Source organism: Plectropomus leopardus, chromosome 13 (assembly GCF_008729295.1).
Source record: "Plectropomus leopardus isolate mb chromosome 13, YSFRI_Pleo_2.0, whole genome shotgun sequence".
Classification (NCBI taxonomy): domain Eukaryota; kingdom Metazoa; phylum Chordata; class Actinopteri; order Perciformes; family Serranidae; genus Plectropomus; species Plectropomus leopardus.
Window position 1 is genome coordinate 15516735 of NC_056475.1, and position 126199 is coordinate 15642933.

The 126199-nt window shown below is 38.3% G+C and overlaps 2 protein-coding genes across 3 annotated transcripts; both read right to left on the reverse strand.

Annotated features, from left to right (window-relative positions):
* Nucleotides 1-474: 474 nt before the first annotated feature.
* LOC121952564 (glucocorticoid receptor-like) lies at nucleotides 475-80263 on the reverse strand. Of its 2 annotated transcripts, XM_042499328.1 has the most exons (10): nucleotides 79769-80263; nucleotides 76689-77932; nucleotides 28971-29140; nucleotides 27271-27297; nucleotides 18916-19032; nucleotides 14834-15100; nucleotides 11513-11657; nucleotides 10043-10173; nucleotides 5318-5475; nucleotides 475-5128 (listed from the first exon to the last, which is right to left on the reverse strand). In XM_042499328.1, the coding sequence occupies exons 2-10, from the start codon at nucleotides 77921-77923 to the stop codon at nucleotides 4976-4978; spliced, it is 2403 nt and encodes an 800-aa protein (XP_042355262.1). In that variant the 5' UTR covers nucleotides 77924-77932; nucleotides 79769-80263; the 3' UTR covers nucleotides 475-4975. The 2 variants fall into 2 exon arrangements, with proteins under 2 accessions (XP_042355262.1, XP_042355263.1); XM_042499329.1 differs by lacking the exon at nucleotides 27271-27297.
* A 35795-nt stretch (nucleotides 80264-116058) lies between these two features.
* On the reverse strand, nucleotides 116059-121042 carry yipf5 (Yip1 domain family, member 5). The gene is made up of 6 exons (XM_042499045.1): nucleotides 120955-121042; nucleotides 119735-119852; nucleotides 119230-119405; nucleotides 118481-118626; nucleotides 118111-118292; nucleotides 116059-117260 (listed from the first exon to the last, which is right to left on the reverse strand). The coding sequence occupies exons 2-6, from the start codon at nucleotides 119842-119844 to the stop codon at nucleotides 117098-117100; spliced, it is 777 nt and encodes a 258-aa protein (XP_042354979.1). The 5' UTR covers nucleotides 119845-119852; nucleotides 120955-121042; the 3' UTR covers nucleotides 116059-117097.
* Nucleotides 121043-126199: the final 5157 nt, after the last annotated feature.

Here is a 126199-nt window from a genome sequence, read left to right on the forward strand (position 1 = left end):
AATTGTTTGTTTTGACTTGGAAATTATTGTTCATTTTATTATGAGCGCATTTATGTAAGTAAAATGCTGGTATTTGGTATTTTATGTTTAACTTTGTGTTCTCTATCACAGGCAAACAAGGGACCGCCCCTGTAAATTGCCACTCTTTTTGATTTTGAGAGAACATATCACCCCAAACCTGGTACATCTGTATCCTCGCCATTCCTTCCCATTTGTTTTGACAATCTTGTGTTTTATTGGTATGTTGCAACAAAGATGGGTTTTTTTGTGAAAAATGTAGTACACTAAATAATTGGGTGTTTTATTGTACAGTATATATATTGCTTCAATGCTCAGCAAAAACTGTTTTCTCTAAATACCCAAGTGTTCCTTTGAATGCTCAGTTTTTTTTTCTTTCTTGCCTACATTTCCAGGTCATTTATAATATCTGGGATCCCAGAGGAAAAAAAAAAAAAACCCCACTGAAGCTGAGCGTTGAAAAACAGGAAATTTTATTGTGTATAATGTTTGAACTAAAATGAAGTCAGTTCTCCTGAATCTCCACTTTCAACCATTGATGAGAAAAACTAACCAAAACAATGCCAAACCCAATGTCAAGGAACAACACGGATAACTTAATTCAACATTTAATCAAATAGGTGAAAATATCGACACTGACTACAGAAGAGGTGTAATACAGAAGTAAAACAAACTATTGTTTTTTTTTAAACAAACATTTTATATTTTTTTGTTTGCTTTTACATTGGATTACATTTACATAACTGAAATACGAACAAAACAGACTTCAATGAAAGCCATAGCCATATGTACCAGTGAAACATGATCTGCCCTTAATCTTTAAAGATAATATTTGCATGTATTTTATACAAAATAGACTTTATCAACCAGTATGAGGGTAGTGCAATTCCGTCAAGCTCTGGTAGATTTACTTTCACACGGAGATCCAACTTTTTTTGTTTGATTTTCTATTTTAAAGTGACCAGTAAATCCTCACAGCAATATACATGGGATCCAAAGCCTGGACCCTTACAAAATATACCTTTCAAATAAAATAAGAAGTACTAGAAGTTGGATAATAAGTGCTACTTAAAATGTAACTGCTTGAATACTTCTTTTTGTTTGTTAAATCTTTTTTTTGTTTTCTCCTCTCTGCTTTGGTCACTCTCATATCATGCAAAAACGTCCTGCAGTCTGTCTCACCTTTCCTCCCTCCTATCCTTATAACTCTAAAACACAGTGAGCAATCATATAGACTTTCCCAATGACTCGTAAAATTTACATTTACTTCACAAGACAAACATGTTTAACACTTCCTAATGTATTCAACACGTCTACCTTTATCAAACATAAACCAACAAACAGAAAAATATTTACTTTCTTGACTCGTTCAATGTACAAAAAGGATTGGGTAAAATTATCCATATCAAAGAAGATCAAGCTGATGTATTCAAAATCACAGAAAATATTGTCTTTTTTTATTTTTATTTTTTTACAATAGATCAATCTTCAAAAGCACTGACACTGGTTAAGTGTTTATCTATTTCCTGATTTGAAATCGTATTTCTATGGCTCTCTGTCTCCCTTTTGCAAGGCCTTTACATGTAGTTGAAAGGATAAAGAGAAAAATGTATAGGAGTATAGAGATAATGTCCATGTAAAAATACTTTGTAATAATAGACATTGTTTACATTGCACTGGATATGTTGGCGCTGTTATATACACTTATGGCCATTTAAAAATGAGCAGGGATACTGTTACATCTACACATTAAAGCTGGTTTTCTGAAGCACCACCACCTGAAAACAACTGTACTACTGTATGCAAAAGTCACCCAAACAAATAGACAGTTGAGTCATATCTTCCCCAGAATAATCAACACTGACGTGAGCGCAATTAAGCCTATGTTCATTGAAGCGCAAGGCCATGAGACTGAGTTAGCGAGGCTGAAAGCCTGAACAGCACATGAAACAACCCTGCTGTGAGTGACCATCCTTTGGCAGAACAGCTGATTAAAAACATGATGGCTCTTACTGAATAGTGGCTTGTATACGTCCAGAGTCTGCTGTGCTGTTAGCAATAAGTAACACACAATTGACTGGTCTCTATGGCAACCTGCTACCTGGTCTGTTAACTGCCATTCAGAATTATGCGCTGCGGAGGGATGAGTGCCATTCAGAGAAGGGGAAAATCTGTACGGTCGACATTTTAGGCAGAAAGGCCTGGCAGTTACAAGAAACACTGAGGAAAATAGAGCTATGAGGGGGAGCATTGTGTTTGCACTTCCAGCAGAAGCCAATGTACAACTGCACTGTAAATGTCTGTTTGCTTTGGCCATCACATAAGCTGGTACGGACATTTTTTCACATTACAATTGTACCAAATGCTGACCACCACCTGTTTGAAAGCGGTATATATTACCGCTTTGCAACTTCAAAAATACAATATTTTGTGCATCTCTGAAAAAAAGTATCATACACTTAACTTGGATGACTACAATCAGTACTTTTAAGCTGGTGTAGGTGTGACACTGAACTAAGATCTCATAAATGAGCAAATTACAAAAACCACATGTTGAATCCCAACTGAATAATCACTTTGACATCTCCAGGAAAAGACATATAAAACTTGATATTACATTTGGCACTAGTGGAGCACATCCAAGTGATATAGTCACTCATAGCCTGAGTTTTGATTCACAAATTATTTGGACCAAACTGTATCTTCCAAAAATATTTTAACTTTAGAGGTGAAATCTTGTGCTGAGAAAAGAGGTTCTATCGTTTATGGGTGTCTCGTTTTATATGTCATGTATAAAACATATATATTTATATATTTAATCATCCTTTCAGCCATGTTGAGCTCAACAACTTGATAATAACCCCACTTCCTGTCTGTGCAAACAATTTGAGATGAAACTGATTAAAGATTATATTTTAACTAAAATTATATTTTAAGTGAAATACTATTGTCCCAAATAAAATGCTTTTTGTTAACCTATTAGAAGAACTACATGGTGAGTTTGCTCATGTCTGAAAATTTCAGGTCAAATAATGCTCTTCTAACTATTTACTTGTCAGTGAATTTTCAAGCACTTAGTGTTTATGATACCTCATTTGAAAATCTAGAACCTAAACCTAAACTAGAACATCAGCATGAATGCAGCTTGCAATGAAAGGACGGTTTTACTTCAAGAAAGGTTTGCTTGAATCATGTTGGCTATTTACTAATACACAGACACCTTGGAGTTTTTTTTCAGAGGCAAGTTAGATCTAAAAATCCTACCTGTGCAACTACATCTGAATAAGGTACATAAATCCAGTCTAATTCCAATTAACAGCCCACTGATTATTTCAGGACTTTTACCCATAAACATACATTAAAATAAGTAAATCTGCCCCAAAATATGACAAAATATCATATGTGCCTTATTAAATTCATGTGGCCTGCATTTAGCACCAATGTGGCAGCAGCTACTCACAAGCTTGTTAAAGTATTCAGTTATGTATTTAGTATTATATTTGTTGGAACACGTGATACTGATTGGGAGATGCAGTATTTGTATCAAATATGCTTTACAGGGGATAGCAAGATTTCTTTTTAACTATGCCTGTCGTTTTTTTCTGTGATTCTCAAACTTTTTAAGACCTAAAAGTTTAGATCTTTATATTTCATACTGTTCTGCTCATTTGTAATCTGTACCATAGGCTGTCTTCCTTGTGTGAATAAAACAAGAGAGAGCTGCCCACATTAAAAACACCAAAAACAACAGCTTGGAAGGAAAACAGAAATTGCTAGTGTGGAAAAATGAAACCAGGAGAGAAAAATGTGGACGTATGTACAAGTAAAATTCTTATGAAAAAAAAAAAAAAAACAAGGATTAAGAGAGGATGGCTATGAAGAGCTTTAGAAGCTAAAAGGCACTGTTTTTCCCTTCTCAGATACATCCTGTGTAAACATTTTGCTGACTGAATGTGTCTGCCAATACTTTGTATGTGTAAGCGTGACTTCTGCATGTGTGGTCAGAAATGCGTGTCTGAATAAAATGAATGAATATTCACCAAGCTTTTTCTTCTTCCATTGGTCAGGTATATAAATCTGATACATAACATTGCAGAAATGATAACTGACTCAGAGCTTAGAACAGTTTGTCCTCAATGTCCTAGTTGTCCAAAAGAAAAAAAGAAAGAAAAGAAAGAAAAGATTCTGTCATGTCAGAGAATGCAATTTTTCTGTGTATTTGTTTATCATCTTCTTTGCCAAAAGTCCTCTGGAAACCGCAACAAGTGAACACTCACTACATTCTCTGCGCAGCAGAGCAGGGACGGGCAAAACTGAGACAAGCATGGCAGATGAGCAGAGAAACAGTAGGCTTGAATTTGAAGGGAGCTTTTATAGGCCGCTAATCCGGCGAGTTGGACATTGTATCAGGTGACGTGTTGAGAGTTGAAAAGGTGTTTCTAGGTGTTGGCTTGTCAGTAAAAACAGCAATAAAACACCATAGGCAGGAGAGAGTAAGAGGCAGGTGGCCACCAAAAGAAACAGCTTAAGAAACCTGAGGACAGGGCTGTGGACGGAGGGGGGAGTGAGGGGGCTGGAAAAATAAAAATAAAAAAATAGAACGCCCAAAGTACATACTGCCCACTAGACATTCAGAGCCAACGTGTGGCCTGGAGGACAATTTCTTCTTACCAGAAAGGGCTACCGCTCGGTGGTAGGGTGTCCTAGTTTGGCCCCTGGGACCAGATTGGGACGCATGAGGCCACAGGTATTGTGCTCCAAGATTAGTCTGAATGGCTTAGGCTGGGAGGGGCGTGGCAGAATTCCTAGAGGGGGCCTGGGAAAACAGAGAAATCCAATTCGAGTGATAGGGGAGGCAGGACAAGCAAAGGCTTACGGCTCTGGGTGAAAGCTTGGGGCCCTGGAGAGGTACACGGGTAGGACAGGATTTAAGGCATTGCTTCACAGTTTAAGGCAGTCATTTCTGATGAAACAGCAGAGGCTTGACGCTCCCGTCTTTGAATTTTGGTATCTGGTTGGAGATGATCTCTGCCAGCATCTCTGGGAATTCCACACTGAGAGTTTTATTCACAAAGGTGTAGAAACAGATTTGGAGAAGACCCTCGACCATCTGAAGGAGACATCCACGGGGGCAGACACACAGACAGATTAGTGAGAGTCTTTCTCAAATTAATTCAGTTCAATCCAATACAATTCAAAGAACTTTATTGGCACTAATTTTTTTAAGAAAATCAAAATAAAATTACAGTGATAGATTTGTAAGAGTATGTATCTGTAAGAGTGTGTGTGTTTCTCAAACCTCCTGCATGGAGTCCAGTAGCTTAGTCAGCTGATAGAAACGCTGCCAGTTCTGACTAGCGTTCTCCTCTCTCTTGACGATGGCTTTTCCCAGCTCCTTGATGTACGTCATCCTGATCTCATCAAACACCGCCTGGCTTTTCAGGCCATCTTTTGGTACTACACATACACAAACATAAAGAGATACGTCAGTGCCAGCAATCGTAGGATTGTGACTCAAGAAAAAGAAAGAAAAAAACATTGTTGAGTTACTTAGTGTTCATTTGAAAATTGTATTTATAGTTGGAGCCCCTAACAACATCGGTGGATCCCTGACCTACTTTAAAGTCCTAACAGGACATTGCTGTTATATCGAGCTGGTTGCTAACACAGAAGCACCCAACTGTTTCCATGTCAAAAGGTCCAAATAGATCCACATTAGACCAAGAACACAACTGTGATAACCTGTCTAAGAGGATAAAATTAACTTAACATGACAGTGGATGGAGTGAAAACAGTCTTTGAGATTTATTCTTGGTGGAACAAAAAAAATGAGACTGTAAGTGCTGAATTCCCTGCAATGTACCCATGTAATTTGCATGCAGACGCATCTGTAGTGTCCCTATATCTGCTCTGCCATCTGGACAGCTGGTGACGTGAGCAGCTGGTGATGCACATTTAAACTTCTGACTCCGACTGAAAATCCATCAGTGGTGTTGCTATTTGTCTTAGTCTGTTCTTTATCCTGTTTTCTACTGCAACAAACAGCACAGGGCATTAATAATTCATTAACATTTACTGTGTTGGGCCCCCAAAGAGGACAATTAGGGGATGCTGAATAAATATACACAAAGGCGCATGCACACACTTCCTAACCGGAATGCTGTAGGCAGTGGAAAATATGCAAAACTAAAGGTAACATCAATAGCTACTGTGCGCAGCTTGTTCACTAACCAGTGCCGTCTGGATCTAAGAGAACCAGTGAATGTTTGGACACACACTTCATAGAAATCACAAACTGCATGTTAAATGTACTAGAAAGAACACACACAGAAGCTAAAAAAGCTAAAAAAACAAGAAATAACTGAGAAAACATCAATATGTCGTTGTCATAACTACTAAGTCAACACATCGCAGACTCCTTGTCAGTCTGGTGTCTGGCATAAGGCCCAGGCAAAGTAACTGGCCTAGAGATTATGCAAAACCACAGAGGGCATCATCGGGGTGAAATACTGTCTGATTTACATAATCAGATAAATGGGAAATACCAAAGTGCAAGTGCTATCTGGCCTCTTCATTACACATGTTGAGATTTGGTTGAGAGAGTAGCTGAAAAAAAACTGCCTTTCCTTTAGTATAAAATAACTGAATGTTTTACCTTTTTTATAGGGTTTAGGGTGCTAGCAGAAAAGAACTACTATGATCCATTTTTGTCTGTTTTTAAAGGAAAAGTGTGTAAGGTTCAGGGAGATGCAGTGGCATCTGGTGGTAAAGATTGCATATTTTACCAAGCTGAAACTTTTCCCGATTAGAATTCTAGGGCTGCCCCTTGAAAGTTGGAGGCTCGGATCATCAATTGGAGACCCTCAGACAACTGAAACTGCTTCAACTGGACTTGTATTTTCTGTTCAAGTATACTTCCAGGGATGTTTTGGTCCCCAGATTTTGCTGTGAGTGCTATTGATTTTCATAGTACTCTTTGCAGCTGCAGACAACAGCACAGAGGGAGACAAAGACCGCACTATAAGGTGAAGAAATTGTGAATTTACAGCTCGCAGCAAGTTATTACGAAATGTTCTCTGGCTTCTGCTAATAACTGGTGTCAGCAAAAAATACTGTTGCGCAGTTTTGACCCGCAGTTTTGATCCATTAGCGCCTTTAGCGTGTTTACTATAGGCTATGACATGAATGCCGCTTTCACACTAAATGTCCCTCAAAGGTTGGTAAAATGTTCTTAATAAAGAAATTTCACATGAAAAATCAGTCTCCCTCGCTCTGTTTTGCATTTCAGAGCCAAGCTTTTGTCCTAGCACCTGCTACTGCGTGCTCACATTTTCTCCCTAATAACTTCAGTATAAGCACTGAATAAATCAGTTTTGGCTGTATCTAGAGCCAGTGTTTGGTTTGTCCATTTTGGGTTACTGTAGAAACATGGCAGTGCAACATGGCGATCTCAATTGACGAGTTCCTAGATAATATTCCATTCATGACAATATATCCTAAATCCTACAGACTGGACGTTTTTTTTTTAAATTCTGTGCTGTGGACGTTAACTATGCTTAAAATTAAATCTTCAGTAAATCAAACTGTCCCATGGGAGACTTTAATTTTCACTCACGTACATATAAAATGATTAAAACATCTGATAGTATTTCCATCCCTGAGGGGAACAGATGGAAATAGCTCCAGGTATGAAAATCCAAGCATGGCTCAGTATGGAAATGTCATTTCCTCTGCATAAAGAGCAAATCACCTCTAAAGTGCGTCCTTTCCCCATTCACAGAGTGAAGCGGAAGGAAGAATGCTCTCCTCTTCTGCAAAGAGTAATTCACATAATTGGAAAAAAGTTTGATTTAGTAATACTTTTTATCATTCTGTCTAGTCTTTTTCTGGAGATTATAAGGCAGCTTATTGCGTGGCTGGAGTGGAGGCCCACTCATTTTATAACTATGATTTTACCCCTTTAAAAGAAAAGTGAGGGCTGCTAAGTGTTTCACCTTTTTGTTCTAACCATTGAGAGTCCTTCCTCTAATGACTGTTGCCAGATTGTACATTTTAAAGTAACTCAAGCAACTGCCAGCAAATGAAAATGCATTCAGAATGAATTTAAAATACAAGAATAATTCTCAATTTTCATTCGGCAAAACTAAAATGATCAAAATTGGGAAAAGGGTTTTGCTGTAATGAGGTTTTTCATTATGTGCTCTTAGACGATTGTGATGATTACATAGCAAGCCAAACAGCAAGCTGTATTTTGTCCTCTCAAATAAGAAACGGAAAGTTGGACTAATTTAACTCTTAGTTGACCTCACGGTGCATTACATATTCTTCAAACAAACTTTGGGACCAGCAGCAACTGTTCCCTATAATAGGAAGGGAAAAGAAAGCAGTCAACAGAGATGAAGTACCTGTTGGACACTTGAAGATCTTTTCAACTGAGACAGTAACCACAGAAGATGAACAGGTTGTACTTTTCTGTCCACAAAAAAACGTTTTTCAAGAAAGCTTTGAAAACTGGATAGAGTGATAAGGTTGTTATGGAAGGAAAGTTAAGGGAAAAAAATCACCTGACAGATACAGATCAGTAACAGATCATCAGTCCTTAGAGTAATGACGTGTTGGTATCCGCCTTTTCACAAAATGCCTTTAGATGTCCATGAGAAAACAGTTTTGTTACATAATTCGACAGGTCAGGCAAGAGAAGTGTGCTGCAATCTGGTTTATGGACTCTTATTTTGAACAGATAATACTCTACACTTTGACAACACAACAAGGGGATAAAAAGGAATATTTTAAAAAAACATCACAACTTAAAGAAAATGAAAATGTTTGAAACTTTTAAGGGTGCATTCCATAATTTCAATGATAAGTGTAAACAAAAGGAAGGCCTTGCTGAAGTTAATGCTGCCTGACACCGATCCTTAAAAATGCTGATAAAGGTTGTCAGTCATCCAGGTCGTGGTATCCATAGGTGCTGTTCTGTTGGCTTGGAGATCCACTTAATACATTGGATCAGCTCGAAATATTTGTCCTCGGAGGCTTTATCATCATCAGATGATCATCAGATGGTTTCCAAGATTGGAACTCAAATCACAATAATTATGTTTTTAAGACTTTAAATGTTAATGTTAATATTTAAGCCAAATTAAGGCTTAAGACGTTTCATCTTTGTCACTGCCATTTATTCAAATTATTATTAATTTCTTATACTGCACTGTAAATTTTATTTTTGTAATTTATTCCTGTCTTTGTAATTTCTGGCTTGTTTTTATCTTCATTTCTCTAGCTATTCAATTATTTTTTTCATCGGCATTTAAATGTATTTTTATAATGCGTTCCTTTTGCACTTTGTTTCAAAGTTTTTGATGTTTTTGAATCACTTTGTTCCTGAAATGTGAAACTTAGCTTGCCCAAAAGTGTGTTTTTATTTCCCAACAAATGACTTGGAACTTCAAATTTGTGTTGTTTTTCTACATTACTGAAAACACTAATAGTCACATAGCACAACATAAGAAAAACTGACATGAGTTCAAAATGTGGCCTTGTGTGCGCTGTAGATTAAAATCCTCAAAATTATTTTAAAGGAAACTGGCTGCTGCTCTCTTTTTTGTTTACTTGACCAAAATACAGAAATATATGTCATGATAGACTGAGTGCTTATGCTCAGTGACTCATGGATCAACAGATTAATGCGTTCAAAGCTCCTATAGTAGCCACAATGTGATATAGAAATGACCGCAATGGCACATGAAGCCAGACATATTCACTCATCCATCCTCACCAATTCTACTGAACTTATGTATGAGTAGAAATTTGTATTTACGATGCAGTTTGTCACCATTCCACTCAAAATGCCGCCCTACTGTTACAGACTGAGCTGACCTCACACTGCAAGGAAATACGCTGCAGCAGCGTTACATACTTAACACAATGGAAAATTGATTTGTTTTAATCCCAGAATAATTGCAAGTTCCTGAAGTTTGGAAAACACTGCTGAGACTTTTTAAAGAGAAGAGTGTTCCATTACCTGTACTGAGCAGTAACAGGACCTTCATGCACAGGTACTCCTCATAGGACACCTGCAGCCTGACAAACTCATTACAGATCTTCAGCATCTGCTCGCACTGGTCGGACATGAAGGGCAGCTTCATGCGATCTCTAAAAGGAGTGAGGAAAGAGCAAGGAAGCAGAGATGAGAAGTGTAGAACCGGTGGGGACAGCGGGGAATAAACAAGGGGAAAACAGAGATGTATAGATTAGACTTGAAGCTCTTTCACTCATCCTGTTATTCTATTCTAAACAAACAACCCCAGCAGGGGAGCACTACAATCTTGCAGAAGAAAACTGGATTGTGAAATCAGTCCTGATGGATTTTCACACCTCACTTCCACTAACACACAGTCTGCATTACATTCTACCTCTGAAATCAATACAGCATATTCTCCTGATACACAGCCCTGGCTTTAGAGCTGTCCATTCATTCGGACCGACTGCAGTGCTACCGGCAATGACTTCTTCACTTTTCATTGCTATTTTTACCTGTCTATGAGTTTACGGATCCTTTGAGAGCTGCTCTTCACAGCTCAGGCCTACTCGTTCAACGAATTTCCATTGAAGAAGATGAACTGTTTGCACGTTGTCAGGGGCAAGAGCTTAGTGTTTGGTGCACTCTTGCCACTCACTACAAAGTGAAAAACATTTGCACTTTGGGCAAAAGAACACCACACTTCAAACAAGTGCAAAATGGTCACATGGGAGTCAGAGGTTACTTTAAAACAAGAGCCATGACCAGAACCAGAACCAAGTATATAGCAAAGCGAAGAAATCAAGATGTCAATTGGACAAAGTATTGAAAATTATAATTAAAATGTTGTTCTTTGATCAAATATGTCTTGATTTAAATCAAAATTTAACTGATTTCATACTGCAATTTATTTAGGCTTTTGAAACAAAACATTTTTTTATGTTTTTTGTGTTTGTTTTCATGATAAGTTTGGCTTAACTGAGTTATCAAAAAAAAGAGGGCTTTTCCGCCATGATTGACAGCCGTGACAGCCAATACCTGCACTCGCATTCAATGCAGCTGCTTGTTATTGGTTGGACAGGTGTTTGGGCGGGAACTCCCCCATCGTGAAAAACGCTACTGCGCAGATGTAGGGCTCCCAATGACATCACGCTTACTAGATGGCAACGCTATCCGTATCCGGGATATTTTTACATCACTACAGCATAGTGGGGGTAAGTGGGGGCGCGTCGTCCATCTTTATTTATAGTCTATCACTAAAACACAGACACCGCAAAATTTCCAATACACTGACTGTAGGCGTCACACCTAGGTATATGATAGGTGATAGGTGGGTGAGTGTGCTAGCCACATGATGATTATGAAGTGAGACTGACACCCTGAAATGAGCAAATGCAAAACAACATGGGCTGACAAAATGACAGGCTGAAAAAGGGACTGCAAAAGCATACAACAGTTGGCCGTGGTACGCACTTGTTAATGACAAGATCGGGGGCGAAGCAGAGCATGCTACCGTTGCACTGCTCATACGACCTCCAACCAAGACTGAAGGACATGAGGAAGAGCCAGGAGCACTGCAGCAATGTCATCTGGTCATCCAGGTGCAGGTTGCGGAAGCCTAGGAAAGTCAGAATGTCAGTGGCTTGGAAGGACACACTGATGGAGAGATGCAAACACACAGTCATAATCACACAAATTAAATAATCATCTGATGATATGACACTTAGAGATTATCAAATTTGAGCATTTTTGGTCAAAAGAGTCATAATGACTGAATGCCATATTTTTCAAAACAGTGTATGATGATTGTGCTTTTACAGCTTGGAAAATAATGATTTGTTATGTTGTATGTTTCTGCCTGTATTGTTAAAAAGCACAGTTTAATATATTTATTTTAAAGAGATACAGAAGCATTGAAAAAAAGAAAAAGCAGCCGCTCAATACATAATTTAAACACAATGAAGAAGCAAGCTCACACAACGCAAAATAGGACAATCTAGTTAAGTCGATGTTCAAATTAGAATTAAATTGCGGCTTATTCATTTCCACTCTGTCAAAACTATAAAAGTGGAACCTCACATGAAAAGTCCTTTCACATTACATTTGTTTTAAACCATGGCTTTGTTACGTAAAAGCTGCTTCTCCCCACGGAGAGAGCTTTGCCTCACTATCACCTTGGCAGATTGCCAGCCAAAGATTGGAGATCACCAAAAGATTGGAGCAGATTTGTCCACCATCGTACTGTCACATACAAAGAGGGAAAAAAAAAAAGCTAACGTTACATGTTCAGTGACGGGCTTTCTCTGAAGCCTCATTCCCACTGCACAAAAAAACCCGCTAACATCTGGCTTTTTAAGGTGCTGCGTACAATCGGCACTCACACCCGAGTCAAATGACTTGGTTTTTATCGCCTCTGGCTCGGATCGGCATTGATGGGATCGGATCGACACGCGGGTGAATGTGGTAATTTCAGCTCTTTAACCAGCTAGATGCCAAAAAGTGATCGTCTGCCAGAAACTAATTGCCATCCGTGGGAGCGCGCGCAGCTTTTTAAAGCTGAATCGCCCAGTATTCAGCTGCTCTCACATGGATCAAACAGTCGTAGCATGTAAATACACATAACTTTATGTCCGTGGTAAGAACATAGGTATGTCTTTGGAGAATTTTAAAGTCTTTTGAAACCCAATTTCCACGTGTTTGCAATTTATATAATATCAGGCATGACATTTACGTGATTATAGACAATATTGCTGTTCCCGTTGTTTGTATGTTTAGTATGTCTTAAATCTTGTTTAACATTTGGAAAGTAGTCTATCATTCTTTATGAATGGGTATTGTAAAAACAAAGGTATTATCTGCTTTTATTCTTATGAGCCTGCATTATGTTACCTGCTCTGTGCCTGAGATTATAACCACTCCAATCTTGAAAACTGCATTATATTTGTTGCATTGGTCTTTCAAAGGTATTTAACACAGATAAAAAGGGACTGGGTGAGCTATAACCTGTCAAATATAATCACTATGAATGAAATCAAGTCATTATGAGGCAGAAACAGCCTTTCAGTGACAAGAGTTCTCTTAAAAGGAATTTCAACAGGTAAAAGGAGGTAAAAAGGACTGAAGTGGTTCTAATCTTGGCCACAGAGCAGGCAAGATAATGCAGGTTCTTAAGGATTATAGCAGATAATACCTTTATTTTTACATTACCCATTCATAAAGTATGATGGACTTCTTTTTTATTCACATACAAACAATGGGAACAACAATTTTGCCTATAATTGCATAAATGTCATGCTTGATCAAACTAAAAAACACAAACGTGAAAATTGGGTTTCAAGAAACATTAAAGTTCACAAAGACATACCTATGCTTTTACCACGGACATAAAGTTATGTGTATTTACGTGCTACGACTGTTGAAGACGTGGATACTGAGTGATACAGCTTTAACAGGCTGTGCGCACTCCTGATCTTAAATCTTTGCTGTGACCAATAGCAACATTTACAGTGAGAGGAGAAAATCTCCAAACAAATACTTGGAGTGATTATCAAGTCATGTGCCTTCTTTCTCAAGATTAGAAACTAGCATGGGTGGTTGGAAATTCCACTCTCTTCCTGTTTCCATTTTTGCCTCTGTGAAAATGACACCACATAGCCTTCAAACCCAGAGATTAATTTTTTTTTCTTGAATTTTATAAGATGAATTTAAGTTATTCAAGAAAAAAGTAGTAAATATAAAATCGAAATATAAAAGTCAAATCTTTAATGCACACTGAAACTAAAACAACAATCCTTTTTTAACTGCTACACTAAAAGAAGTCAAGATAACACTGACAATAAATGCAGTCATTTGAATTGCTTTGAGATGAAAAGAGCAAATTTCCGTCTGCTGTCGGAACATTTTCTTTACAGAGATAATGAATTTAGTTGGCTGTAGGAACATCCTCTTTATGCACGTTCAAAAAGATATTAACCTTGGTCGTGACCTGATCAAAATCAAAGTACTTTGAAGAGGCTGCATTTCAAAAGTAAATTGTTCTTTTACAAGCTGCCATTAGTCTCCTCGTCTGTCTATAATTACAGATTCAGCCATTACAGAGAAGTCACACTTTTTATTACATCATTACTGAACATCTGTTGTTCTTTGGCTTCACTGCCAACAGGAATCATGTGGGAGAAAAAACTCTGTCTTTTTGCACAGTCTTAAGTTAGACTTCTACAATGCCAACCACTGTACCAGTTAAGATACCTCAATGGCTACCAGCCTAACCATGATTTAATCAGCTCCACAATGGCTCCCTCTCTGCTTCTCTAAGTCTGAAGAGCCTAATCAACATCATTAATCTGATTTGAGTCATGTCTTAACACTTGTTGTAACCACTGGAAGGAACACAGTGACATTTTGAATGATGGTAAATTCGGTTTCTTTCCAGGAAACAATATCTATTTTGCATAATTTCACAAGTTAACTTGCGGCCGCTTGTGGTCTTCAGTTTTACTGAGGAATGCTAACAATGCTGACAAGCAGATGCTTTGGTATCTGGAGGGCAAAAGTGAAAGCTATGCTATAAATGTCTAGTCAAACTGCATATTTTCCATTTGATCTAAAGGTGATGCAATTTACCAGCTGTGTGTATAAATGACTTCATTTTCCATCAGTGCCTTGGCCCGCTTCACAATACATCAGTCTCAATTACAAGCTGCAATACTCCTAGTGACACACTTTGCTCGAGCAATGATATGCACCTAAACCCAACCAAAGGCAACTCATGGAAAATAACTTTAATTTGGTTACCAGGTAGTGACTTGGCCCACTTGACTGCCGAGATGACCTGCTGTCCCCCCAGCCTGTTGAGCGTAGTCATGAGCCGTGAGGAGGTGTCAGGCAGTGTGCTGTCATAGCCCGAATAGATGACCTCTGGTTCGATGGCCTTGAGCACAGACAGCATGGTGGGGACAAGTTGGGGCATGCATCTGGGGATGACTGGAATAGGCATGTTGCTGACAGGCTCTGCAGAAGGTCGTTGCACTTTCATCTTGATCAGCTTCTTGTTTTTCCTCGCTGTGGGATGGGGAGGGACAGATGAGGAGAAAGGAAGGACAGGAAACGTGAAACAAGAAACTGGTGAGCAGTGACAGTCCTTATTTTCCTTTTCAGCTGTTAAGGAGATGTCGTCTTTTCAACATCTCAATTGTGTGATTCTGGATTTTAAAACCAATAGCATTTAAAGAACTAGTGTGTAGGATTAAGGGGCATCTAGTGATGATGTTGCAGTCAGATGCAACCAATTGAATCTCCCCCTGTGTTCTAAGCGTGTAGGAAAACTACAGTGGCCAATGTAAAATGCAAAAGTGCAAATGGCTCTGTCTAGAACAGTGTTTGATTTGCTGTATACTGTAAAATAACATGGCAGACTCTATGGAAGAAGATCTGCTCTGTATGTAGACGTGCACGGATCATTCTAAGGAAACAAAAACACAACAACTCTTAGTTTCAGGAAATTATAAACTAATTAAAATATTAAAAAATGAATATTATATTCCATTTCTGCCAAAATATCCCCCTAATTTCTACACAATGGACCTTTAATGTATAGTAATAATTTTTTGTGGTACTTTTATCTATTTTTTTTCACTTGGTTTTTAAACATGTCAGTTCTATTATTAAACCTGCTTGTCCTGCTATTATTCTGATTTTATTCTTCAATATTTTTCGTCTTCTTCTTCTGACTTCTTCTTATTATTAATATTATTATTAATATTTTGATTGTAAAGCACTTCAAATAACATTTGTGTATGATAAGGTGCTCTGCAAATAAACTTGCCTCACCTTTAAACAACAGAAACCAGACAACAGAATAAGATACAGACAAAAGCAGAAAACTTTTTGTTGAAATTGATAGATGATAAAGTTAGACTAAAGTCCTCACCAGAATGATTTCTATGAGGGGTTAGGAGTTAGGGTTACCGTTGGAGATTCATGTGTTCTCTTCAGAGAGGCAATCAAAAAATATTGTTTTGATTATTAGAACGCTGGTCACGTCCTTGTCCAAAAAATGTCCATCATTATTGCCTGGAGCCCAAGATGACTCATTCAAATTTCCTATTTTGTCTGTTATAAAACAGAGAAAAGAAGCAAAACCCTATGTTAGAGAAACCATCAGAATTGTTGCTGTGGATAATTATTATCTGTTGATCACTTAATCAACCAATCCTTTCAGCTCTTAACTTTTTTTTTTTTCAATTTCTCTTCAGTGCAAAAACAGCAATGGCAAATTACTGTGTTTTTGCGCACAACATGTGGCCTATCTAGGCATCATTTTGACATTTTCTCCCACTAAATGTGCAAAAACTGTCAGGGGTTTAGAGGTTACCCTGAAAAAAACATACTACTCTCTACCTTTTTTAATTTCCTCTTGGTGTTTCTATGGCAACTAAGAGCCTTTCTGGTGGGAGTCTGTCTGCTGATGCTGCATTGTCCATCAAATCTCTCTCTCCATCCCTTTCTGTATGTGAGACTACTTTCACACTCATCTAACACACACTGCACTGTTAACACGTAATCTTGCACAACACTGACAGCAATTTCATGCTCTAAGAAAGCATTAGCTGGAATAACACAGCAACCAAGTTCTTGAGCAGTTGTTGTGCTCCACCTGTTGCTTCCCATGTTCATCTTCTTAAACCTCCACGCAACTTAATTGTTGCTCTGTTCTAAACATGTATCCCTTGAAGCAGAGTCAGAGAGTCACATTATTGAGTTGAGTATTGGCTCTCTACTAGACATGACTTTCTTTAACTTTCTCAAACTCTGAACAATCTAAACTCAGAGAGTCCATGGATGATCTGTTTTCATCCGTCATTTCCACTGTCTTTTAAGATTACACAAAATGACAACAAAGCAAATAAAGGGGGATATAAGAGACAGAATGCTTCAGTGATACACATCCCTGTTAATCTGAGGCTGTATGTGCAGAGCAATGATTATGGGTTATTAAATATCTGTATGTAACTTTGTAAGTATAAATCTATTATTGAAACAATAGAGCTAAATTAGTTTTTTTTTTTTACTCTCCAAATAAAAATAAGTCAGAAATACAGATGAACACGAATCCAACATATTAGTAAAGATAAACTGGCCCATTCATAAAAAAACACATTTAATTTACAGTAGGCTACATAACATTAATGATAAGCCAACTGTTACCCATGAATCCTTGTCCAATCATGTGAGCTAGTTAATGCTTAATAAGAGAGAGGAACTTACCCAAAACAGCGAGGTGAACTAGTTAGCCAGCATTTACATAGTGCTTATACATATTGGCCAGTTATCTGCATTATTATTCCAATACAGGCATTCTGCAGTGAATCTTCTTTGTAACCTTTTAGGAATGAGACGCCGACACACCGCCCACCTCAGAAACCACTGAGTTTGAGGTTAACACACCCAGCCATGCTACAGCTGCTGCTCACTTAACATCTACAGTCAAGTGCAAACCAAAGAAGACCCGGAAATATTCAGAGTTACCTTAATTGCAACTCAATTTTATACAATATATGTAGTAAGGGGTCCCTGCTCCATGTCTCTTTTGGCTAAGGGGTCCTTGGCCTGAAAAATATTGAAGACCCCTAACACATAAGACGTGGCATATAAGGTCAGTGCTGTAACATAGTTCAACATAGACTGTTATTTTCATATAAGTCAGAAATCTTCAATACAAAATTAAAGAAAATTGACCTGTAGTAGTCAAGTTGTTATGGAAGTATTAGCATATGTAACTTAGTACTACTCAGTTTATTGTGCAAGTGTGAAGCTACAAGCATGACTTTAAACACCGCAAAGTTTCATCCCAGTTGTTGCATTTCTCATGAGAATTTTTTCAGACACATTTAAGCAGGACATGTGGTGACATGGCTTGGGTGATTGTGGTTTAAGTGTTAAGTAGACATAGTGGAGGCCATGGTGGAAAGAGTGGGTGGCAGTGTAGCAATATACTTGACTGTAGCTTGGGGATGTATCATATTAAATGCGGCTGCCTTCCTGGTGGCATGAGTCAATCTTGCCCATTTATAACAGCTTGACCTTTAGCTTGTGGGTCATAGCTTGCAAAGCATTACTAAGTCAAAGGTGTGAATTTAGATGTAATTTCTCATTTTTCCCTCATGCTCTGCCACCTGATGTAACAAATAGGGTGAGAAAGGTGTGGGTGGAGGCTAACAGTTGTCTTCAGCTCCATATTGCCCTGTATGGGCCCTTCTGTTTCAGTCGGAAAAACCTTTCACTGTGAAACCCAAAACCTGCTGTTTCACTTTGATGTCAAAGAAAAGAATGTATAAATAACGGACGTAGCTACTGCGGAGTCACCCATTTTTTTTTTGGTCGTTTTTTTTTTTTAATCCTTGAATTTGGCATTTCAGCTGTCGCCATCTCGTTTTTTGGAGCCACAAGATTTTTGGGATGAGTGAGGAGGAGCGAGGAAGGGATCTGACTCACAGACTGTAGCGAGTCTTCGCAGAGAGCCTGTCATTCACCCTTAAAGATTCATAACTTTGGGCCTTAATAGAATACAAACTGGTGGGTAAAAAAAAATCAATCCCCATTAAGCTGTCATGGATGTTGGAATTAACTATCGAGACCAAAGCTGTTTTTTTACAAGGATATAAACGTGTATATTTCTGCTGTAAAGTTGAGTATTTTAACATGAGGGTTTATTTGAATTTTCTCTGTTTTGGAGCCAGTCTCAAGTGAACATTTGACAAACTGCAGTTTTTGGCACTTCTGTGTTTGCTTCATTTTTCAGCCTTGAAGGCTGCTGATTAATTTAAAGACAATTTAAGGCAAGTGGGTCTGATTTCGAGATGTGTCAGACTGTTTACCTTCCAAGTTCATCCCGGCTTGAAGACATTTCCTGAAGCGGCATGCTGGACAGTTCTTCCTGCGGATCTTATCAATGATGCAGTCATTTCTCCCTGCACACAGGTAGTTGTGCTGGCCTGTAAAAAGGAAAGGAAGAAGAAGAAGAGGGGGGGAAAAGGGAGATATATTAGCCAGCTAAGAAGGTTTGAGAAGGATTCATCTGGGCAGCATTTATCAAGACCACCTGCTGATTCTACAATAAGCGTGACAAACCTGTGACATTCCTCTGGTGTGAAAGCTGTTTCCCAACAATCGGACACGAACATAATCATATTGTGGCCCATGCATTAGAGCCTAAATGTTCCACATCTCATCACATGCACCAAATCTTGGCACCACATCACCCCAGTCTTAAAAAACCTTCATTGGCTATCAGTCTCCCATCAGGTTACCAACCCTCACAGCCCCTCAGATCCGCTTCTGCCAGTCTCCTCTCCACCTCAAAATCTTTCCTCCGCACTTTTGGGGACAGAGCCTTCTCCAGGGCAGCTACCAGGCTCTGGAACTCCCTCCCCCAAGAGATCCGTGACTCTGATTCCCTCACCATCGTTCAGTCCCACCTCAAAACCCATCTCTTCTCCTTTGCCTATTTTTTTAGTTTGTTTGTAAAGCGACCTTGAGTTCTTGAAAGGCACTATATAAATCCAGTGTATTATTATTATTGTTATAATTATAATCTGTTTGCACATCAAGAACCCTTTCACCTTTTCACAAAAACTCTGTATGCTGCATGTGATTAAGATATGGGAATATAAACCAGAGATGAAACTTTGATCAATTTAATATGAAAGAGGCAGCAATAGATATCTGGCCAGTGGATAGAAAACATGTTGACTCCATCAAACATTTTGAAAGGAAATGTTTGTCGGTGATGTGCAAGCAGCACTTTTTAGGGGAAACAAGCATGACTATAACTTTAATAGTTTGGGATTTTAAAGATAAAGCTGGCAATACTCTTCATTTTGTTTTTGGAAATAAATGTGATGAAAAAAAGGACAAAACCACTGATGCATTTCTCAATACTTTCTAACTTCCCATCTGCACTTCTCAGCCCCAAGCCCATTTGCTGCAACAAAATATGTAGATCTTTATAAAAGGGGTCACAAATACAAAACATTATTTTGGAAAAAAAAAGTCTCACTAACATCCTAAAACAGCTGAGTATTGTAGTTTTTTAGCAAATATTACTGAAACAGGAGTAAAGATCGATCTGAGATTTTCATGGTATAATACTCATCCTTAAAAAATATCTTGGTTTAATGGTATATTAAAGAATTATTATTATTGTCAGTCAGAATGACCCTTAAATGAATAGAAACAGAAGGGTAAGTGTTGGTTAACCAAATGTTTTATCACTATAATTAAGACTTCAAACCATTTTTAATGGAAGTATGTGTAAAAAGTTCCCCTTTGAAAATAACTAAAATAAGAGGTGAGATTCTCCGATCAGTCGTTTTTTTCCCCAATACCTTAGATGAGATAAATGTATGCTGTATGATAATTGTCAACTATCATATCATGGTATACCTTAAAACCGGTATGCCACTGCAATGCCTGATTTGTTGGGGACCATTTTTTGTTTTGGAACTGGTGTGCTATTTACACAGTATAATACAGCAATGCTGTCCACTTAACTACAAAAAAACATGTTTTTTAAATAAATACAGGCCTGTGGCAGTATAAGCAGCATTAGCCCAGCCCACGGTGCAACAGTGTCTTGATTTTATCACATATACCACATCTGCGGCAGAGCCTGAGGAGTGTCACGAGTCTTATCTCTCCAGCATCAACACATTCTTTTGAGTTCAGGCTGAGACAAAATTAATAAGAGAATGTCCCTTAACATCTTGCAAAGCATGCACCATGTTTTTAGGTTTCACTATGACAGTCATTCTATGAAATCCAACTGCCATAATTAAGTAGAATCACCTCTGAGTCACTAACCCAGCAAAGATATTCACATCTGCTGCTGAGATCATGTAACACTGTGGAAAACAGATCGTAGGCAGGGATTTAGAAAGACTGTACTTGCACTGCAAACTCAATCAAAGCTGCCTCTTATGTCAAACCATTTACAGGTCTGAAAGCTAGCTTTATACTCTTGTCAAGGCCTGAATTAAATGATTACTTTCTAGTATTGGATTCCTAAAAAGCTGTCTTAAATCCTGATCCAAAAGAGAAAACAGGGCACACTGAAGACACTTTGTAAGTTGCAATGGCAAAGAGATGAGTTGCCACCACATTAAGAAAAACAAAGTTGGCAGGAATGCAGGCCAACTAGTAACTCATAAGTTACCAGATTTGCAGCTGATTTGTGCTTCATCTAACCTGAAGTTGCAATATTTCTTAACTCTTTAGGTTAAAGGTACTATTAAGGAATTGTCAAAAACTCATTGTAAACAGTATCACCAGCGACAGGGATAGCCATACCCAAATTTGCCATATTTGCATTATTTTCTGCACTGGGTTTGTGATCATAGCCTTTTCTTGGATGCATGCTTCTTACCTCCCCTAACTGCAGGAAACTAAGGAGAAAATAAGAAAATACAGGCAGAGGGCTGGGTCTCTGCATATAAACTGCTGCACACTTCTAGTGGGTTTTAAGTGATGATTAAGAGGGATTAATTTTGTATGAGTCAATACATACATTTTTCCCCCTTTTTTAAGGAAAATCCTTCACTTTTAACTTCTGCGATGGAAAAACGTGCCGTACTGCAGTGCTCCCCTAGAAGTTGCATTCTTTCATGGAAAATGTCGAGTTCACAAGCATCTCTTATTAAAGAGCAAACGCCCCTTCTGGATGACTGGATGGCTAAATTATAACTTACTCCCCCATCACCAATTACTGTAGATAAGAAGAGGTAAGGTGAAAGGTCTGCTCATTAGTCACTTCTGGCATAATAGCAAAACTCATTATAGAGCAGATCTGCACAGCTGTCAAACTGCGAAGAGCAGCAGAAGCGGAGGATACAATAAATAATCGCACAGAGATCCTGTAAGGTACAATCTTTTCATGTTCAAGAAAGTAGAAAAGTGGTGGACATATCGTCAAACTGGATGATAAAATAAAATTGTAATAAATTGTTCTTCCTGTGCCACTCTCCACCAATCCTTCAATTATTGCACACACACATACACGCACACACGCACACGCACACACACACACAGTGAGAAGTTTCTGCATGACTGTAAAAACACATCTCTACCTGTAAAAAGACCTCAATAGACAAAATGCCCTTTATGACCATAAACAGTGTTACTGATCTTTCAAATACCATGTTTTTGATGCATCTTTTTGAACTAAAGGGCATTCAATAAAACTGCTGGCACCATATAATAGAATGTCAAAATAATACTGTACAGTGTGCAAATTGTTTTCCTTTATTAATACATCCATTTAGGATCACCTTTAAATTTAATTTATTCTTGAACTATGTTTAAGAAAAATGACAATAAAGTTACCTTGTACCGTGTACCTTAGAGGCACAAGGACATGATAGCAAATTATTGTGCCATATTTTAAAAGTGATTTTCCAAATAAAAAAAAACAGAAGAACAGTTTTGTACTAAGAAAAGCCTTAAACCTCAGTTTAACAATGTCAAACCACTTTCGAACACTGTTCAGCCATGTGTTTAAAAATAAGTTCTCTTAAAAACCCGTATGACCATTAGCTATTGTATGTCAAAGCAATACGATAATTGAATCAACAAATTTCAAATTGGCAAGCATCCCAGATTCACCATCAGTCTTTACATCTGGCAGTCATTAGAGTTAATGTTGTCAATGAAAACTAATAAAAGCATTGTCAAACCAAAATCTTTTTCCATGCTTAAACTGAGACAAGATCCTCACAAAAGAAACCTTTAAACAGTATCTAACAACAAATGAAAGCTACTAAGAAAGATGGATAAATAGACAAATTAACACAGTTTTGAGGCGTCTTTCTTATTCTGACTTATCCCACTAGACATCTCTTCAAAAGCTGGTACTTGGCCTGGCTTGACCTGATGTTCCTGCCAGTAATGTCAGCTGACATGTTCATGACCTTAATTCATCTACAGTTCCTCTGAAAACTAATTAGGCTGTCAACCACAAAAATTATTCTCCTAGATGTTCACAAAAGGATTATTTTTGCATTAATGTTAACCAATGTTGAAGATGTTCCTCTATGTCATCATACAGCCTTTAAGTGAACAAGTGAGCGAATCACTGCAGTAGAGTACAGGTGGCTAAAATAATGCCAGTGAGGCCAGGGTTTGAATATTATCATAACCTAAGACAAAAGACTAGTTAACATTGAAAAGGATGTTGAAAAAGTGCTTTTAAAATTATATGAAAAGGGTGAAAAAATGTCCATTTGGCTCCCTACACCACATTACTATATGTATCTTTGTGCACAGGTCGTAGCTGCTAGTTGTTTCTAAAAGAAAGACAAAAATTGCCAAAAATTCCAGGTTGTGTCTCTCATAATAACTTTGATTAGAGGTATACTTTGGCAATTTTCAGCTAGCTTTTTATGTATAAATGGACCATGGCAACTTCCCTCCAGTTTACTGGCACACAAATCTACCTGCTCATCTCAACTCATGTTTTTTTCCATAGGGCTGTTGCTTGGACCACAAAATTGTGCTTCTGCCATTTCATACACCCACCAACACTGCCAACAAAGGTGTAAAGAAGCAAATATAGAGAGATGCAGGTCAAAGTCACAGCAAATGGTAAAACTACACAGTGATAATCAAACATAAACCAAGATTCCATTACTAACCTATTTTGAGCCTAAAATGTCTTCAGAAACATATTTTAGTGCAGTGTTTGGCTGTGATAAAAGAATTTGTGAACAGGAAGTTTGCGCCTTTCTGTTTCCTTTATTGTAAAAGCTGAGGCTAACAATACTGAGATCAAACTGTAAAACTTAGCAGTGCTTATCAAATATGAACCAATAATGTGTTACTGCATTGCCTTTTTCTCATCTAAAATGTTTTCAAAAATGTTGGTTTACCTGTGGAAAACGGCCAAGCACGCTTTATGCACCAGCAGGAGCATTTATTGATCCTGTGTGGCACAGTGCATTTTTGAAGATGTAAGTTTTCTACCTCTTGAGCAAAAGTGAATGCCATAACTGTTTTCCTCTGTTTTGTCTGACCATTAAGCCTAATGTTTTTAAGTATTTGCATCTTTCTACTGCAAAGACAGCCAAGTTTTGTGAAAAATATCTTTCCAGCAGTAAAATACTTCTTTAAGGCTGAGTAAAACAATCAGTTCTGTTTAATGTTACTACCTGTGCAGTACTGTTAAAAGAATACCTTTTAAAGTATGCATTTATGTTTGAGCAACCACTATTCATATTTTGTATAATGCTGGCCGTCAGATCTCTGTAACACTGACCTATGTAGTTGTAATAGCGAATCAGTTCATATACACTTTCTGTTTCAATGCAGTGTTTTACATTATTTTGCTCTCCTCCTGTTTTCTCAAAAACAACTCAATACTGAGGCTAATACAGCAGCCTACATGCATGGACTATTAGCACCAGCAAACACAGAATCTGGGACATCAAGCAAATGATTAGCTCAGCTTAATGATACTTCAGAACAACAGTGCCCTACGTTGGTGGCCGGAGTTAAATACGTTCTCTAATCAAGATGTAGCAAATTTGTACTGCACTTAACACAGTATAAAAAACTTAAAACATGCAAAAGTTCAAAGTATGGACTAATGCAGCTTAGAAAAAGCAGTGTTCTCTACACATTTCTCAAAATCATACTGAGAGTCACCTTTTCAACTTACGAATAAATACATTTCACACAGACTGGAGATTAATCTGCAGTGTTGGTGTTGTGGTGTGACAACAAGATAGCAGCCTCAGAGCTACCAGTTGCAGCCATCACTGATAGCACAGGAAGTCATTGCAAACAATGGCGTAAACAGCCATCTGTGGTGTCAAAAGTGCCAGCTGAATCACACTGATATGCTCTCTCCCTTATCTAGCCCTGATCTGCTAACAAGGGCCTGGCAGCACCCGTTAGCACTAGTTGGTGAAGCCTCTTGGTGGATTTGCAGGCTATACCAACATGTAGGGCTGCAGCTAATGAGTGTTTGCCCAGCGGGCCAGTGGTTAGCACCGTCAACTCACAGCAAGGAGGTGCAGAGTTTAAACCTGACCATTTCCTTTCAATTCACTTTGTCTGATTATCTGCAAATAAAAAATAAGCAATAACTAGCAAATTTACTTCATAATTAACCAAAACAATTAAATTGCAATCAGATAACTTAAAAAAAAAAAACCTTTCTGCGATGGCGAAATGATGAAAAAAAAAAAACCAGAACTGCCTTGCAACTTCATACAAACATCATACAAACATAACATTAGATGACATTAAGGATGAGACAGTTACCAGTTTCACAATAAACAATGGAAAACATTCCCAGTGGTCAGTGTTACTGCTTGTGATTTTAATTATTAAAACTGTGTCTGATTACCACTCTTATTTTTTAAACAGTCTATATATTCTTTGTAATCTGTAGTTGATGAGGAGAAACATTTAGGAGGATTGTGAAACACTGAGCTGTGAAAACTGCAATGAACAGGTATACGTTTACTGTAAAAATAGTTCATTGGTCCAGATATTCAAAATCACAGATGGTTTTGGTAAAAAAAAAAAAAAAAATCCTTTGGAGAAACCTTAGAAACAAGCCAATCAAATATTGCTGTTATACAGTTACTTGAGTGTGCAGTCATAAAAATTAATTGTGCAGAGACAGGGGGAGTGATTATATTTACAATATCTACCTCTTGGCAAAACCTATTATTTATAGTCTTAGACTCACCTGTGTTCCTTTATTTATTAAGGATACCCCTTTTATTTAAGGGTGTTAACGTTGTGTTGATTAGACCTTATTCTGAAAACCATGGCCTGCTATTTATGTTTTTCCTTATGTTTAATGCGGGTCTCATTCATAGCAGAAACTGCTCATTGTTGCTATCCAGTGAAAACCACTAATACCACATATAAATCTGGCGAATTTAAAATTTCCAGAAAAGCTGAAGGATTAAGTGATTATTTATTTAAAAGTCTAGTGTGTCCAATTTAATGAGATCGAGGGCAGTCAGACTGCAACCAACTGAAACTTCTTCCCAGTCCTAAGCATGTAGAAGAACTACAGTGGGCCAGGATTCTTATTTTCAGATGATTATCAACCATTATACAACAGTTAGTTCTGACCAAGCAACCTGATTGATTAATAAACAGTACATCAGCACTGGGCCTTTTAACTATGCATGTATTACGACGCTTTACAGGTGTCCTGAGTTGAGCCTTAATTATGTTATGTAAGAAGAAGTATTGTATGAAGAACTGTTGTATCAAAGCAATATTACAATCAAGCCTGTGCTGTTGTACTGTATATCACCGCGGCTGTGATTTTCTTCAGCACTTAGCCTGTGGCCTTGTGCCAACTACCGAATCAAAGCTGTGATACAGTAAAACAGCACTCTCTCGTATGATATTGCTTAAATAAAAACACAGTTGCGAATATTGTATACCATTTCTTACACTAGATGCCCTTACAACTTACAAACTGGGCCTGTAATCCTCTTGCTTTTTAAATCTCATAAACCATTTAAACCAAATGGATTTTCTGAAACTAAAACCAGGGGGGTTAGAACAATGCTTCTGTTCTTAAATCATAATAAGCTGACGTTTTGGAGATATTTAGTTTTTACAGGACAATGGCGTTGTGTGACTAAAATTGGCATTTCAAGTCAAAATCTTTTGATATCAGTTTAGCAGGATGAAACCTGAATGTGGCCTAGATACAGTTATCAGCAGAAACAGTGGAACACACGAAGAGTAAATAAAACACATGGCACAAGAGGAAAAAAAATAACCCAAAAAGTTGAGGTGATTTCCAAAAAAAAAAAAAAAAAAAGCAGATTTCAAAAGTGGGTCGAGTGCAAAAGAATAGGTCTAATGAGAGACCCGGCGTGATTGCAATTATTGGATCTACAAACTGTGAGGATGATGAGGTGGAACATTCCAAGCAGAGATTGAACAGAAAAAAAAAAAAAACACTCACAGGCAATTAACGCTGACTTGAATTACCAAATCAGAACATTTGCATGCATTAACAGATAGTTGGCAGAAGAGGCTATGCATGTGTCTAGGCAGATTGGTCATATTTCAGTGCTGAAGGAATACAGGGACATGGGCAAATCAAAGGTGATAGTATTACCATCATCAACATCATCATCATTATCATCATAATTATAATTGTTATTCATTGGTATATTATTGAAAGTGCATTTATTTACCATCTGTGTTTTGTCGTGCTCTCCATCCTTCACCATTGAGACAACGACCGGAGAATGGAGAGGGGGGGAAGAAAAACAAAACAGATATAACTTTCTCAGTGCGACTGTTGGCAGCTCTTTTCAAAAATAAAACTTCTGTTTGAGCGCTTGACATTTACAGCAGCGCTGCATCATAAAAAGCGGTCACGCTAGATAACCGTCAACAACCATACAACTCAACAAATTAACTGTGGCAGATTGTCCATATCTATAATTTTAAAATACATGTGTATTACTCTTTTTACACTTATTTAAGGAAAAGTAGCCCCAAATAAATGATTGATTGTATGCAGGAGGTTAAAAAAAATCTTCCCATCTTAAACCACAACCCATATTTTAGTCCTGAACTGTAGCAGAAGTCAAACAATCTATGTTTACTGCGCCACCTTACATTCAGAGCAATGAGTTCACCAACTATTATTCCCATAGCAGCGTTAGTTACAGATACAGAGGAAACTGAGAGATAAAGACAATGAATGTAGGCACAAAATGAAAGAAAAGGACAAGGCTGTCGACCTGCTAACTGGGAATTGAAAACAGGAGATTAGTGGCTTGTTTCTATTCATTTAGTAACCAGTGTTGTGTCAGTAATAAACAGAGAGTGGTTTATTTATTTTTCACCAAGGCATTACCTGTCTATTGTTGGTCAATGCAATGGAGAATTAACAGTAACACACTCCTGAGAAAAGCCTTTTCAAACCAATTACACCTCTGTAGAGGCAGCTTTAGAAAGACAGGAAATGGAGAAACAGAGGTGGAGAAAGCAGGGGGAGATGGAATACTTTGCAGAAATCCTTTAATATAAATTACTCTCTGTTTGTCAGATGCATTCCTTCCCCTCCCATCTCGAGATTTTGTCCAAGACAAGCACCCTGATGTACAAACTGCCTGAGATGAGAAACAAATACTGTGTTAGAGGATATTAGTGTTTGTGAAGCAAAGCAGAAAAATGACTGTCTTACAAGGTCATTATAATGCTAGTCCTCTTAAGGCAATAATGGGAAGGGTAGCATTTTTATTTCCTTTTCTTATTTTCAATTAGAATTACTTGTAAGGCATCCCAGCTTCGATACAGGACAAACAGGAAAGGCAAGAGAAGAGGAGGCTTGACATGCAAGGTCAGGACTAAGACTCGAAACCACAAAAATGCATGAACACGACATAGGTCTACTAAAGGTCACCAACTACCACCATACTATTGCACTCTGACCATAAATTTGGGGAAATAATTTGTATGTTCTGCTGCCAAAGAAAAGAAAAACAGCAGAGGTGTTTCATTGTTGTGCAACAGCTTCAAGAGCTGATTACATATAGCTGAAATGACAGTCTTTGGGACAAAATGTACTGAGGTAATGGATGCTAACCGTCGCTATTAGGTTCACATGTACGAGGTTGTGGCTGCATAATACAGAACATAGGGACATTAATATGCAAATCTGATTATAGCCTGGTGGAAATGTGGCCACAACCCATCTGTTCAAAATGAAAAAAGGTTTAGATGGACACCTTTTTTTTTTTTTTTAATTTGTGTGTTATGTATGTGCGTTCTTAAACTTGTAAAAACCATAATTCAAAACCTAAATTAAGGTGTCAGCATTCACAAATGTCATGTCTGAGTGACTGAGTGGGTGAATCCAGACAGGAAGGTGTGTGAGACCAACCTTCGACGGCCCTCTTGAAGAACACCTTGCAGCTGCCACAGGTTACAACCCCATAGTGGCATCCTGAGGCCTCGTCTGAACACACCAAACAGATCTTATGTGTCTGCCCACTGGGCTTGGACTGGCCCGGCACTGCAGAACTGCTGGTCTCTCCTGTTCTGGGTGACGAGCTGAAATGGATGGAGAAAGAGAGGAAAAATATGTCAGGACGAGTGAGTAATAAAGATATTTATGGTGAATTCAAGGCAGGCTGCTGAGGGCTGGTTTATGAGTATAGACAGCCTCAATGCTATGCTGAACTGTTGCTAGGAGACATGAAAACCCTGTGGACAAATCTGGTTGACTGTTGAGGGGAAAAATGTGAAGTAAAAACTAGTGATGCATGATTATTTCAACCGATACAGATAACCGTTAATTTCCAGCTTCTCGTGGCTGATAAAATACAGATAACTGATAGTTTCTTTTTCTTTGTTTTTCATTACCTGAGGGTATGAAAGGCTGAGATGTAGTGAGTTCAGATGAATTTAACATTATAGCTCTGACTTAACCAAATATAACTGACATCACTACAACAAAACAACAACAGTTCTGACTGTTTAAATGGACATTTTGTTTTCAAATGAAATGCTCTGAAAATCAGTGAAATCAGAGGAACTGTAAAATTGTATCACTCAATAAAAATATAAAAGCTTTTATACAACCAAAAGCCTACGGCCACTTAGTCTGTAGATAAAACACTGACGAATACAGATATAGTAGACTGTTGTGACCTCCAGAATACTTTGTGTTTTGAATATAAAAATGACGAATACATCAAGATTAAGAACCAATCTTTCGGCTTTTTTTCCCTAAGATGATGCTCTCTGACTTAAATGTGATAAAGTTGATGGTTTGTTAATTTTGATGAGCTCGCTGATTGTTTTCTCGTTAACGCTTAATGTGTAAGCAAATGGATCCAACCCTTTAAAGCTCATCATTGGCGACAGTTCTTGTGTCCTGTGCAGTAACTAAGCTCTAAATCTCTCTCCAAGCCTCCAATTGTGTTACGATGCACATTACAGCCTCCTCTAAACCTCTTGAGAAACTTGCCTGCGCACACACACTCAGAGGTGTCATAATCCCCAACTGTCTATAATTAGGAGCTGACACACCTTCACTGCAGTGTGAAGCCTAACTAGGCACCAATGCTGATTTGTCAGGTGTATTGCAGGCAAAATGCCAGCATGTGCACGGAGAGTATGTCAAGTTAAGGGGTGGCCAAACAGGCTCCAAAGCAGTGCTAGACTGACACTGCTGTGTAATCCACGACAGGAATTTAACAGCATTAGAAAGGCTTAAATCTTTTCGCCCTTGTTTGTTTTGGCAGCAAATTCACTGGGATGTATATCAGCATCAGGTAACCGAGTTGGCTTACAAAGCTTGATAATAACTTTGCGTTCAGGCCAGGCCTATAGATGTCTACTCATTTTCTCTCCGTGGTTCTCAAGCTGCAGAGCCGTGTTTGCAAGATGGGAGTGGAGAGCAAAGAGAGTATATAAATGGATCGTTTAGTGTCCGTCTCAAAGACCAGGAGCCATCCCCGTCGCCTTCCTCCCTAAACAAGCCTGACCTAAATTCACAGGCCAGAGCCTCATGGTCATTGGAAAGACGACACTCGCTTATGTAAACTGGACTACGACCAAGGGGGAGTAGAGGTGATGTATCTTGGAAGACATCCAGCTAAGAAGTTTAGCTTAACACTGAACAAGCCAAGATCATTTCCAACACATGCAGACGGGTTCAAATAGTGGCGGCATTGAGAGAGCAATTCCAGCTTAACTTTTGGCAGTCATCTGAAAAATATACAATAACACTGTTTCACAGATGGCTGAAAACAGAGGGGGAAGACAGATCAGGGAGCTTGTTCACAGTCTGGAGGAATCAAAGAGTGAAGACACCTGCTGTGTCTGAAATTCCAACAAGCTATTTAGGATGCTTAAACAGTGTGAGAATTTTTAGTATATCCAAAACCATACTATAAAAACCAAAAGTATGTGAGTTGCATACTAATTCCAGTGAAGGCACTTTTAAAGTTTGGACAACCCTGCCACAGACCTTCATGCTAAAATGCCCAACTTTACATCAGAAACATGTTTACAGTTATATAACTCACTATATGCCTCAAGGGGTGGTCCTCCTTGAGAGACAAACTATCTGCTGATAATATCCACAGCTTCGCAGTCAGAGCCACCTCTTGGTCCTCCACAGCTCCACCCTCTCACCCAAATATGGTCACCTCTGGCTCCAAAAAGCCAAGATGGAGTGCTTAAGGCTTCAAAATGCCATCCACAAAACAGTAGGTGACATCACGGTAACTAAGTTAACAATTTTTGCAGTCTATGATAAAGACCAAACAGTTATTCAAACATAACATACATCTCTCAACCACAGATCTAGCAGTCCTGATAACTTACACCAAAGTGACTGTGTATGGCTCATTCTGAAACGGAGTTTAAGTCTTTGATAGAAGTACAGTATTCGACTTCAGTAAAACTCTGACCTACATTTGCCACCTACACCCTATGTAAAAACCACAATATGTTCCCAACTGTCTTTTTCACCATGTTTTGCAATTGCTCCTGTACATACTGTTCACCATATAATACACCACAGATAGTAGGGTTTCAAATTGTAAGCACTTTACTTAATCTATTATTGGTAAAATAATCAATATCAATTACTGATTAATCGTTTTTTGACGATTCAATCATAGCTCAACATATTTCATATACTTTGACAGCTCGGCATAGCCAGATACATTGTGTTGTCAATGATCTTTTTCCATAATAATAACAGGTTTCTTCACAGTAGCTTGACACCTAAATAATTCAGCTCACTCTTATCCTTCCCTGTACACAAGTTAGATTTTGTCTGCAACACTGGCACTCCACTCTGAGCCCTTTGGCAGATGCTTTCTAATATGTACTGGTCTTAACTTTGGATCATCACTCTGGCAGTAGTAGGGTATTTATAGGAACGGGCCTCTTTGAACCTCCGTTATGAGGAGTATAGTGTCCTGCTGTCTGCTCATCTTTCTGGCTCTCTCATTACTTGTCAACTTAAAGCCACTGCGGCTGGATTGGGAGTGACGATGCTGTGAACAGTAATTATCGGGCAGCGCTTAACCTGTGATGGCTCTCTTGGGATTGCCCAGCCGCCAAAAAAGAAAAAAAAAAAAAGACTGCCAGTACAGCGGGAGATCACATGACACCTACCCTCCAAGGGAAGCACATGGAGGCATTTACACGGTATATGGGTTTTTCTTTTTAATCATTAGAGTTTTTAAAGTAACTACTGCACTGCAAGACTTGATTTATAGTATATTCAGTTTTTTGTATTAATGATCAGCACCTTGCCATTTTTAATATTTTACGGAGAGCTAAAAAATGCTGCATGTTACACAACTCGATTCTATTCAGTTCAGTCATGACTTAAAATGCTGGTAATGTAAAATGACCACAGGGTGGTGTTTGAGTGAAACATTTATAACCTCCCCAGTCCTGCTCTAACTCGCCCACTCCTCCCATCGCTTGAGCCAACAAGTGTGGCTCTGAGCCATGAAGCGGAGATTTAAGCCTCATTAGGAACGCCTCCATACCGGACCAGAGAGCAATAAACATGTGCACCTTCTAAGTTACTCACACTCACAGACACACACACACACACACACAAACACAGCACAAAGGACTTGTGTATGCTCAAAAACAAGAGTACATCACAAACAAATACTCGATCCCCACACTAATCAACACACAACAAAAGACAGTCTGGTGTACATGTGCAAAAAACCAAAGCGCAATAATCAGAGCACACACACAAATCACAAACACTTTCAGGAGGAATTTGAGCAAAAAGTGTGGATTTTAACAATAAAGCAAGGTGCGGTTCAACGCCCTTTGCCTCTCCGCTCCTCTCAGAGCGTATATGTTTGTGTGCCACTGCACAGGATTGGTTAATTCAGTCTTAAAAACAACAAATGTGAATTCTGTAAAGGCATGCTGCCAATCACTTCCCTCACTATTTCCTTTCTACCTACAAACCCGTCTTCCTGCGTGTGAACACGTGCTGACAATATGTGTCAATATTGTTAGCAGGCTGCACAGAAATATTGGAGGGCCGACAACACTTGAGAGAACAAAAACAAGAAATTGAATCCTGCTGCAAGAAGAATGCACAATCCTCCCCATCTTGACAGGAATAGTATATTTAGAGTTTACAAGTGGAAGTCTGTTTTGACATCTCACCCCAACGACTCAGTTTGGCCTCCGTTGTTGTACATTTCATTTCACTGTTCAAAAAGTATCTGCAATTCCCATACCCAGGATGTTGATTTTTAATTTCTAACATGAATATTCCAACTGTTCATTTAATCTGAATAGGAATAAAATCAGAACAGAGCATCTATGGCATCTATGCATTTTCTTGATGACATAACATTACATGATGAGGCGGTGGAAAAGCACTAATGTCACAACAAACAAAGCACGTGTAGAAACTATGCAGGGAGACTGTGAACTGGGCTGACCTGCTGTGTCACTGGGGAATCATATACAAGTGACTACAGTGGGAACCAATAAGAGAATCGTTTTTCCATTCAGATCAAAGTTTTTTTTAGGTCAATGTGGGTGGAAAGAAAGTTTGAAATGGGTGGTGGGAGGCTGATAAATGTGTGAGAACATCCACAGTGGTGTCTTGACACAGACATGGAAACTGACTGTCTTGGCCAAACACTTTTTAAAGTAGACATTTGGGGAAACTAACGTAAGCATTTGTCTGTTTTCTAACTCGCTTTTAATATATATAATATATCACTGTTGAGTGAAACGTCTTGTAGTCACTCCCTTTGACAAAATAAACATCTGGATGTCTTTGGGGACTCTGTCTAAAACCATTAGTTAATGTTAGAAAATACATTGTCTTCCTTAATCCAGTTATGCAACACTTTTGATGACTAATGCAGGTGCTGTTTGGATGGATAGATTTTATTGTATGTTCCCAGCACATTTACTTCAGCTGAATAGTTCTGATTTTATGTTTCTGAAAAATATTTTGTTCTACCTTTATCATGGCGAGCTTGGCACATAATGGACATACTCCCTGCTCTGCCTACTCTCTGATAATGAGTTTCCCTGAAAGGCCATCCATTATTGGAGACCCATAGGAAAGGGTTTGTAATCCACATTCAAAAGGGATAACATATTACTTCTGTTCACCCAATTTAGTAGTAGATGCACTCATTAGGATTATTCTATTGGACTGTGGGCTTATGTGATTCAGTTTGGATAATCGATTACTTTTTCTTTTCTATAAAATGTTAGGAAAATACAATCTTGTTTTAATAATCAATCATTTGTGCAGCTGAAACATGCATATATTCAGCATCTTTGCTTGAAAAATGTCTCAAACATCAAGCTGCAATCGAAATATTTGCAGATTCATTTTTTTTTATCAGTTAACTGACACCCCGTTACAGTTCAGGTATAAGTGAAAAAATCCATTATTGCCATAGACTATATAAAAGACCCATTGTTAGTTTAAAGGGGCAGTGCAAATTAATAAATACATAAAGTATAAAAATGCCAGGAGGCTAATTTTCATCCATAGTCCCTTGGATGAGGTGTTATACGAAGCTTTCAAAAGACCAACAAAGCAAAAGAGCAAAGAAAAAAAAGGGGCATACAGTTTAAAACACTTCTTTAAACACAACAGCGACAGAAGAGAAAAAAACAAAATAAAATAAACAAACAAACCCCAGAAAGAAAAATTCATAGACTGGAAAAGCATAAATAAATTTTAAAAGCACTATTAGTGGTAGTGACACATAGAGTGACACTGCAGAGCAAGCATGGCATATAGATAAAAGCATCAAAGAGACTGCAGAGTAAGGTCACATTCTTTCATCAATTTTAAAACATCATTTATCCAAGAAAGACTATTCTTTTTGGCCCTATGTTTAATGTGGTGAGTGAATGCTGTGATGATAGACTGTACTTTATTAGAGGATGTTATACAATCCTGCTCCAGATTAGCTCCTGACAGCAAGTCATTCCAGATTAGCTCTTGGAGTGAAGTTTTAAAATTGTCCTGCTTTTTGGGATTCAATTAGACTAACTGGCAGCAGAGGGTTTAAAACGCTTACTATTCAGCTTCCTGGATACAATTATGATCAGACAGTCCAGTTAGCAAAATAAAATATTTTAAAATTCTCTCAGGTCTGTAGCTAAAAACTAGATAAATTTGTGTGCAAGCAGAATTAGTAACTTTTGTGGGCCCTTTGATCAACTGTGAAAGGTCCAGCCTGTCAGTAATCTGTTTCAGATTTTTCCTAATTTATATTTAGGTCACCCATAATGATTACCACTTTCTTAAAATTACATTATTTCAGCGTGTTATCGAGTGTTTTTTAAAAGTCAATATTTGATGAGCGGGGTCTGTAAATTGTTATGAGGACAAATAACATTTGCGGTGACAAAGTTACATTTAAAGCAATACATTGGAGTCCATTATTATTCGACCACTGGATTTCACAGCACTCAAAAATGCTTTTGGCATAAATCAGACCCCACCTCCCTTTGAGCCCATCCTATCCCTTCTGTAAATGTCACAGCCAGCTGCCAACAGGGCTGCAGAAGGTGAATATTCATGAAGCCAGATTTCAGATAAGCAGAGGAAGTCAAGATTAGAATCAGTTAGGAGATGGTGAAATTGGTCACTTTTTGACTTAATACTCCGTATGTTTAAGTGTCCACAGTTAACAGTCAGAAATACTCTACATTTCTGGTTTACATGGATAGATGAAGGCCACAAGAACAGCGTGCCTCTCGTATCCGAAGTATTTGTTTGTATTGCTATTTTGTTGATTTTTTTTTTGTTAGATCAGAATGCACAATACACGGCCCAGCTGGGTGTATGAAAGTAAGCAGTAACACATACACGAAGAGAGCTGCAAGCACACCACTGCCACTGACTACCATGTTGAGCTAGATAGATAGATAGATAGATAAATAGATAAATAGATAGATAGATAGATAGATAGATAGATAGATAGATAGATAGATTTTGGCTGTTGCCATCTTGGTCTTTTATTTAACAAGACTTGAAGTCTTGAAATCAGCAAGTGAGATATATATATTCAGTATATATATATATATATATATATATACACACACATATATATATATATATATATATATATATATATATATATATATATACTATATATAATAACATACTGGAGTAATAAATCATGAAAGTAATCCGGTCATCTTCTCATAGACTGCAATCAAACTTCTTTAGTCGCCCCCCTTTTGGCCATTACAAAAATTGCAGATTTACGGCACTTTCACATTGGCTTCACTTTTCAGACTAGGTGCTTGCTGCTTGTTCGACACACGTTTATTAGTTCAACTTTAGCTTCAAATGAGCCTTGTCGTCCCAGGAAAATAAGCAGACATCAACCATTGTGGACAACATCTCATTTTCATTATTATTAATCATTTTATGAATAACTCTTACAGCTAATACCTTAAACCTAAAAGCCAAATTCAGTCAGGAATGCATATGCAACAACACATTTGGATTATGAAAAACACAGGTCTCTCTTGAGAATGAGACCCTGTGTCTCAATGAGATTACCTGCATACATAAAGGTTTAAATAATTAATTACAATAATAATTGTAATCTATCTATTTGGTGATAATATGTAGCCCTTTTGCTGCATCAACCCATTATGTCTATAAAAATCTGGTCTCAGAATTTTTATCTGTATTTTGTAATTCATCTGTTTTACTGTACTTTCCCCTTCCTGCCTTTCCCTACTCTCACTTCCTCTCTCTCCATCACATCCGTCTCTCTCACCAACTCTCTCACCCGTCCTTTCTCACTGCTCATTCCTCCTCTTCCTCCTTCCTCTTCCCCTCACCCCGCCTCATCTGCCAAGGTTATATAATTTTTATATTACTGCTGCTGGGGCAGCCTACTCCCCTCCCACCCCCTGCTCAGCCTCTCAGCCAATCGAGTGTTCAGACTGGCAGGAAGTATGGAGGAGGTCAGGCGAGTCATGGGATTATCCAACTCACCTACCCGGAGACAAGCGTACACAGCGTATGTGTGTTTTCTGTGTGTGTGTCACTAATAGGAAGCTTGTATGTGTGCATGTGCGCGTGTGTTAATTTGGTCTTTGAATTACTGAGTGGAGCCTTTGGTTGCTACAGAAGAGCACAGTTATAAAAGCTACCCTTGTTCCACAAATCATCATGTGATTGTGTGATGGCTCCCTCTTTTCTTCTCTCTTTTTCTCCTGCTCAACTCCACTCAGCCAGCAACCCCTCCTCACATCTGAGAGTCTACATCTCCTACACAGTGCTGTCACTTCAATCATCATTCACAGCATCAGCCCCCTCCCATCCCCAACGTAGGCTAACGTAAACAGTGTCAGTTGTTTTCATCTATACACATACCACACACATACCATTTTCTCCAGTGAAGTAGACACTGAGGTGAGCGCAGTTTGTTTAAATTCTGCATTTACCTGACTAGAACCGTATGGCCATGTGATTTATAATTGTTGCCAGTCAGAAAAAAAAGGTTAAATAGGTTTTACTTTTTTATAGATCTGCAAAATCTGTTAAGTAAGGGGCCAGGTAAGGTCTTTTAAGCTAACTTCTTTTGTTGGACAATATATTGTTCCAAGAATAATTACGATAAACTCTAATACTGTCATTTTGAGACTATGTAATTCAAGGATATAAAGATGGTAATGTATGTACACCCTTTCATTGAGCAATGAACTTTTAAACTTTTTGAAGAATATTTAGACATTGAAATTGGAAAATGAAAAAAAATATTTAACATGCTTTTTAAAAAAGTAATTAACATAAGTTAATATATACAAACAGCGCACACACACACACACACACACACAAACACACACACACTCATATACATTCTCTTGGACACAAACACATCTTGCCCTTCATGCATTTGAGCAAGCTGAAATTATGTTTGAATGGAGTTGTCAGTGCACCAGACTGTGTTCTGTACTTTGGATAACAAAATGAACGAAACAACAATAATAGAACCAGTTCTTAACCGCAAGTACAATTTACTTAAGAATATTCTGTGTAAAATTTACAAAAGAATTACGTGTGGAAATTGTTACCTAGCGTTTTCCGAGTAAATATCACTCCAAATCTTTTTCAGTGTACACAACAGGCAATATCGAGGTCAGCAAAATGTCATGTCCCTATATCATATAAGTCAATAACGTACTCTCACAGGCCCAGGTCAGGGTGGGTAGATGGGACGACAAACTGTGTGACTTCGAGAATCCATATCCCACCTAAGAGTCAAGTCAGTTTCGTGTAACCTGTCTTTTACCTTACAAAAGTACTTTTTGTCTCTAAGCATATTCAAAATGTAACCATAGCTCAGATATAGATCAGAAAACAACTGACAAACAATGCCTTCGTGCCAATAGGGGCACCAGATAAGAAGACACTCACAGGGGTCTATTTCTACCTACAGTATTTTGTTATCTAGTTTGGTGGACTTGTTGAGGCTGTTTAATTCCTATGCTTCCACTTCCATTCACCTTATTTCCACAGATCGCCCAGAATGACTCTGATGATGTACTGATGTAAATTGAGTCTTATTATCCAACTATTCTGTCATGAAAAGGGACCTTTTCATCCTGAGCAGCAATTGTCCCCCTGCTCCTTTTCAAACTGCTGTGTGATAAGCAAAGGCCAGAGCGAGGGAGTGAGGTGAGTCAGAGCGCAGGAGAAGTGAAAGCTCAAATAAGGAAAAACAAGTTCACAATTCAACCAAGCACTCTGACTTTCTTCCTCTTACACACAGCGATGACAGTTGATGTTTTGGCCCTGACCCTACCATTGCTATTCTCACATTTTCTATTGTGCGGCTCTCTCTTTCTGTGTCTTATTTGTGTTCTAAAATACACCATCACAGATGCTCATAAAGGATCATTAGCAAAGCAGCCGCAGCATGACTGGCTGTGAACCATGGAACTTTTAATTCAGGTTCTAAAATAAATCAGTTACCCTTGTCTGCTCTGCCCCCTTCTTTCCATCAAGCAATTTTCCTCTTTTAAATACAATTAATGTGCAGATGCATTGTTGTTCACAGTGGAGTACTCACATTAGATTACTAAAACTACACGACAACAGATAGATAAGATGGGAAATACAGTTTAAAAAAAAAATCAAGTTGAAAATGTGTGGCTGAGCAGTGATGCTTTTCAGCGTGATTGTCGGCTAAATTTGCATTTACATTTGCTGTATGCACAGTAAAAGGGCCACTCAACATGTAAATAAATAACATAAGAGACATTAAAACTGCTACAGCGATTCAATAAGTGCCTCTTTCTTGAAACAGACAAGAATGAGAGAAAAAAAGAAGCTTTAAAAGCTTGAGCGACTTGGCCTCAAGACTGCACCAAAATTCAATATCTCTGTTTATTTTTATTTCAGTGGAATCATGTTGTGATGATCAGGGGAAATTGTGGATCCTGAGGTTATTGTGATACTTGATTATGTTGTCAAAACATACGATAACAAGTGCATTCTGTTTAAAAACTGATAAAAAAAAGGGTAAACTACAACTGGATGAGGAAAATTTGAGGACTGTTTAACTTTCATAAATATATACAGTATATATATATGTATATATATTCAAATATATAGACCATAGATTCAGAATATTGTTTTTAAAAAGCTAGAAACAATGGCTAAGAAAACTATATTTATAATGGTCATAATTACATATTTAAAATGATATTACAGGATTCTGATACTTTTTTGTGTTTTAACTAATTTAATTTAATTTTGGTCTTATTTATTGTTGCTATTTTTTGGGGTCATTTCTTGTTAAGCTGCCTTCTTTTAAACGTTTTTTTTTTTAAAAATCAAGCCAATTTGCTCAGGTTTCAAAAGGTTAATACGAGGGGTGATGATTATTTAACAAGTTGCTTATGATATATAAATGCAATATTAATTTTAGAGATACAGCATCACCCAGCAAAGTCCAGCAGGAGGCTTGTCTCTTTACATCTTCAGTTATATATAGAGAAGCCAAGACGAGAGTGTGTAGGCAGAGCACAGCAGCCCAGAAAAGATCAGAGTTAGGAGACAACTAAAAAGTGTGTGTAACAGTGTAACAGCACAGACACTGAGGCTTTTTTCTTTAACTTTGATGTTACAAGATAATTTCCAGAACAGAAGAGAGCAGCTGAGAACTAAACGAGAGACACAACCTCTACTGTTCCCCTCTGACAAGGGTTCAGTTTAGGCTAGATGAGGTCACATGTTAAATCCCTGGAGCGTAGCTATGCTGTATTGGAATGTGGAGCTGTACAGGAAATTGGGCCACATGGTGCAGACCACAGGGAGCAGAATGAGGGGCAAGGGCACAATCATTCACGTTTATCCCTGTTAGATCAACATGAGTTCTGTTCTACAACACCATAAGAGAGTGTTTATCATGAAATTTAGCAAGTTATAGATGATCCACTCAGTCAACAAGGAGAAAACAAGGACGTTCAGTGTTTTCTTAAGCTGAAGTGTATACAATGCATGTCCTGTACTTATTTCAAGCCAGTGTATGTCATGTTTACATATGTTGTGTTTTTTTTGTGCTTTAAGTGCTGCTTTAGTTGCAGTATTTCTCTCACAAAAATACCATTTTGTGTATCTATGTACTGGATATATTTTTTTTTCTTTTCTGATTGCAGTGAAATATTCTGAGAGTTTAGGACAATTCTAAAAAAATGAATGATTTGCCAAAAAAACTTGGACTGCAACAACAACTGAATTTACCAGCAGCTATAATGATGACTTGATAATTGATCAAACTACTGAAGGTATTTATAGTGTAAAAATGCCCCAAATTTCCCAGTTTCCAGTTCCTCAAATGTAAATAATTGCTTGTTTATTTTAGTCTTCGATGAGTGAATATTTTTGTATTTTAGACTGACTGGATATAGATCACGTATTTGCCATTTAATCAAAAAGGACCCATAAAATAACAAAATACCCAGCACCATAATGCATCACAACGCCCCCTTGAAGCTAGTGGGCCTCTTTCCTGCAGCACATAGCAGGCACATTTTAACACCTTTTATGGTGACTTATAATCTCAAATTGAATTTAACAAACCACTTTAGAAAACTACTTACAAATTAAAGTATTGCATAACAGTTGGAGCTTTTAAACATTACAAACTATAAAGTGTCACAATGGCTGTCAAGCTGTCACCTAACGCTGAAGCTGTGGTATTCATGGTCGTCACTGTCATGTGAGGCTAACACTACTCTGGTGTCTGCCTTGTCTGTAATGTATTCTTCAGTCAGTCATTGTCTGTATAATCATGAAGACAGAGAACAGAGGAAGACCCCCTGTTCCATGTTTGCACTTTAATGTGGTTCTAGCACCTTCTTCAATGTTTTTATGGATGTATGCATTTTAACTTTTTGCATGAATAATCAGGCAGGTCTGTTTCATCCTTGTTGACCTTCTAAATCTTCCTGACTGGCTCTGGCATAGGCTATATGACAAACTTTCAACAAGTAAGGATTTATAAAAAAAAATAATAATAATTTAAAAAATTGAGATGTCTGGCATTTTTCTATTGAAGTGAGTTTTTGACCGATACTAAATTTTCCCTTTCAACACCTCATGACCCTTATATCAGCAGAGCGGACAGATATATCAGCCGATATAAGTAGGTTAGATTTGATCTCACGGCCTTCAGGTCATGAAGCAAGCGCTTTACCTCTCAGAGCTAATCCTTCTAGCACTTCAACTGTTTTCAAAGTCTCCTTTGGCGCTGTACTTAGGACAATAGCATTCAAAATACACCTGTGCAGAGTAAGAATTGATCTTGTGACCTCCCAGTCGCTAAGCAGGCACCTTAACTCCCAGAGCCAATCCAGGCCAATAACCGACCAAGTTCTTGGCAGGCGAAATTCAGTATCAGCAGAGACGTCAAAAAGCACGACTGATATTTGGGTCAGGTCAATGAATTAGCCAAAATTTTCTTGGAACAGAAAAATCAATAACTGTAGAGATGTCTGGCATTTTTCTATTAAAGTTTGTTGCTTTTTATTGACAAAGCTATGTATAGATTTTATGATGATTTTGTTCAGACTTTATTTACTGAATTTCCCTGCCAAGAACTTCGTCAATTATTGGCCTGACTCAATATATCGGTCGAGTTTTCGACCGATACTAAATCTTCTGTTTCAACACCATATAACCCTCATAAGATGAGGAGGGAATTATGTCAGTGACCTAAGCAGCAGCAAAGCCTGTGGGTGGGACCCTTTTCCACCACTTGGGAGGATGATCCTAACACTGCTGTAATAAAGTGTGTGTGTGCATGTGTGTGTGGAAACTTCAATTGCTGCCTGCAGATTCGATTTGCTGCTGACACATTGTGTGTCTTAAATCAGATAGATGGCCAGGGCCTGAGGGCACAGAGCACCCATTTCCCCTGGTGCTCTTATGCAATTAGCGTTCACTTAGCACCTTAATGCTTTGCCCCCCCACAAATAACCAACAAGAAAGTCTTCCATCCCCCTCTTGTCCACTCTTTTCTTGTCTCTTCCTCTTTCTCACTCACAACAGAAAGGTGACAGAAAGACCACCTTCTTCTCTGACAATTTATCACCACAAATGTCTTTTTGATTAAGCGCATAATGCTGGAATAATGGTGATCAAAAGGGCAACTGTTGTTCTGTAATGTCATTTGTTGTTATGAACAAGCGGAAGTGACATGCAGCATGTAAGTCAACAGTGTTACATAACAGAAAGCTTACCCCAGCTACATAAATATTTGTCGAGGCCATAAACATGTAAATAATGATGATATCAATATACTACCACTGGAGGGGACAGATTTAATGTCAAACAGTTTGGACTAAAACCCATATTCTCACATGAAACAAGCAAATACATCAAAGAAAAAGACAGCATTTTAAGAAAGTACTTGGTTATCTGCCATGGAGGCTAAAAAAAGAAAAAGGGAGTGGTATGCTGTGCTGTGGGGGAAAAAAGAAACCCATTCCACAGTTTGTCCTACATTTTCTGGACTCAAACATATAAAAGGTTTAAACATACAACACCGCAGAGAGCAAAGGCTGGGGCTGAGCGAGTGTTAAATGACCGCCCGTTACACAGAGTATACAGTAGAGGCTGAAATTCGATATGTGCACCCAGTATCGCCCCCTGAGGTCTGGTCTGGCACAGCTTATGAAAATGAATGTTTGTGTCTTGGGACAACAGACGACAACTAGCTATCATTACAGCCTGCTAGCATCAGGTGAACGGTTGCCATTGACTCCTTTCATTCAATTGACATTATATCGCTGCCTGCTAGCAACCAATGACTAGAACCGGCACAAATGTCAACCAAAGCAAAGCAGCTTTAAAATTGATCTTCTCCCCCCTGTACTATATCAGTGATGAGATTATAGATTTAATGCTGTTACATTTCTAATGTTGCCTGTTGGTGATCAACTTAAATAGGCATTTTTGGGATATAAAAAGAGTCCTCACATAAAACCAGGCCGTCTCTGCAGTAGAATGATGCAAATGCTTTTCTGAAATTTGTGCTTCATGACCAGAGAAAACAGAGCAAACGCACACTTGTGCTCGAGAGGTAAAAAACCTACAACTACCTGAATGCATCGCACCTTACCAGATGCTCCCGCTGGTGGGTGACGTAATGTGGATTAAAAAAGGGAAAAAATGTACTAACATAGTCTTGATTTATATTCGATCATCACTACTTAGTTTTGATCCCAGATTGAGAGAAAGAGAAGGAGTTTTGCTGTTGGGGAAGAAGGTATATCTAGGCACTAGTTAGATGTCAGTTTATTGCAGTTCATCTACATATACTACCCACTTTGTTTTATATAAAGCTGGTTAAATATTGGCTAAAATATCCCTTTAAATATTCTAATTGAAAACTCTGACTGCGCAACTTTACATTGAAGCCAAAGTGGGCCATCAGAGATGAGTATGCTGAGGCCAACCTGCTGCCAACAAGCTGAGTGACGATGGAAAATAGGTCACACATACGTACAAGTAGGCATGCGGGCAGAGCTAGCAGGCAGGAATGCAGAGAAAATGTCCAATGCAGCAGCAGCAACATTAGCAGAGGAGAGCAGTGACATCTTATGCTGACGAATGGAGGGTTAAATTAACATACGCCCACCATGTCTGCAAAAAGGAATAATGAGGTTAAAGATGCAAACTTAATGCTGCTGACAAACTAGAGACAGGAAAGTGTAGCTGTGCAGGGTACAGTGCAGTGTTGGGTATCCAGAAGTTCAAAATTTCTGAAAACCAGAGATTTATTTCTTCTTTCAACATGCTTTTCAATTTTGTTTATTCTGTTGCCGGTAATGCATGCATCAGTGCCCGTGTAACACAGCAGGCCAGTGGTATCACTTACAAGAAGATCTAAGCTGTGAGCGGTGCTACTGTGCAATGTAATCACTCTGACAAACTAGTTTGCTGTCACACACAGGTCTGTCTAAGATGACAAATCATTCACTGCAGCGTGGAATGAGAATGCAGCGTCATACGCAGTCAAACAGCCCAGAGGCAGTTAATGCCAGCACATCGAGCTCGAGACATTGTGCACAGAATGAAAAAGAATATTTGCATTTTTCATTAGCCCACAAAATGTTTTTTCACTGACGAACACTGATGTATGTTTATCCTAGCCTGAATTTTTCTTTTCTTTAACCCTCTGAAACCTGAGCTAGGCATTGAGCTGCTTAACAAGACAGGCCTCAAAAATAGCAAAAAAATGACAAAATGACCTTAAAGGTGCTTAACATTTTTTTTCCAAAAGTGTTTATTTTTATAAATATGCATATTTCTTTTTTTAAATATAAAATTATTATTATAAATAGAGTTTTCTGGACACGTTTCCATGTTTTAGTTAATTTCCTTGTCACTCTTTACTAATTTCTTGTGGGACTTGTGGGACACTTCTTGCCAAGTTGGTCATTGCATTTTTGTCCTATAATTGAGAAAGAAATAAACCAATTTGTTCAGGTTTCAAAGCGTCCAAAAGGCTTGTGAAAGGTGTCTCAACGCAGCATAAATCGACATGAAAACTGATAAGGTTAAAGTTAAAAAGTGTTAACATGTTTTGGTTTCTTAGTAATAAAATGGAATCAGAATCAAGAGTTAACTTCAATCAATAAGCAAAATAAAAACTGGAAATCTCCAAAATCAACCCTCAACCCTGTGAATCACCAGTGAACGACACAACACATAGTCAGGAGTTTCAGGTACAGTATTCAAACTTTCAGCATTTTTCTTTGCAAAGTCTGTAAGGAAACCTTACTTGAAAGTATAGACCGACAGACAGATTTCCTAAAATGATGCATTTATGTGTGACTCTAAATTGGAATATGTACTTCCTTACTGATTTAATACCAGAAATAAGCATGGAAATGCTATCTTGTTTTTGCAGCCAGCTCTCCAGTGCTGTCTTATACTGTATTCATACACAGTGTATTCACATACATTATACAGTACATAGTTGGCTTGTTAGCTCATGCAAGCAGCTGCACAGTTACCAAATATAGCTCATAGCTGATCACGAACGAAAGCAGTGCATGAAGGCACTGCTTTCTAACACTTTGCTGCATAATAAAAGTGTGTTCTCTTATGAGCATCAAATATTTAAAACTGTGTGCAAGTTGTGTGTGTCCCAGTGCACAAAAATAATAGAAACAATTACTCAGGGAATTCTTTATCTAATGGTATTACATAAAACTCTATTGTGGCTTGAGTTGCCGCAAAGGCATCATGACACAATGAGTAAAAATAATGAGAAAATGTAAGCATGAGATTTTCCTGAAATGCAAAACAATAACTTTCATTGTTGCAAGCAAACATGTCTGACTTGAGACTGACACGAGATTCTCAATAAACTCTAAGATCCAAATTTGGCAGCATTTTGCCTTTCCAAAGAAAAATAGCCTCAGCACTGCTGCAGTGTGTTAACTTTTCAAATCTGTACTGAAGTACTGCAGGAACCCAATTCATCTATAGACCTGCCTGCTGACGCAGTGTTTCCACTGAGGTGCACAAGGTGTCGGTTAATTTGTGGTCCAAAACCTGTCTGATGTAATTGTTTTGCGGACACTTTGGGGACAGCTCTTTGAATCCACATCATGTCTTTATTTAGATGCAATTATACCCTGACAGCATAGTTGGGAATGCTGGATTAATACTGACAATAAGGCATAAGTAAAATTCCATTCACAGCATGAAGTCGAAAAAAGCAAAATAATTTTAATATGTAGATATGTTTCTTTTTGTATGTTTAATCAAAGTAAGATATTCAACCTTTGGATCTGCTTATATATAGTTGTCGAAAACATTTTTTTAGTTAGGAGTCTTCAGTGTTTGTTAAATTGTTATTCTAAACTATTTTATAGACACAAAACTTCGGTCACCTTTTGTCCTGTCGTCAATTTTTTCAACTTGTAAAAAAAAAGAAGAAAAAAAAAACAGCTCCTCACTGTACATCTATCTGTAATACATTTTTGATAAGTCCAGGATCACAGCCAGAAAATCAGGAGAGATCTCTATTACATAATATTATTTAAAAATTAATAACTGTTATCAGTCTTCTCAAATACAGTCATTTTGATTTGATAATCCACAGTAGAAGGACAGTTCATTTTAATTTCATTTTCATTATCGAGCTCCTGATACAATCACTGTGAAGGAGTTTCCCTCAGGCAGCTCTGTTTATTATTATTATTTTTTTTACTGTTGTCTCATCTGTAACAGACTTGTTTATAGTTGACAGTATGGGCTAGAGTGGCTGAGCAGTTGAACCATAATGGAGACAAAAACTAAACTGCGGTGCACAGCTCATCCAGCCTGCAGGCAAAGCTGCATGGTCTACATAAAACCACTAATGAAACAGAGAAATGTGTGCAGAAAACAGATAAGGACAGGGCTCAGAAATGGAAAAAACTCTCACATACACACCTGTGGTTGCTCATCTCTTAAACTTATATAACATGTTTTGGACAACAAGGTATGCAAATGAATGCATGCATGTGTATTTGATTTGACTCCATCGCGACCCAAGGTGCACTGAAAACAGTACAGTCTGGGGCAATACAACCAAGCTTAGTTAAATATTTATCACTTATTAGAAAAACTGAAGCAATGTTTGTTTTTAACTGCTGCCTAAGTGCCTGTTGAGGTGAAGCGACAAACTATTCAGACTGTAGACAAAGAAGAAGTTTAGGATACAAACATGTAAATTAAATATCAAAAAAAAAATCTCACTTAATAATTTGGCAAACTAATTGCATTTCTATGTGTTTTTAAATGTTATCCCAGCGGCCTGCTGCCCCTGCTGCCCCATTTCTGTGGGTGACATCAAAGAGGCAAAGCAGACTTTCACCCAGAGTCCATAAGGGCACAACACAGCTTTTATTTGGCTACCCTGGTTTTAATGCACATAAGGTCGCCCTCTCATATCACACACACACAGCAGACACACCCACACATGCACACAGAGACACGCGTGATGAAAGGGGCCAATCATTTACCCAGAGAAGTGCGCTCAACATCTCTTTATGAAGGCTCTGATCAGTTCCTCTGTCAGAAATCATACGAGGGCAAAGAGGTGTGGTGTGATCCAAGCATTAGGATGAAAAGTGAGGGGAACAAACTGATAGATGCGAGGTGAAAAGCAGATGAGAGGAAGGAGTAGACAGAGTGAAAACAAAGCAAACTTGTTAAGATAAGATTAGATAAATACATTATGGGGGTGAAAGGACTTGATTGCAGACATTTTTTCCCAGATTTCACAACTAAAGATTTCATAAACATCCTCCCTGTTACTACCTTACTCAAAGTGAGTGAGGATAAAGGGAAACAGAGAAGAGAAGGAAGATAATATGATGAAAAAAAGAATGAGGACAACATTTTCAGTTTCCAGTGAAACATGAGCTTCAGCACTGATCTTTGTGCCCTGCCAGGGATCCTCCAGATGTTAGCTTTCACTCAGGTGAACCCGTTGACTGATAGAAAAAAGAGAGCAGGGTGGGATAAAAAGCTCGATAAGAGCTCTGGAGAGGTGATTCAGTTGGCTCTGCTCCTATTATTGTAATCCAACCAACCACAGATAGCACCAACAACAAGATCACACCATGTAAGGGGGGAAATTACCTCGGCCTTTGTCAACAGTGCTGACAATAGTGCATGTTTGCTTGAGCAGAATAAAAAAAGAAATACTGATTTGTTATTAGTCTCCCCTCACTCACAAAGCTAATGACAAGAGCTTTTTGAGAGGAAAGTATCTAAGATGAAACATACATTACGTGCAACTTCAAATATAACGTACAAAAGAAATATTACACATGAACCTCTACCATCTTCCTCCTGCCAGCACAGCAGCGGTAAAAACGTCACCCGCAACATTGATTTAATGGAGGTAAACAAAACAATTAGTGGTAAAAGTAGCATTTTTCACCATAGGTCAACATTAATGGAGCAACCACAATAAAGTGCAGACTCCACAAAGCAGTGCATAAGAGGTGAGCTTCCGAGAGCATGTGTGTGCACTGCTTCACCCCACACAAAGACCTGCACACACACTTATTCCTCAGAGCTTTCGATGTTGATCTCCGCTGCTCTTTTCATTTCAGTGCACAGTCGACACGTCAACAGCCGAGCAAAGATCTTTCGAGGACAGACCTCCTGCTCCACTGCCATTTAAGAAATGTTTGTAGAACAATGGTTTTATAACGTATTTTCCATTGAATGTACTTTAATGGACAACAGGTGGGATGGAAGTTAAAACCTTATTTCTTCTCTCAAACAGCACTTTATTTTCTGATGTCAGATCAGCTTGTTGAGTGTCGGTGGGTGTTGTGTCAGATTGCCTTTGCATTGCTTGCTGGGATAATAACGAACATTAAAAGGTACAGAGCAAAGCAGCCACACAGCAGTTAAAAAAGACAAACTGCTAATGAAAACCATATGCTGAAGCCTCACAAGAGACTAGACAAAATCCTTACCGTCTTACAGCGCGCTGAGACAGTGCTTATTTACCTCCTTCATAGAGTGTGTCCAGATGATCTGGCCTGAACCATTACAGACCTAATATTTAGGGATATCTTTTAAGAACAGTGTGTAAGATTCAGGGGGATTCTGTCACATGTTGGGGAGGATTTCAGATTGCAACAAACTAAAAACTTCCCCTTGTTAAAATTCTGTCAGTGTTCACTGTTAAGGAACTTAACTGTCACTGTTTTTACCAAAAGCCAAGTTGTCCGCAGAGATCCCTTCCTCTCCAAAAAAAAAAAAAAAAATGGACCAGATGATTAAATTTGGCAAGAAAACAGCTAAATAAAGCAGCTTCACAATATAAACAAGTGTTTCTACTACACTGTTTCATATGTTGGAGACAGGCCACTAGCCAACTAGCAACTAGCTGCTAATGTGTGCTGACTTATTTCTCTAACTTTAAATCCAGACGTTTAAGAAGTTACCAGGAGCCAAATTATCTGCAAAGACCTGTTCTTGTCCAAAACAAACAGGTCTAACTATGGTGGCCAACACAAAAATACGAAAACGGGAATGGCCCTATCTAGAGCCTGTGTTTGGTTTATCCATTGTGGGCAACTAAAGAAACATGGCAGTGCAACGTGGGGATCACTGTAGACGAGGACCCTCTCCCTAGGTAGATACAAACAGCTCATTCTAAGGTAATAGATATACAACAATTCTTATTTTTTTTTAGGTGATTATACACTAAAGAAAACACAATTGTTCTACTAAATTCCACTTCAGCCAAAATATCCCCCCTAAATCCTACAAACTGGACCTTTAACTTGTTCCACTCATTTACAAATAAAAGCCTTTATGCAGCTTATCTACTGATATCATTGACAACTCAAAGGTATACCTAACTGATTCTGCGTTATCTTTTAAGATATGGAGGTGTTAAGATCAGGAAGAATATGCGTTTTGAGATCTTGTTGGCACTTTCAGTATATTGTTTTAATATTTTCAATATCTACTGTAAACCCATCTACTCTATGTAATTATCAGTCGGTGTGGATTTGGACCAATGGTCCAGTATGTTCCTGTGAGTATGATGCCACGTCTTTCAATTATCAGCCATATTTACATGGTCAACTGTTAAGGGCGAGTCAACACTCTCTGTCAATCATTTATTTACATGTGTAAAACAGCTCATGCTAGAGTGCAGCTCAATGTGCTTTACAACATAAATTACATAACCATAAAGGAAAATTATCATATTTGATGTTTAAACAGAATTGTATTGCAAGGAATTATTATTATGTCATAGATTTTTTTTTCTGGTAATGAGATTTGAAGCTGAAAACAAAGATTCATCATACTGCCATTTGAAAGTATCACCCCCACTTGTGCAGGGTATCTCTTATTATCAGTGTCAAATTAATGTCAATTAATTTAATGTCATGGTATTCAGACAGCGCTGCCACCTTCTTCTCACATCTGGCTGGCTCCAGATAAGAGAGCTCTCTTCTTATATTACTTGGCAGACTCATCTGCCAAATAATGTTCTCAGTCAAACAGGAAATCAAAGGTATTAGCTCTGGTAAGCTGGGTGATTAGTTGAACACGGACAAAAAGCCCGATCCAACTCTAATCAAGAACACCAAAACTTGGTTGTTTTTTCAAATTCCAATTTACTAAAACTGTTAGAAGAAACACAAACAATATACTGCAATTCCATTTTATTGATATGAAAAAGACCTTCCTCTAAAACAACAATCGTGCGGCACCTGCAGTGCTTGGAAAGATAAAACACTGTGTGTATGTTTCTTTAATGAAAGAAATGTAATGACCGAAATTTACTATGACGACTCCCATGCATTTCTGTCAAATGTGCTACTTAGGATGAATGGAAGCATTAGATTGTGCATTTTCAAAATCTGACACTTTGCATTCTGGGTTCATTTTGGATTACAGTTGGGCAATATGACCCTATGTGGGATATACTAGGACTGTATTTAGAATTATGTCAGTCAAATCATATGTGGCCATTAAATAGTAAAATTTGATGATTTGCTTTGTCTTTTCATATAAAGTTTTGAAGTTTGATAGGGGCTCAGTGAGACGTTCATTGTGACAGCGGCATTCATGTTATATATTAAACAAGCTAACAACACTAACAGATTGCAAATGCACAACAACATTTTTTGTTAACAGAAGATATCGAGAAAAGTCAGAGACTATGTCATAATGACTTGCTTTGAGCGGTGAATTCACCACTTCTAAGAAAAAGAAAGAAGATACAGTGTGGAGTGTCTCTTCCTCTGTGCCGCTACATTGCATCTGATGCAACCTCTATCGAAGAGCAGAGCGACAGTCAAGAGGGCTCACTCCGCAGCAAAGTCTGTCCCCAGAGGCACACTACACAGCACATTGACAAGCAAACCCGCCCCCCCCAAAAAAATATTGCTCAACTTGAAGCTATGTCAGTCAACTGAGGGGTCTCCGACCAATGATTTGAATCTCTGACTTTCAGGGGGCAGCCCTTGTATATACCATATGGCAGTAGAAATGCATCTGCCATCTAGAGATCTTGTTATCACAGGAGCTAATCAGGGCAGGCAATTTACATGAGCTAAATTCTTTTGTGATCTCATAGATCTTGCCTCATTTTGTACATCCCCACAAGGCAGCATGATTTGGGAAGACGTGAATGTGGAGCCTTACCTTACAGCCCACCCTTAATTTGGACGAATTTGGCAACTATGGCGCCATGTTTTGTTGCAACAGCCAAGCAGATTTGAGCCAGGGGCAATCGAGCCCAATGTCTATTTGGGCTGTCACTTTTTATTCAAAAGCTGAACTATTACTCAAACACAAGGAAGAAATTCATATGCAATATCTGTAACAATCTGCTATATTCAAGTTTCACAGTATGTTGGACAAAATTCATTTCAACTCAAAGGTCAACATACTTAGGTAGCTAGTTAATTTAGACACATTTGAATTTTTTTTTTTTTTTTGTGGCAGCAGTATTGGGTATTACGCTATTTACAGCCATTCACAATGCACACTGACAGAAAAGCATGATTTCTCAGACAAAAAGTTAAACTGATTAAAAAGGACAGCCATATTTAAGCCAATGATATATTGATAAACATTGGTGCTATTAGTAAAAGAATAAATTGCAATAGGAAATACATTTCTGGAAACAGTAGCTCCTTCTACTTTGTAACACTACAGTGACCTTTAAAAATTAATCAAACGCCTGTTAGTTTACAGCAGTCTGGATATGATCAAGCCACCCAAGCACTGAAGAATATTTAAGGCCAGCGGGCCTTTCCAGGTCCACATTCATAACACAGACAATTACCAGATTTTGTTTGCTGGCCGGCACAAGAAGCTCCAGATTCCTCCTCAGCATTGAGAAATATTCTCTAATCAATTTTTTATTTTGGACAGGTCACTGCTCATTTCAGTTCCAAATGCATCAGATTTCAGAGTAATAGTGAAAAACTTGACCTTGAAGGTCAGCTCCATAGCAACCACACTGAAAGAACAGCATGACTAAGTGCAGTGAAGCTGTCTCACCCACAGCGTTATGTTTTACACCGGCATCAGCCGGCAGACGTCCAGCAGTCTGGAGGCAAAGCGTTACATGACTATTGACAACAACTACTGAGGGTTTAGGCTTAGATTATGTACACTAAAAGGTGCATTAAATATAATAATACTAAAGACTTAAAAAATCCAACTGTATTTTCATCAAATACAGATGAAAATGAAAAATGATTTTCACCTGTAAAATCCACAATAAAAGTATGAACCTTCAAAGCGAACAGCTTTCACTGACAAGTTGTTTTTGATTTTCAGAAAATGACAGGAACACATTTTACTCAGTAATGACATGAAATTGGCTAAAAATCACTCAGAACAGAGCCGACTGAAGGCTAATGTATTCTGACAAACATCATTTACCATTTCAGTGCAAGAGGGAGGTGAAGAGACAGAGAAAGCAGAAAGTGACGAAACAGTGGTGAAAGAGCACAGATAAAGAGAGAAAAGGAGGAGAGAGTACAGCTAAGAAGAGATTGAGTAAAAAAGGGAGAGAGTGTCAGCTGTAATTAATGGATAAAAGGCTGATCTACCAGTGAAGGAAACATGATGAAGAGGGAACAGCAGACATCAGAGGCCTTTTGACGGTCACAGAAGGAGTTAAACTCATTTAATGCGCAGAGGAGGTGCAGCATAAATCATGCAAAGACACAAAACTGCAAAGTCCAAACTTGTAAAAGTGAAACACTGCTAAGGAGGTCTGATTAGTGCATATGCTTTGTTAGAGTATGCAGTGGGGATGTAACGATTCACTCAACTCACGATTTGATATGATTCACCATACTGGTTCACGATTTTTTTTCAAATACAAAATAAGATTACACTAAAATTATGACTGAAAAATATTCTATTAATTATTTCAAAAAGAGTATCACGGTTCATTTTTCATCTCACCAATTTGAATCTTTTATTTTTTATAAAAATAAAATAATTTATAATTTTTTATTAATTTCTAACTGCCTAGCGATGCATCGTTACATACCTAGAATGCAGTAAAGCACTTTGAACTGCATCGTATGTATGAAAGGTGATGCAAAAGACAGCCACGCAGCTGAGGAGGAGTGATCAAGTCACCCCAGGATGTAGAGAGTTAACATAGTGTACTGTATATGCATGTTGTGGCATTTAGGCTGCACTGTGGTAGACTTTCAGTGACGAAGAGAAAAAACAAATTGAAATCACTGTGTAAGCTGTGTGAGGTTACAGGGTTGGGTACCGTTCAAATTTGAACTTATACCAGTACGTGGAATATGGTGTCTCCCAACAGTACCTTTTTTCAGTATTCATTTGCAATTACAAAAATTTAATATTTGAAAAGGTTGCAGAGATGACATGGAAGACTAAACTACAATTCAGCTTCTCTGCTCTTTTCTAAACACTCATAAAGCTAATCTTATGTCTCTGTCTGTTTATGTGTGTGCATGTTTGTGTGCGTGTGTATGTGTCTGCTCGTCAAGCACTCATACTAGGCTAATTCTAAAATAATAAGGGGGAAAAAATAGACCAGACGCTGAAACTATCACGGCTGGGAAGCTGATGGAGTGGCCAATGCAGTTGCTGGCCTCAGAGCTCCCTGGCCCGCTTCCAGCCACCAAGAGATTTTACGTGAATCGGTTTTGGTTGTATTGACTTAATTCAGTCTGTATCCTTCAAAGTACCGATTTCAGTGCCAAACTGTATAAAACAACGAACTGACAACAATGCAGATAATCACATAGTCACTTAAGGTAATACTGCCATACATTCACTGGCAACAACTGCATTAATGTGAGGATTTGTTACCTTTTTGTTTAATATAATTGAAAATTATATATCTGTTTGTTATGGGCATTTCATTGGACCAAGAAAGCAATTTAATAATGACAATCTTGGGCTAAAGGAATATTTTTCACTATTTTCTGTCATTTTACATAATAAGATGAGAACGAAGAAGACTTAGGAGATGAAGAAGACAAAGACAAACAAGAAGAAGAAGAAGACAAAGAGGAAGAAAAAGAACATGAAGAGGAAGAGGAGGGAGAAGAAGAAGCCCTAGAGAAGACAGTAACTACAAAGACACAAAACCATTTTTGCGTAGCTCTGCAGTAGCTGCCTTCCAAAACACAAACAGCTTCCTGCATGTATGTTCAATAAAAATGACGCGGATCAAAACTTTTTGTACAGTACTTATGCTCCCCCTGGACCTCTTTCTTGGCTTTTCTTTTCTTTTTTTTTCTTTTAACTGTTTGGAAATAAATCACCTGAGCAAATGCACCATCCTTCCTGTGTGTTTGCAAAATCTGAGGATAGATTGTGACCTAACTGCAGCAAATAGGAAGCTTGCTAAGAATTTCAGTGAGGGCATACCAGGTCTACAGCTTTAGAACAATACAGACGTTAGAGCGGGCTCTAGAACGACATGAAAGCGCAGTACACAAACAAAGCTGAGCCTTGCACAGGCAGGTCACGGTTTGGCCGACTTTCAGCTACTGAGGAACAGAGAAAACAAAGTCTAATCATAAGGGTATGGCTGTTTCAGAGAAAAAGATGCTAGTTGAAAACTAACTGAGATAAGAGGAGGCAAAGAAAAACAAGAAGTTAGAGAGGACTGGAGAGTGGGAAGCAAAACAGAAAGAACGAGAGGGAAGAAAGAGTGAGAGAAAGCATCAGGGAGAAAGCTGCAGACAGAGACAGATATAGAGAGAAGCTTTGGCCCAGCTGGGTTATGGCCCATTTAAAGTAGAGCTTGTTGGGCTCCTCCTCCTCCTCCTTTTCCTCCTCTCCCAGACCGACAACGGTCACAGAAGGAACAAGGAAGAATTTGTCTTTGAGACAGAAAAGTCGGCTAACTGTGGCCACTGGCCGGGTCACTGTTTATGTGTATGTGTGTACATATATAACATGTATAATCATATCTATGTATAGATATGATTGTACAAGTTAAACATACAAAAGGCAAATGATTATACATATGATATTCATGGTGGACCATTTCTAGTGCTTCTCTTCTTAGATCTAAGTCTGAGAGATGACTCCTTTAAACAAGCAATGTCTGTTAAATCTCTTAATATCATTTGTCATGTTTATACAGTTTTCATCATAGTCTCCAACCGAAGTAACTTGCTTCCTGACGCCACTTCCTTCTGCTCCCCTTTAAAGACGTTTGATTTACATAAAGTCATAAACGTGGTTTTCTACAAATATGTCTTCGTTTGACAGCATAGAGATCAGCATCACTGTGGAAATGCTTGTGATCATCGATCTTAAGAGCTACAAGTCCCATGATCCACCTCTCAGACAAAGCTGAATTCACATTATCCATACAATGGGAAAATGTACTTCCTTGCATGATATTGATTAGTTTTCATTAACCATGATAAAGTGACTGATAAGAGCACGCAGAGCTTAACAGTATGTTTCTAACATGATAATAAGTACTATGGTAATATATAATCTGAAGTGTTGCTTCAGCATGCATGTGATGAATAGCAAATTAAGTAGTCTAATATTTACCATGAGAGGGCTCCAGATGACTTAAGGATACTTAAACATTGTTTTTCATGCCAAATTAGAGAGGAAATTATAACTGCATGTGTTAAATGAGATTATAAATACATTACTAGCTCTGTTTACTTTCAATGAACAGTGTTGGAACTTATGAAAGTGTAAAAGTAATCAAAAATTACAAAAAAATTGTACCATTTAATAATTTACTTTAATTTAAAATTTACTTGAGTTTTGCGTATGTTTCAGTCTTCTCGATTGTCAGCAACAGACTCTACAGCCAGTCCCACTGGTGACAGTGCAATCTCAGTCAGATAAACAGCTGCAGGCTCTGCTCTGGACTCTCCCTTAATTAAAAGGATTCTCACATCAACTTATTAGCGTGAAAACAGTAGTAGTGTGATTAAAGCCCACTGTAAGAGATGTTCAGGGTTTGGTCCCACAATAAAATAACCCAAATTAGCTTTATTCATCTATATTTCATTTTATTTTGTTCGAGTGCACTTGTCACAATTGGTTAATTAAACCTCCATTGTATTCATCAACTTAAGTCAATAACTTAGACTTAGCTACACCCCCCTGATGTCCCGGGTTTACATTAATATAGAGGTGAGTATTCAGCTATTTAGCCAGCATCCTGTGCTTGGACAACTATCTGCAAATAAAGCCCTGTTACCACTGGACCAAAAAACAAAAAACAAAAAAACCTTCAACACTAAAACACACCAAAATCTGACTTTTGTCTTTCTTTGTAACAAACAGATACAAATGACTGCAGCTGTCACAGGTTTTTATTGGCTCTAGCTCCAATCAGTGGTGATGGAAACATGACGTCTGGGAGAAAACTCCAATTTTCAACACTTTTTCAACGGGTGGTCAACAACTTCTGCGACTTTTCGTGATCTCAACCACAATTTCCACCCTTCCCCACCCAAGCAGCGCTCAACATCATTCCAAATCAGTTGGTGAAACAGAAAAAATAACAGCAGGTCTCCCACATACGGATTTATTTGTAGTGGCCCACCACAATCAAAACATTTGCCGCCACATATTGATTTTATAGTTTTTGAGCTGAACCATTCATTAGGAGCTATAATTCAAATTTATTTACCGTTTGATTATTCACTTCATTATTCACTCTTGGAGCACAGAGCATACTCTGGGATCAGATCCATCTATCTGATCTGATCAACTCTAAACAGATTGACAGATAATTATCAGAAATGATCCACCCAAAAGCACAAACTCCTCAAATTGCTGCTTATGGAAAAAAACAACAAAAACATGAGTTTTGCCTATGTTGCCTTCACAGACCCACAAAAACATCTGGATTTCGAGAGGCAACAAAGATTGATAAAAACACACAAGATTAAAAAAAAGCCCAACTAAAAACAATAACAGTTATTACATATATGCACTAATTCTGGTGGAAAATTGGTAACTTGTCTATGAAAAACTCCAAGTTCTCATTACATGCTTACAGCAGCTACTATGATTACAACCTATAACTCACTACAAGCCTCACAGTCAATCTAATAACCCAACTCCTAATGTTCATTTATGATCTGTGTAAGCTTTTGTGCTACAGGGCGCCACCCATGACTCTGAGCAGCTTAATAACGGCTGTATGTGGTGCATTTAAGGTATTCTTGACAAGCTGACGCCAAAACCACCAACAAATTTGCGGCCCCAGTCTGCTTGAATACAGCTGTGAAAGTTGTTACATAACACTGCTGGCTAGCTTCCAAGCCTGAGCAAAGGGACATGAAAAAACAGATATGAGGGAGCTGTAAATTGCCCGTGACCAAATTCTTAGCAAACAGATCTAGCCAATCACTGATTGAGGCAGGATACCATTTCTCAGTATCCTGAATCAAAGAGCTCACAGTGACAGGGGCTTTCTGTGATTGTGTTACAGTCACGACAGATGTATAAATACAGATTCTGCATACTGTCCAAACATTTTCCTCCAGTTGTTGCTTTCTGTTACGATCCGACCGATGACAGATCAGACCTAAGCCTATGAGCTCAGGAAGCTGCTGAAACAGTTAGCTGAAGTCCCACTGTAAACAGACACGCTACTTGTTTAGAATTACAATTACACTGTTGCAATGCACTTTTGCAGCAAATATTGGTATGTATCGCGCAATTGCAAAATGCCTTCTGATCAATCAAGTCCAAATAAGGCCATAACCTCCTGTCTAAACAATGGGTAACAATCTTTGCAAAAAATATAACCTGGTTCTTACACATCAAGCTAGTTGTCAGTTGCAGAGCGAAGACAAAAAAGTGAGACATTTTGTCAAGATCCTGAATGGAATTATTGTGAATCAACAGATACCTGTCAGATAACACTACATCCAACAAAATGTGTTATATTTCACTCTAAATGAATAAAGGAAGAGCCATCGTTTAGGACAATTCCCTTGGAGGTAATGAGATCCTTTGGGGTCACAAGCTATGGGCTATTCAGATAAGCAGTGCCAGTATAACTGCTGTTGGATGCCTGAGATGTGCCAAGGCTTCACAACACTGGGCTGCAGTCCAAATCAGGATACCTTTCTCAAAAGAGAGAAAACAAGATAGCAATAAAGAGACAGATGACAGAAAGACAAAGAGTTGTTGCACTGAAGCCATGTTGTAATTGAATAATTTGAATCACTGTGACTTAGAAACCAAGGTCGCTATTCAAGGCCAAGTCTGAGTTTAGACCTGGTGACATATCTAGCGAGAGGAGTGATGGCCACAATGATGCGTGCTTCTTCCTGTTGCAGTTGTCCAGCGCTACATGATTACGTGTTAGATGTTACTTCAAACCACATATAAAACACACTTTGCATCACCACTGCAGTTTGTTTGTCTGAGCACAGCTATACCAATAAATGGCAACATAAACCATATCATATTTAAAACAGATGAAAACAAATTTAAACAATACTGACAAGGAAATCAGGCCATTTCACTGCACTGAAAAGTCTGACAGGTTAATTTTACTTAAAAAAAATCTGAGAAACCCCTTGCCTCAAAAAATGTAAGTAAATATAACGTAACTTAACTGATGAAGTTTACTTAAAATGTAGTTATACTTACTTAACATTGTGGAAATGTTGCAACTTAAAAAATGACAATCTTAATTCAAGTGTTAGCAACTTCGGTAAACCAAGTTTACTGCCCTATATATCTGTATTCTGCTGGTTGCCACCTAGTCAGTCATATTTGCATATTCTTAAATATGTTAAGTATAACTCACAGATCTCCTAACTTCATCACTGGCAAAATCCTCTCTGTCATGATCAAGTTAAGCCAGAATAACTTGGTTTAATAAAGTAACTAAAACTTAGAAAGAACAAGGCAATTTCATTTGTCATTTTTAAGATGCAACAACTTCACAAAATTAAGTAAATGTAGCTAACTTTAACATAACCGCACACTAACATAGTTATGCTTATTTTTCTTGTTCAAAGCAATCGCTCTCCACAATTAATTTAATTAAGATCAACTTGTCAGATTTTACAGCGTGTCAGTATCTGACCCAAAAATCCCATTTTTAGTTTTGTCCTACTTAAAAGTCCTCTATAATACAACTTTCTCTCACACAAGCCTGTCCTCTGCTTATTATCATGTGAGATTAATGGGAAGAAAGCAAAGAGGGTGGGGGAAGTAAATTGTCCATATTTTACTTTTGCAGTAAATGTCAAGCAGCTGATTTATTGCAGGCAGTCAGTGAACCTGTTCAGCATGTTTGACAGAAATAAAGGTTGTCCGGTGAATGACATCCCTGCTGCTGTCATGGCCTCCTGCAGAGCATCAAATTCTTCCAAGGTTGTTTTAACCACTTTTTGCCCACCTTTCAATTTACCACATTACTGAGACAAGTAGACTGATATGGACAGGGACATGAATACTGTTCTCTACTGTTGACCGCAGGCAACGGAAGATTTATGGTGCGACATCTGGGCCGAGCAGAGAGAACGAAAGCAATGAAGCAGAGAGATACTTGAAGAGGCGAAAGAGATATTTAGAAAGGAGATATCAGGGGAAGAGTGAGTCTGGAGGAAAAGGAAGAAGGTGTGTGGGCTGGTGTTGGTCACACAGCCCAACACTTGTGTTAATCACCCCAAAGTTTTTAACAAGCATAGAGCAAAAATACTCTACAGGCGAGGGTGGAAATGAAGGATGTGGCAGGTATGTAGGCTAACTCTTGCACAAGGGGCCCTAATCTTAAAATAATTTGCCTACATTTTGGAGCAGAATGTTGGTGACATTTAGAGCTTCAGTCAGTATGAACCAGTATGAGCTGACGCAAATATCACCCTTATTTAATTTAATTTAATAGTTCTTTTTCAATTCATAGATTAAATACTGGGCTTGTAAAATGTCAAAAATAATGACAAAAGCCCATCACACAATAATGGGAGCATATCTTTGTCTGCAAACCATTAAACAAGACCAAGACCCTACACCCACACTAGTGGTTCACTGAGGCTATACTTAAAGGAGAAATTATGCCCATTTCCAAAATCCAAAGTGCATGTCATTCCCATGGTCCAAGACAGTCTTATTAGTAAACATCAACAACTTTCTCCTTTATGCAACAGCTTTAGTGCTTGAGCCTAAATTTGTGATGTTATAGGATAAAAAGTACAAAACAGCATCATACACAGATTTGAGGAAAGAACTGGGAAAGATGTTCTAGTCGTCACTGAGAGCAGGGGGTGTTTTGCGTTTATGGACACATCTTTGAAGTGATAACACTATGAATAAAGCTTATTTGGGTATAAAATAGAAAGCAAACATTCTGAGGGGCCACAAAATCAGGCTACCATTCACTGCCTACGAAGCAGCTTCAGACTTCACACTAAGACATAACAAGTTTGATCCTAGGCCAATTAAATAGCATATTGAAATGCTTAATTTAGGTAGAGTTCCCCTTTAAAGTCAACGAGCTAACTGGGAAGGTTAACATGCTAACATGATTACAACAAGGATAACACACTGATGTGCCCCAGGCATACTGCTCAGCTTTGCTTCCAATTGTTTTCAATTTTTCCCGGTGGCCAGTGATGGTATTGCAGCGCGGCAAAAAATCCTGCAGCCCAAGAAGTATTTTCCCCATAGACCATGTCAACACACCTGTTGACAAGACACTTCAAGACACTGCTAGAGAAACACTACAAGCGTATACCGTACCCCAACATACATTGGAAGTAAACCTGCAATTTAGAAACTTTTTTGGCATATGCGTGCTAGGCAAGAAATTCTCACTGGACTGAACAGGCACCAATGTTAACCAGCATAGATTAGCGAGTTAGCATAGTAGCAACTGCTACTTAGCACTAAGCAAAAAGAACAGCTGAGGATGATGGGAAGTCAAATATTTAGTGATGAAATGGATGTCTTTACAATATTTTGCAATATAGCACTGGAAAAGTAAAAACTTTGACCTGCAGGTGAAGCAAAACAAAGTCTGGATACATCCTCTGGAGACCAGGCAAAACTTTACAGCAATCCATCCACTAGGAAGTGAGTTATTTCAATCCAGGTCAAAGTGGTGGACCAATGGACCTACAGACATTGTCATCCATGCATCCTGTTATTCAAGTAACTCTGATGTCACACAAATTAATCACTAAATAAAAGGAATTTGTAATAAACAAATGCACTATGTAAAATTAATTTGAAATTAGCTCATCTTCAAACCACATCAATGTAAGACAGCAAAAATCTGTGACAGCGACTTAAGTAAGACAAGATGGACATTCACATTTTGTCCTGAATGATTTAAATGAAACTGAGCTGGAGTAAAAATTACAATTAAACAGAGGCCCTGACAGAATCATTTCACAATGATGGTTTATCTCACTTAGAAAAACAACACATCTGACCTCAGCTACACTGCGTGCAGTAGGTTATCAGGGAAAACTCTTACCCTAACAACAACCTAAAAGCAGCACAAGCTCTAAAAGTCACGTGTTATCCCTGATCATGACTTATGGCCATCTCATGTCAATACAAAAGCAATAAAAATAATCTTGCTGACCCATTGCTTCTCCCAGCACTCTATATCTATATTCAACAGTGTTTTGGCAAGAGAAAAAATGGCATACTGCAACTCACAGCAATGCATTATCGTCACAAGCTAAAGCGCCTTTAAAAATAGGAGTTAGGCTTTAGCTCGAGCAGTGCTGAAAATAGACAAGCCCCAGACATAGAGGGGCTTCTATTTTAAAGAATGACCGCATGGTGGCTGAGAGGCGGGTCAATATTCCCAGACAAATACATGACTCCAGGTAGCAAGAAGGACTGGGGTCAGTTTACTTTCACTTTAGTCGATGCAGGGGCTGAAAAGCTCTTAAAAAAAAAAGTAAATATCTCTACAGTAAACGTATCAATGCATGAGGTTGCACAGAATAAGAACCCTAGTGTTGTTAGGTAAACTGATGTTTCTTTTCTAAATAATCAACTGAAACTGAGTTGATCCAAACTCTGGTGGTAAGAGAACAACAAAAAAGTGAACAGAAAGAAAGAGAAGAAAGACAGATCTACCTTTGTATCATCCCTGCAGCTCACCCCACGCATCCTCCGCAGACACAGCTCAGCAATAAACACAGCCACCAACCAGCCTGTCAACCAGCTGCTTGCTTAGTCAGGATAATAAACACAGTCTCTGTCTGTTCTACCTCTGGCAGCGTTGATACCAATGTATGCTGGACCAGCACGACACCACCCATACAGAGAAATGGAGCATCACAAATCTTAAAATGCCTTCTTTTAATAAGCAGCTGTTTCACTATGCACTTCATTGTCTTTCACTGTTATATTGAATTTATAGTGTCTTTAGCTTCGGTACTGTAACAAATATCCCAGTGAAACTGAATATTTGAGCAGAGCACAATTATAAGAGGGAATTAAATCACATTCTATACATTTGATCTGCACACATCTGCAACCACAAACAGATTTTCTATTCATATATATATAGTTCAGTTATTCATCACACCAGAGAGCGGAGCACAGAGCGTACTCTGGGCACAGATGGAGCAGCGGAACGTAGACAGTTTAACTTAACAATTCATTCTGCTTGGTTTTAAAAATTGCATTCACTAGCAGCAGCAGCTGCTCCTGTCATCTGTCCATCTGACCTGATCAGCTCTGAACAGATTGACAGGTCAATTATCCATCACGTGAGATATAAACTGCTGCTGGGTAAAAAAAAAACACCCAAAAAACAACTCAGAATTTAGAGAAAGAGCTACATTATTTTGGGCATAAAAACAAAGTTTTTGCCCACTGATATCCAAACACAGATCTCCTCTTGTCTCTCAATATTGCTCTGTTAGCTACCGCAGCCCACAAATGGTGAAATGCAGTTTTATGTGATCAGTGTAGCTGGCTAGTTGCCCAAAGTCCCATTTGATTGGAACATTCTTTGTAAATGACCCTCACTGCCAGATGAGTAGTCAAACATTTGGAACTTTTATGGTTTTGCAGAAAGAAAAAAATGGGATTTTTGATATGTGTTTGCCATGTAACAAGAAATAAATGATCAATTAACACAGGGACACAGGGAAAAAATGTGAACATATATTTTTAATTTCACTTGGTCTTTTAGGTTAGCAATCAGATTTGTTTAAATGAGAATAAAATCATCCTTGCTCTGCTTAAATTATATGCCATCTTCATTTTGTGATCTGTGCTGTAGAATAGAATGAATACTGTAGAATGTTCTTTCTTTTGTTGCCATTTACATAGCTGCAGAATCAAGCGGACGCTGTAATGTAATCATAGGAGGAGAATGATACATTAAAAGCTGGTGAAAATGAGAATGTGCTTTCACAGCAAGCCACAACATCTCAAGTGCTTCCCAGTGTCAACTTCGGAAAACCAAAATGTACCCCTGACGTCAGTCACAAGCAGTGTTATATTTTCACCAAACTCCTAACAGGATGTACAGCACAAGCACATTTAGTTGAATAATTCAGGTCCTTAGTCATGACGAATTCAAGCCGGCCAAACACCAGAGACATTATTACAATTTTCCAGAACTGTTGAACTTAACAATGGCCAAAAATATTAATGTATATTTCCTCTGCAGTTTGACTAAGAGGAGGCAGCCCTTAAATGCTGAATGTTTCTTTCAAAATGTGGTGGATTGTGTTGAAAATAAAATAAATCGCTGGTAAAATCACGTGCCATACATTTTTTAAGTTTTAAAAGTAAAAGTACTCACTGTGCAGTACAATGTTCCAGTAATTTAACTATATATTATATTTTTAAATCAATTTTACTTTGTATTGACGTCTAGGTTGCACTTTACTGCTGTAGATGAATAAACGTGTTCAGATTTTAACTCTTTCATATACTGCTGGGTAAGTCATAGCAATGCTTCATATTCTATGATGTCATCTAATATTTGTCGCATTTTTGTCTTGTGCGGACCACATATCTTTACAAAGTCAACCTTTGATGGTTTCAGAAGAACAACACTGTTTACAGCTTTGCCACAATGCTTTTACAGCCAATCAAGGAATGTTTTAAAGAGTTTTTTTTAGCTTAAAAATCTCAAGACATAAATGAAAGCCTAATCATTCAGTTTATCACAAATTTTCAAAATCAACACATAACAGTATTTTGGGGTGAATTTACCTTTACTTTAACATATGAAGTCATTCTGAACAGGACTATTTTAGCTAACCTACTAAGTATATAAATATTTTTTTCTGACAATTCTTAAATTATTACAAATGTATGTAAGTTATAATGTAATTTGAGCAGATTTTCTTGTTAACTGTCTCTAGCGCAGTACATTAAAATCGAATGCATTTCAACATTGTTAATGGTCATATTCAGGGTCATCCTGAAGGGGATAACATTGTGACTTAATAATTATTTTTGGGACACTTTTTAAAAAAGTGACGTAAAATGTTAATACTCAAGTAAAGTACAAGTGCCAAAAAAAATACTTAAGCACAGTACTTGAGTAAATGTCCTTGGTTACATTCCACCACTGGTGATATGTAACTACTGTCAGCACTGTTGAAAACTCTGACAGTTTACTACCTGGTCTGCAAAGCTGAACAGACGCTGTCATCAGCTTTAAATAGCAGTGTATTTCAATTTGTAGATGGAGCTTGATTTAAGAGCGCTCCAGTGGCTCAGCAAACATACAACAAGAAGTGGGTCACCTACGACTATAAAGGCTGGACCCGTACTGAATCTCATTAATGGTGTTTTGACAAAGGCAAAATGAGGCCATTATCAAGTTTTCTCTCAAACCAGCTGGCAGGGATCATAGGATTACACAAGGTGTAAGTCTAAACCACAGCTTCGGGGGTTGAATGTTTGCCTCCACATGCACAGCAACCTTGATCAGGTAAATCATTGACCCATCTATGGCACAAGGTCCTCTGCATTGTCTGGTGACAGCTTACAATACAGCTAGCTGTACACATGCAGCAGTAATGCTTACAAATGCAAGCTGGGGTTATTTTTTATGTGTGTACAAGAATGCATATCTACACACCCACAGGCATATAAAAATGCAATACATTTCTGTCTAACATTACAAAAATTAAATACATTACACGAGTGATTTCCCCCGAGGAATTTATTCCGCTAAACTTGGCAGCGTAGCAATCCACCTACTTTCACATCATTAGCATTCACAACTGAAAAGGACAGCCATAACTGCCAGAGTCTTCAGAGACAAGCATTGTACAACAGCTGACAAAGCTCTATAAGGCGGCTCAATGACAAATATTTCATAAGTGTATAATAAATAGCTACTAGTGGTCACTGAGTGATTGAAATGTGTGCTCTGGTGCTCCATCATGTGTTGCAGAGTCATAAATAAGCTAATTTAAAGTTTCAATCTTGGAGATATCTTTTTGTTTTCTTTGGTGACACCTATGACAGTCAGTGGTAATTGCTTCATGCAAAGTTTGCACAGTCAGAGTGACATCCCACAATTGGTCAAGCCCCTTTGCCAGGGCCAGTGTGGTAAGTTTTCGCCCGTCCATGCACATCAACTTTGCGGATGCAGATGGGTGAGAAAAGTAGAGAACCATGCTTTAGACATCAATCCCTTAATATCCAGTATCTCGGTATTATTGTACATCTATGGGAGAAACCCATGTGAAGGGTAAAAGATCAAAACATTTCTTCATCACAATTCAGTGTTCGTGCAGAAAGCATATTTTGCATTAAGGCTCAAAACCAGGTGAACTGGTGAACTTATTTATATTCTGCTCATTTTATGAAGCCTGCAGCTGGTGAGATAAAAAGGTTACCACAGCATAGAAATTGCTTGTGTATGTATGCACATATATGTATGTGTAATATGGTGTGTGTGTGTGTGTGTGTGTGTGTGTGACAATGGGTTATTAATGACTGTGCAGTGCTTTTGATTTTTGCAAATTCAAGGGCTTTGTTACCTCATTCTGCAGTAGGTTGTAATTTAAAAATGTATTAAAATTAAAATCTTCAAAATTCTAACTTTAAGTTACAAACGTGTTTAAAAATTCAAAATGAAAAGCATCGCAAACTTTGTAGAGTCAAACTTGGAGTTCGAAAAACACCTTTTATAACCCCATCTTTGAAAAAAAAAAAAAGGCATTGAGGAAGGAAGTACTTGTTGCACTGCAGGATGATGAGTAATTCTAAACACAAACAAGTATAACCTCATATAATCTCCAGGCTTCAAGAGCTGGCAGGTCAGTCACATTGTACATTAGCTGGAACTAAATGACCGTCAGCAAATCAAAAGTACTGCAGCTCTGGGACTGAAGGGATTCATCAAGTTGCTCACACTTCAGCAGGCTGGATGCTCGCTGGCTGCCAGAAGGGTCTGAACCTGTAGCCTCCTGTTGACAGTCTCCCTGGTTACTCTGCCACCCTGCTGACACTGATCAGGTGGAGGGAAAACTCCTTATTCCTGTCTCTTGCAAAATAACCCAGTGGAGGAGCAACTTAACCTAATTTAAAAGCCCTATTTGTGCTGAATCATATCTAATAAACAGTTCATTAAGTCAATAAAATGTCATGACAGCCTTTATCAGAGATCCTAAAATATTTTTTATAAATGATAAGAGTTGCATTTTGCACTGGATTTTACCATGACAAATGGTAAAATGCAGACAAAAATGACATATTCCAAATTCCCTTTTAAAGTATCCTTCTTTTGTTTGTGGAGAAGATAAATAGATGAACTAACAGTGATCCCTAAACCTTAGCAATCACACCCAGGCAACACCCAGACTCCTTTTACCCAATCAGAAACCTCCTGAAGGAAAGGGACGTGTGGATTCCTTCAACAGATTAAGGGCATTCCCCTCCTTACTGACTCGGGAAGGAGGGTTTAAAGATGATCGCATCTGTTAGATGACGACAACCCACATTCACTCAGACAGGATGCACGACGCAAGCAGACCAACAAAATATCTCGCAATTTAGCGAGCACACAGACACAGAAAAGCAGATGCAGTAAAGAAAAATACGGAATGGCTTTGTGCCCAAACTGCTCTGAGGGTTTATACAGTAACAGGCAATCATGGAAAAGCAGCGGAGGCAGGAAATTCCACCAACTTGATTCATCGATCAGAGAACAAGTCATGACACATCAAACTTTACAGGCCTTGCAATGAAACAGAACACCAACAAAATTCTTTTTTCACTGTTTGTTTTCCTGCAGGAGGCGCTTTCATGCTTATTTCTAAATCTGCTCAAACAACACAGGAAGTGGAAAACATTCATCACAGTAAGAGAAGGAGAAAAAAATCTATTAGCGGGAGGAATTTGGGATAATGATCAATCTGAATAATTTAATTAAAAACATAAAAGGGTAGGCTGGATTTGAATTGTAAATTGTTTCCATGCAACTTTTACCACATAAAAAGTTGTTATTTAAAATGTCAGTATTACAATTGAAAAAATCACAGATATAATTTTTTTTAATTTTTTTTATCCATGACTTATTGTCCTGATTTCTAGCACCAGATTCATCTGAATTAACCACTGACAGATGAAGAGATTTATGCAGTGCATCACAGCAAAGACAGGATAAGAAATTATTATGCTTTTATAGGTCTGGGTGATATGGAGGAAATCACATAGCACAATATTTTTGACAAAATACCTCAATAGCAATATAGCAGCTATAACACTGGATTGATGATTGGCTGCTTCCACAAAGTATTTACACAATGAGATTTTTGGTAATCATCAGTAATGTGGATATAAAGTGGGGAGAAGCAAATAATAGAACAGCTAGAACAATCTGGTAAAAAAAATATCATCACTTTACTGCAGCCTTTAAAACCAGAAAAAGACAGCTCTTATGCTATAATACAATATCCAAAATCCAAGATGATATCTAGTCTCATATCACAATATCGCTATAATAATGATATATTGTCCAGCCCTACTTTTATAAAAGATAATGTTTACCTTCAGAGGACAAGAGGTGTTATATCACTTAGTGTAGCCATGTTTAATAATTAAGTGAGATTATTACATATATTGTGGTCTGAATTGATTCTAAGAAATGCATCAGCATCTGCAAATTTTGTGCATGCCGGAGACAAGGTTGGGGAATAAAGCTTTTTGGTTTTTTTCTGTTTTTAGTGTTTGTGGTGGGGGCACAGCTAACCACCTCCACTAACCAGTTTCCTGGGGAAAACCCTGATATGAGATGCATGGCATCTAGTTTATGCAAATTTCCCACAGCTTTTTTGTTTTTGTTGCTTTTTTGTTTTGTTTCTTGAACAACGTTGATTGTGGAGAGTTGTTCCTTTTGACTTATTTGGGATTTTTCTAATTTTCAAAAAAATGTTGTTTATATCCAATAAGCACAAAAATTCCTCAAAGCCACTTGGTCACATGGCTTCAGTAATACACATTATGACTTTTCAGGAAAGGCAACACTTATAACACACTGACCACAAAGTAAAAGATAAATATAGCTAGTTAACATGCAAATCACACAATTTCTGAGAAAACCTACATAATAATAAAAGCAATAATGTAATAATCATTACTTTTTTTATGTACCTGGAATGGCACTTCGCCATTCATCTCCACAGGGAGCAAAGGGGGCAGCAGTCTGAGCCATTCTAGCTGCTAGACACCACACTTCCCGTTTCCGGATAGAGCGGTTGCCAAATATAACATGCACAATCCTCTGTTTAAGAAGTACAGTGAGTCAGGTCAGTCAAGGCTATTAATGCTCACGCCTGACACACGCAAACAGTTAGCCCACCGAGCTTTATGGGAACATAGCTGGAGAAGCATTCGAAAAAGACTGCTGACCCTCACAAACTGACACGGTTGTTGCCTTTATTCAATTTCTGGCCCAACTGCTGCAAAATGAGCTTGGTTACACTGTAAGCCATCGAATTTATGACATAGGGACAGACATGCACTTGAAGGAACTTTAAAGCATAGTGCTCATGGCCATAACATAATTTATTAGACAAGGATGAGTTTAGAAAGAATCCCATTGGAGTTATCCAAGGATATCGTACTCTATTCTGAGTAATGGAAATCTACACCAAGAAATGCCCTTCAGCGCCAACTATCCACAGCCATCACATGATGTGCAATGAGGCATTTGTCAGTGCATATGTTTGTCTGTTCATAGTGCACAGTATGTGGGTGTATTGTGTATACATTACTTAGAGCAGATGCGTGTGTGGAAACAATACAGTATTTAACTAAATCTAAGCACAAATGTTTGTAAGTGGCAACACTGGCTACTACACTGGGGCAAAATATACAGAATTTTCAAAGAAGAATAATCAATATGCCATTGAAAGAACACAGTGCTGGGAGAACGGGAAGTTTAAGAAACAGTTTTCTCTTCTCTTGGTCTAAAAGAGGGACACTGTTGCACAAAATCAAGAAGTGTAGAGTAAATTACACTTAGTTTTGATTTGGCTTTTTAAAATCAGCGTATATGATTTAATGTTATAGACGCTCGTTATCATTAAGAAACTTGTGGACTTTGACTTAGAAAGAACAAAGCTACTCTCTCCAAGGTCAAGATTGATCTTTTACATTAAACATATATGACATTCAACTAATGCCCTGTACACATTATAGACCAAGTAATGTATATTCAACTTGTTATGAGTTTGTTGTGAACTGTAGTCATTTTTGGAAGTGTGTTTTGAAACACACTATGAAGAAAAGATAATTTAAGTAAAAGGAACATTTCTTAAAACATTACAAACTGCAGCATCACAATTTAACTGATATTATTTAGCACTTTTCTGAAAAAAAAAGCTTTGCAAAAATCTTACTTATTTTAGAGCCAGTTGCATACTATTGACAGGGTCTCTTTTACTTGCCTTTGTATTTCTTTCCATCATTTGCAGAGATTAAAAAGAAGAGCTTTGTCTTGAAAAAATAGGTTAAGTCTGTCTTGTGGCCTGTCATACAGGCCTTGGATATGTCATGACACCTAACACCCCTATAAACATACCAGCAGCCACAAAACAGCCTTTAAAAAGAATCAGCTTGGCTGCTAAGAAGCCCAGACCTCCTTTGGCTCTCTGCACCACAGTGACCTCAGCTGAAGTCTACATGAAAGAGTCAGTACAGTAGGGAGAGAACAAGTTAGACAGACAGAGGGAAGAAGAGTAATGAGATAGAGTGAATGAAAGAGCATCTTGTTGGAAAACAAGCCTTGGATAATGATCAGATCTGCCATTTCTGCTGTAAGGCTGTTTAGACTGCATATATAAAGCCTTTTTGAGAAAGAGAATATTGCTATTATATCAGGGTGATCTTTCTGTTGCACAATGACAACCAAATTAGAGATACTGTCTTTAAAAATTGAACTTTAAACGAGTCTTTGCAGGGCATCAAAGGATTCTAACACAGTTTGTAAAGATTTGTTAGGCTTCAGAGAGAGACTTCTTCACTCAAGGATATACATTAACAGCATTAGTACTGCTCCATGCAGAGTAATGTGAGGTGTAACATCACACACTCAACATGTTGCATGGATGTTTGTGTCCAGGCTCCGAAATTAACACCCACCAAGCGCCAAATGCAGACGGATTTTCCGTTTGAGTAAATCTTGGAAGGCTATCCACCACACTGGCGGGTAAATATTTGTACCAAAATAGTCATGTAATAAAAAACTATACCTAGAGTCTCTACTGCAAAAAGTTATTTCGGACACTGTTTGTGTCCCACATGAACATCAAAACCCTGTCCTGCTAATCGTTAGAGCAAAATGGTAAGTGAGTGTTGTTGGACACACAAAACAAAATAGGATGTGGTATTAAACAATAAGATGCAGAAAAAGGCAAAAAGCAGTGGATTGTAGCCCTGCATACAGCAATGGCTATCAGTAAGCCTATTAAGCAACAGGAACAGAAACAATGTGGATTGAGGTTGGCATAATCTTAGAGATTACAAATCCAGGAAATTGAGTCAACAGAGACTGACCTAGTTTGGTTTAAGTTTGTTTTACCTGCCTGTTGTGAAGTGACTATAATGAGGACACTTACACTAGGACTTGAAATTCCCTGTACGCAGCTTATATAGTGTATATGTATGGCATGTTAAAAAAATAGCAAAAGCAGAATTACTTATCATGTGAAACTTTACGAACAATAATGAACAAGGTTTTTCTTGTTTTTTTTTTGTTTCACTTTATAGGACATAAAAGTAAAATAACACAATTTAGAGGGGCACTTGCAGAACACAGACCTCCACTAAGGCCAAAAGTCCTCTCTAAATTGTGTTATTTTACTTTTATGTCCTAGAAAGTGAAATATATATATATATATATATATATATATATATATATATATATATATGCCTCAGGCTTTTCAAAACAAATATTTCAACTATTCTTTTTTTTTCTTCATATAAACTGTTAGGCAACTACAGGTACTTCAACAACTTCTGGTAATATTATAAACAAGCCAAGTTAGCCATGTGAGCTAACGCCTGATAATGCGTGCAAACTATTCTCAGGACAGATCAGAAATGTGCAATTTTTTGCTGACATTTGATATCAAATAAAAGCCAGAGACTGTGTTGTATAAAGTTGCTGTGAGCAATAAATTCGCCTAATTCTAAGCAGAGGGCAGATGATAACATAATTTAGGAGCCTGACCATGCAAAATCTCTCTTCCTCTGAGCAGCTGCCTTCGTCTCACTCAAACTCATGATCTGCCCTGTGATGTGCGCCAAAATCTTCCTTGGCTTATACACCCTGCCACTAAGTTTCATGAAAATCCGGCCATTTTTGCTGCATAAAGTCTCCCCTCTATTAGCCCTTTAAATTTGTCTCTGAAACTGTCAGCAGACTACCCACTTTGTTGTGAGGCTTGTATCGAGAAGGGGAAGGCCAGCTAAGTCTTACACTGTGATTGGCCTGTAGGAGCTGTAAGTTGCAGTTAAGTATAAAGTAATATTTTCCCAATTTATGTTTTTTGTTTGTTCGTTTCACAAATGGTAAACCTTTTGTTTTGGAATAAAATGCCACATAAATATCTGAAAAATGTTGTTGTTTACCAAATCTAAAAATAGATGACATTTTACACTTTGCATGCTGAGCATTGTTGCAAAACATGGAAGCTCATGTGCTTAGATTCTTTCCTTACCTGTCTGATTTATTTATTTCGTTTTAGAGTTGGCAACATTGAGTTAGGCTGGCTGTTTATTGCAACAGAAGAGCATCAAACAACAGACAGGGAAAAATAACCGTAAAAAAACTGATGGGCTTTTTTTTTTTTTTTTTTTTTTTTTAAATATATGCTAAAAGTTATTTGAAGAGCAGCAAACAGTCCACTGAACCACCACAGCTTTATGAAGCATCGGCTAACCCCAGTCTAGCAGAACACTATTTTATGATGCATTAGCAAAATGATGCATTTGGCATACAACACTAATTTTACTGCACTTCAAATGAATGCACAATTTTCATATTTAAAAAAAGATGCATTTGTGGTCAGCGTTCCTTTTGATATCCAGGATCTACAGCACACTTCTAACATAATGGTGTGTGTGTTTGTATGACATCTTCGTGTGTACAGCTTTTGCATGCCTGTGTGAAATATGGAGAGCTCTGAGGGGCCCATTAGGGTTGAGAAGGTGAGAAGAATAAAGTGGCTGAGTGACAGTTTAAGCAGAGAGAAGCAGCAGCACAGCAGATCTGTACACGTGGCCTTCCAGCATCCTTGTGTGTGTATATACACACACACACATACACACAGACAGACACAGTCTGTCTTGCTCTGGCCCTCACTGACACATGCAGCACAGCAACAGAGAAGAGTCTACATCAACTTTTAAACCATTTTTCGTCTGTGTCAGTATGACTCACACATATAAGATGAAAAGATTCGTAGGCGTAGTATTTTACAAAGCAATCTACTGTATGCAAAAAAATAATGCAGCATAGAAAAAAAATGAAGCACAAGTTGAAAAAAATCCACTTTATGGAAGAAGTATCATGATGCATATCTTAACTAATGAATCTTAAACAATGTTTCAGGGGCCTCATTTCACCCTGTGCGTGAAGCAACAACATTTGTTCATTTGATTATCAGTTACATAACGAGAGGCTTGAGCCAAGCAACGTGAATAAGCCAAATCGTGTTCCAACTGCACTGAAAATTTCCACAGAAAAGCTAGGTGGGCTTCATGATTTACATTTGAGTATATGGTTGCCATATTAACTCAGGTGGTAACCAGGCAGCCAGTCACTTTTCTATAGTCATTCTAACTTTGGGGTCCACTCAGCATCAAATGAAATAATGCAACAACACTGCAGTAAAATATAAATTTGTCAGCTTACCTACTGCATATTCCATACAGCAGTGTATTCCAATGTTATAGTTTGTTATATTATATTGAATTACACTATATTGTGTACATCTCCTGTGCAAGAAATGCAATTCCCAGTGAAACAACAGTACTGTGTCTACAGCCCAGCTGGCCGTTAATGTCAATATGCATTGATATTTTGTTGAATTTATGTTGTGGCATTGGGTGACCAAAATTCAATGGCACGACACCTTCTAGTCTGATGCCATCATCAATTTGACATTGAATAAGAATGACAGATAATATTTTTTTGGTCAAACACACATTTAGTTTCAGATAGAGCAGAAACAATTGGTCTTTTGATCAATTAATCAAAAGAAAGAAAATGTATTTGCAATCTTTGATTCAAGAACAAATGAAATGAAAACAATCATTTCGATCAATCTGATCATTTTCATCATATGTGCACTATATTAATGTAAGAAATTTGATTACTTAATCATTGTCATACCACATTTTTTGTTGGCTCATTGGTAAGTCAGTTTGTTTTTGTAATTTGTTTGTGTGTTACCTTGTTTTTGCACAGCACTGTTAAGATCTTGCAGAGTGCAGAGTGCCCTGCTTCACAGGAACACAGTATGACAACACACACCGTGCTGGTGCAACGAGAATCAACATACCAGAGAGTAGTTCGGGTACACAAGCACTGTGGCACAGATTCTTGGCATTACGAGGCTTTGTTATTTAAAAACAACACTGTTTGTTGTTTGAATGAATTAAGAAGTGAGAAAACACGTGTTGCCACATCAGCTTGACTAGAAATTTTAAAAGACTTAATGAAATGGCAGCTGACTGGGATGCCATCTTTGAATTTCTACAAAGCTTTTTTTTTGTATCAGTGTTTATGGTAGCTATCAAGTCCACGATAGTCAATTACAGAAGAAAATAATGAAAAACAAACAGTTTGGATTTATGAACCACGACACCAAGACTTTTCCACAGTTTAAATTTGATTAACACAACAACCCAGGAGCGTATCAGTGTGGCAGCAGGGAGATAACAGAGGCTGACACCCATGTTCATCTTTAACTTGTTTACAGAGCAGCCTGAGCCAAACACCTCAATGGCTCTTTCAGAAGAGCAGTACTGACTCGCATTATGACCCCTCATTAATCAAACACATCTTGTGATCTGACCATTCAAGCCGTAGTCACAAAGGAGCTCATAAAACAGCAAATAAATCTCTCACTCTCAAAGGTCCACTCACTGTCAGTTCAGCGATCAGATTTAAGCTGACATGAGACGCGAGACACTTCTCATTCACACCCTGTGGCACCTTAAATAATAACTTCCCTCACATTAAATGTGTCCACGATGTATTCTCAGAAGTCCACATATCAATTTCTCTCAATGAGTCATTTCCTGTTAGAATGACTCATTTGCGTAACTCTGGGATATCTTTATAAGCAGCACTGTGCTGCAGCACAATTTTGGAAAAGTACCAGAGGGCGGATCATGGTCAAATTATGCTGAGTTATTATGCATGAGAACAATTTCACAACAGTGCCCAAAAAAATATTGATTTTCATTATCTGATTTTGAGCAACCACAAAAATGAAGAAAAAGTTTTAAAGATTCTAGAATCACCAAAGCTGCAATACACACAAGATAGGAAATATTTCTGCATTGTCTATTAACTGTCTCTTCAGGGTGACTATCACCGTCTCAACTAATTAACTTCACTTCCTTATTCAACAGGATTTCTTTTCCCTCCTGCCTCATTGTAACCTGGCAACTAATTCATCACCTTTCTGCAAATCTTTCTACTCCGATGATATTCATGTAGACAAGGGAGAATATAGTCCTATGTTTGATTGGTCATGGATTTCCGAAAATGTGATGAGACATGGAGCAATTGTAGGAATGTGTGTCCTGCTGTGTCTGTCTATTGGAGGTGGTGAGCAACAAATGCCTTCCACCCCCAGGATGCTAGCATTTCTCTCTAAAAGAAAAAAAAAGTCACAAACATACAAACACATGAGCACTCTTTTCTTCTTGAATTGATGTTTCTTTTGTGCAAGAATCACTCTGGAAGACTCAGGCTGAACTGCTGTGAAATGCATCAAATGTCATTTTCCAAAATGCACACTCAGAGTGTCCTGCAGGGAACTGAAGTGCCCTAATACACCACTGAGCTTGATTTGATTTCGGGAGCATCAACTTAGAACCAGATATTTTCTGTGGTTGCAGGAGCCGAAGTGCAAAAAGAGATTTTCTTTATTTTTTTGGAGGAGAAAATAATTTGCACTCTCTCGCTGTTTATTCTCACATTTTTAAATCAAATGCATGTTCATAGAATTACTTCCCTGCTAAAATTTACACTCATAATTGAAGCTATCAACAACAAGTCACATCGAAAGCCAAATCCAATGTGTTTATCCTTATACGGGGTCATACTGCAAATAGCTTTTGTGCTGAATATCTGACAGATTTTTAAAAGACAGAACAGCAGGTCACTAAGTGTAGATCAAGGTCCCTACTACAAAAAAATGACCACAGCTAAGACTACCGTATAGCAAGAATAATCATCAACTCCTCTTTGGACCATGTGCCTAACACATTTTAAAGCCTTGCCTCTGAGCACAAAAAGGCAAGCACACTAAGTATGAAAGCAAACACCAAATCTGCCACAGAGCCAAAAGTAAACAAAGAGGGATAAAATAATTCCATGAGACGTACCTGGAGAAGCTGACAGAAAAAGCAGCCAAGGCTGAGGGAAGTCCATCGTCTGCCCTCTGTAACCCGGACGACTCTCCAAATCTATTCCCCCTGGTCCAGCTCTCCCCAGCGAGAGGCATGTTTGAATACATGCCAAAAGGCTTCTGCTCTTGTAGGCCCATTGTGGAGGACGGGTTGGCTCTGTAGTGGTAGCTAGGTCCTGCACCAACGCCCATAGGTGAGGACATGGTGCCTCCTCCATGGAGAGAGCTCATGCTGCTCTGGAGACACTGCGACTGGCAGAATCCATCGCCGTCTTGTTTCTCCTGCTTGACCACACCAGGAGTACGGATGTGGATGAAGGAGTCGTCGGGATCCTTCTCCTCCTTGATCATAACACTGGAGAGCAGTGATGTAGGCTGCTGTTGATGGTGAAGCTGATGTTGCTGGTGCTGTAGAAGATGGTGCTGCTGGTGCTGATGCTGCATAGGGTGTTGCTGCTGGTCCGTGCCGTTCACATTGGTACAGTTTACTCCGTTACCCACAGGAGGCTTTGTTTCCTTTAGCATGCCGCCGACAGGACCACCAACACCACCACTGCTGTTGTGTAGGATGTTATCCAAGTGTGCCACTTCTGAATCCAACTCAAAAACGCTGATTTCTGGCAGAGAATTCGGAAGGTCCAGGTCTTGCCAAATCTCGGTATCCTCGATTAAGCGACCGCTGTTGCCATCCAAATCACACTGGCCAGCAACTGTGTGTCCGCTGTAAGATACCAGGTCTTTATCCAGAGAAAAATTCCCCTCCTGCTTGATGGGCTGGGGAAAAAGGTCAGGCAGAGGGAGGTTTACCAGGATTGAGGAGACGGAGGTGCTAATGACGGAGGGGGACGTCCGCTCGACATCGGACATACTCTGTTTCAACAACGGCAAGTTGTCTTCCATGGTGAATGCACCAATATCCTGGTGTTGTTTCTGCATTCTAATTATTTTACCCTCCTCAATGTCCGAGCCCTTGCACAGGACATGATGTTGAGGGGACTCAAAGAGGCCTCCAAGGTCCCCCTGGTCTTTGGTTCCACCCGGTCCACTTGGGGCCACTGTGGGCAGGGGAAGAGAACCAGGTCTCAGGTGCGTTGCAGTCTGGAGCAGTGAACCAGCCGTGTCACCCATATCTCTGCCTAGTCCAGGTCCCGTCTCCCCAAATGTCAGGCTGTCGTCTCGATTACCGTTACGCTTCAGTCCACCCTGATCCATTTCTTTATCCTGACAGGACAGCGAGGGTGAGCCACAGAGTGCACAACACAGAGAGAGAGAAAGAGAGAGGAGACAAAGTTAGGCTATAAAAACAGAAAACAGAAAAATAGAGAACTTAGTAATTTATTTATCTTTAAAAAGTGAGATCTGCATTAAAACGGTGTTATGCCACAGTTTAAAAGCATCTGCCAGTGCAAGGCTCATGTCTGCTATTATTACTCTGCCCACACTGTTCTCCAAATTTATTTGTTTATTTTTATTTCTGTAGAAGTGACAGCAGTTGTATCAAACAGGCCATTTCTGCCTCTCACACCCACACTGGAGCAATATGGCAGAGGTTCAAATGGCACAAACAATGCTGAGAAAAATCAGTAGACGGGGGGAAGGGGGGGCAGAACCATTACATAACATAACTGACTATAATGTCCATGTTTTTTGTTTGAAATGTACCCTCCACTCAACTCAAACATCAGGACTTGGAAAACAAGCCCAGGCATAACTCGTGTTAAAGGCAGTGCCACTGACAGTCCCACATACAGCCGAGCATGTGTGCAGCAACATACATCTGTCAAAAGAGATTAACCCACTGTGGGCCTCTGGGCATTTGCAGCAGTCACCAAATAACTGTCAATCTCCGTTTGCAAGGCAGCGCAAATGAACAATTGAGTCGAAACTTCATTTGCAAAATTTGAAATGTAAATTAAAGTACAATTAAAGAAAAAAAATCAAGTCAAATCTGGGGGCAGCAGCCGCCGCAAAACAAAAGCTCTCTGTGCAAGTGAGGATTCTGCAGTATTCAACTGTTGATCATTAACAACGATAGCTGCCATATCTGAAGGGGCAGAAAAGAACGAACCAGGCAAGCTGTCACTTGCGGCAATTACTGTGTTTAAAAGTCAGTGCCTCTGACTAAATATTGCAAAACCGGCCTGCATCGCTCAGAGCATTCTCAACTACATTATATGCAATAAATGTAAATTTTTAAAAAAAAACTTGAAATAGCGCATTGCTGAGCGGTAAAAGATACTTTTCTGTAAATATCTGACCGATGCAATGCAACCGATTGACTCTATTATGTCTGTTTATTGCCTCAAGCAGCGGTCGTGACATTCTTCCTTGAAGACACGACGACATACAGCACACATAAGGTATACAGTGCGGTATAGACAGTGGTTTACAGCACTTCATTTGCACATATCTGCTGCTTCTAGGAATTGACGTGGGTTGACAAGAAAATGGAACAATTATTTATTTTGATCGTACTCCCTGGTGAAGAACTGGACAGATTTTGTTTTGGTCATAGGTTTCTCCACTTTTCCCCGCCCACAGTACAGTATAGATGGTTCTGTACTGTAATCGATACTGCATTCAGACTAATGGGGCACAGTCATCTCTAATTAAAGTTGCTGGTTTAATGCATTTTAGAGGAGACAATGAACGTCTATTAAAGTTTTAAAGAAAAAAAGTTTGAGGTTTCCTGACTTGCTGCTCTGTACTTTTCCTACAGATAAGCGCACCACATCATTACAGCATTAGTGCAACCTGTTGGCTGCGATGGGAAATTGCACTGATCACACGCCTACAGCCGGAGCCGCTGATAAGCTGCCGATCCGTTGAAGTTTGTGCAACATTTTCTTCTTCTCACACGCAAAAAAACTGCCCCTGTGAGCTGTCGTGGTGATACTGTCAGTGGTTGGCACGGTGCACGACTGACAGTGTCAGTGCACCCTCCACGCAGCACCAGCGACGCGCCTCGTCGGCCTACCTCGAGGAAACAACCAGCCCCTCACCATATTTCCCCAGCCAAATAACAAGACAAGTGGGGGCATTAGAAGCAAAGCGTACCTGTGGTGAAAGAAGGATGCGCTACACCAGGTTAGGTCATCTCCCGTTTGTCCAAGTTGGAGGAAAAAAAATGTGTGAAATAACGCAATGTCCACACAGTCAATAGAGCCCCTTCTTTGCCGTAACGTTGCGTGGTGAAATGTCAGCTGGATCTGTTGCCGCCTCTCTGCCCACACGGCAGAAAAACATCGTCCGCAGTAGCAACTATTTTATAAGTAAAGTCAACAACGCCGTTGACCTAGCAGGAGCTGGCGAGATCCACCGTGTGCGCCGTTTCGCCGATCTGTCGGTAACTTTTAACGCACGTCGCCGGTAGCTGGGGTGGAAAAAAAGTAATCGATAGGTCGCTCGTTCGCAAATTCAGGACAATTCCGTAATTAATCCACAGATCTGCGAGGCGATATTCTGCTCTTGCGCCATTAAACCCGTGAGTACATTAAAGTTATATAATACAGCCGTGGCGCACTCAACTGCAAACTCAGGCAGGGCAGGGCGGACAGTTAGTGAAGCGGTGTCAAGCTAAGTGAAACAAGTATGGCACATCCGGCTTGGCATTTCAGAATAAAAGCTGTGCTGTTCCAAATGACATACATACATATTGAAAATGAACAGTTTAAAGCGGAGAAATTTACCACCATACTTTTCCATAACAGAGGTTGATATATATATATATATACCAGTGGAAATTTACAGAGTGATTTCTAATAGTATTGCCTAAGGGAAGCACATATGAAGCTAAAGACTTCAGTATGCTGGAAGGGTTGGTCATTAATTTGAACAAACTGAGAACGATCTGATAAGTATTATTAAACCAGCTTAGTGCCAATCTGTGTAGTAAGATTTGATAGTCAATTGTGTAAAAAGGCAACAGGCACAGTGGCCACAGTCAGTGATTTGTACAACGTGTTGTTTAAAAAAAGAATACAAAAGAGATTATGCATACAGAAAGGGAGTAATAGGTCATACACAGCAAGGAGGTGCTTTATCTGAAAATATTACCATATTAGTCTTTGTCATACAAAAAAAATTCAGTAAGGGGTTCCAGGTATTCTTTAACGCAGAATCTCAGGCTCTCCAGATATAATGTTTTTGCCATTTCATTTAACCATAAATCATATAGGAAGAGAGTCCATCTTCCACATATGTAAAACCTCTTAGCAATTACCATTCTAAACAAAACAGCCATTTTTTGTATCTACCGGCAAAGAATAAGGAGGGAATCTCTCCCAGGATAGCTATAAATGGATCAGTTTCCCAAAAGCCTCAAAGAAACAGCAAAAAATGTTCTTCCAATATGTATACAGTTTATTGCATAACCAGAAAGCATATGCTGAATTACTGACTGTAGATTTACAGAGGTTGCAGACCGGTGAGACATAAAATTGTTTTCATTTTTAAAGCGAACCTTTAATAGGGAGATCGCTCAGCTTCCTGTTCTCTTGTTATAAACTTTGGGGTTTTGACGCAGCTGTTAGTTTGACACTTGCCGGTGAACGCCCCTTTCCCTACTGAAACTCTGTGCTGGGGAATCTGTCTCCGTAGGCCACCGCTAAACCTCACGGCATAATGGGATTGAAGAGCCAGCTATAGGTAGTAATTTAAATGTTCTGCTACAGCCTCTCTAACCACCATACCAAGGGTGGTTAGTAGCCTACAAATCCCCTTATAGTTTTGAGTGCGCAGAGTTCATGTTCCTTTTGAGGAATCTCTGAAGGGTCAAATGAGGTTCTGAGCTACGAGGAGGGGTCTATTCTTCCCCAAAGGAAAGCATGTAATCACGATTAGCCTGTTAGAATCCAAAGCCTACTTCATAGTTGTATCCTCAACTATGGAGCAATCTTTTAAAAAGAAAAAGAAAAAAAACCCACCTCAGAGATGGACTACTGAAATGTATCACAAATGAAATAGTTTTAGGCCATGATCAGCAGAATCTGCTGCAAAGCAGACAATGCTTATACACAAACTGTAAATGGTTATGTAAGACAGACATATGAAACCGGTTTGTTTTAACACCCAGTATTATCATTTCAGTATCACTCATCCAGAGTTCTTTTCAGGAAAAATCTGAAAGTTGATTTAATGTAGAAAAAAAATATAGGAAATCAATTGCCTTAAAAATGTAAGTAAGTGTAACTTAACTGATGTTACCTTCATAACTTATTAAGTTTAGTTAAAAAAAATGTTATTTACTTAATATTGTGAAGTTGTCGCAGCTTGCAAATGACAAGTTTAATTGAATCAATCTTTCTAAATTTTAGCATCTTCAGTAAACCAAGTATACTGTGCTACAGATCTGTATTGAGCCAGCTGCAAACTAGTCCGTCATATTTGTATATTTTTACACATGCTTACAGAACTTACAGATTTCCTAATTCCATCATCGGCAAAATCCTCTTTGTCATGTTCAAGTTAAATCAGACTGCCTTGGTTTACTGCAGTTGCTAAAATTCAGGGAACACGGTAATTTCACATGCCATTGTTAAGTTGCAACAACTTTGCAAAATCAAGTAAATACATCTAATGTGTCAAGTAAACTTAACACTTTGATATGGTGGACACATAAATGAATATTTAGAATTACATTTACTTTACTTTTTCACGGCAATCAGTTTCCAAGATTATTTTAAGTAAGATCAACTTGTCAGATTTTATAGTGAGAAGAAATACATGATCTGAGATTCACGCCGACAATGAGAAACATACAAGGAGCTGCTGAGGAAGCACAGCCAGTTCGGGATGAGTCCTGTCAAGGGAAAAACAACCTCCTAACAAAACTGCCTTGAGCACTTAGACATCAAGGACATTAATCACCCTCGGACCAGATCTTTCTCTGCTCTTAACAAAGAAGAGGTATAAATGGGGAGCTAAAATAGGGCACAGTGGCTTTTTTGGGGTTTTTATCTACAGCAAATAGTGAGGGGTTAAAGGGCAGGCTGGCAGCCAGCAGCACTCCTAAAACTTGCAGCCTAAACCTTATTTCTTTCTTTTACAAGTTTTTTGAATGATAATACTTTTAAAAGGATGCAGAACACAGAAAGCAGCAAACCCAGCGGTGTAGATTGCAGGGTTAATGCAAGGGCCAAGAAATGACCCAAAATTAGCATATTTTTCACAAAAGAGTGGAAGAAAATTAGTTTTAAAAAGTGGAAATGACCAGGAGAAATGCTTAAAAATTAAAATAAGTCTGTGACATAATTTTAATTATTCAACTATGATAATTATAAATAAAGTTTTTCCCTATTTTTTTTTCTTTTTTCGCTGTACATTTTCCTTAGCTTTTTTTAAAAAAAATTCTGAATCTGCTAATGTATTGCAATTTGTGGGTTGTTTTCTGCAGAATTACTCATTGCCTCATTAGCCATGTTTTTGAAAGAAATTGCACCAGTATTTAAATGGTTAAACTCTTATGAAAGGTGCCTGAGAGCAGTACAAGAAAAGTAATGTTGCTCCAGGTTTTAAAGGGTTAAAGTAGCAGAGGACTTTTATTGTGACAAAATTAAACGAGAACTATGCCCATTTTCAAAAGTCATTCATGTTATTCCTAAGGTCTAAGAAAGTCCAAAAATATTTTTGTATACACAAACAAATGTCTCCCAAATCCCAAAACTAGACAGCTAAAACTCAAATTTGTGATGCCATCAGTTATCAAGTTGGAGCTGCTCCAAAAACAATCAAGTAGGAAAGATGTTCTAGGTGACACTGAGAGCACACAGGGAAATTTTCTACGTATATGGGAACAAATTTCTGTTTCAGACCTGAGAACACTATAACAGAATAAAAATCATTTGGGTATTTAAAAAAAAAAAACATTTTGTGGGTCCTCAAAATCAGGCTCCTATTCATGTACATTGGAGCAGCTCCAGACTATACATGGTGACATCACAAGTTTGAGAGTTACTTTTCTGGTTTTTGACTGTGAGAGAGAGTATCTCTTGTTCACAAATATTGACTGAACTTTCCCTGGATGGAAATAACATATTGGAATTCTAAATTTAGGTGGTGTTCCCCTTTAAAGACATTTCCACTATAAAATGATGCATTAAAAAACCACCGGAATGGAGGAACTAAAGTGTTTGATGCTCAGATTTTCTTGGCAGAGGACTCCTAACCACCTTTTTCAAATTTGTCCCTGTCGATGTTGAAATGAAACCTAAAGAAGAAATAAACAGTCTGCACACTAGATTATGTTCTCATAAATATTTAATATAATTACTACTGTGTATTCTTTTTTCTCTTCTTAAATTATTTCTTTTCCAGCAGTTACATTTTGTTGCCTGCATGTGTGTGCTTTTATTAACTTTTTAAAAAGCAATCTCAACCCTTGAGCACATCCTAATATGTGAGAAACCGGGACCTGTAAATGTTTTGCATTTTTCAGTTTACTGATTATCTAAATTGCTGTGATTTGATTTTCTGTTGATCGACTAACCTTAATCAACTTTTCATGTATATAAAATACAAAATAATACAATAAAAGACAAACTGGAACTGAAAATAAGAGGCACAACAATGTTCTCAATAAACAGACTGCTGGTTCAGTTATAATCTTTAAGAATAGTTCAAAAACTCTCTACTTTTTATGCATTTAAAGGGCCTACTTGAGTATTGACGTGTGACCTTAGTGACTATAAAACCTTTTACAATTCTGTTTGTCACCTTCACCGGACAAGGCCTTCATTTGGAAATTCATTTTCCCTGATGGCACCTCAGTGGACCAGAACAACGGCTAATCTAAGTTATCTGTTCAGCAGAGTTAATATGGGGTAAAGAAGAGGACAAGAAGAAGTGGACTGTCCGGAATGTGCAGACAGGCGCAGACACCCATGCTGTTCCAACTGCAAGAAAAGAAACAAAGATGGGCAGACGCAAACCAACAGGCCAGAAGAAGAAAGAAGGAAAAGCGGCTGGGGGGGCAGGCAGGTATGGCCCTCCATGCAAGTCATTCGATTAGAAGGAGCAGTGTGTGTCCTGTGCATGCGGATGTCTCATTAAGGGCTAGCGTGGCTGGAGAGAGGCCGGAGCTCCCCAGGGCCTGAGAAAACCACACTGTTCTCAAAACATCACAGGGAACACTGTGAGTTTTTAATACCGGGTAATGATGGGCGATCCTATTTACCGATAAATAATAATAAAAACACTGGACATGTGGTGCTTCATGTGCATGTATGTACAACTGGGAATTCATGCGGAAAAGTATGTTACTGTGGTTGTGTAATACACCTCGTTCTGTATGCATAGTAGGTTACACTAGTTTTAATGAATGTGCTGCTGCAGAGACAACTTCATGTGAATATTTGTTGATTAATGTACATTCGCATGATGTGCTGGTAGGTAATAGAGGCTAAAGGTCAGGTTTAACATGTTCAGGATTAAACTTTTGCCTCAAGAGTCACTGGTACCGAGCAGAGGTACATGTTGTACACACATGCATGTGTGCACAGACACACACACACACATAGTTGTCTGCCCATTTGCTTTTATAAGTGTCCGACCACAGGTAAAAGGCATGGTTGAAAGGTCAGCTCATTCAAATCACAAACAGAGTTTCTCATTAAACCCAGTGGTATCAATGTGGATGTTGTTTTATCTGCTGAGGTTTTAAGATATCTGTCTCTGAGATTTCTTCCTCCAGCCAAGTACAATAAAAGTGAAACAAATTTTGTTTTATGCCTCTTACAGCATTAAAAATGTCCTTTGGAAAACTAAACAGTCTGAGAAACAGTGTCCAATGTACTCTTAAAATTACAGACCTTCTCTAAACAAAATTTAATATGATACATTTTTCAGGAATGATTAAGTATCAGTGAATAAAGTGGTGTTTTAAAACACAATGCAAGTATATTTTATATTGTATTCATCATCACAACTTAAAATATCCTCAATTTCAGTATCTCCTGACAGTATTTTGAAAACCTCGTGGGATGAATGTCCTCTTAACACAATCAATAAGATGCATTATAACCTAAAGGCATCATTAGAAAATCAAATCAGAACAGTATTTTCCCCATTTAAACAGTACTTTCCCTGTTCAGTCAGATGACAGTAATCATAGATCTAAAGACATCCTAAAAAAGTTATGCCCATTGGAAGTTGTGATCCAAAACTATGTTAAGTGACCAGCGTCTTGTAACAACTTGTCTTCAGTGTTTATTAACAGGTAATTGTTAACTGTGATAAGCAAAGGTTGAAGCAGTGTTGTAAATGAAGCTTCATATATGCAGAGGCGGGACCAAGTCATCGTTCTGCAAGTCACAAGTAAGTCTAAAGCCTTTGCACTCAAGTCCCAAGTCATAAGTCATGGCAAATCTCAAGTGCTAAACTTTGAGTTTTGAGTGCCAAAGAATTCATAATGTGCTCTTCACCAAATGTAATGCCTTATTAAAAGAGAGTCATGATGTCAGCGAAACATGAGCTCACTATGTTATTATTATTGGAGTTTTTATGTGCAACTTCAAATGTCGAAAGAAGTTGGAAATTGGTGTGTCTCCATCTGTGACATTCAACCCACATGTTTTGCATACTGTTTTTTGTTGAACACTGCATAGTTTTCGTAAACAAATGAAAATATCTTTAGTATAATTTTTGAAACTAGCACTCAGTGACATATTATTAGTTCTTCATGGTTCTCTCCTGCAGCTCAATTAGCTGTCATATTTGTTTCAAACAAAATTATTCTGGGGAATTAAATATTGACTTGCTGTGGATATATAGCTTTAATGTTAGTTGAGGCAGGATATGATGTTTATTTATTTATTTATTTATTTTTATTCTTTTATCTTGGGGGAAGGTATCAGGTATTCTCAAGTCAAAAGGCTCAAGTTCAAGTGAAGTCACAAGTCACTGGTGTTGTATAGGTATATGTCGAGTTGCATGTCTTATTTGATTTTGTCAAGTCAAGTCTAAAGTCTGCAGATTATGACTCATGTCCAAGTCATGTGACTCGAGTCCACACCTCTGCATATTTGGTATTGCACATTGTTTAGAGGGCTCTCTAAGGAAAGGCTCCTTTTTTTTGATTGAAACACTGCCCCTTAAGATATCACTGCAAAATATTCCAGTGCAACACAAGTGTACTTTCAGGTCATGGTTCAGGTAAAAGAGAGAAAGTAATGACAAAAATGACCTTGATCTCACCTAGATCAATAATTTCCCCTTCTCTGTATTATTTTAGAACACTCATACTTCTCCCCCAAAAGGATATTCTAACAGTAGCATTCACCTAACACAATTTCGATGTTGAAGATAAAGCACGGGGAGAAAGGAAGAATTCCTTTTGAGTTGGGAGCACAGAAAGGAAGGAAGGATTTCCTTTTAAAGATGAACAGGCTGTTCACACCCGTTTGTATTTCTTCTCTTAGACAGGGGAATGCTGAGCAAGACAATGAAACATCAACAGGAGGGAGGATGAAAATGACATAGCGAGGGGGGATTGCTAGACAGACTACAAATAAGTTACAGCTCTGTGTGACATGTGGGCCTATGAGCGTGAGTTTGTGCGTGCAAACTGCCCAAACAACCCAGAAGCAGAAGCAGTCATCCAAAGAGAGTTCCATCTCGACATGAAATGTCTGGAACTCATCTGAACCAAATATAATCATGGCCGTATGAGAACTGATCCGTTCACTGAGCTGTTATTTATGCTGGATGAAATATTTTACAGCCACATGTCTGATTGAAGAATAAACTAAAATTTAAATAGAGAAATTAACTACAGCCTTCAGATAGACATGATAGTACACTTAAAAAAATTAAACAAGTTTTAATTGTACATTAAGAAGTTTCATGTATATTGTTAAGGTGTTTGTTTTGCTTGTGTATTCAGCAGTACTTGTCTTACATCAGAGCACATACTTTACTGTAGTTACTAAAGGCTATAGTCAAACAGAGCTGCAACGCCCCTGTCTGACAGGAAGTCTGGAAGACTTACCATTTCTGGATGGCATTTGGCACATCTCTCCATCTTCTTGACTTACCATACAAAAGAGAGTGTACTTGTGCTTATGTAAAGGCTTAATTGCTTACACACACACACACCTCCACGCCCACAGAAAGTGTCTCTTCATCTTAACTGGATTGAATTGTAGTTGCAAAAAGATTTGATGTTCTGTGAAGCTTAAAATGAGGTGAGTGAGTGTCACAAAGTTTGGACAAACACCAAAATATATTGCAATATATATAATAATATATTTTACCAGGAGTCTAATTATCTGCAGAGTTCTCTTCCTCTCCAAAACAAATGAATCAGTTGATTAAAACCAGTAAAACACCAAATAAAGCAGTTTCACATGAAAAATATCAGTGTTTTTCTGATGCCGCTTATGGAAGGACTGCTAACTATGGTGGCTAACATGAAAATGCAGATGGCCCCATCCAGAGCTAGTGTTTGATTTGTCCATTCTGGGTGACTAAAAGTATAGCCACTGCATAGAAAGAGATTTTACAGTGGTAAAACTTTACAGTTTCCCATGGAGACAATTTATTTACTTGAACTTGCGCTTGTGATACATGTTATCACCTTACAAAGTTGGCCTTCATTTAAAAATAAAAAAAAAGAACCAAACTGTGTCTGAGGAGGAAAATATCAAACCTCTGGGAGAATACAATAAGAGAAAGCACACACTAAGAAGTGAATTTGATCTGCATATAACATAGAAACACAAAATAGAAAAAACAACAAATGTGTGACAAATTGCAACAAAAATCAACTGAAGTTATATCTGAACTACAAAATCAAAAGCATATCCATTTGGTTCTCCAAAGGGACACTCCTCTCGGGACGCATTCATTCTTTTTTAAAAAAAATTTATTGCCATAAACGTTGCCATGTTGCCGTTAGGATAAAGTAAGAGAATTGTTTTTTCTAGTTTTAGGGATTTCTCAAGTATAAGAATAAGATAAGGAGAAAATCTGAAATACTTAGTGAATATTTTAAGGGAACTTTGAGGAGAAGAGTGTGAGGGAATCTTAACTCAGACTTAAAGGGAAATCTTAACTTAAGGTGTTTTTTGCTGCTTTGCATAGAGAGCAAGGCATGGAGCAAACCTTCAAGACAACTGACCACAGTGACCTTTGGATTCAATAGCTGACAAGGCAATATGATCTATTCATGACAAAAGGGGGTTTTAGGAGAGATCAGACTCACATACACCAATTAGCTGACAACAAAGTGGCTGCAAAGTGGACAGATTTACCATCCGCAGCCTGAATTGCTTGCACTTTGCTGCTCCAAAACTCAGCTTTAATGCTACAAATTTGCATCTGCTTCTTCACAAGGGGAATCATCTTACACAATATTCTTACTTAACAATTTTGGGCTCGCTGTATGAGTGAATTAAAGCCAATGTTGTGTTAGTTCAAAACCTTTATTAACAAGCCGTGTAGTCAGGACACATAATTCTGTGTCTAAGTGTCATTTAAAAGATGCAAAAAATACCTGAAATTCTTCACTTTATCTTACATATGTGATCACAGAGTTTGTACAGTTGAGCCAACAGATCTATAGGTATATTTGTATATAAGATCTCCTATTACCACAAAGAACAGTTAACTTGCTCTTTGTGTGTTTTATGAGGGCAACCAGTCACTGAGTTCATTGCAAACATGGAATGAGGTTAGCTGAGGTGAAGTTGCTGTTTACATTCCCCGTGAGCAAACCATTGAATTCACTGGCAGTGTAACTGTTAATCAGATAGACAGCCACAGACAAAGAAGCTGATAGTTTAAAAGAGGGTCAGAGAAGCAGTGACATTAAGAAAAATAGGCTTCACTCTCAGTGTACCCTGACCTGCATGTCCCGCCTACATCATGATGCCATTAGCAGTCTTAGAGAAGGGAAGCCTATTGTTGCCGATATTTTCAGTAAGAACTTAAGTTTTGGCGGTTTCCTCAGTACAGGAAGCCAGATTTTTAAGGGTTATATTAAATGCAAGATCAGAACAGACTGTTCCTCTTATTCTGATCCTAAACCAGAAAACTCAATTTGAATTTCTGGATATCTGACGTTAGGATGAAAACAGCATGTGTTGCGTGTGATTGGACCAGTGTGTGTTATACTCGTGTTCTGAACAGTTAATTATGTCGGTCTGAAACCACCTTTATACTTGCACTTAGCACCAGTTCTTGCCCGCCTCTATATACCCATTCATTTGGTAACTCAACATTAATCTCACAAGCATGCACAAATGTGATGCAAGGCTTACAGAAAAACACCCACTGGGGGATGAGACAGAACAGTATATGTGTGAGAAGGCAAACACATAAAAGATAGGAATGAGTCTGGTTTGCTCACTGTACTATTATAAACATCTGGAGGGGAAAAACAGTCAACTGCCACGTGCATTCAAAACAGTTGTGTTGAGTGTAGATTTACTGTAGTTTCCCCAAAGGATGTTGTTGTGGTAAAGTCAGACGAAAGGCAATACCTACAGTGCAGCATTTATGCTCTGCACTGCAGCAGTGATACTCAATTTAAGGCCATTGCTGATGTTCATTCTAAAGAACTACAAATATTTTTGTGAAACAAAAAGGAGCCATGAGACACATTTTAAGCATAAATTAGGTCATAAATCTTCTCTTCTGACCAAAGAAGCCCCTGCAGGTATGCTGAGTTTAAATGGCCTGAGTATAGTGGGCATACTGGGGGGAGATGTTCTGACTGGTTATCTGATCCTCGAGGTTGTATCATAAAGCTCAGAGAGATTAATGATGAATGAATGAAACCTGATGTTACCCTTACTCTCTTTGAGTTTCTGCTGAATATAAAGCATCTGTAATTTTATACTTTTGTAATGTTTTCTTGACCTGATATTCTATTCGGACCAGACTTCCTGAGAAGAAAACTAGATTTTTTTTTTCATGTGAACTGGTCCCTTGTTGGTACTTTCACATTTTTATTCATTCATACTATGGCCAGCACAAAATTAGCTGGCCAAAAATCCCTTCAGTCATCCAGAGAAATGGAAATCTAGAGTTCTGTCATGAATCTCAAAACAACCAACTCGTGTTAATGTAAGCGCTTAGTAGAGAGATAAAACAATAATGCCTGAGACATTGATAATGAGAAAAAAAGAAAAAAAACTGTTGTGACATTGGTGTAAACCAATTGGCAAAGTCTACTAAAGTTAATGATCTGTAAGTGGGTTTCCCCTCTGAACCCAGCCTAACGCCGTGTACGTTTTGCTTGAATAATTGTGGTTTACTGTTTTTAACACCAGATTGAGTCTTAACTGGCTTCACAGTGCATTACCAAAACATGACATAAAAACCAAACTAACAGTTTGATTTTGACATCATGGCAACTGGCACTCTGGTCAGCTCACTCACCCAAAACAAATTATGCATTTGATGTGTCAATAGTTTGTTCCAAAAAGTGTGCACATGGACACTTTCTGGAAACTCTCAAGTAAAGCCCTTACTATACAATAGGCAATGGTTTGGTGTTATTGTTTTATCAGTTATGTCATTATTTGACCACATTATATAGCACAATTAATAATTCAGAGAAAACTGGACAAAAAAACCTAACAAAATCACTCATGGAAGTTTTTGGTTAGATTACAGCCTACAAATTACAGTGTAATTATTAAGTACAGCATTGTGGATGTAAACAATTAACTGCTAATTGGTTAATCAAAGAGAATATTTTTAACAGGTTACACATTTGGATCATTACGTTAATTTGCTACTTTTCAGCACTGCATGCCAACCGGATCATACAGGAGCTAGATAGCTAGTGGCACCGCTCACCACTTGTAACGGTGTCCTGACCCAATAATTTTGTTGTGGAAACATTGTACCCACCCTCCTGTCTCCCTCAGGTCGGCCGGTGAGTAAGCAGCTCAGCTTTGAGCTGTAAAGCCCCTTTAGCATTGATAACTGTATCGCTGTTAGCTCACTGTTTCCACCATCAGCAGTGTTAGCACGGCTAGTGGTGCTAACATGGTTAACAATGCTAAAGGGGTCCGGCGGCTCAAAATTAAGTTGCTTACTCACTGAGGCAACAAAGGCACAAAGTTTTGACAGCAATGCCATCATTACCAGCAGTAATGGCCAAATTAGCAGAGCTGGTACTTTGCCAACGCCAACAGAATATAGAATAAAAGGCAAGACATTTAGATCACAAAACTAAAATTTCACCACCTCTAAATCGACAGTGCTTTAAAATGTGACGCTAAAGCTATGGAGTTCTTAAAAGAAAGGCCTTTTGAACTTTACTTCTTTTTTTCTTTTTCTTAAAAATCAAAAGCAAAATTAACTGATACTGTCATTCCTGCGGGCTACAGGGTATTAATAAAATACTTACTGCCTGCACCAGGACAAATGTGTAAGTACGAGAGAAGAAGACGAGGTTATAATGAATACGAGGTTTGTGTAAAAAGGACTTAAAGATAGTTACAGTAAGTAAATTTTTAAATAATGAGTACATCATTGTATGTATGGATATAATAATAAATAAGGAGGAAGGAAAAAGTTAAAAGTTAGTAACAGAAAATGTTTGCGCGTTGGTACCTGTATCTTGATACAATGGCTGTGTAATGCTAAAGACGTATATTATTATGTCTATGTTCATATAATGACCATAAAATACTGCTGTCATATCATTAGATTAAATTAATTAGATCTTTACTTATACTTTTACAGAGAAAAAAAGTTAACTTTTTTGAAGGTCACTGGACAAGGCACAGTAAAGGAAAAAAAGTAAAGGAAATACAATGGCAAGCTATCCATAATCAAATTTTTAAAAAAAAATGCATTTCAGTTTTCTCTGTTTATCAAGGCATGCATGGGTATCCAGCTAAGGTTTGGGAGTAAGTCACTTTGCTTTGCAAGTAATTAAAATACTGGTATTCAAAATTAATCAAGTATTTTAGTAAATTATGAAGTTTTCTGTTACAACAGCACAGAAGGGAGCATGTACATTGAATTAAAATGTCGTTGTGTTGTTGTTTAATAAGCCAAGTTTTTTGTAAGGAGAGCAGCTTTCATCATTGAAAATATCCAGTTGTGTGAGCACTCTATGCTGATAGTTTTCATATCTCATTTGTGCAACCCTCATTAGGTTATTTGATTATTTTGTTTTTAGGATTTGGCCAACTGTTCTTTTCACAGATGATACGTGGTACACAGATGTTCTATTTAACAGGGTGACTCATTCACCTGGCAATCAGAGAGAGAGAGAGAAAGAGAGAGAGAGAGAGAAAGAGAGAGAGAAATCCCACTCTTCTCCTTTAATGCAAGAGAGAAAAAGTGAAACAGGATCGGGTGACAAATCCTCAGCTCGATGTAAATGGATTATGGTGGTTTCACAACCACTGCATCTAAAAAAAGATGAACCTTTCAAAACACCTACCTCAAAAAATGACAGGGAAGGGACACATTTGTTAGAAAGCATACCCTTTGGATGCAATGCACCCTTTTACATACTGCGTGGTTTGATGGGGAGGAGAGGTTCAAACTGTTTGCGACAAAAAGAAAAGCACTTACTTCTGCTAACTGCTAAATCAAGTGCACAGCCAGTCTGTTCTCTTTTCAAATTTTACCGCATTGTCAATGATGTCATTCAGACACACTGAGGCACCTTTTGCCGCAGTATGATACTCAGCGATGACGCAGCCGGCAACAACCCTGGTCATCAAATACTGCCGCATTGTCGGTGGACTTCAGCGTCAGACACTGAAGCACACCCTTCACGGCAGTATCAAAATACACTGGCCTGTAGCAGTTTGTAACAACATGGGCAACTCCCATATTATAAGAGCGGGAATGCCCCTATAGGGCGTGTCAAGGCGTTCTCATTCCAAGCCCTCACATATTGCCACTTTGCAGTGGACTTCCATTTCTACATATTATACTCTAGCTATCCTTCTGCTTCTGCTGTTGATGTTCCAGGATGGTGCTACTGTGATGTCAACACAAACACATGGTGGGATTGCTGCACATGGTAATGTTTAGGCAACGAAGGCATATGGCTGCCCTATATGCGCCTTCACGCTCCTTATATTACATTATCGGCAGCATTTCAACCCGACGTTATCCTGCTGCGTTTCATGCAGATACAAAAGGTGCAGTCGAACCATCCACCAGCATAAAATAACACCAGCCATGTTCTCAGCTGACACTGTCCAGCGGCATTTTATACGAATACGAAAGATGGCTTTTGGTGTTGCGTTGTTACATCAGTGCTATTTCACAAGTTCAGAATGAGAACATGGCTGGGTGTGCAAGTGCTGTGGTGGATGGGTTAAATAAAATCTCCCAGGAGCCTGCTGTTCCTTTTCCCTGGGAAACCAAAAGTCAATTGAGTTATTTTAATAACAACGTAGTGTGCAAGTATGTATAGCATGCTACAGTAATGACACATGTCACATAATGTTAGTAACAACCATATTTATTTTCTTGATGTTTTTCTCAACCTAACCATGTGCTTTTGTTGTCTAACCCTGAGGATATAAGCCTAAAAGCATAGTTTCTAACATATGTTGTGAGTTGTTTTTTTTAAAAAGCTTAAACTCACATGTCGTCCCTGAACGTCCAAAACTGATGCAGGCGGGTACCTTGTGTATCATATTTTGACTCTAAGTCCACTGAAAAAGCAGCAGTATTTGTCAAGTTGGGATGAGAATACAATGGAAAAGCAGCTCTTGCTGTTACAGCAGTCTGTCTAAACCTTCACTCACAATAATCTGCACTGTTTTGCCCTTGTGGTTGAATGATTTTGTTTGCATAAGATGAAGTATTTCCTGTGTGAGCTTGTACAGTATATTGATAGAACAGACTTGTCAGTTCTTTTGTTTCAATATGGCATAAACAGAGACAGTCTCCTCTGAGGAATATGAAGGGATTGATTGTGATCCAGATCCAATGAGGAGAGCAAAGTCTTGTGTTGATAACTGGTGAGATATGGTTCAACTGCTGTCAATTATCTGCTAAGAATAAAGAAAATTGGAAAGTGAAGACTTAATATATAATCTATAGAGTTTTAACTAGGGCACATGGCCAGGATTTTCCATTTTCCTGCAGCTTGTGTATATGTTTGGAATAAGAATTGGGACCTTAAAGGCCAAACAGTTAATTGTTACCATGACAACATAATGCACGCTCATTGCAAGCTTTAAAAATAAAATGAGTCTATATCTTTGTCTCTCTGGGACAACAACCATTTAGTATGAATCCAGTCTGATGGTCAAGCTCACCCTGTTGCTGAGATCACAAAGAGGAACAGTAAAATCATTCTTGAATCTGAGCGTTTTGGGAACAGTTGACACGTCTTTTCAATTACCGAAGTCCATAAAAAAAACATGTGTATATGAAGTAAAAAAGCTGGTCCCTCTGCTCTGTATGGCTCAGTGAGGATACAAGTGAAGAATGGACAGAAAATTCCAGCAGTGTTCTCAGTTTTAAGCACCTTCCCTCATCTTTACTTCCTCCATCTCCTTCTCAACTTATTCTCCCTTATTTCCAACATCCTCTTGACAGCAGTGTCAGTGTGTATGCACCGGTTTGTGTGTTCATTTGTTTGCACACATAGATTTATGCGCTGATTCAGTTCTGTTTGCAGCTCCAACCCCAGCTCAGTTTTCTACTGGCAAAGCTGTCACCATGGATGCATGCTGTGTTGTGACCTTTTGGGGTCGACGTATCATGTGCTAAGTGGCTGATGTACACTAAGCACTGAGGACATGGCTTAGTGTAGAGCTGTGTTCTCACAAAGGAACACACACGAGCTCACACACCCAGGAGTGCTACACACACATGCACAGACAGGCCAGGCTTTAACCGTTGTGATGTTTTAGCAGTGGCTACGAATTCAAATCATGAAACTGCAGCAGCTTCCTAATTTAAACTGTCATCCTTGTATGCTGAAATGCTTTCGGTTAAAACACTTGGTGCTTCTATGACAACATCTGCTGGCTTTTCAGATAACATCCTGCTGCTACCAACCTTAATTTTTACAGATTTCACAACAAGATAACATAAAAGATCATGACTGTTTTCCACAAAAGGATCTGAGATGATTGTATTCTGCCAGAGGCACTTGTCTTTGCTCTCTGAATCATAAATCCCTGGATGCCAAATGCGGCCTACAGCTTCACAAAAAAGAAAACAAAAAGAAGTGAGATAAAGAGAGGGAGAGGTGTTTGTGCACACTAGCTGACTTGCTGTTAGCAAACATTGAGAGAAAGAGGATTGTTTTACTCATACTTGGAGGAGTTTTGTGTGGACTGCTCAGCATCTGGTGATTGTGGAAACAAACATTGATGCACTTGAGAACAAACTCACCTGCACTCAGTTTGGACACAATTTTCTATTTTAAAAAAATAATTATTTAACTTATGGTTCGCAGTATTACACTAATAGTTGCACTACAATATTGCTGCTGAAATTATTTAAAATGAATAATATCAAATAAATTATTTTGCTTATCTACAGAAATATATTCAACAAGTTAAAAATAAATAATTTAACTAATCGAATATGGCAGCTTGGTTAGGGACCTATTCGTCAAACTCGAGGCAACCATCTAATGTCAGTTTTGAACCTGTTTCCAGTCGTTACATGCATACATTGTCTTTTCAAAATAATTCTCCATGTTCACTGGAAACATAGGTTTAAGCACCAGTACTATTGGTTGGGTTTAAGTTGGATAGTTTGGGTTAAAACACTAACTTTTAGATTTTTGTTCAGGACAAAACAAAAAACAGCATCCTTCACTGTGAAAGTTCTGTTTGTTTGACCCATCCGTCCCCCCAGTCTCCTCCCTACACTGATATTCTCACTCTTTATACAACATCAGTTACTCTGACTGTTTAATATTGTTTCTGTCACCGAAGGTTTGCTTATGTGATCGTTTGTATGATAAATTCAGTTAAAATTCTATCCATCCGTCCGTCCGTCCGTCCGTCCATCTGTGTATATATATGTGTGTGTGTTTAAACAGACATAAAAATGAATTTAAAAAATCACTATGTGTAACATGAAAGGGGTCACTCATAATAAAGACCAACTGACTATCACTCAGCTCTGCAGTTTTGCACAGCTTTACTGAGCATTTCAGCATCTTTCAGCAAGTTGTTTTGGTTGTATCAACTTTACCGTTTTGCTTTTGCATTTTGCAGCTAAAAGCCAGATATTTCCCTCAGAAGTCGGTTCAGACCAAAGCAAAGCTAAAAGTGAAGTAAATGTTGGACTTCCATTTATGGTCAGGGACATGACTTCATATTGCCGACAATGTTGCTCTGTGTTTTTTGGCTGTGTAAATCTTAAATTTATAGAACTGTCATAGTGCTGTTTTGAATTTGTGGTTGTTGTATTCTCCACCATATCACTGCCTATGTCTAACACTGGGAGAATGACAGGCAGCTGAAAGAGCTGAGTGCAATTGAGGATTCCATTGAAAGAAATGAGGTGGGTGTTCACACGCAGTATATTGCCTCCAAGATGTATTAATGAGTCAGCCTTCACTTCAGCAGTGAATTCAAATGTAGGAATAGAAAAACCTTGAGAGGCCGCAGGGTATGTCAGTCATTTTTGTGTGCATTAAATATGCACACCTCTCTTCCTGTTACATTTCTGTAATTGGACATCTATTGGAAAGGGTTTCATACTGATGCGTATGCACCTTCATTACTCTGAAATGATGCACAGTCACACTCTTTTCAGTTTTTGAGGTATGTCACATTTGTTCTTCCCTCTCTGTCCATGCTATCTGTTGCATTATGAATGTGCAGATTTCATATATTAGTCAGTGAGTGAGATTGATGCTAGAGGGAGGGTTTGGTGGTGGTGGGGGATGACACACATAGGCAGAACCACACATGCACACACCCAAATGGGAAAATGGTATTCTGGGTTGATAGTGATGTGATGGGATGAGTCACACAGTGGCAAAACCACCCCAACTGAAACTTTACACCACAATTTCCATCATCAACCAAACTGTTTCTCCTACTCAACTCCACCAGTTCCAACACATTCACACATTCTTTTCATCTGATGTTGCAATGAAGTGAAAAGATCACTTACTGCCATTTTGAGCCTTAACTTAACTGTACACCAGTCAAAACGATCTTTGACTTTCAAATGGTCTTTAGAATATCTTTTTCTTTCTGGTTGTATGTTCAGCATTTTCAGTTTTGGTAAGTTGTGGGAATTTGGCTTCTGGATTGCATTTGTTTTGTTTATTTAACACCAACTGTTTGCATATATGATACAAATAAATGCAAGGGTTAATAAATTACTATTATTAAAATCTATCCAATATAAGTATAAAATAGTACGAGAGTGCAAACAACAGCAGCAGCAGTAAAGCTCAGCAAAGGCGCAGTATTACAGGTAAGAAGTAGTGTCAGTGCATTGATATGAAATGAATATGAATATTGCAGTCTTGTAGGACTGAAGAATGGCTATTTTTTTCAGTTTTCCAGTCTTTTTGTTTATGTGCAAGTGTGTCTGTGTCTGTATGTGTGTGTGTATGTGTGTGTGAATTGATCTGTAGTGCCTGCCTGATGGGAGGAGATTAAACAGATGGTTTCCAGGGTGTGCAATGTCTTTAATGATGTTCTTTGCCCTTCTCACACAGCGTGTGCTGTACAGGTGTTCTGATGATGGGAGCTCAGTGCCGACAATGTTCTGTGCTGTTTTCACAACATGCTAGCAATTGCTAGCAATGTACATAATGACCATAATGGAGTGCATCTGTCTTTGTTCACAGTTCAGCTTTTAAACTAATCAGGATCTCTAGCTCTTTCTATTATTTACCTCCTGACCCTCTCTTTTTTCTTGTCTCAATACGTACATGGATTTTAGTCCTGCAGCCTTGATTTAAACCAAGAAGCAACCTCTGAGGCTGAGAAATAAAGCCAATGCAGAGATGCCAAAAACTGTAGTTCATCAAATGGCCACTTGAGGCTGCCTCCAAAACAGAGGAAATCCCCATACACACCCATGTTAAAAAGCTCAACTTTATAGCAGGAATAAAGGTGTTTACAGCCTGGTGCAAAATGGTTTTGGTCTCTATAATTAATTTCAGCATTCCTCACAACATTTTATTAAGGTTTAAAATTACACATATCTAAGGATAGGGCCGCTTGAGTAACAAGCCGGCTGTCCCCCGCACCTCCACAGCTCCAACCGATCATCCAAATATGGTCACTTCTGGCTCCAAAAAAAAAGAGAAATCAGGATGGTGATGGCCAAAAGGCCGAACATCATGAAAGCTACATCCATTACTTATACAGTCTTTGACTTAAACACAAAGATTTTGCTCAAGTTGTAAAAATTCCAACTTTTCATTAATTTTATATGCAATCATGTTGCCATTAAAATAAGCTTTACGTTCAGGCTGTGCACATTATTAGCCTACAACCCCAGGGGGGAAACAATTACCCATTACTAACATATGCTTTATGGTTTTATATTCCTGAAAAGCATCTGAAATCATGAATGCATAACTGGACCAAAAGAAAAAAAAAAAGTTACACTCTGCTGCATCTTTTAGCTCAAGAGACATTTCACTGGGTCATAGAATTGCATGCTGCAGGCTACCCCATGGAGTCCCATGGTATCCAAATTGTTTGTCTTAGGCTCACTGAATAATAAGGCACAAGTATTTTGTTACAACCACATACATTTTTGTCACAGCCACTACATTTCCAAAGCAACAGAAAAACATATCCTTACAGGGTGTCATGTTGGTTGAATCTGTGGTGACAAATTTTATATATATATTTATATGTATACATTTAATTTTTTTTTTTTACCACACTACCTGCCTCAGCACACATCACCAACAGTCAGTGAACAAACAAAACAACAGTCTTGTTGACTGTGGCCTTTGCTATATTTGTCATAGGTATTTGAGCCTTACTGACAGTCCAGCAAATCCAAATAGGAAAAAGTCTCTTTGTTAAAATCTTTTTGAAAATGTACTCAGTCATATGAAATGGTCTTGCTTTGCAATTAAGGCTCCTCAAGGTGCAAAGAACTCCACATGTAAGTGAAAAAAGAATCCCTTCCTTAAAATAAAAGTCCCTTACAGAGTCTATTTCCCTCATGCGCCCTTTGTTCAGAGATGTCCCTGTTTCCTAAGTATTTGATCTTGATGTGTCCCTTCCCTTTTTCTCATTTATGACATTGAGAAGTCATCCAAAAACAAGGGTTTCATTACCTGTCTAATTGCTGCACTAATGAGAAGCTTGTTTATCTAGGAGGAGTAATTAGCTATGTTGATTAGCATCAATTAGACCCATAGTGTTTTAATCTGCCATTAGGATGCAGCCAGAGAGAATGTTCCCATGCCTACTCCAGGTTGGACACAGTTATTATGAAGGATGTGTTGCACAATTTTCCCCAAGATAGAAGGATGAGTGCTTCTAATCTGAGTGTTAAGTGGACAAAGTAGATATTGTGGGACTTTGTCCAAATATTAACAAAGAGAAGATTTTAAATGTATTATGTGAATGCAATATATATAGAAAGTTGATGTTTGCTGTCTGGGCTCTGACTGTGTCACTCTCTGCAAACATTCACACAATACCAAGAATAACCTTATGTCCTGAAAGACACAATAAATACAGAGCCTAACTCTAAATTGAAATGCACTATATATGGGCTGAACACCAGCCAACATGTGGCCAGTCCTTAACAAAGTACCTCCAACAATGGTAGGGAATATACACCCTATCTGCTATACAGGCGGGCAGCGACATATTGACTTTCTCATATTTATCATGTCTTTTAGCTGACAGTCTCCTCTTAGAAATAGTCACATGGAGCGTGAACATAATTATCTCTTTTATGTGTGAAAAGCCATACTAGTTTCCCATGAAGAAAAAATTACAGTGTATGTATGGACTGCATCCAAGACAACAGTCATGTCCATAACACTATTAAGCCAATATGTGACATTATAATGACATAACTTTTTTTATATAGCACTTTTAAAAAAAATACGTTCGCAAAGTGTTCGATAGACATAAAGACTAAAAATATACACTGCATTTAAGAAATAGAAAAAGAATAAATAAAGCAAGCGAAAATGAGAGAAAAACAAAAAGCTTTATAAAAACGTGTCTTCAGCAATAGAAACCTGATGAGCTAATACCAATCAAAATCACCAAACAATGGCACAAATTAAGTGGGAAACACATATCAAACTAAATTACCGCCTTGCAGTTGTATACTTCCACGAACCACTCAAGTAGCAGTTACCATTTACATCCATGTCTGTCTAGACTCATATGTAGCCATGACAGCTGACAATGCTTCGAATATGGAAATTTTTGCAAAGAAGCTATATATTCTAAAACACGGATGCTTCACACATATCTTCAACTCTGCAGCACAGAAGATCTATACAATCAGCACAGTTTCAAGATGGGAAGATCAGTGTCACCAATTCAGTATCTGACCAAATATCTTCCCCTACCATTCCCTGAGCAACAAGGCCAAATAATGACCAGAACAGTGTTTCTGCAAAACATTATGTTTTGAAATTGGTTTTTGACCTTTTTGACATAAAATTTCTTAATCATTTGGTGTCAATTTTCATAGTTAGCCTATGAACCGTTGAGTTATGGACAAAAACACATTTTGTAAGGTCTGAGTAACCTGGACCTTTGACAATCAAATTCTATTCAGTTTATCTTTGAGTCCAAGTGGACATTTGTGCCATATTTAAACAAATTTCCTCAAGGCCCTTTTGAGATGTTGCATTCACGAGAATGGGATGGAGAAATGGACAGACAACCAAAAAACATAATGCCTCTGTTCCAAGGGTATCATTGGCGCGGAGACATAAAAATTCCAGCCCATGACATTTAATACTCCATCAGTAGCATTCAAAATTACCAAAACACCCCTGAGAAAAGCTTATTGAAGACACAAATTAAAACCAATTCAAATGCAGCACACAGGTGGATAGCAGCAGCTCAAGAGCCAAAGACACCAAGACTATGCCAAGCACACCAATACAAACACCAACTATACAGAGCCAAGACATCAATTCACAATGTTTAACAGGAAAAACACCAACACTGACAGCTGCTTGGTGAATTGAGGCAATGGTTCTTGTAGGGACTCAGTGAATAAAGCCTTTGTCCCTGCAATCCCAAACTGCCCACAGCAGAACAGGCGGGAAAACTTTGCTTCACGTTGCTTAAAGAGGCATCTGAGGCCGACAGCTGATATGACGAACAGATTTGTGGAGCACAAGCGAGACTATTTTCTCCACAAAGCCTCTCCTCTCTGAGATGACATCATCAAGCTGTTGGCAGGCAAGCTTGCTTATGAAATGCAACAAGTATTCAGTAGCAGCAGCAGCGTTATAGCGGAACTAACATATCACAGCAGACTTGGCAGGACCTTAACTTCTTTAATAGCCAGACTTATGGTAAAGAGTGCATTGGATATATGTCACAACAAATAGAGAATGTCATGTGTGATGCACTAAACTTGTTTTTTTCGTAACTCTAAACTAGCCCTAAGGCTTCCCTCCATTCATGTTAATAAAAAATAATAAAAAATCCAACAGAAAAGAGCCCATAAAACTTGAACATTCAGTAACTCAACATTCATTGTTTAAAGTTTGATAATGCAATGACAGTACATCATGTGGCCTACTTTCCACCACTCTGGTATCATGACACATGTAATAGCCTACTTTGCTCTTGGAGAGGCAGTAGCTCTCTGCTCTGTGCAATTAGTGCCCTAACAATCAGAGCACAATGATCTAATTTGATATGTAGCTGTGCATCATGCATGCATGGCTAGAGACAAGGAGAGGCACTGCCTGTACAGTACTGTGAGGGGAGAGCAATGAGGGAGACAGGGATAATGATGAGGAAGTGAGACAGTCGAATGATTACCATAATTGCATTTATATATTATGAATATCAAGTACAACTTCAAAACTAAACTGCTTGTTACCTCATTTATTACACCAGGATTGAGCCTTAAGCATCACAATGCTAGTGTTTTCTGAAGTGTTAGACTTTGTGCAATTAAACTGTGAGGTACCAACACATTATCTTGTGTGTTCTTAGTCTATATATGCTAGTTACTATAGCTTATACATGCTGGTTTTGCCGGTTTGTAATTTGGAAAGTGAGTATAATTACTAAGTACTACTTATTAAGTCATATAACAACACAGGCATGCCTTACATAGTACGTTTTTGAGTTCCAAGACAAAACATTTTTTAAAGTGTGTTGAAGTCTTAATAGGTAGGCTAAGAATAGTTTAAAATTAGCTATCTGAATAGAGTGGTGCAGGATTAAGTCCTAAGCTTCATTTTGGTGGTGATGTTGAAGTCTTGTGACCGTAGTGTTGTTTGTTTGTATGCTAACATTAGCTTTTACTTCTGGGTATTGCACTTTCAAAAATTATAAAAGTGGTATTGATCTGTTAAGATTATCTTGCTAAACAAAATGTGTAAGTATTATAACATTTGTTTGCCACAGAGTGTATTTTCTGCAATGATCTAAAATTCAATGAAAAAATCCTAAAGGCTTTTGTTTTTCGTCGAGGGAACAAGGATATTGTTCATTTTCATGTTGACTTACAAATGAAGTAATTTTACAGTCATATTTAAGTCATTTCTAAGAAATCTAGATAGATCAGTTTTCCTTTAAAGATAATGTATGAAAATGTTGGATTAAATCTATAAATGCAAGAATTATTTTAAAGGTTGTGACCATGGTAACATAAATACAGTGTGTTGGATACAGTAAGATAAATACACTTGCTTGACTGTCAGGTTATATAAGTATTTGACCACATAAGAACTTGACTTTGTTGTCCTATCTTCCATTTCTGTTACATGTACGGTGAAAATACTATATGTCATAAAATAAAAGGTGCAAACCATTAAATTTGTTGGTTATATCCATGTCACAAACAAACAAAACTATTAGCACATTATTTGCCAAGACCCTGACAAGCATGTAACCTGCTGCACAAAAAGTATAATGAGTTTGTATTTTAGTACATTATATTACTCACTAAATATCAGGGATTTATTCAGCACTGTCTCTCTACATTAATTAGTGACCTTGCAAAGTCTCTCGCACGTTAAATGGGATGCAGGGAGAACAATAACTCTGCGGGGGTGAAAGCAGTGCAATTTGCTTCAGAACCAAGTTTTTTATTTGTATCACTGAGTTAACCACAAGGTCTTCATAAGTCTATATTCAAACAAATATACAATGGAGAGTAGATTTCTGTTTGCATGTGGTATGTTGATTCAAGGTGTCCGTACAATGAGGTCAGCACCTCCAAATCTGAGGCCATAGTTCTCTGCCAGAAAACAGTGGATTGCCACCTCTGGGAGGGGAGGGAGTTGCCGCCACAAGCAAAGGAGTTCAAGTCTTTCAGGGTCTTGTTCACAAGTCACGGTAAAACGGAGCATGAGATGGACAGGCAGTTTGGTGCAGCACTGATGTAGTTGTGCCAAACTGTGGTGGTTAAGAAGCTGAGACAGAAGGCAAAGCTTTTAATTTACCAGTCCATGTTCTGACTGTCACCAATGGTCATTAGCTTTGGGTAGTGGCCAAAAGAATGAGATTGCAGATTCAAGTGGTCTCAGCCTTAGAGATAGGGTGAGGAGCTTAGACAGCTTGGAGTAAAGCCGCTGCTCCTTTGCATCGAAAGGGGTAAGTTGAGGTGCTTTGGGCATCTGATAAGGATGCCACCTAGACGCCTCCCACTAGAGGTGTCCCAGGCATGTCCAAATGGTAGGAAGCCCAGAACACGCTGGAGGGATTACATATCTCATCTGACCTGGGAACATCTCCTCCTCAGGAGGAGCTGGAAAGTGTTGTTAGGTAGAGGGACATTTCGAGTGCTTTGCTCAGCCTGCTACCCCCACGACCTGGCCTCGGATAAGGGGATGACAATGGATGGATGGATTAATGAATGCAGTAGATCATGCATACTGTGCATTATAAATTCACATAAAAAATGTCTCACCATAAAACTCAAGGGAGTCCATTCACAAACTCTTTATCTGAAACAAGGTGCCCAGCAGTCTGGTGAATGCCAATTTCCTGGCAGCAGTGGACTGTTTCAACGATAAACTGGAAACCCTCCATTCATTGTGCAGTATCTGCTGAGCAACAGAACACATTCTTAGATCGGTTGTCATATCTGAATGCCTAATGCCCGATGCCATAAACACATTTCCCTATGAGATTTCCTGGAATTGTAAAAAAGGAAACAGGGGTTTGTTAGACAATTTACACTTTCAATACTGAGCAAATTGGCTTGATTTCCACCATAAACATGGTAGGAGGGCAGTGAGCAATAAAAGAAGAAATTACCGAAAATTAACAAGAAATTACTTAAAAGTACAAAACAATTACCTTACCTTAATAATAACAATAATAATAATTATAATAATAATTATTATTATTATTGTTGTTGTTGTTGTTGTTTTGTTGTTGTTGTTTATTATTATTAAAGGACCAGGAGAAGAGTTTTACAATTATGATAATTCTGTAATATAATCTTAAAAATGTCATTGATAATTAGGAATATTGTTATTCCCTTTCTTTTTAAAAAAATGTTTTTAAAATGTACAAATTTCTTGTGTTTTCTAAAGAAATCAGACCAATTTGCTCAGGTTCAAAAGGTTTAAATACTTGTAAAAGGTGTCTGAAAGCAGAAAAAGAAAAGTGACGTTATGCTAGATTTCAAAGGGTTAAGAAATGCAACCAGTGTTGGTGTGCAGGGTTTTTGGTTATAGCCACTACAATCTGAATATGAGACACATGTTAGTGACAGGTCTAAAGGGGTCCTATTTGCATAATATGCCAAAAAGACAGAATCTCGACTTAGAACTCATGTGCAACGACTAATAAGATAAGGCTATATAAAATTACTCTACAAGTATATTATCAAGCTAACTGCAAAAATGGAGTTACAGCAGATGAAAATTTAACACCTCCCCCTTAGAGACCATTTTGTTCTCCTTAAAAATAAATAAATGGCTGATGCCAAGAAAGGTAAAGTGCAGGAAATACTCTTGCTGCTGTTCTTTGCAGATGATCTACAACTTTGATTTTCCATCTCTCAATCTGTTTTTTTTTTAAACTTTTCTCTAGCTTATCTAGCTTATGTCCATCATTTCAAACATAGCATAATGGGTTTTCTTGCCATTTTATAAATTATTAATGCAACAAGGTTATAAAGGGCCCTGTCAGGATTTATTTCATCAGTTTGAGCTCTTCTTTTTGACTTGCAATAAGGTCCATATATCTTTCTGCAGCTTTCTAACATGCTGTCAGTTACCTCCAGGATCCTGTGAGGAAGGAGAGACTGGTTGGAACTACTGCTGCTGCAGTTGCATGCACTACTTCAAACTGCTGAGCTGATGACTCCTGAAATAATCATGATGTTATCCTTATGCCACTGAGCAGTGTAGGATATATATACCTGCTATACACTGGACAGGCTGTGATTCAAACAAAAACAAACAAACAAAAAATAGGAATATAAAAAATAGAATTACAGTGGGAAAAAAATAACTCTCTGGACAAAATTCACTCAAGCAGAGACTACAAAAACCAAGATGTGCTCTCTGTGCATGCTAACATGTTATACATAGATGAGGTAAACATTTTTTACAGACCGTATATACAATGCACTACATTTGTGTTATCCACAGTAGGATACAGCACTGATTCAAAACTAACAATAAACTATACATACCTCTATGTTATGATGCAATGCTTGTTCAACATATATTAAAGTTTGTAAGGACTGCTTCTCAAACTTAAACTTAGATCCAGTGATTATGCAGCATGGACACTTATTTCGCCTGTTCCTTCTTCTCTTTGTGTGTATAAGAAATATCTGTGATTTTGATCTTTCAGCTATAATGGTTTTGGGCCGTTACATAAGTTACAGAGAAACACAGGCATAACTAAAAATAGGACGCGATGGCTGTCATTAATAAATAAACAGGCAAGATGATTAAGTAAATGTATATTTTATTACGTCGGGTAGTGCAAGTAAAAAGAGATGCAGGCATAAATAATGCTAACATTTGTGGTTTATAAACTTAAAATATGGATGAGCAATGTTAGATTTTTTAAATGGAAGTCTATTATCCAAAAAATATAGCCTTGAGGCAGGTGCATTTTATATGCAGCACAAATTGGTGTAGGTATGATAAAAGTGAGGGAACAAACACAAGAATGGAAAATAAATGATGAGTCACATTTCTACCAATGAAAGCTCAAATATGGAACAATGTCAGCTGAGTTGCTTTAGTATGCTGATGTTCGGAATTATTATGCTTATGTCATGCATACTGCATAAGAACGCCCCCGGCCAGGCCAGATGGGTTTCCATCCTTTGTAGCTGCACACAGTTTCACTGCCCAGAGTGAGTGGTAAAATCCCTTCATTCAAGCAGATTAATGGGAGGTGAAACAGAGAACACTGACAAAAGGTCTGTAATGACAGGAGAATTATTTTCATTCATTCTGAATACTTAGCATTATGTATGTCAAGGCCAGATTGTTGGGTTTGGCTCACTTCGGATCAGGAGCTTTTTTTTAATGCTTTGTTTGGGTTTTATATCTGTCTGTAGAGTAATCTTATCAAAATCTGTTCATGATCCCCTCGTATATCTTTCCTTTGCCACAGTGAAAACCTTCGGTGAATAGGAGAGCACTTTCCCTTCACACTAACAGATACAAATGATAAAAACTGAAAATGCACACACACTTTTTGTGAAGAATCAAGAGTGGGCAGCGCAGCGGAGATGTTGGTTAGGTAATCGACTGAAGGAGCGAAGTGCCTCTTCTCCTGTACTGGAGGAGATGGATCTAGGCAGCAGAGCCAGTTGAAAGAGAAAACCATTTCTTTTTTAAGAAGGGGAATGATGTCTCACGAGTGTATTCTCATACACTGTCTATCTACCTCGGACAATGTAATGAGCACCTGAAAACTTGTCTGGGTAATCATTGGCTACTTTGTTTTCCATTAAGTTGTTTGCCTAGTTCAGGGGTATAAAACATACGGCCCGCGGGTAAGAAACAGCCCACCAAAGGGTCCTATCTGGCCAACTGGATGACTTTGCACACCTAATAATGGTGCATTTATGAGGGCTAAGAGGTGTCAGGATTTAGGAGCAAGTTCAACGAGTGTCCTACTTTATGTAAAATGCCAATTCACCGGCTTTCCCACCCTGACCAGAAAACAGTTCTCTGAAATGCAATAAAAACCTATTGTGGATATATTTAAAGATATTGAACATTGTACAAAATAACGTCAAACAGCAGCTTCAGTCCAAAAGAGTCTGTATCAGAGTCCTATCTTAAAACAGTGTTGGTGGAACCTTTTCATTTGTAAGGCGGCAGATAACTTCCCCTCAACAACCTGCACTTTAGTTTAGTGTGGTGATGTCAGCATTGCTACACAGGAGTCTGAGTGTATGGAAAAAAGCACATGTAATGACAGCGAGTGGTAGACTGACTGAATGTGGGAAGACTGAGACATATTGCTCATATTGCACAGATTTTTCTTAAATGTTCTCAATCTGTTCATCATCTGTTTTATAAAAAGATGGTTTTCAGAATGTTCTTCTTTACACTTAAAGACAAGGAAACATTTAGAGGTGTTAGTATACACAGATAATTACGCAATGGCTTTACTGGGCCAATCCACTTTAGATCAAATTGGGCCCAAATGTGGCCCAAAAACTAAAATGAGTTTGACAGTCCTGCCCCAGTTGCCAAAAGCAGTTTAATTCAGATTTTCCCTTGAGAATGAAGATTTTGTTAGGATGAAATAGGTGCTCAAGTTCACCAGATATAAAAATTCCTCTACAGTTTATCCTTGAAATCCGTTAAGCAATGTAACTCTCTTTTTTGTTGCTGTTGTTGTTGTTGTTTAGACGAAGTTGTGACAAATCAGTAATCATATTATCAATAATCAATGTTCTGTGCTTCATGCATATTTCGTTTCTTAAAGTTGTTTCGTTAAAGTTTGATTCCCCCTGCCCAGTTTTATCTTATTGATGTTGTGGCTTGATTGATCAAACTTATTTTTTTCTGACTCCTTCTCCAATATGATACTGAAGGAATGAGTATTGTGCTGTTGAAACCTCGCCTTTGCCCTTTTACACAATGGACATTTTGAGTTGTCATACATAACAGCAGAGTGTGGAACGCCTTAACTAAATGCAGCCATTAATAAAATTAACAGTTACACCTCTGTTTTTTCCTGTTATGTCACATCACATCTGTCTGCAATGAAAAAGCGCCTACAGGCAACATCCACTTTGCAGTTTGATTTGTTCTAGAGTATACAGAGTTCATCTACATAGAAAACAAAAACTAGGTGAAAATCTGCATTTCTTAGACATCACTTCGGAAATATAATTGTGATGACATTTTTTTCTTTTTGCATTTGTTCTGAATTCTCCATATGTGAAAATAACTGTGGTGTTCAGCTGGAGCTGGAGTAACACGATGGCAGGCAACAGTAAGTGGCAGTAGCTATGCAGGCAACTGCAAAATAATGTTTTGACATCAATGCAGCCTGACCATAATTCCTGTGCTTTTTATGGATCCTTTTGTGTTTGTGTGTCTGCACATGCTTGTGTACTTTTGTCTATATCTGTGTGTACACATGTGGAGAAACACTAAGAGCTTACGCCTCACATGTGTATTTTTATGTCTGTGTTTATTTGTGTCCTCCAACATGTTTAGTTAGTGCACGTCTGTGTTTTTGCACACTGTAATAAGATCCACATCTTTTCAATGATCTGTCAAGCTGAGCATTATTATTTCCTCTGTGCATCCCCTCCACCCCCAGAAACACACACACTATATTTACACAGAAACGTGCATATAAATGTAATGCACAAACAGGACATATGCACCCACCCATGAATACACATGAGCATGCATTCATGTAAACACATAAAAAACACAGGTTCCCTCAGCTGGACTCTGCTGATCGTCCCTTGCAGTGTTTGTGTTGGTTCATTGAGTTCCGAATCAACTGTTAGAGGAGGCCGCAGTGCAATGAGGGGGGACAATTAGCCTAATGAAGTGCAGGAGCAAATCACACTCAGTGCTGTGCTAACAGTTGCTCAGTGAATATTCATGTGCTGTCGGCTTTGCAGATGCATTAAAAGGCGGCGCTGCGTTGCTGAATACCAATCGTTACATTTCCACCTGTCGCTCGTCTGCTCCCTTAGTGAAGATAACATCCTAATCAGCGCCATTGCTGCGAGGCTTTTTGGAACGCATCATGCACACAGGCCACATTTATTATGCTATCCAGCAACATCTGCTGCTGTCCGCCATTTAAAAAACAGTTCTCACCTTTTACTAAATAATGAAGACACATGACATTAAGATTTAAAGGATAGAGTAGATCATGTCAGACTGCGAAGTGGACCAGAGAATATTATTTAAAGTAAGAGCTACGGAGTACTTAGCTCCTGTTGTGATTTTTTTTTTTTATGTCAAAGCCCCTTTGTAAAGTTTTTTTTTTGTTATTATAGCATCTTTAAAATTATTCAAAATTATCATTTGATAAGTGTGTAAAAGTTAAACAATCCCAATGAAATGCATCTGTTGCATTTTTTGGCATTAGCACCTTGAAATTCTACTTAATGTTATATTATCACAAGGACCGTATTAAAATGACATGTATTGAAAATCTGTCACATTTTGGACTTTAACAAGTTAGTGTTTCTAGGATTTGGGATTTGAGGACATAGGGGGCTTAGTCTGGATTTAGATAGGGGGGACTTTTTAAGGGTTTTTTTTTTTATAAACATGTTCTTTTTTAAAGCATTTTTATGCACTACTGCACCTTATTAACCCTTACACAGTTTTTTTAAACTCTCCTGATTAAGAATTGTGTTGAGGAAAAAACAGTTTTTAGTAATCAGTATTAAGTACAGACTACTTTACAACTTCTACCATTAAAAATGTATTGACTTTTATTGGAAAAAATACTTAAACGTATGTATTTATATTAACAATGGTGGCATGTAACTGAGTAGATTTATTATTTTTAATAATTATTATAAGTTATTATGTACATGTATGAACACAGCAACAGATTATAAGATCTTGCGCTTTTCTGAATTATTAGGCCTATTGTTATTTTCAAAATTAATATAGCCTTTAGCAATTTATAACACATCTGGGGCTGAAGCCTAGTTCGCCTATAGGCCTAAAGACACCACTGATTAGGACTATTGCTGCTCATGCTAACCAGACAACTGTTCTTCTGTTTGTTCTCAACAAAGTACTGCGCTCATTTTTTTGGCCACTGGGAGGCAGGGCTTTAAAACATAACATCTGACTGGAAACAAGATCGACCACAGTTCACAGGGAGAAAAAAAACAAAACAATGAGCTAAATGGGACTACAAAGTTCTGAATCAATGTGGGAAAATGCAGAAGTTAAGTGATAACCCCCTTTGCATGTGTCAATACCAGCAACATCGTTTGCATTAAACATAGTAATTTTATTAATTGTCATATAACACTAATGATTAGAGCAGCTTTAAATATTCAAGCCCTCACCGCTAATATTATATGCATTCAATACATTTATAAAGAAGCGTGAAGCTTGTTTATCTAGGGGGAGTAATTAGTTGTGTTAATTAGCATCAATTAGACCCATGGTGTTTTAATCTGCCATTAGGATGCAGCCAGAGAGAATGTTCCCATGCCTACTCCAGGCTGGACACAGCCATTATGAAGGATGCATTGCACAATTGTATGCATTCAATGCATTTTGGAACACACTTTTTGCAGAAACTATCATCTAATTTACACATTCTAAAACTCAAAGAGGAAGTAAATCAAGCCATGGCCTGGCTAAGATCAATTTGCAATAATTTTGCATAATTTTTCATGTCACAACAATATAAATCAGGGATCTTCATCATCGTTCTGGCCAAGGAACCCTTAGCTCAATGAGAAATGGAGCAGGGACCTACTGCTGCATATATTGTGTTAAGATGAATTGCTGCTCACAAGAATATCCATATACTTGGGATAATAATAATGCAGTGAACTGGCCAAAATGTTTCACCAGTAAGTAAATCTCAGCTAACTAGTTTATCTCAGAATCAGAAATACTTAATCGATCCCCAGGGAAAATCAGTCTAGGAAACTAGCTATATACCATCAAAATATATTGTGACTTATGCATGCTGCGAATGTGCATTTCTGCTAAGACATAAGCCCTTTAATGTGCTCATGCCAGATTCATAATTCATTTGTGCTAATCTCATTTTGTGCCTTTTTTTTTTTAGTTTCAGTTTAGCGGCACAGTTGTTTTGTTTTACTTATTTATTTCTCATTTAATACAGCTCCTTTGTGTTTCCTTCCCCTCTTCCTCTCCACCTCCATCCCTACAGCTTGTCGCGCTCCATGTATTTCTTCCTAACAGAGCAGGATACGCTTTCATCATTAGCTGCTACTCACCCGTCAGCCGGGCCAGCTTGCTGGGCAGAACAGACTGTGGCGCAGGCCGGCCAGATGGAGGTGAGATTATCCTCCATTAGATAACATAATGGTGTGGTGGCCCTCATTCCCTACAGACAAGCAGACCAGTCAACTACTCAGCCATTCCTACAACAGTTGATGAGGATGGGGCCGATGATTTTTATCATAAGTAATATTGTTAACAGTAATAAGAAGTAGTGATGGAGGAAACAGTGGTAGTAGCAGGAGAATTATTGCTTGTTAATTAGCAGCAATGTTTCTTTTTTACTGCAGTTTCCTCATTAATCTCACTTAAATGCTCCACCCATACTCATTTAAATTTAGTAACAGTGATTGTGTTGTATTATGCAATAGGTGTTTACAGGGACAAAATTAGGGACTATTTGGGATTTCTCAGGGCCCACCCATGGTTAAAGTACAGTATGTGCATTCAGGATACTTAAGGCACTTTAAAAAAAAAAAAAAAAGCGTCCACCAAATGTCATTTTCAGCTACATTATGTAAGCTGCGATTATCCAACAAACTAAGCAACCAAACAAGGAGCCAACCAAACAAACGTGTAGACAAAAACCCATAAAACAGTCTGAATCGTGAGCTGGGTGGGTTCGAGCTCCTCATTGATGCTGTCCTGATCCAGAGAGAGCAATAAATTTCCTGATAATGACTGTAAGAAAGTTTAGAAAAAAAAGATGTAGTCATTGCTCTGGGGGAAATGTAAGACTGCAGCCAATGAGCACAGCAAAAACAATATTCATTCAGCCAAGAGGACAGACGATATGTAACTCAACACCACCATCTGGTGGTGCTTGGGTGTAAACGTATCAGGAGGTGACAGAAAACAGGAAGACCCAGCTCTTCTCTCTGACTTGTATTTTGTCATTTCAAAAGTCATCTGGTTCCCATCAAGATTTCCATAACTTTAGGTACAGTAAAATTTTTGCATGGGAAAATGGAAATGAACATCCAAAACAGTCGACTACTGTGGTCAACTTTTCTGGCTTCAAGCTTCTATTATTGCTTCTACTGTGTTGTGAGCACAACTGCAGAATCATTGATTAATCACCTGTTATGTCGGGAAGGATATATACTGTCATCTCCATTAAATCTGGCTAAGAAGTTTTTTTAGAAGTTTTACTGTCAAAATATTGGCGATAGGAAGCCCTGCAGCTGCCTAAGCCTGGCCCAAAGCAGAGCATGCACCCCAAAGAGTCATAAATCCTAAAATAAGCAATAAATACAAAATCAAGAAATCACCATAAGACACTGACAATAAGATCTGAAAATCACATTCATGCATTTTTGTTCATAGATATGCTTACAGTTCTGTAGGAGTTTCTGTTAATTGTGCTTAGGCTGAGTCAGTGCATGAAAAATATTCCAGTATTTTTTAAAATGAATCCTAGATCTGACTGAAAACAATTGCATGGCGACAAAAAAAGGGTTTAAATCAGGTCTTTGCACACAAACAGTGCATGGCATTTCCTGCTCACTCTAGAATTATCTCCGTGTACAACCTGTATATTTGCATGGATCATGTAACTGTCAAACCAGTTTGCTGCTCGGAAACAGACTTGTATTATTAAAAGTACATAATAGAATGTAAGTGTACACTGTTTAATCATTATGTTTTTCTTTTTTGTCACATGAGAAGCCATCCCTGGACACTAATCAAACAACCTGTTAACTTGCAAATTGCTTATCCAAAAAGTGGGCTTTTGTCATGCTAAACCTTATCCACCAACATTAAGAACAGTTTAAAAAAAAAAGAGGAAAAAAACAGAAACAGCTGATCAAACTATTACATTTTTAACTTTACACACAGGAAATTCCCTGAACATAACCACAGGAATGCACAAAGCAAATGATCTCAAATGTTCACTTCAGCACCTACTGAAAAATTCGGTAGCCCCATTGTTAGGACTGTTAGATGGTGCAGATTAAATGAGGTCTTGCTTAAAAGGAAAGTTTGGAATGAATTCCTTCTCTGGGCCCAAGAAGGAAACTGTGAGAATGTGAGATACCTCTGAGTAAATCCAGATGCTAGATATTGAAACCCGACTGCAGACTAGCTGAAACCAGATACTGTACATACACATGAAGGGTGCGTGAGTGTCAACATCCTGCTCACTTGTGTTCTACCCACAACGTCCTCAGCTGTTTCTGAAATCCCCAGAGCTGAGAAGACGCAGATCTGCAGAATCTGAAGCACTCAAGACACACACACTCACTATAGCGTGTGTGTGTGTCTGTCCGTCCATAAAATTAGTTGAAAAAGCAATTAATGGCATATAAAAGCAATATTCCATTTAGAATTAAATGAAATAAGTCCCCATAAAAAGGTGAAACCAAACCCTGTCATGCATTAAAACTGTAACTAGCAATTAAATACAGGTTGATTTTATCTCCTCTTTAAATCTACATACAGAACAGATTGCACATACAGAAAATGTAAATATAAATATGAGAGAGAGGCCTGTGAGAGCAAACTGCTCCTGCTAGGTTTGCTTGAAATGCAAAGTATCTCCTTGATGTTGAGTTTGTTGGAATAGAAAAAGCACTCCATTTTCATTTTTGAATTATTCATTCCTCCTAAGTGGGTTATCGTCCATTTAAGGGGCCCCTCTGTGTATATGTTTAGTGTATGTTAGTGAAAGGAAAACCCAGAAGGGAGAAGGGCAGAAAAAAAGATTGTGTTCCAACCATAAAATTCAATATTTCCTCTTGTCAACCTTCTGTGGTTATTAGATTATTCTAGTTCTTGCATTTTAAAGCTTTAGTTATAGTAAGACTGTTTTTTTTTGTGAAGGCTGACAGGTAGATGCAAGTAAAAAAGTAAAAAGGCAGTTTTAGGCTCAGTGGTAGGTTCAAAGATTTGTAACATCAGAAATATAGAGTGTGACATAGAAGAGTTTGACCCATTTTGACACACTGATTGTAAGATGGCTAAGTTAAATTAGATGTGTTTGTGGCAATGAAGACCTGACAAATTAAAAAAATAAGACAACTTTTTTGGCCCAATATTTATAACATTTAAGCCTGACCTGACACCCTGCTTGTCGACAGGTAGTTTCACTGATCAGGATGACAGAAATTAGACAATTAGACAAATAGACAGTTATGAAGTTTCTGTTTTTTTTTTGTTTGCTTCTGAATGTATAGCTCCTGCATCATGTACTGTATCAACATCATATTAAAAAATATGATAAAGGGATGCTTTACTGACAAGCATGCTGCACTTCAATATTCTGCACTTGTCAATATTTACTGTCTAGCTGACGAAAATAAACAGAAAAAATGAATAATGCTAGCAATAAAAGCTGAAAATTTAGAAATTACCCAATTGAAATACCCATCCCATCCTGAACAACTGAGCGGTAGAAAGCCTTCAACTGTATTAAAACTGATTACTTAAGACGTGGAAATGTTTTAAAATTGTGACACAGCAGGAGAAGTGATGAGTTAAGCGCTGGAGGTGTAAACAAGTCCACAGAGAAATGTCTGCACTCACTTTTCATACAATTATAAACCTCATTTTAAACCTCGAAGGTCTTCCAGACTGAGGAAGCAGGAAAAATGACAGTGATGTGCACTAAAGAATGCAGATTATTCCCTTTGATCTACCAACCAGCTGTGATACAACTGGCCCAGCTTGTTGGAAACTCTTATTATGCATTACACACTCACTTCTTCCAGTGCACACCTGCCGTTCTTCTGCCACACAGCAAACAGCTACAGGTATTTCAGTCTCTCTTGCTTCTTAGAATTACTTGCTTGACCATGCAAAGCACCTTTTATTATCACAAGTCAGATAACTTTCAAAGACAACTTTAATGTGCATGAGAAGATATGAACAGATGACATATCAGAGCATACAAAGTGAGTCGAATCTAAAAGATTTAAGGATGCAAACTGAAGCAACAACCTATGGAGACCTAAAAATATACAGTATTTCTCCGACTATTAATTCTCAGTGTCTTGTCAGATTTGGTTGGTTTCGAAAATTGGAGCAATGCTTTTGTGCAAGCTGTATTTTCTTCTTGAAAGGCATCAAAACTCAAATCTTTAGAGAATATAATAAAATACATAAGGGGATATAGCAGAGCGGCTGAGAAAATGATGAGATTCATGGCTCCTCAGTCCCAAAGAGAAGAAAATACAGAGGAGGACATCCCCTATTTTTCTCCATCTTTTCTGGGCGGAGAAGCAGAATGAGCTAGTCTTTTGCAGAGGAAAAGTGGGTGTTTTCCTTAGTCTTGCAGTTGTAGAATCTATAGGTGTTTGCCAGAAACAACAGCTTTTGCAAAAATTAAGGTGATGTTTCATGGTTCCAAATTAGGCTGCAGGGTTTGTCGAGGCTTGGTTATCAGTCCATCTTGAAAATTGAGAACCTTTTCCCAGCTGTGTCCAAATTAAATTGTCTCCTCTGGTTTCCATTGTGTGACCTAATTTGTTCGCTTCCTCCCCCTTCATGTCCTTAAAATCATAGGACTGTACTTGGCTGTTCAAGGCTCAACATGGTCCACAGCAGAGTTTTTTTTCACCAGGTTTTTTGACAGTCCTCTCCTTTAAGATGTATGAGGGGAACAAAGTGGAGAGAAGACACGAGTGTGTCAATACACTCCACCCTGCAGATGGTCGAGTTGGAATGCAGTGAGAGGTGAAGGCTTATGTATTAAAAAAAAAAAGAATAAAGAAAACATACCATGGTGCCATTTTAGACAGGAGCTCCCATTTTCTGCAAATAACAGTGTAACTGGTCAGTAGTTACACTAATTACACTGACACTAATTACACTGAAATTACAGAAACTGAGGAGCAGTTATTTCAAACAGTTACCCAATGATTTCTTTAGAATACAGAAATGAGTGCAAAGACCCCATATAAGAGAGCGCAAGGGTAAGCAACCAACAGCTGCTGCCCATCCATGGCCAACGCCGAGATGAAGATCTTTGAGGCCGAGAAACTGCACCAGCCAATGATTGTTGCCGTTAGTATAATTCCAATCATGCCCCTAAAAAGGACAGGAAGGAAGCAAGAAGTTACCTTTCACTGTTTTAACAGTTAGCTGTAGTAGAGCTACGTTTACACATTTTTAATAAATGTACAGCTATTTTTTCATCTCCTATGATCCAACAAAGTTTATATAATCCTTCACAACATCACGCATAAGCTGAGCACATTAAGCAACTAATGATCATTTTCAAGTTGTACAAATACAACAAAACTCGATCTGGGGAGGTTTAAACGAGTTGTCAGTATCTTATCTAGTGAAGCTGAAACGGTTAAGAATACATGGCATGTGAATCAATGCATGTTTAACAGAACTTAACTACACAAGTGCAGGTTCTGTGCAGAAACGTTGCACTCTACACCATCAGCGACATGTGCTGTGGTTAGCACAGCAAGCTGAATGGCATGTTAGTCAGTCACACTATGGTGTGTGTGCAAATTAAATGCTGGAGCTGGAAGTCCCGCCAGCAGATTCCCAAGTAGTTTAAACAGATACTGAGAGAGAGCAAGTCGTATACAAGAAAAGGACGGGTGTGTTGGCTCAGCTCCTCCGCAGTAAGGTGCGTGAGTGGAAATGCACGTTCGACATCAGATGTGCCGATCACCAGGATGAGGAAAAAGCAACACATAGTTTGCATTTTTAATAAATAAAAACAACCATATACTTATGCATTTGTTTTTTTCACACTGTACCGAAACGGTAACTTTAAAACCTGTGACTTACGTTCACAGTTGCACCCCTGTTGCGTGGTACTTCATCGTTTCTAACAGTTTGGTCTATAGACAAAGAAAAGCCTTTGCTACTGGTTATAATAACATTCAGAAACCTTACCATTTTCTTGTGTACTCACTGTAAAGAGAGGAGGACTCCAAAGCTGGAGAGGATGATCATGGGGAGGAGGCAGTATCCCAGCACGCTGGCCACACAGCCGAAGGAGACGCCCGTCATACTCATTAGGTTGAGGAGGCAGTACATGCCAAGGCAGCCAATTGCACTGATTCCGTACACATAGCCAAACTGGATTTTGCCTGACTGTTAACAGAAAGGAAAAAAAGATACATTCAAACAGGCAGATATACATAAACACACACCGACATGATGACAGCTGTGCGGTGGGTATACTGTTTTTATTATACAGCGCTACAGGATATTAGTGCCTATTTTTTACGAATACAAGCTCTTAAGATTTATTATTCACCAACGTTAGGCAAATTATTTACCAAGAGAAGTGTCGCTCCGAAGGCCAAACAGAAGACCATGGGGCCAGCCAGGTCTGTCTCATTCATGATACTGCCGTCTGCTGCCTTCATCGGATGGAGCACAGTCAAAGTCTTCTGCCAGATGTGGTCAAAGTTGATTCCTAATTCTAAGACAGAGTAAACACACGTCACAAATGTTGGACACTACGAGATAGTGCACTAATGAGTTGCATAAAAAAAGGTGAATCTTGACAGAATAAGACATGGAAGAGATGCAATGGCTTACTGTATACACAACTGGCTTGTTATATTAACACTGGGCATTCACAGTTACAAACAAAGAAAGGAGTCTCTTCCAGAAAGTCTTTTTAATCACAGCTTTGCATGAGGATGTAGACAGGGAAGACTCGTATGCTAAAGGTGTGATTTCTTCTCAGAATAGCCTGGTGGTGTGTCTTTACCTTTCTAGGTCAAACTCATTTTAGTCTTTAAGTGTAAACTAGGTTTGAAAGATCATCAACATTTTCACATTTATGGTCTCAGGGCATTTACCACATCTCAGCTGTCATTCTGATACTAAGACTTAGCTGCGTGGTGCCACGAATGCATATACAAGCTCAGGAACTGACACAACGAAACGGCTCAGACTACTTTGACTAAGAGGTCAATCTTTATTCTTCACAAACTCGGCCTTATGAGTACTGATAGGATCTGTGTGAGAACCCAAGATGCAGTCAGAAGTCCTAGCTTTCAGGCTGTGGCTCACCTACCTTCTAAGAGTGGCGGCTCATCATCAAAGCTGCTACTGTACATAGATTGTGATGCAGATGGAGTGTAGGTCTGTGTGGGCTGGAAGATTTGTCCTGTGTATGGCTGCTGGGGCTGCATCATCCCTGGGGAGGAGTAGCCCATGGGCTGGGAGTAGTCATACTGACCAGCATATTGCCTGGGAAACACACAATAATATAATTCAACTTTGACTGAAAGGTCATTAAATTACTTCTAAAACGGCCTATTTCCACTTAAAATTGCAAGCTGCTTCTCAGGGGTGTTGTTTTGTTCAGAAAATATTAGCACTTTTAAAAACAGTAAAACATTAAAAACTTAATCACAATAAAAATATTATTAAAATATGTTAAGTAAGGTCATTATCCAGGCAACAAAACTATAGGTAGGTTAGTCCTCAGCAACTTAAATGGCGAACAGATATGAGAATAAGTTGCTGCTCTTCAATGTGTTAGAGAGCATCGGGTAAGGAGGGCTTTCTGTACTTACTTGTTGTAGGGGTTTTCAGCATTGCTGTAGCCATAGCTTGCCTGGTTTTGGTCATCTACACTATAGCTGGACTGGTAAAAGTCTGTGTTGAAACTGTCAAACCCTGACATCTCTCACTCTGTTGGAAACACAAGGGCAGAAATATGAATATAACTCAACATCTAGGACGATTCTTTAGGTCTGAAGTGAAGCGGTACACAATGTGTCAATATAAAGATTATACTGAACACCTATACCCTGCATGCATTTTTCTGTTATTTTGAGCCAACTGGATTTAGTAAATCCATGTTGAAGTCACCGAAGATGGGCATGACTTTTTGGTTTGTTTTTGTATTTTTTTTCTTCCATCCAGTCCTTAAATGTGTCTATATTAGACCCTGGCGCTCTATATATGCAGTATCTATATACAGTATATGCATATGCTTTTTTCCCCATACAGGCTTCTATTGTAACACACTATAGTAAATTATCCACCACTTACGTCAAACATCACCACGGTTTTGTGGCTGATTTTATCATGCAAAAACAGTGTCTAAATGAATTTAAGGGAGCCAGTGCACAACAATCTTCGAGGCATCAATACTATTATTGGCGAGACCGCAACAAGGAGCAACAACGTCTTTCTATCTTTCACCAGTAAGTGAAATCACGCGTTAACATAACACGAGGAATCGTTGAAGAAAACATAACATTAAGTTAACGTTACATCTCTTTAACGTTTAAGCAACATCAATAGTACTAGCTTATCTAACATCATCTAGGTTGCGCGACAGAAGTCGCTGTCTCACATAAAACGTATTTACTGCATTGTCTAGCTACTGGTAATCATGGTAGCGTTAAAAATAGCTCCGTCTGAATTTTTAACATCTGTAGGCTAAAGTAGCTAGCTCACATAGTCAGCTTCACAAGAACAAAACAAAGATAAAATGTTTACATTGTTAGTCTATTACGACTCAAACATAACTGTTAACTGTATCAACTCTGAAATGACTAGATAATCACACCCACCTTAAAAGACACATTATCAAAATACAACAAAAGCTAGTACTAATCTGGGTGGCTATCGTACCGTTTACACTGCTGCTAGCTGGTTAGCTAATGCTAGCGAAGCGGGGCTGCGTCTTTCGCACATAATGTCAGCGGTGACTTTAAAGTCAACTAAACTTTTCATGCATATCATTATTTTTAAGCTATAAAGCTTTGCAAATCTTGAAACTTACATGTGATGGGTGGCAAATCTTCACAGAGTCCTGCCAACTTGGTTGCGGTTGCTACGTGTCAGGGGAAAGGTAAAACTTCCGGGGTGAAACACGCAGCCGACGGGAAGTCGTCAGGGACATTAGCAAATTTCCCTTTGCATGAAGTACAGCGCCGTCTACAGACGACTATTGATATTACAATGATGGTTACCAACAGTTTGAATTTACAAGCTGAAATAATGTAGAAATGTATTATATAGTATGTACCATTATTTATATGCCTTCAAGTGCGTTTTTTTCTGGTTGAAATACTGCAGAAATGAAATGTCCTTATGCAGTCCTCATGTCTGATTTCGAAGTTAGAATTTCTATACAGAAAATGGGGAGAGTAGGGGAGTAGATATGTACAGCTTTAGGGTTTGGTTTTGTAGTTTTGTGTTTTTATCGGTATTTATTACATTTTTTAAATTTTGCCTAGCACTGGGCACTTTTTCATTTCTTTTTCTCTTCTATTTTTTATTTTATTTTATTTTTTTTGTCATATTTCAGCCTGTATATTATCTGTGGTGTCTGAAACTGTGTCAGTGGATGCCTTGCACTTCATCCTGCAAATCTGAATCAAGTACAAATGAAATAACATGAACCAGTATAGACAGGCAGGCAGGCCTATGTGGTGAGAGGGCCAAAAGAGAAAGTGGGACCCCCAACAATATGTTGGGCAGATATATGCCTGAGTTTAAAGAAGAACTCATGTAAAGAATAACCAAGTGTCCATTTGTCTATTCGTGCTAGTGAAAATGCAAACCCATCTCCATCTTTTTTGTTGTTGCTGCAATAGTCAGTAGCTATCTATAACAAAGTATGATTTTAAACCACCCAGCTTGACTTTAAAGATATACTATATGTGGCCAACCACACAATATCTTTATTCAAGCAAGACCACTTTGCATTTACCCTTCACCTCACAACAGTAGAACTATCATACAGTTTGTAAATATGGATTAAGTAGGAGTGACGCAGGCGGAACTAATGTGTTTCCATAAACAGACAGTAAAAAAGCAGACAACATTTCACGCTAAATAAGACATGGCCACAGCAAAGAAGTGTTGACTTTGAGGACCGTTGCTTTTAGGAGCAGTGGAAAGTTGAATACACTTTCATTGAAAGATGAAACTGCTGTGTTTGTCACATTTGTTTGTGATATTTTCTTTAAACCTATTTGATGCGAGAAGCGGCTGGCCTCCAGGTTTTTTCACATTATCTGATCTGGCCCCCATTCAAAAAACCTTGGACACCCCTGTTATAATCCAATGTCAAGTCTCTATTTGATCATGTGGCGAGAGGATAAGTTTATATGGTAGCTACTTCAGGCACATAACTATAGTAACTAGCATGCACAAGGGCCTATCATAATAGTGTGCACTGGGGCCCGTTAACTACCTTTTGCCACTGGGGTAGACATTATGGTGGTAGAAATATTTTTATTGTAAAGGTCAAACCACTTCAAGATGTTGGACTTTCTAGTGTTATGGATGACCCTCATAAAAAAATAACATCTGCAGCCTATAGTACATTTTACAAGGCCGTGGAGGCTGTGCAAATATCACAAAATAATAGGCTATTAAGTGGTTTTGATGCATATACACAGTAGTCCAAAGTACCAATAAAAAACTAAAAGGTCACACTCTAATGTGGAGCAACAGAGTGAGTCCTAATACTAATACTTAGTTCTTTTAAGTGTGATTAATGAACACATCCAAGACTTGGGAAAACATGTTGAATTCACAAACAGATATGGTTTGATATCTCACACTACTGCCTGCTTTGCCCACCAGATGTAGGCATGAGACCTTACATAGGTTCTGGTCCATAGTTTGAGAAAACCTGTATACTTTCCTTTTCATTACAGTGTTGTTGTTGTTTTTTGGTTGATAGACTGTAAATGGCCAGAAAAAGAGATGGGTAAACCTTTTATACCTGCAAATACTCTCCACGACACTACTGCTAATAATGGTAAGCAATAGAGACAGAGGGTAGAAGATGATTTAAAAGGACAAGCGCTGGGCACCTGGCAAGAACAAAGGTATTCCCTTTCATCACGATGCAGAGGAGCAGATCAATCACTCTGCCAGTGCAGGAGAAGAGCACCGCTACCAAATACTGCAGGTGGATCCATCCTCTTTGATGATGACAGATAATGTAAAATAATAGGCTGATGACCTCTGCTGAGAGGAAATAGGTATGGGGGGTATGGGGGGGGGTTGAGAGGCAGACAGCATTACTGATGTGGGCTTCACCTTTATGAAGAGCACAAAAGAGGAACAGAAAGAATGAAAATCTTTGTCATTCCCCTTTAACCCTATGAAACCTGGTTCGATGCAAGTTTTCTTGTGTTGCATTCAGGTGCCTGTCACAGGCGTTTAAGACCTTTGACATCTGGGTAAATTGATTTGATTTCTTTTGAAAACATGGAAAAAAGGGATTGAGCAAGTTGGCAAGAAGTGTACTGCAGTGCAAAGTACAAATTGCAAAAAAAAAAAAAAGGTAAAAATAAGAAATAACCTAAACAAGAAGAGGAAAGAAGAGGGAGAGATATCAAATTACTAGAAAATTAACAAAAAATGGAAAAAAAAAAGTCATTTTATTTATATATTTATTTAATTATTTAATCTATCTTTTTTTGGGTAATTTACTCATTTTATTTTTTGTAGTTAGTTATTTAACTTGTTTGCTTTTTTTTGGAAAAAATTCTTGTTACTTTTACTAATTTCATGCTATTTTTTGTGTGATTTTTTAGAAAGTTGCTCGATGCCATTCTCTTATGTTCTTGAAAGAAATCAGTTCAGTTCTCAATGGGTTAATACACTCTAATCTTTATATTTTAGTCAAAAGAATACAATGGAAATAACAGATGAGAGAAAGAAAAATAAACATAAATTCAGATGACAAAGACATATGTTAAATATAAAATAATCAAATTGACTTTTTGTGATACTGGCAAAAACTAGGGAATTCATACCTATGTCCTTCTGTCACGTCTGTAAAAACTGCTATCCTGGCGTCCTACCCAGGGGTTGTTAAAACTAGATTATGTCTATCCCAGTGCTGAAACAAAAACACCTCTGGCATCCATAACAATAAAATGTCTGACTTTTAGCCATAGATTAACTGGTGCAGTGTGAAAAGGAAGTAAATTATACAGACTTGGCTGTGCTCCTAGCCTGGAGTAACAGAATTCTGTACAGAATGAGAAATGGGAAAATAAATACAGCGGAAAAAGGCATGGAGGAAAACTTTGTCCTTATTCAGAAGAGACGCACTGAGCCTCTTCTGTCTTTGACAGAGAAACTCTGATCGAGTTATGGGTCTCAGGGCCACAATACATAGAGGAGCCTTTTGGTCAGCGCTGCAAGAAGCAGTTGCCTCAGCAAGGTTGCATAAGTTTGGAGGAAATTTTCTTGCCAGGAAACTTTGCGACCATCTGTCAAATGTTGTTTCCTGTTGGAGGCAATGCTAGCAACTAGATCCAGGCCTTTCATGTTAACTTACTTGTTCCAAGCTAGCCCCAAGACACTTCTATTACAGGTCTCTTTTTAAGCTGAAGGACAGGCAAGTGCAGCTCATGACACGTGAAAAGTTTGGGTGGGTGAGAAAACCAAACAAACAAACCCAATAAATGAAAAATGTCATTAAGAAAGCTTTCAGCTGTGCAGGCCTGACATGGTTCATTTCTCCCCCCCATGATGAACAAAATCAATTTGATGCACGAAACATGAATTCCTACAGCAAACACCCATGACTAATCAAAAGCAAAATGAGTCTCCTCCCCTCCATTGCCTCTCATCTTCCTTTAGACTTTTAATCGTTTCTAAACTTGAAGAACATGTCTTTCTTCTTAATCCACTTAATGAAGGAAAATTGAAAAGTGGCAGAGAGGGTAATTGAATTTAGGGCAGTGTATTGCCATATGCTGTCATAATTGACTTCTTTTATAAAGTCTCTGCTGTAATCCTGCTGTCACTGCCTGGGTGGATGAATGGATTAAAACTACTGAATTTCCTCTTTTGCTGCAAACCCTCATCTCCAACCACCTACTGTACCCTCAATTAAGATTTCTTTCTCCACCTCTCATGGAGAGAAGAAAAGGCAAGGGATGATGCTATCTTATTACATGTTCTTCTGGACCAAAAAAAATATGCAGATGGGAGATAATTTTTCTCCTTCTGCACACAACATGTTGAACATGTGACTATACACACACACAGCTCTATTTTTAGCAGAAATGGATGAGCACATTTCCTCAGAACATTTACAAGATCAAATAAATTCCTTTAATTCAATTTCCTGCCACTCAATTGATATGGCTGCTGCACAGATCATGAAATTAGAAGGCATCTGGTGCTTGCAGGGTCTGTCGACTGGAGCAGCTTTCTTCACTCTGTGAATAAGCTACACGGGAACTAACATAGCACCCAGCAGCTGAAGAGTTTGTGGAGTTTGTTTGATCCAAAACGGAGATTTCTACTCATCCGAGATTTAACAGTTTCTGACAAAATTATGGTCAACATGAAAATACAGTACATCTCATTCTGGAACGTAGCAATGATATCGCTGACACCAGAGCATTTAACCCTTGAAACTGGGTCGACACCAGTTCTCTTGTGCTGCATTTAAATGCCTTTCACAAGCTTTTTAACCCTTTGAAACCTTAGCAAATTGGTTTGATTCCTTTTTAAGACATGGGGAAAAAGGCAGTGAGCAACTTGACAAGAAATGTTGCACACATTTTCAAGAAATTAGTAAAAGGTGACAGGAAAAAGAAAAATGAAAACTGGTTATATTTCTATATACATTAGTTTTGGCACAAATTACCAAAAATGCAAACAAAGCAAAACTTTACATTCCAGGCATTTCGAGTGCACCGCTCCTATTGGTGCCCATTGGTGCCCATGTATGTCGTAGAACAAAATGCGAGTCTCTTAAGCATGTGTTAAACATCGGCCATATTTCAGGCATCTAAAAAAAACCCATTGGCCTTGAGACAAGGAAACTGGGAATACTAAATTGCTAACTCATTTCAAGATTTGATGACTCATTCATGCATCACTCTATTGCTTTTATGTTAAACTATTTTGGACAGAAATCAGGTGACCCTCAGAATGAAAATGGTAGCGTTCTCCCGATAGGAACCAAATTATTTTAAGCAATATGTGCTGAACTCAAAAGGGACAAAAAGTGTGTGCTAATGCACAATAGAGTACACAGG

What these genes read in the sequence shown, in the direction of transcription:
- LOC121952564 (XM_042499328.1), bottom strand. Translation starts at nt 77,923, where the DNA reads ATGGATCAGGGTGGACTGAAGCGTAACGGTAATCGAGACGACAGCCTG. An exon ending in CCCGATCTTGTCATTAACAA is followed by an intron (nt 10,174 to 11,512) that starts GTGCGTACCACG and finishes CACTCCTTTTAG; the next exon opens with AGATCGCATGAAGCTGCCCT. An exon ending in TACTGGACTCCATGCAGGAG is followed by an intron (nt 5,129 to 5,317) that starts GTTTGAGAAACA and finishes TGTCTCCTTCAG; the next exon opens with ATGGTCGAGGGTCTTCTCCA.
- yipf5 (XM_042499045.1), bottom strand. Translation starts at nt 119,844, where the DNA reads ATGTCAGGGTTTGACAGTTTCAACACAGACTTTTACCAGTCCAGCTAT. An exon ending in TGAGCCGCCACTCTTAGAAG is followed by an intron (nt 118,627 to 119,229) that starts GTAGGTGAGCCA and finishes ACTCTGTCTTAG; the next exon opens with AATTAGGAATCAACTTTGAC. An exon ending in TCGGAGCGACACTTCTCTTG is followed by an intron (nt 118,293 to 118,480) that starts GTAAATAATTTG and finishes TTCTGTTAACAG; the next exon opens with TCAGGCAAAATCCAGTTTGG.